This window comes from Mesocricetus auratus, unplaced genomic scaffold, assembly GCF_017639785.1.
Source record: "Mesocricetus auratus isolate SY011 unplaced genomic scaffold, BCM_Maur_2.0 Super-Scaffold_100676, whole genome shotgun sequence".
Taxonomy (NCBI): domain Eukaryota; kingdom Metazoa; phylum Chordata; class Mammalia; order Rodentia; family Cricetidae; genus Mesocricetus; species Mesocricetus auratus.
Genome location: NW_024429266.1, coordinates 54,890,663 through 55,033,508, shown reverse-complemented (window position 1 = coordinate 55,033,508; position 142,846 = coordinate 54,890,663). Strand labels below are relative to the sequence as shown.

Below are 142,846 nucleotides of genomic sequence, written 5' to 3'. Positions count from 1 at the left end.
ATCACTACGCTGTGAGTATATGTTTCTCTTATTGGTTGATGAATAAATGGTGATTGGCCAGTAGCCAGGCAGAAAATGTAAGAGGTGCTACCTACCAGACTAGGAGAATTCTGGGAAGAGGAAGGCAGAGAGGAGCCACCAGAGAAATATCATGTAGCTACTACCTAGGAGGTAGGACACTGGGAATTCTCCAGTAAGCCAAGACTACATGGAAATACATAGATGGATAGAAATGGGTTCATAATTCAGAGAGAACTAACCAATAAGAAACCTGAGCCATCTATGGGCCAAACAGTTTATAATTAATACAAGCCTCTGTGTATTTATTTTGGGTCTAAAAGGCTGCAGGACCAGGCAGAACAGAAACTCTGTCTACACTCACCCTCTTACACTTAGTGTAATCAGACTTTATACAGCCACTTCCAGAGATAAGAACAAGTGGTGAGGCCTCTTTTTTTTTTCTTGAGGCAGGGTTTCTGTGTATTGTTTTGGAAGCTGTCCTGAAACTCACTCTGTAGACCAGGCTGACCTTGAACTCACAGAGATCTGCCTGCCTCTTCCTCCCTAGTACTGGGATTAAAGGTGTGCGCCACCAACGCCAGGCTGTGGTGAGGTCTCGTAAGACTTCAGATTTTAAAAATAAAATCACAGACACACACAAAGGTCTCAGACTCATTGAGAAATAGCATGGGGCTGGAGAGATGGCTCAGGAGCTAAGAGCACTGGTCAATCTTCCAGAGGATCAGGGTTCAATTCCCAGCTCCCATATGGCAGTTCACAACTGTCTGTAACTCCAGTTCCGGAGGAGCTGGCACCCTCACACAGACATACATGGAGGCAAGGCACCACCAATACACATAAAATAAATCTTTAAAAGAGAGAGAAAGAGAGAAGTGTCATGGATTAAATTGAGTCTTTCCAAATCACCTGTTGAAGTCTTAATCCAGTCCCTCAGAATGTGTGTTTTTTGGAAATAAGGTCCTTAACAGCTATTTTAAAAGATGGGGGACCTGGAAAGATATCTCAGAGTTAAAACCACTTGCTGCTCTTCTAGAGGATCTGAGTTTAGTTGCCAGCACCCACACTGGGAAACTCACAACCTCCTGTAACCAATTCCTTTGGCCTCCATGGGCACCCACATTTATATGCATGTACAACAGAAACACACACACACACACAAAACTAAACCTAAATTTTGATTTTCTTTTTTAGGTTAGAAACAATCTTGTTTCACCTGTCAATATCAGCACCCTCTCCCTCCCTTCCTCCTCCATGGAATTTAGAGTTAATTTATAGATTTAACTTTCTATTTATTTATTTATTTTGTTTTTTTGAGACAGGGTTTCTCTGTGGCTTTGGAGGCTGTCCTGGAACTCACATTTGTAGACCAGGCTGGCCTTGAATTCAAGGACAGATCCACCTGCCTCTACCTCCTAAATGCTGGGATTAAAGGCGTGCGTCATCAACGCCCAGCTTAAATCTTGATATTTTCTTAAAGTAAAGATGAGGAACTAAAAAAAAAAAAAAAACCCAGAAAACAAAAAAAGAAAAAGCTGGGCGTTGGTGGTGCATGCCTTTAATCCCAGCACTCAGGAGGCAGAGGCTGGTAGACATCTGTGAGTTTGAGGCCAGCATGGTCTACAGTGTGAGTTCCAGGACAGCCTCCAAAACAATACAGAGAAACCCAGTCTCAGTCTCAAAAAACCAACAGAGAGACAGAGAGACACAGAGAGAGAGAGAGAGAGAGACAGACAGACAGACAGACAGACAGACAGAGACAGAGACAGAGAGAGAGACAGAGAGAGAGAGAGGCTGGGCTGGGGATGTGTCTCAGCTGGAAGGGTGGCACATGCCTGCAACCCCAGCACCCTGGAGGCAGAGACAGGAGCACCAGTGCAAGGTTATCTCGGACTCCACAGTGAGTGTGAAGCCAGCCTTAGCTACAGGAGACCCTATGTTTAAAAAAAAAAGAGGGTCCTCAGGTTAGGTGTTTGCTGCTAAGGCTGATGACCTGGGTTAGATCCCTGGAGTTCACACGGAGGAAGGAGAGAACACACACACACACACACACACACACACACACACACACACACACACACACAGAGAAGAAGGAAAACAAGGGCTGGCAAGAAGGCTCAAGGCTCAGTAGGTAATGGCACTTGGCTGTCAAAGCTGATTCAATCCCAGAGACCTGAAAGCTGGGAGGAGAGAATCAGCTCCTGCAAGTTGTCATTCGACTCCCACCAACATCCATGACATGTGTGGCCCCTCAACGAAACCGGTAAATGTAAGAAAATAATTGTTTTGGTTTCTTTTTCGAAATAGGGTTTCTCTGTAACTGCCCTGGCTGTCCTGAAACTCACTCTGTAGACCAGGCTGGCCACCAACGCCCAGCTATAATAAAAGAATTTTAAAGATTGAAAAAAAAAAAGTGTCATCTTTTAAAGAGGAGGGTAAGAACCTGGATCTGATGTGCACGCAGGGAGGATGCCAGGGACAGAGGTTCAGAACCATACCCTTATGAGCATCCATGAGCCCCCATTTCACCCCCCATGGCCCCCTATCCCACCCCCCATGAGCCAGCCCTGTTGACACTGACCTAGGTCTCCCAGTTTTCAGCCAGGAGCTCTGTCTTAAGTCACCTTGGCAAAATGACAAGGACAAAGTCATCTGTTTAGAGACAGAATCTTCCTATGTAGTCCCTGCTGGCCTCTGCTTCTGCTTCCTGAGTGTTGGGATTAAAGGCCTGCATGGAACTATTTCTCCCTCTCTTTCTCTCTTTCATTTTTGTCTGAGTCTGGTTTCTTTTCCACTTAGCAGCAACACTTGGATTTTTGACTCTGAGAAAAATGATTTCCTGTTTCTGGCTTTCGGAACTATGAAAAAAACAATTTCTACTGCTCTGAGGCACAGACATGGTGATTTGTTCCGTTGGACATAGGAAATTAACATAAATAGAGATAATAAATACTTCATGTGGTAGATAGCAGGTTGAGAACTGTTGCTCTAGAAAGTAAGTGTGAAGCTTCTTCAAAACCTTTTTATGTTTACATTTTCTAATAGTAAGTGTAGAAAGATAATTCCGTTAAGTAGAACAGTCTGTTGTTAATCATTACTGGAGTACTGAGTTCAAGTACAGGAGTTGTCAAAGGCAGGGGCATAGAAAAGACAGGATTCCGCTGGGCATTGGTGGCGTATGCCTTTAATCCCAGCACTTGGGGAGGCAGAGGCAGGTGGATCTCCGTGAGTTCGAGACCAGCCTGGTCTACAGAGCGAGTTAACAATACAGAGAAACCCTGTCTCGAAAAACCAAAAAAAGAAAAAAAAAAGAAAGAAAGAAAAGACAGGATTCTTCTTCTGCTCTGATTCCATGATTTCAGAACACCAATTGCTTTAGGTGGAAAGACATCAGACATCACAGTCTGCTGTCTGCCCCTAAGATCCGCTTTATGCAGGAACTAGCTAGCCCCCTGGATGCAGCAGCATACTCAACACCACATTGGTTCTTAGAAACTGGGAAAGGGTGAGGTATGGAAAAAACTCAAGAGTAACTGAATCCCAACACTTAACGGACTGGTTGGAACCAAGAATACATACACCCACCCCAAGCCAGGCAATGGTGTCACAGATCTTTAATCCTAGCACTCAGAAGGCAGAGGCAGGTGGATCTCTGAGGTCAGCCATGGCTGTTACACAGAGAAACCCTGTCTCAAAAAACCAAAACCAAACAAGCAAACAAAGAACCTCTCCCCCCACACACACAAAAAAGCAATTACACACTAGTAGTTGGAAATCTTGTCAAGGGTAAAGCAGGCCACAATCCTGGGTGTTTGGTAGTATTTAGAACCTAGGCCTAACCTTAGAGCAAACCAAAAAGATCTGCTGCTTGCAAGCTTAAAATACAGATCATGAAATAAGGCAGAGACACCAATACTGAGGGACACACAAGGCACAGTGTTACTGTTGTGAGGAAGCATAAATGCCTTTGTTTTGGGTATAGTCCCACTATTACAAGTTGACACAGCCAGGAGCTACGGAACCCCAGAAACATCAAAATGCAAACTTCCTTTGAGATAGGCACCAGAAAAAATAACAGCAGCTCTGCCTCACCTGTCCATGGAACCCCATGCTTCCTGGCTAATGAGGCAACTAAGACCAGTGCCATGCTACCACGGGAGTGCTCCCTAGCCATATCCTCATCAGTCAGGCAGGTACAGATGGCTGAGGGACAGCATGCAGCATTGCTGTCACCTTCCATCCAATGGCTTTGCTAGCCTGGAGTCTTTCTTGGTCAGTCCCCTCCCTGACTTTATCGCTAGTGGAAGTTGCTGAGAGATGATGAAGTTTCTCCCTCCCCTTTACTTTTCTTTCCTGAGACAGAGTTTCACTGTATAGCCCAGGTTTGTCTCAAAGTATCTTCTCAAGTGCTGAGATTGTAGGCACAGCTGCCTCAAGACCTCCTCTTTTTTTTTTTTTAAATACAAATAGGAAATGTGTGGGAATGGCAACTACCACTTTTTTTTTTAGATTTATTTATTTATTATGAATACAACATCTTGCCTCATGTATGTCTGCACACCAGAAGAGGGCACCAGATCTCATTATGGATGGCTGTGAGCCACCATGTGGTTGCTGGAAATTGAACTCAGGACCTCTGGAAGAGCAGTCAGTGCTCTTAACCTCTGAGCCATCTCTCCAGCCCTCAAGACCTCCTCTTGATGGCATGCCCACCCAGCAACAGCATTGTGGCCCTCTGTGTGGATCATACACTACAAGGCTGCCCAAGAGCCAACAGGATGACAGGAGGTGAGGACTAGATATGGACTGATAAGCCCAGCCAAGGGAGGACTGCCAAGACCTTAATGGAAAACTGCTTAACTCCCTTCCCTTCGGGGTACAAAGGACAGAATGATAAGGTAAGATTTGATTGTCTTGAGCTTCAAAATTCTGTGCTCCATAAAAGTTTTGCAGCCAGCCAGGCAGTGGTGGCACATGCATGCCTATTATCCCAGCACTCAGAAGGCAGAGGCAGGCAGACTTCTGAGTTCAAGGCCATCCTGGTCTACAGAGTGAGTTCCAAGACAGCCAGGAGCCGGGCGTTGGTGGCGCACGCCTTTAATCCCAGCACTCGGGAGGCAGAGGCAGGCAGATCTCTGTGAGTTCGAGGCCAGCCTGGACTACCAAGCAAGTTCCAGGACAGCCTCCAAAGCCACAGAGAAACCCTGTCTCAAAAAACCAAAACCAAAACCAAACAAACCAAGACAGCCAGGGCTATTACACAGAGAAATCTTGTCTCGAAAAACAAAACAAACAAACAAACAAAAAGGCTTCTGCAGCTTACACCAAAATCCCTGGGAGGGTTTGTACCCATGCATGCCCACGTGCTTGCCCACATGCATGCCTGGTGCCTGGTACCCTCAGAGATGAGAATACGGCATTGGATTCAGATCCTCAAGAGCAACAAATGCTGTTAAGGGCTGAACTGTCTCCCCGCCCTCAAGAGGCATAGATTTTTATTACTGTTGTATTTTTGTTTTTTGATAAAGTGTTTCTCTGTACAGCCCTAGATGTCCAGGAACTTGATTTGTAGACCAGGCTGGCCTTGAACTCACAGAAATTCACCTGCCTCTGCCTCACAAGTGCTGGGATTAATGGTGTATACCACCACTACTAGGCTTAATGGTATGTATGTATGTGTGTGTGGGGGGTGAGTGGGTGCACATGTGTAGGCTGCTTTCAGGGGCCAGAGACATTAGAGCCCCTGAAGCTGGAGTTACAAATATGGGTGTTGGGAATAAACTCAGGTCCTCTGCAACAGATGTGTGTGTGCTTTTAACCACTGAGCCGGATCTCCAGCTCCCAAAAGGGATGTCTTTTAAAACCTAAAGATGGAGGTCTGGAGAGATGGCTCAGTGGTTAAAGGGCACTGGCTGTTCTTCTAGAGGACCTGGGTTCAATTCCCAGCACCCACATGGCAGCTCACAACTGTCTGTAACTCCAAGATCTGACAGCCTCACACAGACAAGACACACATGCAGGCAAAACACCAATGTACATAAAAAATAACTAATTTTAAAAAAGTGCTGATATCCCCAGTTTTACCCTGGAACCACTGTGGAACTTGGTCCAGAGTCGGCCCAAGTTTGTCCTGAATGAAGCAAATGTACAGCCAGAATTGAAAACCACAGCCCTAGGGCCTCAGACATTTGAGGAAACAGGATGATCAGATGGTGCATATTTTAAAAATTGTTCCTCGGCCTGACACTCCATCCAGGCCCAAACAAAATATAGCTCAGAAAAAATGTTCCCTAACATCTTGAAGTTAGCACACTTGAGGCCAAGCTCACTGACTCAAATTCCTGCCCCTTCTTTTGAGTACATTGTGATTGCCTGTGCCCTGCCCCAGCCCCCCCTGCTGGGAATTGAACCTAGGATCTTGTACATGTTGGATAAGCATTCTGCCATGGAGGTAGATCCCCAAACCTGTATTTGTTTCTTGTTTCATCATCATCCTGTGGATCCTGTGATAGTTACCAAGGCGGTGAGGATTCAGTCCTACAAGAGAGTCTGTAAATCTTAGACATGATCCCAGAGATGAAAGCTCCAAGTTAGCTTTGGGAGACAACCCTTCCCAGCTGCTGGCTGAACTTGGGTCTAGATAACTTCAGCCTACTTAGTATCTGTCTTGCCTCTGAGGGTAGCTCCTGAGCAGGAAGGAGGCTGGGGCTCTTACAGAAGCCCATTCAAGTCCACACAGCTTAACAGTGGTGTGAGCATGTCATGTGTTCCAACCACTCCATGCCTCAATTACAAACCTCAGAGGTAAAATAAGGTAAATGGAGCCTGCTAAGCTGAACCCTGCCGAGGAAGGCACTGGAAGCGCTTAGCACAGCGTCTGACACAGATGGTAATTTGGATACCTCACAATGCCAGCTGCTTTGTAAAGTGTCCGTGGTCTGATGTCTAGGACAGCACACAGCTAGACCTGGAATGCCAGGAGTTGCCCTATGATTAGCACGGAGAGAAGGTGGCATCTGCACATTTGCTGACTGGTGAATATTCAGTTCACAGAACAGCCCAAACCTGAAGGTGATGTGGTAAATACGCTAAGTTCCAGGGTCTCGGAGAGGAGTCTAGAGGAAAGAGGCAAGTGATTAATACCAAAGATGGGAGAAGAAAGACCACAGACCCAAATCATCATGGCCAAATTAAAGCAAGATGTGTTATTTGTATACACAGGCTGCCTCCCCCTACGGTGAGGTTCGGGAGATGGGCATTGAATGTGAGGCAGACTAGGCTTTTATAGCTGGAGGGTAGGGGGTTTCCCAATGGGGGATTTGGCAGGCAAAACAGGCGAGGTTGCTGGAAGGACATAAGCATAACAATTAGTTCCTCCTGAAACAAAGACATGGTTGCACGGTGGACTTAACGAGGGAGTCATAGCAAGTAGTCATAACAAGGTACTCATGGGTGGTCATATAAGCTTTTGAAACAAGGGTAGGGTTGCAAGATGGTTTTAAACAACTTTTGAAATGACATGGTTGCCATTCCTGGAAGAGGCAGTACAGAACCATGTGTAGTTAAGATTATAGGTGGGGCATAGCCCAATCCTTGAGAAACAGGTTTAATTATGAACAGGAATGAGCCTAGTTTGTCCTCACTGTATGATGTCTTTTAAGCCTAAGATGGAGGCAGGCTGGTTCTCCAGTTAATATTTTGAATTTTGATAGACATGGGAAGAAACACCTTTCTGAATTCTTCTGGTAGGCACTTGGCTGTCTGAGTGCTTGGGGTAGCCAGTGACTGTGGCTACCTCACGCTTGGGGACAAGGGGACTGGAAAACTAGAGGTGGTGCTACCTCAGGTTCGGTTGCCTTTTTTTTTTTTTTTTTTTCTTCAGCAAATGAAACGCCTGCTTTGTGTCAAATCCTCTGTGAGGCCTCAGGTACATAATGACAATGAGAACAGACATGCAATTTCTAAGCTCAGGAAGCATGTGTTTGGGGTCTAAAGAGGGGATTATGAACCCTAAACATCCACACCTCGGTAAACATGAGCAAAATAGAGGCTGAAGGTCCAAAGGGAACGAATAACGGAGGGCCTGGCCTCGGTGGCCTTTGTGGTAGCAGATAGAAGCTGAGGACAAGTGGTAAGCAAGGTGGAGGTGGTTCAGGCCAGAAAACAGCGTTTGCAAAGGAGCTCCGACCCACAGAAGGAGCTGCAAGAGCCTTGAGACAGACAGTGGTTAGCCACAAGCGTAGCAAGTCATTAAAAATATCTGTAACCCGGAAGCTATGGGGAAGCCAGGGAAGAACTTTAAAACTTCCCTTTCACCTTTACTTTTATGTGTCTGGCTGCTTTGCTTGTATTTACGTATGTGCACCATGTGTGTGTAATGCCTGCAGAAGCCAAAAGAGGGCACTGGATTCCCTGGAACTGGAGTAATAGACAGTTCTGAACCTCTGGGGATTAAACCAGGGTCCCCTGGAAGAGCAACCAGTGCTCTTAACTGCTGACTGAACCATCTCTCCAGCCCCCAGCGAACTTTAAATTGGGTAATGTCATGACCCCATGTGAAGTATTTTTTGCTTTAGGATTCTAAGCCCTCACACATTAATCACATTTGATTGCCACAGCAACCCTATAGAGATGTTATGTCTGTCTTATAGCCAGACCCAGCGGTCTCGAACAACTAGACCATATCACCCCACCCTGCCTTCTCCTACCAGCAGATGCCTATCTACACCCACACTGATGGAAGGAAAGTGATGTTACTTGTGGGAAATCCAGGGAACCTGATTTCTCTGCCCTATCTCTTAGTCCTCTTGGTGACAATTCTTCTTGAATCTCAGGTTTCTTGAAGTAGTCCAACCAGAAGGGAGAGACTCCTTTTGGTTGGAAAAACCTGTCCCTCCCTTTTCCCCTGGGGCAGGACTGGCAATGAAAGAAATGTCCTACATGCCTGAGCCTGTCTGAGACTCTCTCTTCAAACCCAGTGAGCAGGGTTCATGTGGCAGGTCGAAGGCTTGGGCTGAGGGTGTTTCATCAGGGAACAAGAGCACACAGGAGGTGGGGTGGAGCATGACTGACAGTGAAGGCCAAGCCAGGAAACCGACAGGGTAAACCGCCTGCCTTTTCCTTTTTCTTTTTCCTAGACAGGGTTTCTCTGGGGAGCTTTGACTGTCCTGCAACTCACTCTGTAGACCAGGCTGGCCTCAAACTCACAGAGATCCACCTGCCTCTGCCTCCTGAGTGCTGGGGTTAAAGATGTGTGCCACCACCACCTGGCTACTGTCCTTTTGGTTTGTTTGTTTTGTTTTTGAGACAGGGTTTCTCTGTAGCTTTGGAGGCTGTCCTGGAACTAGCTCCTGTAGACCAGGTTGGTCTCAAACTCACAGAGATCCGCCTGCCTCTGCCTCCCGAGTGCTGGGATTAAAGGCGTGCGCCACCAACTCCTGATGTGGCTGCTGTCTTATGTGCAGGAATTCCTTTCATTCACATGCCAAGTTTGCCTAGTAGATGGGACTCCTGTTTTACAGATGGGGAAAGGAACTCCAACAAGATCTTTCAGCTGGTAAGTCAGCTGGAATTAAAGCCCATGTTTGGGAGATGCTAAAGCTTTAGTGCTGTCTGTTGAACTCCAGTAACCGGAGAAGAGCTGATTTATTCCACCCAGCAGCACCTCCGCCTCAGTAGTATCAAGATTCCTCCTCTGGGCTTACTTGTTAGAAATGCAGTTTACATGTGTACCTACACAACACACACACACACACACACACACACACACACACACACACACACACACACGTGCCCACGCTTAAAAATAAATATTTTTAGCCAGGCAGTGGTAGTGCACACCTTTTATCCCAGCACTCGGGAAGCAGAGGAAGGCAGATCTCTGAGTTTGAAGTGAGCCTGGTCTACAAAGTTCCAGGACAGCCAGGGCTGTTACACAGAGAAGCCCTGTCTCAAAAAACAACAAAAAAGCCTTTTTAAAAAAACCAAAATAGCCGGGCGTTGGTGGCGCATGCCTATAATCCCAGCACTCGGGAGGCAGAGGCAGGCGGATCTCTGTGAGTTTGAGGCCAGCCTGGTCTACAAAGTGAGTTCCAGGACAGCCTCCAAAGCCACAGAGAAACCCTGTCTTGAAAAACCAAAAAAAAAAAAACAAAAAACAAAATAATGCTATCCTAAAGAAAGGGACGAGCATGCCTGCCATCCCCACACTTGGGAGGCTGAAGCAGGATTGCTGTAAATATGAGGCTCTCTTGGAGTACATATCTCCAGGCTTGTCTGTAGTACAGAGTGAGACCTTGTGTCTTCTAGAGGACAAGAGGTAGTTCCTGCTGGGTCACAGTGGGATGTTCCTGGAGTCTTAGTTTTAGCACCCATCAGTCATCAACTGGGCAGCTGGAGTCTGTGTAATGTCTGGCCATGGGCGTTCTTAGCAGAAAGCGACTATGAAACGTGAATGCCATTCCTCTACAATGCAATTCCAGAAAATGTGAAGCACCTGCTTTTGACAAAGATGCAGGCAGCACAAGGAAAAAGAGGCCAGCAAGGACGGCAGCTGCTGATCTGATCTGAAGGGATCCCCGAACACAATGCAGGAGGGACTTGTACTTCCATTTTGCAGTCTGGATGCCCTACTTTTCAGATTGACCAGGGTCAAGTTGCTGGTCCCCAAAAATACCTGAATCCCCTCCCCCCATATCAGCCGCATAGCATCTCAGCCTGAGTGAGGAAAAGTCGGATCATATCTGTTGCAGAACATGTCTGAGGCCTGGTTGGGTGAGAGAGTCAGGGTGTTTGAGTGTCTCAAGGTCACTGGACTGGAGTTACTTGGAGGTAGAGCTAGAGGGATAGGCATCATAATCAGAGAATGTTTAGGCACTACTGGTAGTTTGATGGTGACTGTGGTGAGGTTTCTCCAAACCCACTCTATCAGCTGAAGGAGTCTCCTTGAAACTCTCTTCCATCTTTGGTTGTAAGAGGTAAGTAAACCAAGGAGCTGTTGGCCTCAGACAGGCCCTAGGCCACAACAATCCTGTTGGCCAGTGACATTTTAGGTAACTTCTCTCATATGGGGCTGTCTGTCTGTCTGTCTGTCTATCATCTATCAATATATGGCAATATATCAGGGTTGATATGGTGGCACACTTCTGTAATCCCAGCACCCAGGAGGTAGAAGCAGGAGAATTTCAAGCTTGAGGTCTTCCTGAACTACACAGTGAGACCTTGTCCAAAGAAAGAGAGAAAGGAAGGACAAAAGAAAGCTGGGCTGTGGTACCATACTCCTTAAATCCCAGCACTTGGGAAACAGAGGCAGGTGGATCTCTGATTTTGAGGACAACCTGGTCTACAAATGGAATTTCAAGACAGCCAAGGCTACACAGAGAAACCCTGTCTCGAGAAAAAAAAAAAAAGAGAGAGAGAAAGAGAGAAGCATTTTAAAGAATGTTTCTTGATTTATTATTAGTAGTAATGTGCTTGATAGTGTGTGCAGAGTCCAGGATAGAACTCAGGTCTCCAGACTTGTACAGCAAGTGCTTTTCCTCCCTGGGCCACCTTGCTGTTTCTCATGTTGGAACTAATGACTCGGCAGATGCTAGGGATGACTCAATGGCAGTGTGTTTGCTTGCATGTTCCAGGCCCTGAGTTCAATCTCCAGCATTAGAACAAAGCTTGGTGTGCTTTCTACACTCACCCTCTTACATTTCTTCTCACCCCCACCTCTGCAAACATGAAAGCATGCTCACACACACACACCCAGAGGGGGGAGATCCAGGCCTCCCAGGAATGTAAGAACTCTCTAAGGGACCAAGGCCTTTCCCCAAATTTGGCAAAGTTACATTTGTCAGAGTAAAAGAACAACAACAAAATCCTACTTGAGTGGTTTGTTTGGGTAGAAAAAGGAAAGAATGTTTCCTAATGTTTTAGTGGCACTGGAAAAAATAAAAAATAAAAATGGCAGTGCCTTCTTTTCCTGCCTACTATTCCCTTGGATTTCTCCGATGTCATTTGTAGTGGCTAGAATGAGATGGCTTGCAGTTTTAATTGTTTACTCTGATAGACCATCAGGTCTGATCAGCCCCTCTGGTTCAGACATTTGCCCCCAGAGGTAGATATGCCTGATCATGAGACCACCAGCCTGATTAGCATTTACTGACAGCTTCACGCAGCTCACTTGGTACCCAGTGCTTTCCAGAATGATATGATCCATCTGCCCTTGCACAAGACGGCCCAGCAGGGTATAGCTGGTACAGTTTGGGGGTATTCCTTCCGGCTGGTAGCCTAGCTCTACCTGTCCTTTTTCTAGGATGTACTTTGCATCCATGAGCGAGCCTGTTCGTACTTGCACTCTGTTCAGGTTCGCTGGGTGGCTCAGAATCACTGTCAGATAGTTGCCTGTACTGACGTTGTAAGTCCAAAAGAAGGACTCGTCCAGAGTGTAGGCCTCCTGCGGGGAATGGACACCAGGGAGCCTCATGTCCGTGAAAACAGTTCCAGGCAGGACATCAGGACCACAAGGACCATTTTCCTGGGCCATTAAGGCCTTGTTCTCCAAAGTGAAGTGAGTTAGCCTGTGGTAGAAGAGAAATGGTCTGCAGAAGATTGGGTTTTGCTGGGCCAGGAGGGTACGGAAATGAAGGATCAGCCATTCAAGCGGTCGTTCCTTGTGGAAGAGGAGGAGGAAACGGGCCAGAAGTGGAAGGTCCCTGCTGTGGAAAAGTTTGCCAAGGAAGCCCATATTAGAGAACTCTAGGAGTACCCATGTGTGGGGCTTCCTGTTGATTACCTTTGAGCGAATATGTCTGACAAAATTAGGAGCACAAAGCACATTGTCCTCTATCAATAGGAAATAAGTAGAGAGCTTTGTGGCAAAGCTTATGAGGAAGGCGTGGTCTACGTTCTGCTTGGAGTAGATCTGCCCCTTCGAGAGCTCCTTCTGGTCATCAGTCACGGTAGGGTAGGCATCAGACGGGGCATGGATCAGTAGCAATTGCCCTGACAAGATCTGGGAGTGGTAGAGGCTTGAAATACGGAGAACAGTTTTTCTGAGCCAGGTGGGGTCAGACTCTGCCAGGTGAACTAGCACTGTTATCCGTTTCTGCTCGGCTGCGGAGGAGGCGTGGTACAGGGAGGCCAGTGTATCCAAGAGGCCACCTTGATCCTGCCGTGACACTGAGTTGATCCCCACTGTCAGCCAGGCTAAGAAGAGGTGAAACAGGGACAACTGTCAATGTGTGCTGGTGTTGAGTGAGCAAAAAGGCTAAAGAAGCAAGCCATGGTGAGGCATGCCTGTGACCTAATCTTAGTACGAGGGAAGCTGAGGCAGGAGGATCACGAGTTCAGTAGGGGCTACCTAGTATAGTGAGACCCTGTGTCAAATACAATAAAATAAGCCTCAGAGTTAGAGGGAACGGGGATGGAGAGGTGGCTCATCCTCTGCTCTTGTTGAAGACCCAAAGTATGGTTGCCTGCACCATTGTTGTTGTTGGGAGACTCACAACGGCTGTAACGTCAGCTCCCGGGATCCACTCCTGTTCTGGACTCCCTGGACACCCATCCACACATGTGTGCCTACACAATACACAGCACAAATGAATCTTAAAGATTAGAGAATGTTATATGGGGTACCTGGCAGAGGGAATGTACATTCTTGCTACTCTATCTATCTATCTATCTATCTATCTATCTATCTATTTATTTATTCTGAGACAGGGTTTCTCTGTATTGTTTTGGAGCCTGTCCTGGAACTCACTCAGTAGACCAGGCTGGTCTTGAACTCACAGAGATCTGCCTGCCTCTGCTGGGATTAAAGGCATGCGCCACCAACGCCTGGTCCCATTCTTGCTATTTAAAAAAAAACTTTTTAAAAAGATTTATTTATTTTATTTTGTGTGCATTGGTGTCTTGCCTGCATGTATGTTTGCGTGAAGGTGTCAGGTCTCCTGGACTGGAGTTACAGATAATTGTGAGCTGTCATGTGTGTGCTGGGAATTGAACCCAGGTCCTCTGGAAGAGCAGCCAGTTCTCTTATCAGCCGAGCCATCTCTCCAGTCCCATTCTTGCTATTCTTTTTTTTTTAAGATTAATTTATAGCTGTGCAGTGGTGGCATATGTCTTGTCCATCCTTTCTGAGTCTTTTTTTTTTTTTTAACTTGGAGCTTGTGGATGAAGAACTTGATAGATATTAGCTTTTTGTTATAGTTATTATAATTCTGCCTTTATCCTTTTATTCATTTCATCTTCCAAAGGTCCCCTTTAAAGTCAGGAACCCATGATTTTGTTTCGTTCTGCTTTTCAGGTGCTAAAGACTGAATGCCAGATTACTTTTCGGGGTTTCTCCATGTAGCTTTGGAGCCTATCCTGGTACTCGCTCTGTAGACCAGGCTGGCCTCGAACTCATAGAGATCAGCCTGCTTCTGCCTCCTGAGTGCTGGGATTAAAGGCGTGCACCACCAACAATTGGCAAAATGCAGACGATCTTAATCACAACTCTTCTTTTACATATTGTAACTAATCTCTCTTCCCTCCTATTTAAATGCTACAAAGCCACACAGTTTCTGGGCATGGAGGTACATACTATTTTTTTTTTTTTGGTTTTTATGAGACAGGGTTTCTCTGTATAGTTTTGGAGGCTGTTGGTCCAGCCTGGCCTCGAACTCACAGAGATCCGACTGCCTTTGCCTCCTGAGTGCTAGGATTAAAGGTGTGCACCATCACCACCCGGCTCAGAGGTACATACTTCTAATCCCAGCACCTAGACACCGAGTCAGGGAATCTTAAGATCAAAGCCAGTTTGAGATACATAGTAAGGTGGAGGCCAGCCTAGGCTGCAAAGGGAAACTCTTTATGAAAAAAAAAAAAAAAGGCTGGTGGAGCTGAGAGATGGCTCAGTATTTAAGAAAGCTTGAGGTTATTTCAGAGTTCAGTTTTTAGCACCCAAGTTAGGCAGGTCACAACTACCTGCAACTCCAGCTCCTGGGGATCCATACCTACACCTATACCTATGTTATACCTATACCATACATATACATATACTACACACACATAAACAACCAAAAAAGCAATGGCTGGCACCATCCCCTCCAAAAAAAACTACCTAAGTCTGGAGAGATCTGGAGAGATGGCCTAGTGGTTAAGAGTGCCTACTGATCCACAGAGGAGATGAGTTCAGATCCTAGCACCTACCTGGTAGGTTTACAACTGCGTGGAGCTGCAGCTCCAGGGACTCTGATACCCTCTTCTGGTCTCTGTGAGTACTGTATATATGTACATATAGCCACAGACAGAGACACATGTCTTCACTTAATGGAAAATAAAATAAAAAGCATAGCACAATGGTGCTTGCCTTCAATCCCAGCACTCAAGAGGCAGATGCAGGAGGATCTCTATGAATTCAACCTGGTCTACACAGTGAGAGTCTGTCTCAAAATCAATAAACAAAAAGTCACATGATTATCCATTCCATAGCTCTTCACCACCACCAAAAGCCACATAACCATCATTTCTAGGGCATGATCATAATTGCAGATTGAAATATTAAGTTACACAATGGAGTTATGCTCCTTGTTTAACTAATGTAAACATGTATGGTATTGCAGATGAGTGTATACACAGTGTAATGTTTAGAAACGTTTTGTAATATGTGGTCAACATATTATATCCACCTATTTTAAGTATTTTTAAAGGTTTTTTTGTGTGTGCGCATGCATGTAAGTATGTGTGTGTGTGTGTGCGCGAGCGCGTGTGCATGCAAGCTATGGAACAAACTTTTTGTACATTCTGAACATGTATTACTCTTAGTGGTTAATAAAGAGCTGACTGCAAAACTACACAGAGAAACCCTGTCTCGAAAAAACCAAAAAATAAAAAAATAAAAAAAAATAAAAAATAAAGGGCTGACTGGCCAGTAGATAGTCAGGAAAAGGTTAGGTGGGACTTGCAAACAAAAAGACAGCACAGGGTAGAAGAGGGCAGGATTACAGGAGACAAACAAGAGGAACATGCTGTGCTGAAGAAAATGTACTACCACGTGGTAGACTATAGATAAAAAAATAGGTCAGTTTATTTTTTGTTTATTTTTATTTATTTATTTATTTATTTATTTTGGTTTTTCGAGACACGGTTTCTCTGTGGCTTTGGAGGCTGTCCTGGAACTTGCTTGGTAGTCCAGGCTGGTCTCAAATTTACAGAGATCCACCTGCCTCTGCCTCCCGAGTGCTGGGATTAAAGGCATGCGCCACCAACGCCCAGCCAGTTTAATTTATAAGAGATTGTTAGTAACAGGCCTAAGCTATTGGCTGAGCATTTATAATTAATAATAAGTCTCTGTGTGACGACTGGCAGGACACAGAAAAGTCTGCCTACTGGCGTGTGCACACATGCACGGTATGTGTGGTGCTGGGGACTGACTCAGGTCCTCTGGAAGAGCAGCAAGTGCTCCTAACCACTGAACTATTCCTTCACCCCCTGATTCTACTTATTAAAACAACCACCTTTGTCTATTCTTTCCTCCTCATATGCCTGACTTGTCAGTGTGCTGGGACTGGGGACGGAGTTGTCATCCAGATCCAAGTGTTCCTGGATGCAGTTTCACCTTCCCTCCTGCTCCCTTCCCTCACAGGATCCTCCCCTCCCCAGGACACCCTCCTCCCTCACTGGTACTCACTCTTTCTTCTCTGGTGGACTTTTTCCAAATATTTGGAGGTGATGGTTGGCCAGTCTTCTAAGGGTTTGGGGTTCTTCTTACTGCCATGCTTGATTACCTGGATCATTGACAAAGGATATGTATGTATGTATATATGTATGTATGTACACACACTCACACACACACACACACACCTCCTTTCATAAAACAGCAGCCTTTATTTCTCTTTGCTTCCCATACGCTGTTTTAGGGGAAGAGGTAAAGTGACTCACTCTTTTAGAAGGAGTCCAGCACCAGTGCCTGCCTGGCCATGGGCCAAAAGGTTCAAGGGCTCTGGCAGTATTTGTTTTCTCCCTTACCTTGAGAAACATGACAAATCAATGCAGCTAGTTTATGGAATAGAGGGGAGATCCACACCCCAGCTTCACTCAGAGCCTCCAGCTCCCAAATGGAAAGGATTAGAAGGAAAGGCCAGGTTCCTTGGGCAACCTGCCTGTCCTCACCCTTTCCCACTGTGCATTCCCAGGTTCCCAAAGAATAGTCATCACCTTTTGGATGTCTTCAATTTCCTCAGGTACTTTCAGGGTGATGAAGAGCCACAGGACTATGACGACCATAGAGGTTTTGAAGCACTTCCTGATGGACCACCGCATCGTGTCGACACTAAGATATGGTTCCTACAGCAAGGAGGAGTATGCACAGCAACAGAGCGCTGCTCTCCCTGACTGTAAGATTATTGGGGTTTCTTTGTTTTTATTTTTGAGACAGGGTTTCTCTATGTAGCTCCGTAGACCAGGCTGATCACGAACTCACAGAGATCCACCTGCCTCTGCCTCCCAGGTTTTGGGATCAAAGGCGTGCACCACCACCGCCGCCAAGCTCAGATCGCAGATTTTTAAAATATACGGGTGTATAGGCCTTATCAGAACAGGACTTGTTAATGTAGAGTAACTTCAGTGACTTTTGAGTTATTGAAACACAGGCAGCTCGGCTCAAAGTGCCTGCATCCAGCCCTCTTGGTATCTTTTCTGACTGCTCCTAAACTACAAGAGAGGCTTCATATACCGTGTCACCTGAGTTAGCAATTATTTTCCTGCATACTCAGGACACAATAAAGAAACTAGTCAAGTGATTTCTATGCTCGAGGCCATAATATTCTCCAATTTCCTTCATTCCCAGAGATGTCCTGCATCCTAGTGGGGTTTAAAATTTTAAACATTAACTAGTTAATTAACTGCTATTATTCTTTCCTTCTTTCTCTCTCTCTCTCTATCTCTCTCTTTTTTTTGAGGGGGGAAGGGCTGTGAGCCCAGCCTTTAACAGCTGAGCCATCTCTCTAGTTCAAATTTCTTTTTTAAAAATTATGCGTGTGGCTGGGCGGTGGTGGTGCATGCCTTTAATCCCAGCACTTGGGGGGCAGAGACTGGTGGAGCTCTGTGAGTTCGAGGCCAGCCTGGTCTACAGAGTGAGTGCCAGGATAGGCTCCAAAGCTACAGAGAAACCCTGTCTAGAAAAAAAATTATGTGTGTGTTGGGACTGGAGAGATGACTCAGTGGTTAAGAACACTAGCTGGGCTGGGCACATGCCTTTAATCCCAGCCCTCAGGAGTAAGAAGCAGTTGGATCTCTGTGACTTCCAGGCCAGACTGGTATACAGAGAAAGTTCCAGGACAGATTCCAAAGCTACAGGGAAACCCTGTCTGGAAAAACAAAACAAAACAAAGCAAAGCAAAGCAAAAACAAAAGAACACTAGTTGGTCTTCCAGAGATCCTGAGTTCAATTCCTAGCAACCTCATGGTGGCTCACAACAATCTGTAATGAGATCTGGTACCCTCTTCTGGCCTGTAGGGATACATGCAGACAGAACACTGTATACATAGTAAATAAACCTTTTTGAAAAAAATTATGTGTGTTGCTGGGAGGTGGTGGTGCATGCTTTTAATCCCAGCACTCGGGAGGCAGAGGCAGGTGAATCTCTGTGAGTTCAAAGTCAGCCTGATCTACAGAGCTCCAAAGCTATAGAGAAATCCTGTTTAGAAAAACCAAAAAGAAAAAAAAATGAAGTGTGTCTTCTATGTCTATGCTTATGTAAGTGCAGTGTCTGAAGAGGTCAGAAGAGGGCGCTGGATCCTGTAGAACTGGAGTTACAGGTGGTTGTGAGCTGCCTGCTCTGGATACTGGGAACTGAACTCAGGTCCTCTGCAAATAGCACCACACGCTCTTAAGTACTAAGCCCTCCTCCAGCCCTGGGTTTTTTGATAATAGTTATAAAAAACAATACTTATTCATAATAATAAGGTTTTATAGATAAAAATTTTTCTTACCTGTTTTCTTTAAGACTTTTTATCGAATGGGTGATTCCCTTTTGAACTTCTATATAAGAGACACAGATGACCCAGGTTTCTCTAGACCATATACACACGGGCAAGCAGACTTAATGAAAAGGCTAAATAATTATGGTTAAAGGACTTCACCACAATAGACATAGCTCAGTTCTCTTCTGTTCTTCCTGTGACATCATTAGGCAGTAGGGAATTCTGTTCTTATTCGGCCCTCTCAGGCCAACAGTCTTCCGGAAAAAGCAGGACAAAGACTAAGAGGAACTGGAGAGTTGATACCCTGGGAGTCAGGGACAGTGGTTTGAGGTCTCTGATGCTTCCTCCCCTCCAATTCACTCCCTCTGTGATGTTACTATTGTGTCTCAGGTCCACACTCATGGCATCAGAGGGCAGGTACAGGATTTACATGTGATGTGGTTCACAATCTCCGCCTAGTAATTATTATTTGTGCTATCCCCAACAACTGTTCTGCACCTCTTAACACAGAGAATTGACGTAGAGAACCACCAAGCCTGCCCATCACACCCTGCTTCACGGCAAGTCTGTCCATCCTCTCCGTCCGCGATCCCTTCACCGGCCTCTCATTCCCTTCTCATTCTGAGCTTGTCACCCTTGCATTCATCCTATCTCTTTGCATGGTTTCTTCTCCCTCTCTGTTGTCTTCCTGTAGAAGTCAGAAAAGAAAATCCTTCCCTTGAATTCAGGTTTCAAGTTCTGTCCGGCTTCTCTGAAATTCTCTACAGCAAGTCCTTAACAGTGTGGACGTTAGACAACTCTGTTTTCTTTCTCAACTTTTTACTCTTTGACTCCATCTAGAACTCTTTTGTTCTGACACCCGGATTCTCCATTGAATATTCCTTCTCAGCTTTCTCCCTGGCTTCATCCATTTCCTAATCCATCTACTCACATGGTCTCAAAGCTTTCTCTCTTCCTCCACATTCTCTCTGGCTAACTCCAGACCTACGTTTGTGTGTGTGTGTGTGTGTGTGAGTGTGAGTGTGTGTGTTTTGTGTGTAAATACATTCAATCTAGTTCCAGGTCACAGGTCACCTATTTGAGGTCTCTGCTTGGATGACTAAGAATCATTTCAATACCAGAAACAAAATGTAACATGAGATCTCTCTCCTCTACCCTAACATTTCCTCACATTCTTCCCATCACAGTAAATCACACCACCACCTTTTATGTAATTTATTTGGGGGGCAGGGAGTACAGGGGTTATCTTTTGTTTTTTGTTTTCCAAGACTTTGGAGGCTGACTTGGAACTTGCTCTTGTAGACCAGGCTGGCCTCCAACTGACAGCGATCCACCTGCCTCTGCCTCCCGAGTGCTGGGATTAAAGGCGTGCACCAGCACCACCTGACCCAGGGGCTATTTTTGATGCCTTTTCTCTTCTCAGTACTCCACATCTAATCTGTTTGATCTTGGTACTCAAATGTCCTCAAATTTTTACCTAGAAGATGACATCTAATTTGTTTAATCTTCTTACTATGTCCTCAATGTTTTACCTAGAATATGACCCCTTTTCAACATCTGCTAGGATTACAATTAGTAGTTATCTATTTAACTTGTACAGCGCCAAACTGAACCCTGTTCTCCTACCTTTTAAAATTACAAATCAGCCAGGCGTTGGTGGCGCACACCTTTAATCCCAGCACTTGGGAGGCAGAGGCAGACGGATCTCTGTGAGTTCGAGGCCAGCCTGGTCTACAAGAGCTAGTTCCAGGACAGCCTCCAAAGCCACAGAGAAACCCTGTCTCGAAAAACCAAAAAAAATAAAATAAAATTACAAATCGAACTGGGTGTGGCCTTTAAAACAGCATTCAGGAGGCAGAGTAAGATGGATCTCTATGACTTTGAGGCTAGCCCAGTCAACATACTGCGTTCCAGGACAATCAGGTTTACACAGTGAGACCTTATCTCAAAACAAAACAAAATGCAAACAAAGAAAACCAACAAACAAAACAAGTATCCCCAAAGCAAAAACTATAAATCAAGGGACTGGAGAGATGGCCTAATGGTTATGATCACTTGCTAGTCTTCAGAGAATCCTGGTGTGAGTTATAGGACCCGCATGGTGGCTCGCTGCAGTCTGCAACTCCAATCCCAGGGGGGTCTGATGTTCTCCTTTGACCCCCACATGCATACAGACATGTGGGCAAAAAACCTATTCACGTAAGATACTTTAAAAAGCTAAAATCAGCCGGGCGTTGGTGGCGCACGCCTTTAATCCCAGCACTCGGGACGCAGAGGCAGGCGGATCTCTGTAAATTTGAGACCAGCCTGGACTACCAAGCGAGTTCCAGGACAGCCTCCAAAGCCACAGAGAAACCCTGTCTTGAAAAACCAAAAAAAAAAATTAAAATCATAAATAAAATCTTGTAGGATGGTATGTGTCTGTAATCCAGCACTCACGAGTCTAAGGTGAGAGTATTGTGAGTGGAAGCCAACATGGGCTACATATAAAGACCTTGTCAAAAAAAAACCCTACAAAAAACCAAAACAATAAAACAACAATAAAATGGGTTTTTAACCATGCATGCCTTTAATCCCAGCACTTGGAAGGCAGAAACAGGCAGATCTCTGTGAGTTCAAGACCAGCCTGGGCTACAGAGCGAGTTCCAGGACAACCAAGCCTACTGTCTCAAAAGAAAATAAATAAATAAATGGGAAAAGAAAAATTCTAAATCAAGTGAGATGCCTCTTCTGTTTGCCATCCTCTGGTGACTTCTCACCTCAAATAAGAGGTTCCAACTCCTGATTATGGCCTGCTTATGAGGCCTGTTTTCTTGAAGAGATGTCCTGTAAGTTGCACAGGAATCTCGAATCAGGTAATATTCTCTTTTAATATTTATTTTTATTTCATTTGCATTGGTGTTTGCCTACTTTCTGGATGAGGGTATCAGATTCCCTGGAGCTGGAGTTACAGGCCGACTGTTGTAAGCTGCCATGCAGGTGCTGGGAATTGAACCAGGGTCTTTTAGGAGGAGCAGCCAGTGCTCTTAACCACTGAGCCATCTCTCCAGTCCTGCACATGGTGTTATTTTAGAACACTTCTCTGTAGATTTACCCCATAGCTGCCCCTTCTCTGCCACCGAACTCCCAAGTTCAGATGTTCTCTCTGCTGCCTTGAGTTACTGGCTCCTGAACCCCATACCAGCGCTTCCATCCTTCTCCCTACCTACTGGATAATCTATTTTCCTGAGCATTTGTTGCTACCAGAAAGAATCTTGATTGTTATGTTTGCTGTCTGTCACTGTCCTCCAGCCTAGAATTACAAACTCCAGAAGAGCAGCCACTTCATTTTATTTGGTACTACATCTATATTTTGCAGAGTACCTGGCCCAGAGAACCATGCTCAACAAGACTTTATTAGCTTGTGGGTTATGGGAGAATCCTGGTAGTTGACAAAAGTTCATCAAGAAACACTATGGTAGATGCTAAGGGCATAATAGTGCCATGAGGCCAGAGAAGGGCTGTGGGTACAGGACGGTTACAACACATAGATTATGGGCTCAGACAAACTAGGCTAGAATCTGTTTCTGTTCAACTTATTCATGTGACCTTGGCCAAATGAGTCAGTCTTTCTGAAGCTCAGCTCCTTCTCTACCAAGTGAAGATGACTGATGACTACTCTCAAGTGCCTAAGGGTTCTTTTGTTGTTTAAGACAGGATCTCATGTGGCCCATGCTGGATTTGACTTTGCTTTGTAGCTCAGGCTGGCTTTAGCCCACAACCTTCTGTAACTGCAGTTCCAGGGGCTCTAATGCTCTCCATCTGCCACACAGTGCTTGTTGGTACTGTACGTCCTAGGTAAGGACTTGGATTTGACTGATGTCAGAGTTCCCCTCTAATCTGGGAGGATGAACCATATCAGCAGGCTGGGACAATGAGGAACCTGGCCTTCTTTCTGTACTTCTTCCTGGGTGCTTCAACCCGTGCTCCCGTGACAATTGCTGTTTCTTTGGGGACCTCCGATTTCACTGGAGGGTGGAGAGGGCTGATACTTCACACAGGGGACCATCTGACTACACTGACTGAAAATGTGAATTGAGACTGAATACTTAAAAATATGGGAGAGCTCAAAAAAAATTAAACTTAGCTGGGCTAAATTTATTCCCAGGCAGAGGTAGGTGGACCTCTATGAGTTAAAGGCCAACTTTATCTACATTGGGAATTCCAGGCCAGCCAGGACTGTATAGTAAGTCCCTGGATAAAGGGGAAGGTCAAGAAAAACAACAAAATAAACCCAATGTGGTGGCATACATCTGTAATCCAACATTTGGTTGGTAGAGGCAAGAGACAAGGTTATCCTTGAGTATAGATGGAGTCCAAGGCTAGCCTGGGGTACCATGACAGCTTCTCTTAAAAACTCCAAACAAGCTGGGGTGGTGGCGCACGCCGTTAATCCCAGCACTTGGGAAGAGGGACAGGTCAATCTCTGTGAGTTCAAGGCCAGACTGGTCTACAGAGTTAATTCCAGGACAGGTTCCCAAAGCTACACAGAGAAACCCTGTAAAAAAAAAAAAAAAAAAAAAAAAAAAGGCAAAACCCCTCAAGCCAAAAAACGGGAAAAACTTACGCACACATCCTGGCCTTTGCTTGTCACTTATTTCGTATAAGGTGTTAAAGATGGAACACAAAGGGCTGTGGACAAAGGTAGAAGGAGAATGAGCAGAAGAAAGCAGACAAATGGAAAACAAACAGTAAAACACAAGGAGAGCCAAGGTGTGATGATTGGTTTTCTAAATCATGCAGACAGTATTCTTGGGGGCAGAGAGGGGACGGGGGGGGGGGGGGGAGAGGAGGGGAGATGGACGGGCAGTGGGTGAAATTAAAGGTCAGGTAATTGAGGAAGACCTGCTTTTGGTAATTCTTAAGGGCTCTGTTGAGAAAGAAAACCAGTAGGATATGTGACTATGTATCCATCTCATCCAGATACATTTATATCACAAGGCCATATCTGTATATTAAGAGGGAGACTGACTTCTAGGAGTTGGTTCAAAAAATACACAGTTATTTACAGTTCTGGAAGCTACAAGTCCAAGATCAAGATGCTAGCAGGACTTTTCCCAAGGCCTCATTCAGGCTTGTGGTTGGTGGTCTTTCAGCATCTGTACTTGCTCTTCCGTCTGTATGTGCATCTCTTTGAAAGTTGCCAAACTGGTGGGAAAACAAAAAACAAACTAGCCTTCCAGCAGTCTATTCTCAAACAGTCCATTATGGGTCACAAGAATCAACTTCATAAGGCTCAGCCAGTTTACAGGTGTATCCCTGCATATTTTGTGAAACTTTTGTTACTCTGTACATAAAACACTGGAGGGGACTGTCAAGGTTTGAAGCCACTGCAGCCTAGAGGGAGCTGTGGGACCTGGGAGGTAAAGGTGCAGCTGGGGGACTGTATGTCTGACTGCAGCTTTCAGCGGTTAGCCTGGGTGTATGGGGAAGATCAAAGGCAGGGGCTGAGGTTGCCATTCTCACCCTTGCTCTGCAATTATCATCAGTGTGACCTTGACTAATCTGAGTCTGTTTCTCTATCTGAAAAATTAAGACAGCAGCACCACCTACTTCATGGGCTGGTGTGTCTAGTAAGCTATGAATTACTCCTGACTAGTGATCCTATTTGTGTTAGAGAAATAGTTCAGGTTTTGTTTGTTTCTGTTTTTACACATCACTTGTTCATGCCAGGGAAGAAAAATGTGAAAAAGCCTCCTTTTGCATTTAGGAAGTTGTGTTATGCTAGACAGTGGTGTTCTGGAAAGTTCCAGCATGTTACATCCCAGATACAGAGATTTGAGCTGAGGAACAGGACATGGTGACAGGAGTCTCTCAGCCCAGAGACCTGAGTGCTGGTGGATGAACTGGGACTATGACTTTCCTCTCACCCTCCAGGAGCACAAGAACATTCTTTGGCTCAGAACTAAGGGAGGTTGAAGCTGTAGGATTGCTGTGAGTTTGAGGTCAGTCTGGGTTATATTGTGACTCTGAGGCCATTCTGAGCTGCATAGCAAGACCCTGTCTCAAAAACAAAACAAAACATAAAAATATTAAATAGTGTTCCTTCAAGAGTCTCAGGCCTCTAAAGCGGCCAAACCAGAATGGGAAGAAACGCCCTTGAAGCCTAAGCCCTGGTGTGGGTTTCTCCGCCCCTCCCAGCCCTGTGGGTAGGGCTAGCACCATCGTGGGAACATCCACTTATGAGTGTCTGATCCATGCGAGGGTCTAGGTCTTTGAGCCTCACACCCAGGTAAACGAAGCTGTAAGGTTTTTGGATCTCAGTTGACTCAGCTGACTCAGCGTATTCCAAGGGTGGTGAGGGTTTGGAACTGTAGCTCTGGGGCCGGGCTTGTCTAGGAGAGATCTTCCCCTCCTCCCCTCCCTTTCCCCTCCCTTGTGTGTGCATAAGAAATATGTAGGCACAAGGCAGTAGGATTTAGTTACAAGATGCCTCTCCAAGATCAGACCAGCTTTCCAAGGACGAAGCCCATAATGAGACCCTTTATCATGGTGTCAGCTGGGGTGGGGAGGACAGATATCCCACAGGGAAAGCCTTGCAGCTGAGGAGAAGGGACACTGATTCCAGTGGAGAAAAGTTAAGCAGGGCAGGGAATGGCGAGGACACTTTATCTCACTGTATTCACCCACTGCGTGGGCTGTCTCAACACTCCACCATGGAGTTATTGTGAGACGTCTTCCTGTGCACAGGCAGATTCTTCTCCATGTCCAGCCCAAGGCTTCAAACTCAGCCAATTGGAGCCGCATAAACTCAAGGCCATTTCCCCTCCCTTTCAATAAATATTTGTGGAGCAACTCCCACGTGCCTGGTACTGACTTTACTCCTTCCCTCTAGCGGCTTACCAAGGGGTGGGGCACGTGCTGAGGAGGTAGCAGGGACTGTGGTGGGGAACTGATGTCAAGCTATAAACCAGCAATAAGGAGTAGCGACATGACCTTGCGGAAAGACACATAACGAGTAAAGCACCGGGACATCCCACGGTTGCCCCAGGAGACACCTGGCATCACATTTTCCAGAGCACGAAAGGTGCTGAGTTCAGATGTTGGCACTGAACTGGAGATGAGAAACTGGGACGGTGCATCGCGGATATTATGGAAAACGGGGAGGGGGGAGGTTGGTGGTAGTGAGGCCGAGGCGGAAGGGAGGCGCACGGATAACACCGGAGCCCCGTCGAGGCGGCAGCGGCGGGAGGGGGTGGGGAGCGGAACCGACACGTGCGCTACGTGCTGCGCCGGCCGCTGCCCCCTCCCGGGCAGCGGGGGAGCCCGGGCTGCCCCCCTCAGCCGTCGCTCAGACCCCGAGCAAGGGGTGGGGGTGGGGGCGACGGAGAACCAGAGGAAAGTCTCGCGTTTGGAACCTACAAGTCTGGTCTCTCCTGCCCGGCGACCGGAAGGAGCAAGGCCAGCGGATTTAGGGCACAGACTACGCTCTCCGGGTGCAGGCCCGGGGGTGGGACTCAACCGGCTGGGGGAGCGAGAGGGCTGACGGCTGAGTGGGCCGGCTGAAGACATCGAGCCCTAAGGATGTATCTAAAGGCTCTCCAGCACTCATGGGGTGCTGGGGGGACGGAGTCCGGGGCGGAGGCGGAGTGTTGTCCAAGAGTAAGGAGGGGGGGGTTCCTGGAGACGTGGCACTCGGAGCGGGCTCGGTTCTCCTCGGGCCGCCGGGACTGCAGCCCCGCTTCTCCCCGGGATCCTGGCGCTGCGGCTCCGCCCAGCCCTCGCTCCCAGTCCTCTGGGACTCTGAGAGCCGGGACCTCCACGCCAGGGTGAGCCAGGTCCGGCCTCTGAGGCGTCCAGCTGGCCCCACACTAGACAATGCGGACCCGGCCCCGCCCCCGGAGGCTGATGCGGCTCGGGCCGCGGCCAATCAGCGCCTGTGGCTAGGCTCTTTAAAAAAAGAAGAGCCGGCTGCGGTGTGGCTGTCAGCTGGAGAGGGATCCCTCCGCCCATGTAAACACACATCATAAAGGGCAAGGGGAAGCGTCTTCTGTGGGGCGGGGGAGCTGTTACCTTAGCAGAGAGCCCTCTCAGTCCCTAGGTTCTCTTTACTAGCTTGGCAACCGCCCTCTCCCTAGGCGTCTGTTTGAGTCTGTGTGGAGCCAAACAGCTGCTGCTTGATCTAAGAGCAGTAGCATCTCGTCATTTAGGGTTACTACCGGAAATGGAAGAGTCAGGACTAGTAGACCTTGAAAGTTGGGAGTGAGAGGCATGCCTAACCCATAGATGAGAACTGAGAGTTTCCCCCTAAACTCATACCCTCCAGTCATATACTCATAATTCATGTATGTCTAGAAGTATCAAAATTACAACCTACCTGGTTTGTAGGATGCTAATGTCAAGGGTTCTGCGTTCTCCCAAGGCAGAGAACTTGACAGAAAATCAATTCTAGGACTAACCCTCTAACACAAGCAGGCATACAACACCCAGGGTCAAGAGCAACAAAGCTTGGTGGCACAAGCCTTTAATCCCAGCACTCGGGAGGCAGAGGCAGGCGGATCTCTGTGAGTTCGAGGCCAGCCTGGTCTACAGAGTGAGTGCCAGGACAGTCTCCAAAGCCACATAGAAACCCTGTCTCGAAAAGCAAACAAACAAACAAAAAAGAGCGACAATAAACGATTTCCTCCAGTCAACATGATCATCTGACATCCCAGCTCTTGGGAATGAGGTCAGCCTGGGCTACACTGTGAATTCCAGGCCAGCTTTGGCATACAAGTATGCAATCCTCTCTTTATTTTTTTTTCCTCTCCTCGATACATTATCATGAACAAGTATCAGGAAGGTTAAAAAATATGGCAAGCTGGGTGAAGTGACATGTGCCTTTAATCTTAGCACCTCTGAACTTGAAGGCAGCCTGGTCTATAAAGATGAGTTTTAGACTAATCAGAGATACATAGTGAAAGCTTGACTCAAAAAAACCATATATGCCAAATCCTGTATCTCATACCTAGGTTTCCCCACAGTTTTATAGTCTGCTGCAACACCTCATCTTACAATGATCTTTTTCTTTTTCTTTTTTTTTTTTTTTTTTTTTTTTTTTGGTTTTTCGAGACAAGGTTTCTCTGTGGCTTTGGAGGCTGTCCTGGAACTTACTCTGTAGACCAGGCTGGCCTCGAACTCACAGAGATCCGCCTGCCTCTGCCTCCCGAGTGCTGGGATTAAAGGCGTGCGCCACCAACGCCCGGCTTCCTTATTTTTTTTGATGATACAGAATGTATTATGTAGATCTGGTTGGTTTGGAACTCAGTGTAGACCAGGTTGGCTGCAGCTTTCTAAATGCTGGGATTAAAGGTGTGTGTTACTACGTCTAGCTTTTCTTTCTTTCCTTCCTTTTTTTTTTTTTTTTTTTTTTTTTTGGTTTTTCAAGACAGGATTTCTCTGTGTAGCTTTGTAGACCAGGCTGGCCTCAAACTCACAGAGATCTGCTTGCCTCTGCCTCCCAAGTGCTGGGATTAAAGGTGTGCGCCACCAACACCGGCTTTTCTTTTTTTTAAATGGAGGAAGCAGTGTGTGTGTGGCAGGATACATCAGTAATCCCAGCACCTAAGAGGCAGAGTCAGGAGGATCAGAAGATCAAAGTCATCCTCTGCTACATAGTTTTAGGCCAGCCTGGGCTGCCTAAACTCCAAGGCTAAGAGAGATACCCTTCCTCAGGTTGTTCTGAACGGAAGGGCTGAGGATACCTCCATAAAGGAGGCTGTGGCATAGAGCCCTTCCTTGAGTTTGTCTGCTTTCTGGATTAAAGAAGACTGTTCACTGTTCAAGTTCTACTTATGATCTTTTGGCTTTTCCTGGGACATCCCCCATCTTTGTGTTTCATAGTTAACATCTCAGCACTTCCATGGCTTACTTTGAAACTTTGGGATCATACACCTCCAGTACTGATCTCTCTCCTTCAGCACTAGTTGTACCTTTCAGCTAGTGAGAAATCTGCTGTGTGTACCTTCCAGACACATCTCAATTTTTGTTGTTTTTTGAGTCAGGGTTTCTCTGTGTAGCTTTTGGAGCCTGGCCTGGTGCTCACTCTGTAGATCAGGTTGGCCTTGAACTCACAGAGATCCACCTCTGCCTCCAAAGTGCTGGGATTAAAGGTGTGTGCCACCACCACTGCACTATCCCTTTTTCAAATTAATAGCACTGCTGACTTTATTTGGGCCCCATTATTCCTTGACTGGATTATTTCAAGATTGTTGTGCTCAAGTCCAACCTAGTCAGAAGGCTGGAGACAACTTCTGTGCAACGGCCGCACTTTCCAAAAAAATAGTCTGAACTGTTGTTGATTTGGGCATATGCTTTTTTTTTTTTTTTGGATTTTCGAGACAGGGTTTCTCTGTATTGTTTTGGAGGCTGCCCTGGAACTCGCTCTGTAGATCAGGCTGGCCTCGAACTCACAGAGATCCACCTGCCTCTGCCTCCCGAGTACTGGGATTAAAGGCATGCGCCACCAACGCCTGGTTTGGACATATGCTTAAGCCACCTCAGAAATTAAACAATCGCGCAAAGCCCTGAGCACAATATCTAGGAGAAGCAAACGTTCAGTGTTTTTTACTATCCTTGTTACTATTGCTTGCGTCTGTCCTCACTGCTCTAGTGTTAAAGCTATTTTCTCTACGTGGAGAATCCTCCATCAGTTCCAGTACTGTGCCTCTCGGGTTTTATCTATGTACATCCTTCGTGGAGAAGTGTACGTCGTGTTTGAATGATCGATTATGGATCCGATCTCCCTGCTAGACTGTTAACTTCTTGAGAGCAAGAATTCTGAAAACTTCATTGGTCAACCGAAACCATAAAGGATAAAACCCATCCCAGGCGGAAGGCCCCAGCCCCTCCCGGCTAGGGGGCGGGGTGGGACCTGGCTCGGGGTGGCAGTAGGGACTTTTTTCCTCGCCGTGGCGGCGGAGGCGCACGGCGTGGGGTAGCGGCAAGACGTCGTCGGAGGAAGGCTGAAAAAGCCCTAGGTGCTGCCGTTGCTAGTAGAAGTCGGACTTGTCGCCGGAGCTGCGCCTCCGCACAGGTTTCGGACTGAGCGGAGCTTGCTGCCGCGGTCGCGGGAGCCTGCCTGTGCTCGTCCCTGCCCACGTCGCGGTGATGGAGCCGACTACCGTGCTGCCCCCAGGCCCGCGCCCGGCTCTGCCGCTCGGGGGCCCGGGCCCGCTGGGCGAGTTCCTGCCTCCCCCCGAGTGTCCGGTCTTCGAGCCCAGCTGGGAAGAGTTCGCGGACCCCTTCGCTTTCATCCACAAGATCCGGCCCATAGCCGAGCAGACTGGGATCTGTAAGGTGCGGCCGCCGGCGGTGAGTCAACCAGCACCCCGGATCCTGCTCGCGGCTGGGGGAGGGAACGAGGACGCGCGGCCCGGGAGGCCCGAGGCGCGGGGGCGGGGAGCGGTCTCCCCACGGGCCCCGTCAAGTTTGGGGTTCCTCAGAGGGTGGGAGTTGGCGGCGTCGGGAGGGAGGCGCGGGGGCTTGTCCGGGTGGGATGCGGACTGTGAGCCCGGCGGGCTCTGGCAGTGCGGCCCGAGGGTCGGGTCGGTGCGTCTCCGAGGGCGGGTGCGCGACACGGCCCGGCAGCGGTGCGGGCTGGAGTGGTTGGTGGCAGCCGCCGGGGTGGTCGCCGGGGAGGCCTCCGGAGCCCGGCCGAGGCGCGGACGCGGAGGCAGGGCTCTGGGCCCGCACGGCTCGGTGGCTGGTCCTCGCCTCCTCCCCGGGGTGCGGGGGTGTGTGATGGGTGGGGGTGGGGGACTTGCGAGTTGTCGTGTGAGGAGGAAAGTTTTCAATATGGCGGCGGGAGCCCCTGGTCCTTTGTGTGGTGGCGGCGTCGGCCCGGAGCTGTCCTCACCTGAGCGCCCCACCCTCCGGACCCGGGTCCCCCACCACCACCTGGTCCCTCGGCCTCCCGGAGTCCCGGGGCCGGGCTAGGGCAGGGGGCGGCCGGCGCCACTGGGGGCGGGGAGGAGACGCGGGTCTGCCCTGCAGCGGCAGTGTGTCTGGGGGCGCTAGTGTCGGGGGTGCACTTTGGAGCCTGGGGGGCAGGACAGGCAGCGGGACCCCCGATGCCTGCCCCCCCCGTGGCGGGCGCTCCCACACGGCCTTGGGGTGGGACGGCTCTGTTCCCGGGGGAAGCCTGGCTGGGGCTGAGGTGGAGGACAGGCCGTGCTTGTAGGAGAGATGTCAGACGAGCTCTTGGAGGTTTCATCCCGGCCCCCAGCCCACCCTACTCGGCCCACCAGCGGTGGCTCTAGCGCCTCGAGCTTGAGGGGGACTGTGAGGGGTGGGGTGTCCCTCGAAGCCAGCCCTAACGGCTGCAACGTCCGCCAAGAGCCCGACCCACTCTTTCTGTCCCCCGTCTCTCCCCCGCCCCCCGCAGCCGGAACTGGATGCGCTGCGACACCCCAGGTTTTTCGCCTATCTTTTGGGATAGCCTGAGTCTTGAGTTGGCCCAAACGACCGTTGGACCGGCTGGGACGGTTAGAGAGGTTTAACTGCCTTGGCTGCCGTTTTAAGAATTTTCCATCTCTCCTGCTCTCACACAAGTGGAGGAAGACCCCCCCCCCACCCCTTTTAGCCCTTTCTTCCTTAAACTTGCTCTTTGTAATGGCATTTTGAGTTGCGGGATTGTACACATAATCATTCTGTTCTAGAAAAGCTGTTGGAGAGAGATCCCTGAATAAGCCTTATCTTTTCACAACCCCCACCACCAGAAAAAAAAATAAACCACAGACACCATATTTTAGTTTCTCTTGGACAACTTTGAAAACAAATGAAATAAATGCTTCAGAAAATAACTGGCCAGGTCAGCTCATATAGGGGAAATGTTTGGAAATAAGATTCATTTTGCCTGGTGAAGTGGAACAGGGTTGATTGTTGCTTAAAGGAAGGTACATTTATTTCTGTTACTGTAGAGGCCTGCACAAGTTACACCCTGGGCTGGTTAGCCCTAATGTTTCAATTTTGAAGAATAGGTCATGAATGTTGCAAACATTGAGCGATATAGCTTTACATTAATGTGTCAGGAAAGATGAACGTAAATATTGGATGCTTGCATTAATGGGATGTTGCTCAGAAATTAGGAAACTTGGCTTAGTTATTAGAAACAAAAATATAGAGGAGTTAGGTTCCTGTGAGCTGTCCTCCATGTTGGCATTGTGGTATACCAGGGCTGGGGTAAGTCCTTTATCTTACCTTCTTTGCCTTTTATAGAGCTGAGATGTTTTCTTCGACAAATAGTGTTGCTGTGGTTAGGTTTGGCTACCCATTTCTCATCTGCTAGCAGAATAATGGCAGTCTTGAGGATTTGTGCGTTTGTTTTGCTTTTTCCCATTCTGAATGTCACACATGATGGCCACCATTTTGTATTGAGAGTACTTTGTACTACAGCCTGAGAGGAAAGGGGTAACGAGGAAGAAATAATCTACAAACATAAGTAGTGCTGTTTTGGAGCCCTCCTTTGTGTGGAGGGGACTTGCTTCCTCCTTTGTTTAACAAACTCCTATGCCAATGTAGAAGAGTTTGCCAGTATTCGCTGTTGATATAACCATAAGAAAGAAAATTCAGAAGTTGTGGCTCTTGAACAGAGGGGTCCTGGAACAAAGGCTTCTTAAGAGATGTAAACAGTCTTTGTTTAGGAAGTGTTTTGTATTAGGAAAGTAAGAACAAGTGGTTTCATATAGTTGAAATATGGCAACAAAATAAACCCTTAAGAAATAGAAAATATTTTACATGGCGGTAGCTTTATAATGCCTTTATCTCTAGATAATTTCTGTTCATTGGGTTTTTGGAACCCTAGTGGCTAAATTAAAGGGGTTTGGAGATTGTGGTATACTTTTAGTAGGTAAGGGGAAAATTAAAAGCATTTCTGTTTCCTTTTATTCTTAGCTTTTTCTTTAATTAATGGTACTTAGCTTTGTTTTGGACCTGTATTTTTTAGTGAGGGTCTTAAGCTGCTTGACTTGAGAACTTAGGATGTTTACATTATTTTGTCTAAGAGTTGATAAAAATTTGTGGAAATGTAGTGTAAGGTAAATGTGATAAAAATGGTGAATCAGACTATCTGCAAACTTCAGGTTTAAAGACAGTAATAAGCCTTATTTCAAAGTGTAAGGGATAGCCAAGCTTATTTTCAGAAGTGAGACCTTTAAACATTAAAAATTTACTTCTGTTTTTTCTTTAAGATGCAAGTATTATAAGTACAAGTGTTATTTTCACATTGTACTATTTGGAGATCAGTAATTTTAGGGGTGCTAATATTAGTCAAAAAGTTGGCTGCTCAGTAAATATCTTTGAATTTCTCAAATTTGATGGAACTGTATTTGATAGCTTTAATAACTTTCTTGCTTTCAGATATCTAACATGGCTGTAGTTGGGCAGATTCCACAAATTTCTCCTTTGACAATGACCAAAAGTCAGACTTTTAAATCAAACCCCAGATGGCACAATAAAGGCTATTTTTCACTTTTCACTTCCTTTGGTTGTTTTTGTTTGAATTCTTCATCTACATCTTTATAGCCATGAGGTTTAAGACTGTTGTAATGCATTAAGCATCTTTGAGGTTGTTAACTCCACTCCTGGAGAGCAAGGGGGAAGTTAACATACACACTTTTGTAAGGTAGAAGTGCTAATGACAACAGAGCTTATTCATGTCTATTCTAGTGTGTGTGTGGGGGGAGGAGAGGTGTGTGTGTGTGTGTGTGTGAGTGTATGAGAGAGGGTGTGAGTGTGTGTGTGTGAGAGTGTATTTGCACACATGCATGCATGCTACCCTGTAGTGTACATGTGGAGGTCAGAAGACAGTTTGTAGAAGTTTGGTCTCCTATCATGTGGATTCTGGGATCAAACTCAGGAATTTGCTTTTTGTTTAGAGTGTTGGAATACATGAATAACAGGTATGCAGAAATTTGCCAAAAAGGGGACTTTTAGAGGGTTTAACATTATATATAATTTTATATGGGATCACCTTACAGACTTCTCATGTTTTTTGTTTCATATTTATTTGTACTTTGACCATGGGCATGGCTGTTGTCCATAGAGGCCAGAAGAGGGCATCAGATCCTCTGAAATTGGAGTTATAGAGGGTTGTAAACTGCCATATGGGTGTGGGAACTAAGTCTGGGTCCTTTGCAGGACAGGACCAGCAAGAGCTCTTAGCTATGAGCCATCTTCCTAGCCACTCATTGCTGTCTTCTTGGTCCACATTAGCATTTATGGAGAGAAATTCGTGAAGGCACTCAGGAGGCAGAGTAGGTAGATCTCAGGTCAGTCTGGTTTACATAACAGTTCTGACCAGCCAGGGCTATATAGTAAGGCCTTGTCTGAAAACAAAAGACTTGGAGAGAGGGCTCTGGGATTAAGAGCACTTGGTCTACTGGGGACCCAGGTTTGATTTCCAGCACCCACATAGTGGCTCACAGCCATCCATAAATCTAGTTCCACAGGATCCTATGCTACCTTCTGATCTCTGCAGCATATGTTGGGTATATATGCATGCATGCAAACAAACACATAATATGAATCTTAAAAAAAACATAAGGGATGGTTCTATGATTAAGAGCTATTTACTGTGCAAACATGAGGACTGGAGTTCCAATTGGAATGCTCACATAACAAATTGGGTATGATCCCACATTCCCTTGTAATCCCAGTACTGAGCAGGGAGGAAGACAGGATTCCTAGTGCAGAAATGTAAGTTCCAGCTTCCAAGAGACCGCCCCTAAGGAATAAAGCAGACATAGGACTGTACTTGATGCCTTCCTCTGGTCTTGTTGCACTCACACAGGTGCATGCACTAGCACACACACAATTGTATATATATACATGCAGCACATTTCACAAAAACGTACACATACTTACACACAAAACTTTAAAAATCATTTAAGCTCCCTCCTCCTCCCAATACTACTTTCTTGACAAAGCCATAGCTACCAGGGTACAAATTAATTTTTAAACTTCTAGTATTTGTGTCTGTGTTGTTTGTGTGTGTGGGGAGAGGGAACAGGCAGTTGCACATGCGCTACTGTAGAGGTCAGAGGACAACTTTCAGGAGTTGTTTTCTCATTCCATTTTGTTTTGGAGCCAGGTGCTGTCTCTGCCAGGTGTAGTTCTGGCTAGCTAGCTGGAAAGCTTCAGAGTGCTGGAGTGGGGGGTAACATATGCATGCCATCACATCTGGTTTTTATATGGGTCCCAGGGATCAAACTCAGGGTGTCAGGCTTGTGCAGCATGTGTTTCACCCACTGGCTATCTCACTATCCCCTAACTTTTTTTTTTAACCAAACTGTAAATTCTTTTATTAACAGGCATTATAAACAGATAATACTAAACTTATTTAAAAACCATGAGTGCCACACCAGTGAATATACAGCTCATGAATAACTTAAAATGTATTTCCCATTTTACAAGGCAACACAAGCATACAAAAACCTACATTAAACAAATAAGCTATAATATGGATACATGATTGCTGTGTCTAAAATGATATATATACAGTACATAATTGTTAATTATGTGATCAGTACATTGTTCTACATGATTCCCTTCATGCTTCACTTTCTCCAGAAGCTGAATTCTGAACTTCCTCTTCTAAAATTGGTACAATCAGGTTGTCCTTCGACATCAAATTATATTTCATCACAAATACAGTAAACTGATGACATAAAAATGTTTCATTTTCATATTCATCAAATATCTGCCGGTGATGAAAATAGGCATGTGAAAATATTCTATAAATCCTACAGCACACTGATGATCCTAGTTTTGCTACAGATGATTCTTTTATGCTAACCCTGCTGGGAAAATATTTATTGCTATTCAGAAGACATGCAGCACCATCAAGTGTGTGTCTTGTATAGTCTATAGCAGGACACTCTTAGAGTTTTATGAGCTGCACAAAGAAAAATCCATTGTTCAGTTGCTGTCATCTGAGTTCACGTGTCTGGATGGCATTCACTCTGAAGTTTGTCAGCAAGTCCATTTAGTTCAAGGCAGAATTGCCTTAAATGTTCATACTTCCATACACCTTCATCTTGGCCTTCAGGTGGTTCAAGAATTTTGTCAATATTGGAGCAGTCTGCCCTAATATTCTATTGAATATACTGCTGAACAGCAAGTGTACTGTCCATTTCATCAAATGATTCATCAGGCCAATTATAGAAATCCTGCGCCTTCGTGCCTGGCCTGCTCCGCCTCGGCACTGCCGTCCCCTCCGCCATGACCATAGTGCCAGAGTCTGGGCGGCTGGCGTCGGTACCCACCCCTAACTTTTATTATTAAAAAAGTTACAAGTACAGAAAATAGTTCCTGTAGCTGTTTTTCTAGATGGAATTAGGAAGAGCCAGCTGGAGAAATGGCTCGGCTGTTCAAGGTTAGGCTCACAACCAAAAGCAGGAAGAGCACCAGTCCGTGAATGAGAACCAATCCAGTTGTAGAGCACATCTGAGCTTAAGCGTTTGTCCTATTGCAGTTACAGGTAATATTTGAGCAATTTAGAGTGAACTTTCTAGTATTTAGTGAGTGATACTCACTTTGTCTAGTGTGAGGATTATATTTCCTGGGTTTTAGCCAGTGTTTTTGTCTTGTTACAGTTTTGGGGGCTTGTAAAGAAACTTAACTATTTTGAGGACAAGTCTTTAGCACATGCAGAGGTGTGTGTGTGTGTGTGTAGTGGGTGGAGGGCATTTCCTGTCTACCTTGTTCCATAGCTGGAATTTGCCATATTTTATTTCTGACTTCCTGGTCAGACTGGCCATTTTGCCTGACAGAACACTTGAGAGTCAGGAGTACTCAGACAGAGAAGGAAGTGACTTTTGAAGAGTAATGGGTTGATTGTTAGGGTAACTTCTGTGCAGAATAGTAATTATTTTTCAACATTGATGCTGCAATTTCTATTTGAGAAAAAAAATCCTAGTTAACATATGGTATTGGATGGTAAGGGTTTTGGTTTTCCTCCAGTACTGAGGATGGGCACGAGGCATTGTTCATGTTAGGTAAGTCATCTATCACTGAGCACTATGTAGGCGCTGTGTGTGTCTGTCTGTCAAGATAGTTTTCTGAGACAGGGTTTCTCTGTGTAATAGCCCTAGCTGGCCTTAAACTCACAGAGATCTGCCTGCCTCTCCCGAGTGCTGGGATTAAAATCTGTGCACCACCAACGCCAATTTCTTAGCCAGGTGGTGCTGGCACACGCCTTTAATCCCAGCACTCTGTGAGGCAGAGGCAGGAGGATCTCTGAGTTTTAAAACCTTTTTAAAGGTGCCTTTGTGTGTGTCTATGTTCATAGTCAAGCCTGAAAATGAGGGCGTGCACATTTCATAGCATATGTATGTGGAGGTCAGAATAATCTTGGATATTGGTCCTGGCTTCTTTCTTGCTTGAGACAGTCTCTTTGTTTTTCCACTATGTATGCCAGGCTATCTAGTCTTCTTACTTCTGGGGATTCTGTCTCTCCTTGCCTTAGAGTCTTGGAATTGTAGATGCTGTCTATAATGTTTGATTTTATATGGGTTCTGAGGATTCTGGATCTTCATGTTTGTGCAGTAAGTACTTTTACCTGCTGTGCCATCTTCCCAGCCAGCCCTAGAGTTTTTATCTGATTGCATCATGACCTTGGTTGGATAAAGTCTGTTTACCCCAGTGTGTATGCCTTCTCATCCTGCTTTAAAGGGATCTGACACTGACCTAGGGCTACTGTCTAAATTAATTAATGGATTGCAGGAGCTTAAACTTAAGTGGCTTTCTCCTCTTACCTATTGCTAAGCAGAGTATGGGAACAAGACAAAAAAAAATCAGTGCCAAATACATATCCCTCATTTTCCTACAGTAAAAAGTTTTATTTTTTTATTTTAATCCCCCCCCCCCCCCCGACAGGGTTTCTCTATTGTTTTGGAGGCTGTCTTGGAACTCTCTCTGTAAACCAGGCTGGCCTCGAACTCACAGAGATCCACCTGCCTCTGCTTCCAGAGAGCTGGGACTAAAGGCGTGCATCACCAACGCCTGGCTGATTTTTTTTTTTTTGAGTGAAACTTGGAAAAAGGCAAAATACCAAACATCAAAACTAGAATAAGATGCATGCCTGTAATCCTAGCATTAGTTCAGAGGCAGGAGGATCAAGTTAAAGACCAGTTCCGGTTACATAATGAGTTCTAGGTTAGCTTAGTTTGGGGAATATAGTGAGACCTTGAAACCCCACCCTCAACTTCCAACCCTAGAATATACCTGGGATTGGTAGCATATTCTCAGCAGAGACAGAAGACAGAGACAGAATTATGAGTTCAAGCCCTCCTGAGCTGTATAGTGAAATCTTGATTAGAAAACCCAAACTGGGGGTGCTAGAGTAGAGTGAGGAAGGTTAACTAACTGAAGGAAGACTTCATTGCAGCCATAGGGAAGTCATCATTCATAGCTGTGGTGAGACTTTTTAAGTGACTTGTCTGTTTTGGGGTCATCCACACTCCTGTAATCCCTTACCCACTCTCCTGTAAGCCCAAAAAATTCTGAAAGAAACCCACACAGAGATCCTCCTACAAGAATGTGAAGACTATAATCCTGTTTATTTGAGACGGGCTCATTCAATCCAAGGTGCCCATTATCCCTTTTTATTGAGAACGACCATGAACTGATCCTGCTGTCTCTTCCTCCCATATACTGGTATTATCATGTTTTACTTTCTTCATTGTTTTCTGTGTGGATGTTTTGCCTGCCTGTGTGTGCACTATTGAGTGCCTGATGCCTACAATGGTCAGAAGAGGGTATTGTATCCTCTGGAACTAGGGTTACAAATGATTGTCAGCTGCCATAGGGGTGCTGGGAATTGAACCTAGGTCTTTTGGAAGAACAGCAAGTGTTTTCTCTTAACCACTGACCATCTTTCCAGCTCCTATTTATTTGTTTTTATTTTTATTTATTTATTTATTTTTTGGTTTTTTATGAGACAGGGTTTCTCTGTATTGTTTTGGAGGCTGTCGGTCCAACCCGGCCTCGAACTCACAGAGATCCACCTGCCTCTGCCTCCCGAGTGCTGGGACTAAAGGTGTGCGCCACCACCGCCCAGCTGTTTTTATTTTTTAAAGATGAATTTGTGCATGTCTATTCTGTGTTAGCATATGCATGTATATATGTGGGGATTAGTGAACTCTGTGTACCTTAGAGGCCAGAAGTGGGCATTAAGTGTTTACAGGATGTCCTGCTTGCTATACAGGTTCTGGGATTGGAACTCCAGTCCTCCTGACTGTGTGACTCATGCCTTTAACTGCTTAGCCATGCTCCAACACCCTACTTTATTCTTAACATGGTCTCACAGGTAGTTCAGCTGACATCTTGGTTGATTTAGATGTAGGTTTTCTTAGTACCCGAATCTTTAATTTGAAGTCTATAGCCACATCTATAAACTGAAAAAAAATTTGTATTTCCTCTTTCATCTTCCTGAGTACTGACTGGGATTACAAATATGAGCCACCATACCTGGCTTATTTGTTTTTGTTAGAACTTTATATATTGTATGATAGCATGAAGTGTAGGCACACATGCACCGCACTTGTGGAGGTCAGGACCACTTTGGAGTCTGTTTTCTCCTTCCACCTTTGCATGGGGGCAATACTTTATGAGCTGAAACATTTTGCTGGACCCTGGCTTATTTTATTTTTATTTATTTATTTTTGTTTTGTTTTTTTTTTTCGAGACAGGGTTTCTCTGTATTGTTTTGGAGCCTGTCTTGGAACTCGATAGGTAGACCAGGCTTGGTCTCGAACTCACAGAGATCCACCTGCCTCTGCCTCCCGAGTGCTGGGATTAAAGGTGTGTGCCACCACCCCCCGGTTATTTTTATTTTTTGAAAGTGATTTCTTTTTATTTTATGTGCATTGGTATTTCACCTGTCTGTCTGAAGGTGTTGGAAGTTACAGTGGTAAGATGCTGTGTGGTGCTAGGAGTCCTCTAGAAGAGTAGCCAGCCCTCTTATCCACTGAGCCATCCTTCAGCTCCCAGTTTATTTAATTTAATTAATTTATTTTGATTTTTTCTAGATATTCTATTTCATACTTAGATGAGTGCTCCAAATTCTTCCACTCTCTGCACATTGTCCAGTTGTGGGTCCCAGGGTTAATTACTGTCTACTGTAAGAAGCTTCTCAGAGCCGGGTTGGTGGCAAACACGTTTAATCCCAGCACTCGAGTTCGAGGCCAGCCTGGTCTACAGTTCCAGGACGGCCTCCAAAGCCACAAAGAAATCCAGTCTTGAAAAACAAACAAAAAGGAGCTTCTCAGAGTTGAAACAATGCAGTGATGATCTGAGTCCCAGCCTGGTGTGGTCGCTGTGGGTCCATGGTAGAGCTCTATGGGTCTAGCAGGAATCACAAAACAAAGGGATGGAAATGTCTTAAAAGGAAGGAAGTAGGGGAAACCTGAATCTGCACCCGGAGGCCAAGTCTCTAGAGGGTGGAGGTGTGCTGAGAGGAGCTACTCCTCAAGATCAGGCTTTTGACATTGATTTTAATTGGTGTGCCTGGAGGGAATCAATACTGACTTGGGTAGCTTCTATTGAGCGTACTTTCTCATTTTGCTAATTATCAGAACTCAAAATATAACAGCTTCTTAACAAAAACAACAAAACAGACATCAAAACAAAATTCTGCTTAGCAGGCAGAGGCAGGAGGATCTCTGAGTTTGAGACCAGCCTGGTCTACATACAGAGGGAGTGCCAGGATAGGCTCCAAAGCTACAGAGAGAAACCCTGTCTCGATACCCCACCCCCATATATATATATATATATATATATACACACACACACACACACACACATATATATATATGAATATGTGTGTGTGTCAAACTCTAATTAGAAACATTTAAGAAATATTCTAATATAGTAGATATGGATGCTAATAAATTGTTATCTACAAAGGAAATTCTTTTTTTTTTTTTTGGTTTTTCGAGACAGGGTTTCTCTGTGGCTTTGGAGGCTGTCCTGGAACTAGCTCTTGTAGACCAGGCTGGTCTCGAACTCACAGAGATCCGCCTGCCTCTGCCTCCCAAGTGCTGGGATTAAAGGCGTGCGCCACCAATGCCCGGCTTACAAAGGAAATTCTTATGGCAGTTAAGTTACTCTTACATGGGTTAAGTTTTCCTTTTTGACCATTGCAGTGGTTGTTGCTAAGTTAGTGCTGGGACTAAGGATAATGTTTACCTGCTTCTCAGTCCTTTCTGAGGGTTTTCAGTCTTCGACTTCTTCCTTAATTCCCTTCACTTAGCATTTCTTGAGTGCTAAGAAAAATAACTGAGCCCTTTAATAATACAATTCTTGTAATTTTTGTTTTGAAAGTTAAAAATTTTTAAAAGTTTTGAAAGCAAAGGGAATTAAAATAAATCCCAGAATGAAATTTGTGTAGGACTGCTTTGTGGTCTATGAATTATTCTTTCATTTTTATTTTTTGACGGTAGTATTTTCTACCGCTGCCAGGCCTGTTACTATGTACAGGTCAGTCAGGACTACATAACCAACCAACCAACCAAAAAAACAAAACAAAACAAAAAAACCCACAAATACTTTTTAGAGCCTTTTTATGATTTCTTACATACATCTATTAATGTTGTCTTTTTTTTTTCACTTATAAATTATTTTTGTCTTTTCAAGACAGGGTTTCTCTTTATGGCCCTGGCTACCTTGGAACTCACCTGTAGACCAGGCTGGCCTCCCAAACTCAGAGATCTGCCTGCCTCTGCCTCCTGAGTGCACAGCTAAATTTTTGAGCTGGAGAGATGATTCTGTGCTTAAGAGCAGACTGTTCTAGAGGACCCGAGTTCAATTCCTATCTTCCACATGGCAGCTCATAACTGCCTGAGTCCAGTTTCAGGGGATCTGACAGCTTCACACATGCACAGGCAAAACACAAATGCACATGAAATAAAAATAAATTATTAAAAAATATGTGTGTGGCACTGTACAGTGTGTTGGTACTGACAGAATCCAGAAGGAGAGTATCAGATTCCCAGGAACTGTAATTATTATTTTTTTATGATTTGTTTATTTAGTATGTATACAGAGTTCTGCCTGCATGTATCCCTACATGCCAGAAGAGGGCACCAGATCTTATTACAGATGATTGTGAGCCACCATGTGGTTGCTGGGAATTGAACTCAAGGACCTCCAGAAAAACAGCCAGTGCTCTTAATCTCTGAGCCATTTTTCAAGCCCATACTTTTGGTTTTTCAAGACAGGGTTTCTCTGTATTGTCTTGGAAGCTGTCCTAGAACTCGCTTTGTAGACCAGGCTGACCTCGAACTCACAGAGATCCACCCGTCTCTGCCTCCTGAGTGCTGGGATTAAAGGCGTGCGCCACCAACGCCCGGCCAAGCCCATACTTTTTATTTATTTAATTAATCAATTAACTAACTATTTATTTATTGGGACAGGGTTTCCCTGTAGCTTTGGAGCCTGTCCTGGAACTCAAACTGTAGACAAGGTTGGTCTTGAGTGTGATTGCCTCCTGAGTGCCACCACTACCCGGCAGATTCTCTGAACTGGAGTTACAGGTGTTGTGAACTGCCATGTGGGTTCTAAGAATTGAACTTACACACTCTGCAAGAGCATCAAGTGCTTTTTAGCCACTGAGCAGTCTCAGGCTTGTCAGAAACTTCACTAGCGTGGGCCATCTTACCAGCCTGGGACAGTTCATAACTTCCCCATCTCTCATTTAAAACAGCAACACAAGGCCAGACTTTGCCAACAGTGACGCAGTTTTCTGTGATAGTGAGTATCCATATAGTCTCAATTCCGACTGGCTCTGCATATCCTGGAACTCTAGGTAGGGCCACCTGCCTCTGCCTCCTGAGTGCTGGGAATTAAAGGCATGCATCACCATGTCCCGCCTACTTTGTAATTTTTTCCATTGGAGTATAGCTTTGCCCTTGAAAGTCTCAAAATGAAAGAACATTTACCGCTTTTCCCTGATTTGTTTTTTGTTTTTGGTGGGTAGAAAAAGCTTCGAAGTGATTTCTATTAATGAAAAAAGTATCTTAAACTATTTTTCTATCCCTCTTATAGGCCTATTGGCAACTTAATGTTTTTCTTTGATGTGCCATTTTTAGAGGTTATTTTTTTTTTATTATGTGTGTTTGTATGTACAGGGTTGTACCAAGGTACTGATGTGGAGGTCAGAGGATAACTTTGTAGAGTCAGTGCTTTCCTTATATGGAATCCAGGAGGAACTAAACTTAGGCAATAAAAGCTTAGGTGACAAATGCTTTTTGAGACCATAATCTCCTCACTGTCTTCTCAGCATTTCTTGTAGCAGAGGTTGGTCTTGGACTATCCTGATTGTCCAGCCTCTGTTTCCTGTGTGCTGGGATTTATAGGAGTGTACCGCCATGCCCGGCAGGAACATGCCATTTCTGCATCTTATGTTTTAGAATAGGACTTCAAGGAATAACCTATGGTTTTTTTTAAGTCTTAGTGTATGTAAGTTTCACCACAAAGACAGCATATTATGACTATATATTTAGGCTGGGAAGATGACTCAGCAGGTCAAGACACTTAAAGTCTGATGACTTGAGTGAGTCTTGGGGTCCCCATGGTAGAAGGAGAAATGATTCCCTAAAATTGTCTGTTGATACGCTGATACACACACACCCTCTGATCAGCCCTCCCCCTTCTTTCCTTCCTTTGAAAAAAATACCTGTATGGGTTTCCTTTTCTCATTACTTAACTGGGGTTGAACCTAGAGCCTCAGGTTTGCCAGGCAAATGCTGTAACACCGAGCCATATACTCGTCCTGGTTCCTTTCTGAAAGCCAGTAGTAGCCTTTGTAAAGTATGAGAGAGCAAAGGTCTGGACAAATCTTCCTCTTACTGGCAATGGGGCATTAAGAAACAATATGTTTTCCTTCCTATGACATTCTTCCGTATAATTTAACATTAATTTCTACAGATATGGATCTAAACTTAAACTTTTAATCTTTTTGGTGATTCTATAGTTTTTTGTTTTCCCCTTAGGCAGGCTCTTGCTATGTAGTTCAGGAGGGCTTAGAATTTACTGCATTCTTACCTCAGCCTTCTTTTTGTTAGTCTAAGACTTTATTTACCTCAGCCTTGTAAGAGCTGGCATTACAGGTGTGCTGACACACTTGGCTGTAGAATACTTTGTGTGTTTGTGGCATCCTCTCTTTCCAGGGTGGCTTGAACATAGCTGAAGATGATCTTGAACTTTTGATCCTCTTGTTTGTACTTCTCAAGTCTGGGATTACAGGTGTATATCACCACAACTCTTTTTATGTATTTGCAGTGTATGTATGACCTTGCTAGTGTGCTGTGTTCTTGTTGTGAAGGTTGTCTGGAGACAGGTTGGCACTGGGATGACTTCAGTTCTGCTCTCCCAGTTGGAGTTAACGAGTGGGTGTACAGGGATTCCCGGTTTGTTCTGTTTGTACTGGGATCTAAGCTTTAATCCTCATGATTATGCTGCAAGTGCTCTTAATGGCTGAGTCATCTCCCCAGCCCCACTTAAGTTGCTTTTTGTCAGTATTTTATCACACAGGAAGATAAACTAGATAGAAGCAAGCTCTTTACCAGCTGAGCCACATCCCCAGCTTTAATACATTTCTGAGTAAGAAACTGGATTAAAGCCTGTGAGTTTCCTTGAATTAACACTCTCATAATTTGAAATAATATATTATTATTTAAAGTATCTTGGTTTGTGTATAAACCAGGTAAGGAAGGAAAATTATCTCTCTTTCCCTATCAATGAATCGATCTTATAACATTTGTCTTTTATTTGCCATGTTAAATTTGTAATACAAGACTCTTCTTTGTAACCATCAAGTATATGATCATAAATTATTAGTGCTGAATACAGTGTTGGGCATCCATAATCACTATCTGTTATTACGTCTTTCATTATCCTAAACTGAAAAATCAGTAAAACAGCATTTTTCCCTTCAACTGTATGTACCCTTATTGTTAGATATTTGTTTTTCAGTTTATATCACATTTAGATAACAATGTATATATATATAATTTGTATTTTTGGGCAGGGGGCTTTTTGAGACAGGATTTCTCTGTGTAGCCTTGCCTGTCCTAGAACTCAATCTGTAGACCATGCTGGCCTTGAATTCAGAGATCTACATGCCTCAGTCTTCCAAGTGCTGGGATTAACATAAAATTTTTTTTTTGACTTTTCGAGACAGGGTTTCTCTGTATTGTTTTGGAGGCTGTCCTGGAACTCGCTCTGTAGACCAGGCTGGCCTCGAACTCACAGAGATCCGCCTGCCCTGCCTCCCGAGTGCTGGAATTAAAGGCATGTGCCACCACTGACCGGCAGGGATAGATACTTGAGCTAGGTGCATGCATTTAATCCCAGGCAGTGGCAGGTAGATCTTTGTGAGTTCAGGACAGTCTGGTCTACAGAGCGAGTTCCAGGACAACCTCCAAAGCTACAGAGAAATCCTGTCAAGAATAGATTGATCCTGATAAAAACATTTTTTTTCATAAGAAAATCCTTGAATTTGCTATATAATTGGGGGTGACCTTGAACTTGACTTTCTTTTTGCCTCCATCTGAATGCAGAGATTACAAGGGTGTGCTGCCACACCTGGTTTGTGGGATGCTAGGTAGGTAGCAAACCCAGGACCTCAGGCATGCTGCCGAGTATGTTGGGGGGTGGGGGGGGCATGCCCACAGGTGTATTTGTGTGTCCTTGTGCCTATGTGGGCAAGTGTGGAGGACAGAAGTCAGCTCTAGTAGATATCTTCCTTCATCATTCTTTACCTTAAAAAAACAAACAAAAAAATCCTGTTCTTTAATACGTATGTGTGGGTATAGTTGCATGCATACCACCATGCATGTGTGGAAGTCAGTTCTCTTCTCTACCATGAGGTATATAAAGATAAAACTTAGAGTCTCAGACTTGGTAGTAAGTATCCCTTCAGTCCTCTGCCATACCTCTTGAGATGGTCTTTTACTGAACCTGACCCTCATCATTTACACTAGTGGTCATTGAGTTCAAGGAATCTACCTTTCTCTGATATTCCAGTTGTAGGTTTACAGGTACATGCCTGTCTGTCTTCTGGGGATCTGAACTCAGCTCCTCATGCCTACTAAGGCAACTTCCCAGCCCTCCCCTCTCTCCCTCCTTCGTTGGAGACAGAATTTCACCATGTAGCCTTGTTGTAATGAGCTCATGGCAGTCTTTCTGCTTCTGTTTCCAGAATGCTTGGGATTGCAGGCATAAATCACACACTTGACTTTTCTTTTCCTTCCATATGTAACAATTGTACAGATAGCCGGACAGTGGTGGTGCACATCTTTAACTCCAGTATTCGGAGGCAGAGGCAGTTGGATCTCTGTGAGTTAAGACCTGTCTGGTCTACAAGAGCTAGTTCCAGGCCAGCCTCCAAAGCCACAGAGAAACTCTGCCTCAAAAATCATAAGTGTACAGATAATTTGATAGTATACTTTTTTATTAGAGAGATACTTATGTCAAAGTATTTTTTTACCTAAATCAGTGACTTTTCAATAGAGGGTGGACTCAGGACTAGGTCAGGATAGAGGGAGGTATTTGGGGGAAAGAGATCATTACATCAAATTTCTGGAAAACAAGGTTGAAAACTACCTCACTGTTATATTTTGTTTGACTGTTAAGAGATAGTTTGTATAACCTTGCTTTTAATTTAAAATAATATTAGTGCTAAGTAGTCATATCTAATAGCTTTTGCTCTCTCCTAGGATTGGCAGCCACCATTTGCCTGTGATGTTGATAAACTTCATTTTACCCCCCGGATCCAGAGACTAAATGAACTGGAGGTACTGTTCTGTTTGTCTGTGTTCCAGTGGACTACTCTTTAAAGATCAGTCTGTCACTGATGTTACAGTCTTAGTGAAATGAAAGCATGGCATATGCAGTGCGCAGTCATACATGCAGGCAAAAAACAGCCATTCATATAAACTAAATAAAAATTTGAAACTTATCTAGCCAGCAGAGGCAGGTGGATCTCTGTGTTTCCAGGCCACCCTGGTCTGTAAAGTTGAGTTCTAGGACAGCCTGACTAATACACAGAGAAACCCTGTCTCAAAAAAGTTAAATTAAAAAATAAAAAAGTTAAATTTGGGACTGCAGAGATGGCTCAGCAGTTAAGAGCACTTGGTTGCTCTTCTAGAATATCCTGGTTCAATTTCCAGCACCCACAGCTTTCAGGATACCCAACACCCTCATACAGACAGACATGCAGGCAAATACCAATGTATATAAATAAAAAGAAATTAAAATCTAAGTTTCATACATAAAAAATTAAGGAGAAAACCTTCCCTATGCATATAAATTATTGTATCTTTATATGATAATTATTGCAATTAAGTTTTGATAATAATTTACCTTTTTTTGTTGTTGTTGTTTTGTTTTTTGAGGCAGGGTTTCTCTGTATTGTTTTGGAGGCTGTCCTGGAACTCGCTCTGTAGACCAGGCTGGCCTTGATCTCACAGAGATCCACCTGCCTCTGCTCCCGAGTGCTGGGATTAAAGGTGTGCACCTGGCTTAATTTTCTTTTATGTTTGAAACTTAGATTTAATCTTTTTTTTTATTTTAAATTATCAAGGCTTGTAGACAGATTTTTCTCTCTTGCTCACCGGTTCCAAAATAACTGACATGGTGACTCAATATTAATTATAAATGCTTGGCCAATGGCTCAGGCTTGTTAATAACTAACTCTTACAACTTAAACTAACAGTGATATTTTCCTTAGACACAGTCAGCACCTACTTTTTAAATACAACTTAGCAAACATTCTTGTACTTAATTTAGTAATAAATAAAAATTGGTTTTGTACTTAAATAGTCTTAAGAGTGAAAAGAATACACGGTTATAGGCAGGAGCTTTAAAATAAGATAGTGCCAAGTATAGAGGTACATACATGCCAGGAGTCTAAGCCAATTAGGGGATTAAAAGGGTAAGATTGTTTATGCTGTGATTATGATCAGTCTTATGCCACAGGGAAAAAAATAGGTGAGATTAAATTTTATTTTATTTTTTTACATTTAGGCTCAAACACGGGTAAAATTAAATTTTCTGGATCAGATTGCAAAGTATTGGGAGCTACAAGGAAGTACTCTGAAGATTCCCCATGTGGAGAGGAAGATCTTAGACTTGTTCCAGCTTAATAAGGCAAGTGCAGGCAACTGTCATTGTAAGTCATTTCAGTCATGTTTTTTGGTTTTGTTAGTTTGTTGGCTTTTTTTGTTTGTTGTTGTTTTTGGACAGCTTCTTTTTTGAAATAGGTAAGTGAGTTTTTTTTTTTTTTAGTTAAACAAATATTGAGGATCAGAGCTCTACCTGTCTAGTCTGTAAGCCTTATAGATTTTTTTTACAATCTGTTTTTCCTTTGAAACATCTCAATGCTGCAAAGGGTCCTTCTCATTTTTGTTTAGATAAGGGAAACCTAAGGCTCAGGGAAATGATAAAGACTATGCTAAAACATGTGAGCCATAATTCAGTTCTAGGTTCCAGATTTTAGCTGGGTGGTGGCGGCTCATGCCTTAATCTCAGCACTTGGGAGGCAGAGGCAGGTGGATCTCAGTGAGTTCGAGGGCAGCCTGGTCTACCGAGCAAGTTCCAGGACAGCCTCCAAAACAATACCGGGAAACTCTGTCTCGGGAAAAAACAAAAAACAGATTTTTAGGATAAGAAAGTAGAACCAAATATTGGTGGTGGAGGAATGCTTTCCTTTGTTAACCTTATTCTTTGGGACAGTGAGAAAAGTAGTTTGAGAGTGAAGTATATGTGCAGCACACTGTCAAAAGAACTATTTTAGGACTACAGAGATGGCTGCTCTTTCAGAGGACCTGAGTTCAATTCCCAACAACCACACAGTGACTCACAACCATTTATAACGAGATCTGGAGCCTTCTTCTGGCATGCAGGCATATATCGAGGCTGAACATTGTATATATAAAATAACATTAATAGTTGGTAGTTTGTTTTCCCTTTGACCTAGGAAGTGGAAAACATACAAAGAAAACAAATCAGCAACAACAAATATAACTGGGAATTTTGTTCTTAGAAACATACCTAAGGCCAGGTGGTGGTGGCACATGCACTTGGGAGGCAGAGACAAGTGGATCTCAGTGAGTTTGAGGCCAGCCTGAGCAAGTTCTGGAACAGCCTCCAAAGCCACAGAGAACCCCCCCCCAAAAAAAAAGTCATGGGCTGGAGAGATGGCTCAACAGTTAAAATCACTGACTGTTCTTCTAGAGGTCCTGAGTTCAATTCCCGGCAACCCCATGGTGGCTCACAACCACCTTGAATGAGATCTGGTTCCCTCTGCTGGCATGCAGGCAGAAGACTGTACACATGATAGACAGATAGATAGATAGATAGATAGATAGATAGATAGATAGATAGATAGATAGAGATAATAACAAAATCATAACAAGGTGTTAGAAGTAATTTTCTCTAATACTCTTATTCTTTTTCTTTTTTCAAAGATTTATTTATTTATTTTTTATTTATTTTTTATTTATTGTGTATACAGTGTTCAGCCTGCTTGTATCCTTGTAGGCCAGAAGAGAACACTGGATCTCATCACAGATGGTTGTGAGCCACCATGTGGGTGCTGGGAATTGAACTCAGGTCCTCTGGAAGAGCAGCCAGTACTCTTAGTTTCTGAGCCATCTCTCCAGCCCTCTAATACTCTTTTTGTAATTTTTGTTGTTTGTTGTTGTTAACAGTTAGTTGCAGAAGAAGGTGGTTTTGCAGTTGTTTGCAAGGATAGAAAATGGACCAAAATTGCCACCAAGATGGGTTTTGCTCCAGGAAAAGCTGTTGGTTCACACATCAGGGGACATTACGAACGAATCCTCAATCCATACAATTTATTCCTCTCCGGAGACAGTTTGAGGGTAAGTGTTAGAGCTAGACCTCTTTTATGTGTTTTTTATTTGTTTGGTACATTGTCTTTGGGGGAAACCAGACAGTCTTATTCATGTTCAGAAAACATTGTTGAATGGTTTTTGAGAAAGAATTCCAGTACTTTGGTTTGGGGAACAATTGTACTTAAAGGATTGTGTTAGAATGTATAAGATTGTAAAGAAAATGCCTTTTTACTGTCAAATACAGCCAAAATCTATTTACTTCACTATAGCACTTGATTATTACGTACTTTTTTTTTTTTTTTTTTTTTGCTGGGGAGGGGGTTTTGGCACACGCCATCACTGTCATTATGTGCTCATTTAAAAAAATGATACACAGTATTAAAGCACCCTTTTTGTGATTTAAGTGACCTAACAGTTGCTGACTGGGATTTCCAGGGAGGATGTCAGATAGACTGTTTAGTAAAGGAGAGAGGACTTAATGCTGAAAACACTTCATTCTCTCTGCAGTTCCTGTCTGCATGCCTCTTTAGTTTCAAGGAACTGCTACAAAACTATCCTACATATTTCAAGGCTCTAGTAGAAAAGAGTCTTAATCCATTTACATTGTTTGAGATACTCTAAATACTAAAACATAAAGCAGTAAATCCTGTAATTGCAACTATTCTGTGCTATGGAAAAATTGATAACAGAGTGCTGACTCTGCTGACTGAGTACAGGTACGTGCCACTATAACCAGCTTTTTCCAATGTCAGGGATTAAAGTCAGGGTCCTGTGCATAGGAGACAAGCACTCTACCAACTGAGCTGTATCCTCAATCCTCTTAACAAAAACTTTCTACAAAGAATATGCATTAATGTTTAGAATATATTGGTATATAGTAGGTCAAATATTTGAGTTACATATGCAATGTTTATGAAATCTATCTGGAAATCCCTACACTTTGCTTGCTTATCCTATTACATAAGTTCAGGCTTTTACGAACTCTCAATATTCCTTTGCCTCAACTTCTGGTGTGCTAGGATTACAAAAACAGCAGCTTTCAAGTGTTTGTTTTTTTTTTTTTTTGTAAAACTAAACTGAAAAGGTGGTTACTGACAAGTTTCTAAAATGCTGCAACTCATAAATTAGGTAAGATTTTTTTTCCCCTCTTACTCACTGTAACCTCCACACATAGACGAATTCAAAAATAGAAAAGTTAATCTATATGGGGCAACTACTTATAAAATGTTAACTATAAGACAGAGGCCAAAGTCTAGTACATGGTCCAAGACTATCATCCCAGCACTTGGGAGGCTGAGACAGGAGAATCACATGTTCAAGGATAGTCCAGGATGCACACTGTGATGGTTAATGCATTGTCAGATTGGCAGGGTATAGCATCACCTGGAAGACAAGCATCTGGGCATTCTGTAAGGGATTTTCTAGATTTGGTTAATTAAGGTGGGAAGAATCATATTAAATGTGGGTAGCACCATCCCATACCCTGGACTACCAGGATGCATAAGTGAAAAAGCTTCTTGATTGCAGACACAGTGTGACCAACCGCTGCATGCGTCTGACCATGCTTCCCTGCCAAAATGGACTATAAACGCAAACTTGCCTAAGTTGCTTCTGTTGGGTATTTTGCTGAAGCAATAGTAACTCATACAGCAAGACATTGTCTCAAAATGAATTACATCATCCTTGGCTCACTAAACATTAACATCCATATTTGAAGGGGGAGAGGGATTGGCTATATAGTGAATTCAAGGTCAACGTAGGCTACATGAGACACAGCCTCAAAGGCCAAAAAAGAAAAAGAAGTGTGTTGGCATAATGGAACACAGCATTACTCTTGTATCATCCTGTTTTCTAAGATCCCTGGAGGAGATTGGCTGTCTCTATGGAATGAGCTACATTCCCAGTTAATAGTATATTTCATGTATCCCATGCCAAGTATAAATTATGTAGCATACCTCAGATGTATTTAGATAATTGCATTTTGGAACCTGCTTTTAAAAATGCTTCTTATTGGGGCTGGAGTCGTAGATCAGTGGTTAAGAGAGAGCACTTGCTACTCTTTCAGAGGACTTTGGGTTTATTTCCTAGCACCCACATGGTGGCTCACAACCATCTGTAAGTCCAGTAACAGGGAATCGGATGCCCTTTTCTGGCCTCCTCAGGCATTAGGCATGTATACAGTACACATGCATGCATGTAGGCAAAATGCTTGTATAACACAAAATCTTTCTGAAAACCCTTCTCGTGATATTTGTTCTTTATGAAAAAGAAGTACATACTTGAGAAATTCATATTAGCTTCAGTAATAATTTGTGTTAGGTTTTGTCATTAAATATCTTTCTGTCAGGTTAGGATCAAACTAAAAAATGAAAGCAAAAAGAAACTTCTGATCAGAACTGAATTGTTTTTCTTGTCACTGTGACTGTACACCTGACAAGGAAATTAAGGTGGAAGGGTTTATATTTGGGCCACAGTCAGTGTGTCATGGCTGTAAGGCATGGTAGAGTCATGGCAATGGGGTGGTGTGGTTAGGACTCCTCATGGTGGAGCAGGAAGCAGAGGAGGGCATAGATTATAATTAGAACACACCTAGAGCTCATAAGGTTGACCCCCTGATGATCAACATTTTCTCCAGAAAGACACCAACTACTAAAGTACATATAATCTCCCAAAATAAGGCCATCAGTGGGGGAACAAGTATTGCAAATATAGGAGCCTATGGGGACTTTTTTTACGAGACAGGGTTTCTCTGTATTGTTTCGGAGGCTATCGGTCCAGCCCGGCCTCGAACTCACAGAGATCCGCCTGCCTCTGCCTCCCGAGTGCTGGGACTAAAGGCGTGCGCCACCACCGCCCGGCTCTATGGGGACATTTTTACAGCTGTGCTTTAAGGACCGTGTTTCCACTAGTCTGTGGTGGCATACACATTTAATCCCAGCACTACGGAGGCACATGCAGGTGGATCTATGTTGAGTTCAAGGCCGACCTGTTCTACAAAGTTAGTTTCAGGACAGCCAGAGCTATTACACAGAGAAACCTTATTTTGAACCCCTCCCCTGCAAAAAAGAGATGTGCTGTTAACTACATATAAAAATAGTTATAGGGGAAGAAAATTCATTGATACAACTGTTTTATTTGTAGTGTCTTCAAAAGCCTAATCTGACCTCAGATACAAAGGACAAGGAATACAAACCCCACGATATTCCACAGAGGCAGTCGGTACAGCCCTCAGAAACCTGTCCTCCAGCTCGCCGAGCAAAGCGCATGAGAGCAGAGGTAAGGACTTTCTCTCATCTGTAAGTAAGTGCTTTGTAGTTTTGAGCCTAGGTAGTCTCATAAAGGGTTACTTACACCAGGGATGGTGTTGTCCTCAAAGGAGAATAGAAGAACTCATTCTATATTGCCTGGAAAGTGCTTTGTTGTTACTAATCAAAACCAATTGGGTGGATTATGTGAAGACAGGGACTTTGTTCATAGTAAGTATGGAATCAGAACATATCTATGCTAAGAAGAGGGAAGAATGAAGGAAGAATTGAGAAGTATGAAGGAAGTACTAGTATTAAGTGAATATGATATGAGGGCCATGAGGAAAGGCTGCTAAGATGATCTTTTCTCTGTTCAGAAAGGAAGAATATTCTACTTACTTTGTTCCCATAGAGAGGCATGAGGAATTTGGATTTCTGTTTAGCTGCTTGATAGGATGTGAATTTTAGTAAATAACTCAACTGCTGAGGAGCTGCAAGGCAGTATCCGTGCTTCTGAATCAATCTTCCAGATTCACTGACAAAATGATTTTTTTCACATGTAGAATTTAGAGAATCTAAATTTCTCAATGAAAACTAGTCAGAATCGGAAGTTATTATTTAAAACTCATATGTACATTTAAAGCTCATTAATCTAACAACTTTTAATTTTGAGCATATTCTTTTTGACTTTTGTGACACTGTGTAGCTGAGGTTGACTTTGAACTTGTGTTATCCTGTTCCTCAGACTTCCATTTGCTAGGAACATAGGTGTGTTCCATGCATGATTTATTTTGGGCGTTTGTATATGTAAGACATTCCCTGGTACTGTGAATGCCTGGGTCTACCTGGATGATACCAAATATAATGATAATACCCACAGAAGAAATTCTTATATTTTTGATTGTGAGTCTAGTCTTTAAAACCTGAGCCATTTCTCCAGCCCCAGAAGAAATTCTTTTAGCTCTGAACAAGTGTTTTACAAACACTTCAGTTATAGACTACAAAGGGATTTTTATTTGTTTTACCAATAATATTCTAAGGAACAGTAGAACTGCGATTGAGTTATATATCCTTACTGAAAAAGTAGTTTTTTTTTTAACAGTTAGTGGTGTTACAGGTAAAACTTTTTGAGATTTTAAACTTTTATTTTTGTGTATAAATATTTTGCCTGAATGTATGTTTGTGTGCCATGTGAGTACAGTACCCATGAAGGTCAGAAAGGAGTGTGTGGTTCCCTGGGGCTGGAGTTAAAGATGGTTGTTACTGTCATGTCGATGCTGGGAATCAAACCCAGCGTCTCAGGAAGAGCAGCCAGTGTATCTCTTTAGCCCCAGAGGTCTAATTTATAATGCCGATTCATGCAAATACCAGTGAAGCACTGGGTGGTTGTGACGGCTGCTGCAGCACATTCCTTGAATGCTAGTACTAGTGGCAGGGCCTGAGGCCAGCTGGTCTACAGAGCAAGTTCCAGAATAGCCAGGGCTATACTGAAAAACCAAAATAATGATGAAGCTAGGGTGGTGGCCCACTGGTTAAGTTTATACTTGTCTTGCAGAGGACCTGAGTTTGATTTATAGCACCCACATCAAGCAACCCACAGGCCACCTCTATCTCCAGCTCAGGGGGATCTGATGACTCTTCTAGTCTGTAAGATCCCCACACATATGGGCATATGTATACTCTGCCACACATACACATATGGTGGTGCACACCTTTAATCTCAGCAGTAAGGAGTCAGAGGCAAGCAGTTGTGTGAATTTGAGCCCATCGTGGTCTACGTAGCAAGGGCCAGGCTAGCCGGTGACACTCATTGTCTTTAAAAAAAAAAATCATTTGAAAATTATGGAAACTAGATGTTAAGGAAATTGTGATATTTTTATAATTGTTTCAGGTTTAGTAATGATTAAAACAAAAGCTTCTTGAGGTAAATGAGACTGTTATATCTGTTTTGAGTAATAATATAGCTCTTAATTTGATACCAATTTTTTCCCCGAAAATCTGTATTACTGGAGAATACTCTTCTAGTTTGTGTAATTTCAAGAATGTGATCTCTTAATAGGAGAAAAAAGTTATCTTTTGAATTACTGAGTAGTAAGAGATATAAGAAAATATTCATACATATGATAATTTTTTTAGGCCATGAATATTAAAATAGAACCAGAGGAAGCAACAGAAGCCAGGACTCATAATCTGAGACGCCGAATGGGTTGTCCAACTCCAAAATGTGAAAATGGTAAGAAAGTTTACCCATGAATAGGATGATGATAGCAATTATTTCTTTGGTCAGTTGTCTGGATTCGATAAATAAAATCATAATATATTGTTTTTATTTTCACAACTAACAGGCTAGCAGGAAAAGCATATTTCGAATACAGGTGAATTTCTCATCTGGCTGCATCTAGCTGCTGCTTAGAAATTTAGTCAATAAATTCACTTAAAAGACAACTTGAAAAGTATAGGTTCCTTTTTATTTCAACCCAAGCCGAGACCTTATCTAGTTTACAGTTGAATTGATAATCCTTGCATGGCTGTCACTTGATATGATCTATTGAGATAGGTGCTGTTTTTCCTGCTTTCTTTCTCCCATTCTCTCTCCCTTCTCCCTTGCACTCCCCCTTTCTTTTCTTTCTTTAAATTAAGGTATTCTTGCCTGGCCTCAAACTCTTTAGCCGTCTCCCAAGTGCTGGCATTATGGGAATGTGCCACCACACCTGACTAGATGTAAATTTGTGTTTCACATAGGATAAATACTACATATATACATGTGGGCATATACAAATGCAGTACTAAAATGAGCTCTTCAGAGACAATAATGTGTTAGTGAAAAGGCAGCACAATATAATGGGAAGTAAACAGCTGTGGGTCTGAGTCCTGACTCAACCTCTAACTAGTTGTGTGACTATAGAGATAATTCTTTAACCATCTTTGAGATGAGTTTGTTGTGAATGAATCACTTGATCCTTGAATAATTGATAACTCAGCTTTAGCCAAAATTACCAGGTTTTGGAACCAGGAAATCATCTCTTGGGGGTTTTTCGAGACAGGGTTTCTCTGTATTGTTTTGGAGGCTGTCCTGGAACTAGCTCTTGTAGACCAGGCTGGTCTCGAACTCACAGAGATCCGCCTGCCTCTGCCTCCCTAGTGCTGGGATTAAAGGTGTGCACGACCAGCGCCTGGCCACATGTCTTATTCTTAAAGAACGTTCCTATTTTGAAGGCACACACATCATTTATAATAGAACTCACATGCTAAAATTTAATGGAGGTCAGTTTATATTTTGTCATAATCAGTATTGACCTCTTGTATGTAGAATACTAGGTGTTACTGAAGTGAAAACAAACATGGGATTGCATTTGTGTATAGTTTATGCGGGGAGAGGAGGAAAAGACAAGGTGAGATAGGAAGCAGATAAGCATAGTACACACAGAGAGAACTAACTTTGGATTGCCTCCTGTAGAGAAAGAAATGAAAAGTAGCATCAAGCAAGAACCCACTGAGAAGAAAGACTGCATGTTAGAAAGTGAGAAGGAAAAGCCCAAGAGCCGATCTAAAAAAACCACCAGTGCTGTGAGTTGACCTCCATTTTCTTCTTTAATTGCTTACTCTTTTTCTTTTTGAAATAAGATCTCTCCATAGTCAAGGTGGCCTTGGATTTGTAATTCTGTTCTAGCCTCCTGAGTAGCTGGGATTATAGAAGTCCACCCTCCCCCCACACCACTTGTGGGGGAGGCTATTAGACTCAGAGACTTGGCACATTCTAGGCAAGCACTCTGCTACTGAGCTACATACCCAGCTCTGGGAATTAAATAAGTAGCATATTTTTTTTTATGGAACTCAGGCCTTGTATATACTAAATAAGTACTCTGCCACTGAACTTCATCCCTAGCCCATTCCCCTGCCTATAAGTGAATACTTACGAAAATCCCTTTACCTATAATTGTATGCTTATGTACATTACTTAGTATCAAGAAAGGAAAGATTTTAATGTCTGTTTAATCAGAAAAAATTTTGAGACAGGTTTTTTCTTAAGTAGCTTTGGAACCTGTCCTGGGACTCACTTTTGTAGACCTAAGCTACCCTCAAACTCATAGAGATCTGCCTTCCTCTCCCTCTGGAGTGCTGGGATTAAAGGCATTTGGTACCACCACCTGGCTATTTAATCAATTTATAAGTAAGGAAATAACCTGATTCTAGTAAGCAGTAGCAGTTACAGTTTTTCTGGAATTTGTTCAATTTGTACTGGAGAGTTACAAAACATTAGCCTACCTGCAAAGGAGCTGAAGGGTAGATCAACTAGCAAGGGGGGCCGGGCGGTGGTGGCGCACGCCTTTAGTCCCAGCACTCGGGAGGCAGAGGCAGGTGGATCTCTGTGAGTCTTAGGCCGGGCTGGACCGATAACCTCCAAAACAATACAGAGAAACCCTGTCTCGTAAAACCAAAAAAAAAAAAAAACTAGCAAGGGGGTAAAAGGAATGAGGAGGAGAGGAACTAAAGGAAAGTATTCTTCGGGGCCTTTTGGTATAGTGAAAGCTGGAGAATTTAGCACTCAGTTGGATCATTTGTTGAAAGTGGTGCTTATGCTAGATGTGCTGTGATCCTGGTACTCGGGAGGCTGAGGTAGGGGGATGGTGAGAGTTCAAACCCTAGCATGGGTTACAGAGTTGAGAATTTTTTTTCAGAAAGCCAAAAACAAACAAACAAACAAAAACCCCAAAAACAAAAGCAGATTTTCACCTTTGTCATATTAGAAAGTATCAGTTTGACCTCCCCTGTGAGATCCTGACAGGAAATTGGAAATGATCTCGATGTTCCTTTCCCACCATACATACAAGAACATGCAGTAAGATTTTTTTCCTTTATTATAAACAGATTTAACAAGTTAGCCTTTCTGTTAGTTGACTACTCAGCTTTCTGTTAGTAAGTTATATATATGTTAGAAGGAACTACCACAAGAAAATATCACAGATTCTGCAGCTCAAATAACATTGTCTGTCTGTCTGTCTATCTGTCTACCTATCTACCTATCTATCTATCCATCTATCTTTTAGTTTTGCAGGATATAAACTCAAGGCATTGGCAGAGTTGGTTTCTTCTGAGGCCACAATATCTTTTACTTTGTGTGTGTGTGTGTGTGTGTGTGTGTGTGTGTGTGTGTGTGTGTGTGTGTGTGACAGTTCAGCCCCTGTGTAACTAATAAGTAACTATGCTTTATCATAGTTATTTGGGAAAATTTTTCCTGTCTTTTGGGGGTGTGGGAGACTCATGTTAGTTGACATTGGCCTTGAACTCATAATTTCTCAATGCCTCCTGCCTCTGCCTTCAAGTACTGGGAATACAGGTTTGAATCATCAGCAGGAGTCACTCATTTCTACTCTAGAATTGAGTTCAAAGTGGTAGGATTTTATTTTGTTTGTCCATTTTTTTGAGTCAGGGTTTCTCTGTGTAGTCCTGGCTGTCCTGGATATCTCTCTCTCTCTCTCTCTCTCTCTCTCTCTCTCTCTCTCTCTCTCTCTCTCTCTCTCTCTCTCTCTCTCTCTCTCTCTCTCTCTCTCTCTCTCTCTCTCTCTCTCTCTCTCTCTCTCTCTCTCTCTCTCTCTCTCTCTCTCTCTCTCTCTCTCTCCTCTCTCCCTCTCTCCCTCTCTCCCTCTCTCCCCTCTCTCCCTCTCTCCTCTCTCCCTCTCTCCCCTCTCTCCCTCTCTCCCCTCTCTCCCCTCTCTCCCTCTCTCCCTCTCTCCCCTCTCTCCCCTCTCTCCCTCTCTCCCTCTCTCCCCTCTCCCCTCTCTCCCCTCTCTCCCTCTCTCCCCTCTCTCCCTCTCTCCCCTCTCTCCCTCTCTCCCCTCTCTCCCCTCTCTCCCTCTCTCCCCTCTCTCCCTCTCTCCCCTCTCTCCCTCTCTCCTCTCTCTCGTAGAACATAGACCAGATTGTCAGCTCAGATATACCTGCCTCTGTTGCTTTGTTTAACTTATTCTTCTGTGATGAGTCGTCTCTGAAGCTCAGGCTAGTATTGAAATCCTAGGTCTCCTGTCGTAGCTTTCTAGTGCCATGATTACAGGCATGTGCCACTACACCTGATTCCAGACAGAGTATTTGTTTAATATCTTTAATTGTGGCTAATAATGTATTACCTATGGGGATTATCTTAAACTTACCAAGTATTGACTATTTCTACCTAAATGAATGAATAAATAGATAATAACATAATTGAGAGAGCTTGGCGATCTCATTTCAGAAGTGAGAATTTGGAGCGCGTGATTTTGAAAGACTTTTTACGGTTTATTTATTTTATGTACATTGGTGTTTTGCCTGCATGTGTGTGAGGGTATCATATCCCCCAGACTGGAGTTTCAGGCGATTGTAAACTGCCATGTGGGTGCTGGGAATTGAACCCGGGTCCTCTGTAAGAGCTGTCAGTGCTCTTAACCGCTGAGCCATTTCTCCAACCTTTGAAATACTTCTTGTAAAAGGTGTAGCACTTTTATTTTAAACTATGATGGGCTGCAGAGATGGCTCATTAGGTAAAAACACTTATGCCAAACTGATCAGATTTTAATCTCTGGAACTCTGTGGTAAAAGAGACTTCTGACTTTTTTTTTTTTTTTTTTCTTTCCTCAAGACAGGGTTTCTCTGTATTGTTTTGGAGGCTGTCCTGGAACTAGCTCTTGTAGACCAGGCTGGTCTCGAACTCACAGAGATCCGCCTGCCTCTGCCTCTCAAGTGCTGGGATTAAAGGCGTGTGCCACCACTGCTCTGCCTCACAAAAATGTTTAAGTTAAAATTATATGCATGTATATCTCCTAGGTGTGTTGGCTCTTTTCTGTCTGGTATAGCACTTGCCAAGTAGCATGCTTGAGACTGAGCTGGATTCTTCAGCATACAAAAACCAGATATGATGCTGCACGGCTATAATCCCAGTACTTATAGATGGAGTTCAAGGTTTTTATCAATTAAGCAGTTAGGAGGCCACTTGAGTTACCTGGAGATCCTCAGAATAAGTAAAATGAAAAAAGAAATTCACAAAGTCAAATAATAGCTTAACCCCCCCTTTTTTTTTTTTTTTTGCTTTCCTTGCTGTAGGTGGACCTGTATGTATGCCTCTTATGTGGCAGTGGCAGTGATGAAGACCGGCTCCTCCTGTGTGATGGCTGTGATGACAGTTACCATACTTTCTGCTTGATTCCCCCTCTCCATGATGTTCCCAAGGGAGACTGGAGGTGTCCTAAGTGTTTGGCTCAAGTAAGAATGACTGAGAAAGAAATCTATTTTTTGGAACTTTTTCCTTCATCCATGGGTTTTAGATTTAACAATAATACCTAAGTATGAACAAAACTAGGCTTGGAAGTGAATAGGAAAGAGATCTTACAAAGTTTCACAGCCTGAGAGCTATTTTGTTTCCATCTGGTTATTAATTTCTATTTTGATGTGTTTTGTGTTGATTTTATAGTCCAAATTCTTGAACATTATTACTCTCATTTTTAGTTATGAAGACATTTGATCCTGAAAGAAAATCAAAGTTAAAAAAAATTGTGATTGTTGATGGCTGAAGAGATGTCTCAGGGATCTTGAGTTCATTCCCAGCAACCACATGGTGCCTCACAACCATCTGTACTGAGATCTAGTGTTGTTTTCTGGCCTCTGACCTGCAGATAGAACACTGTATACATAATACATGAATCTGAAAAAAAAAAATCTTAATGTCAGGTATTTGTCCATGCCTTTAACCCCAGCACTGGGGAGGCAGAGGCAGGTGGATCTATGTGAGTTCCAGGTCAGCCTAGTGTAGAGTTAGTTCCATGACAGGCTCCAAAGCTATACAGAGAAACCCAAAAGCAACAACAACAAAACACCATTTTTTTTTGTTCAGAACCAAATAAAAGTTATTCCATGAAACAATATCATTCTTCAAACATACTAATTTTTGTATTGTAGACAGAATGAAAAAAATCTTAAATCTTAAAAAATTATCCTTGAGACTGTTGACTTGAGGTTCGGGCATTTTCAAGTGCCTCTTAGAACACTAATTTTCTTTTTCCTATGCAGGAATGCAGCAAGCCGCAAGAAGCATTTGGATTTGAACAAGCAGCAAGGGACTATACTCTTCGTACGTTTGGAGAAATGGCGGATTCATTTAAATCTGATTACTTCAACATGCCAGTCCATGTATGTAGATTTATACTAATTTGATTTAGAATTTTAAGAATTTTGTTGTTAAATTAATTAGTTTACATATGTGTGTATCAGGGGTACTCAGGCAATAGCGTACATCTGGAAATCAAAGACAACTTGTGGAAGTTGGTTTTCTACTATGTATTTTTAGGGACTGAATTTAAGTCGTCAGTCTTGGCACCATGTCTATCTCACTAAGCTGTGATTAAAGATTATTTTATGTTACTTTTCTGAGATTGGGTCTCAAGTATGTAGCCCTAGATAGCCTGGAATTCTGAGATCCAAAGGGCCTCTGCCTCCCAAATGTTGGGAATAATAGGGGCACCATCACACCTGGCAAATTATACATTTGTTGATTTTTTTTTTTTAAATAGCTGATGAGGAAAAAGAGTTAACATGGACACTGTAGACAGTTTCTCTGCAACTACCATTACTGAAAGAAAGGCTCCATTCACTGGTGTCACAGGAACTGAATAAAGGTTTCGTTCTGGTAGCCATTGTACAGAAGGAAACTTCTTTTCTAAAATGTTTAATGTAATAGATAGAATTCCATGATACTTTGTATTGGGAAGTTTTCATTTAAGTGCACTGTATACTGTGTCTTGGAGACATGTTTATTACATGTTGTCTAATCATTAGATTATAAACTTTACAATATGATTCCATTTTTACTTCTTGTTCACTTGGAAAGATTAGCGGTATTTTTGACATTCAATATTCTATCAAAAAATATAAAATTAGATGGTTTCTAGCATAATTCTGGATATTTGCCATAGCAAACAGTTCATAAATGAGATCTTTGAAGTTGAATGATTCTGAGGCTAGATGAAAGTTTTGATCTCTATGGAATTCCAGCAATCCAGCAATGTATTTATGAACCCAGTAGTCCTTTATGTAATGAACATTCGCTTTTAGTTACCCAAAATATTTTTTTAATGTATATCCCATTTGAAGTCTTATTTTGACTTCTTGTAAATTTTAGTATTTTTCTATATATTTGCATAATCAGTCCTGTGCACTGGCTTATGATATCTGTTCCTTGATTTTTATTTTGCTTAAAAGCTGAAGACACTAAGAGGCAGACATGTAAGTTATTTGCTTCTACTCAGAACAGTTCCTTGACACTCTGATAACTAACTATATTGTTGGATGTACCCAGGCAACAGTCGTCTGCAATTTCTTATTTTATTACAATCTAGGCTTATTCATCTTTGGTTTTGATGTGGGAGGAGTATTTTGCCTGTATGTATGAATGTGCACCATGTGTGTATTTAGTACCCATGAAGGTCAGAAGAAGCCATTAGAGTTACAGATCCTGCGTGTGCTCTTGACCACCAGGCCATCGTTCTAGCCTTATTTCTTTAATTCGTGTTTGTCTATATTACTTTGTGTCAGGTTTAGTAAATGTTTCTCAAAACACAAAAGTATATCTTACATTATTAAAAAAAGCAAAACAAAACAGGTCTTTTTCTTTTTTCTTTTTTCAAGACAGGGTTTCTCTGTGTTGTTTTTTTTTTGGAGGCTGTCCTGGAACTCACTCTGTAGACCAGGCTAGCCTCGAACTAACAGAGATTCACCTGCCTCTGCATCCCCAGTGCTGGGATTAAAGGCATGCACCATCAACATCCGGCCTAAAACAGGTCTTTTTCTTTCCTTGGCTTCTTTTTGTAGTTGTAGTTGGATTTGTGATCAAGGAATGTGAATTTTTTGTTTTAATTTCACTTCATTTATTGTATTCCAACTAAAGTTTCCTATCCTCCCAGCAACCCTCAAACTGCTCCTCCTTTTTCTCTTTAGATATGGATGGACAAGTCTCCCATGGATATCAGTCAGTCGTGGTATATCAAGTTTCTGTGAGACTAGGCACCCTCTCTTCTAATAAGGCTGTATAAGGCAATCCTGTAGCAGGAATGAGTCCCAAGAGCAGGCAGCAGAATTGGAGACAGCCCCTGTACTTACAAGAAGACCATATTACATAATTGTAACATATATACAGAGGGACTAGGTTGGTCTTATGTGGGCTCCTTGGTTGTCAGTTATGTCTGTGAGCCCCTATGAGCCCAGATTAGTTGGAAACATGAATTCTTAATTCTTATGGTTCTTAATTGTAAAATTTATTTTGCAAAATAGAGTTGTGCCCTGAATTACTTGAGTCACCCATAGGAAATTATGGACAGAATTTTTTCTTACTAGATTAATCTGTGATTCCCATCCTTTATCTAGTCATAAATAATTTGTGACTGAATGGAAAAATTACTTTTAAATTTCCTCATTCTTCCAGATGGTTCCTACAGAGCTGGTAGAGAAGGAGTTTTGGCGGCTGGTAAGCACTATTGAAGAAGATGTCACAGTGGAGTATGGAGCTGATATTGCTTCAAAGGAGTTCGGCAGTGGCTTTCCTGTACGAGATGGGAAAATCAAGATTTCCCCAGAGGAAGAGGTAGGCTCAGCTCTACGGACTTGGTATGATGTGGAGCTCAGCATCTAAAGCACAGCCTTGATTGGAAGAGTAGAATTGTGGAATAGTGATATCCTCAGTGCCTTGGAAATTGCATGTTAAAATTCTGTTTGGTCAGCGTGAGGTATTTATAATTACTCAGCATAGTCTTTATTACTGATTTTAATATTTTCAAAAAAAAAATTAGGTCTTCAAAAAAACCTAATCCTGCTGGGCGGTGGTGGCGCACTCCTTTAATCCCAGCACTTGGGAGGCAGAGGCAGGCGGATCTCTGCGAGTTCGAGGCTGGGCTGGACTGACAGCCTCGAAAACAATACAGAGAAACCCTGTCTCGTATAAACAAAACAAAAAACAAACAACAACAACAAAAAAATCTAATCCTGATTATGCATTACACTATGGTGATGAGGAAACATTATTACCACCCTTTCCCTGAGGTTCTAACCTTGAGTTCTCCTTTAAAAAACAACCTGAGGGATCTGAGGCCTTATCTCACATTAATGTTTGAGTGTCTTGCTTTTCATGCCCTTGGACTATTTCTACATCTTTACTGTGGGCAGTTAGATTAATGTGTATGTATGTTTGTGGTGTTCATTTTATATTTTATGTACATACAGAGAAATACATAATCATGTATACAGCTTGATTTTAGTCTTCAAAAACTGAACACTTGAACACTTGGGTAACCAGCAGTAGTAGAACAAGAGAATAGGATATAATAATGTGATTCTCCTTCTTTGCTTTTCATCTTCTCACTTCTCTCTGTCAGGACAACCACCGTACCTTACACTATCCCAATTTCTAACTAATGAAGTAGATTAGTTTGCCTGGTTTTGAACTTCATGTAATTAGGCTCTGTTCATGGTGTTCTACATCACAAAACCAAAATGGCAGTTCAAATCCACTTATTTAATGTTTAAACCAGGATGATCACCAGAGCTAGTGATCATCATAGCGGCATCTCTACTTCTACCCCTAAGGAGCTCTTTAGGCAACCTTTAGGAGTGGAATTCTAGGGGCTGGAGAAATGGCTCCGCAGTTTTAAGAGTAAGTGTTTTCCTTGCAAAGGACCTGGACTGTTACTGCTCCCAGGTCAGGTTGCTCACAGTTGCCTTTGTCTCTATGTCAAGAGTACTTGATGTCTTTTTTGTCTTCCTTGAGTACCTACACACATTGTACCACCACCCCACTGATGTAAATAAATAAGAAAGGAACAAGCATTTCTAAACTGTTAGCATGATAAAGCTGAAACCTTTTTCTCTTTTTCTGGCTCATTTTAGGAGTATCTCGACAGTGGGTGGAATTTGAACAATATGCCAGTGATGGAGCAGTCTGTACTTGCTCATATTACTGCTGATATATGTGGCATGAAACTCCCTTGGTTGTATGTGGGCATGTGCTTTTCTTCCTTCTGTTGGCATATTGAAGACCACTGGAGCTATTCAATCAACTACCTACACTGGTAAGGAATTCTATAGGAAGCCTATGGTTAGTATATAAGCTGGGTAGGAAAATTTACCTCTTTCAGATATGCATTGTCTATGTCTGAAGGTAATGGCTCTTTTTGCTTTAACTTTTATTAGATTAGGTTTCCTATTTAGGACAGTTTAGAAAACTTCTGCAAAGTCCTCTGAAATCATATACTAGTTTGAAAGTATAGAATGTTTCTAGGAATAGTATAGTTTTTATCTGAAGTAAAGTATATGTAGCCCATATTCCTTTAGGGAGGAGAAGGTCCTCGGGACTGTCAGTTTCATTTTGTTGTGTTGAATTCTAACATCACAACATGTTAGACCTCTCACTTGTGCAGGCATTTGAACTTTACTATTTAAACTTTTGACCCAAAGCCATTCCCCCCCCATATCTGTTTCCACTCCCCTTATTTCTTCTACTTTGAACCACAAAAATATTTTAAAAATCTATAACCCACTCTAATCCTCCAGAGGAATTTGAGGAGTACCACAAGAAAGAGAAAGTTGGCATATGGATATGCAACATGGCTCTGCTTCCCTAGGCAATTGCTCCAGCTGTAACAGGAAGATGATGTTTATTATACCTCACAGGGATGGCACAGATTAATTGGCTGACAATTGAAAGTGCTTTGAAGAATAATGCTCTTTGGAAATGCTAATTGCCCTATTTGTATTTGATCTAAACCTTTTCCAGCAGAATGGGCAAGGGAAAAGGAAGCTGGAAGGTTGCCACAGTTGATGGGGGAAGTTGTGGTAACTGTGTATGCTCTCTAGCAAATGTGATTCTTTATATTCTTAGAAACTCTTATGATATCTGCATTTTGTATAGTGGGATCTGGGATGATGACCACCTTAGATGCAAAGTCTTAGTTTTTTTGTACTTGAAGAGAAAATGCACTACATATGGTTTCATTCACATTTCTAATGTTACTTTCTTGAAGTAGGTCAGAAAAATGTGAACAGCTTAACTTTGTATGTGTGTGGGTGTAACAAAGTGATCAACTCTTATAATCTGTTTGTAGGGGTGAACCCAAAACCTGGTATGGAGTTCCAGGATATGCTGCGGAGCAGCTAGAAAATGTAATGAAGAAACTAGCTCCAGAGCTCTTTGTGTCCCAGCCAGATCTGCTCCACCAGCTTGTGACCATCATGAATCCCAATACTCTGATGACTCATGAAGTGCCTGTATGTTCTGAGTTATCATCCTGCTACTCAGCTTATTCACTACTTCTCTGTTGGTCTATTACTCTTTCTTGTTTCTTTTCTTTTTAAAAAGTTATTTGGTATTTTCAAAATATAACCTGATAATTGAGGCTGCTGTTTAGTGCTACATAGCACTAACCCAATGTACCAGATGCTTAGACACCATACTAATTTGTTGTAGTTAATACCTGTATTGCTGAACAGACTTGCTTTGCATGTGAATGCAGTACTTTTCAGTGTACAATTCACTATAGTTGGAGGTTGTATAACCATTACCACTAATGATTTCTGTACTGTAAATTTTGTTATAACTTTCAGCCAACAATTATATCAAAACTCTGGTTTTAAAATCTTGATAAATTTTATGTATTTGTATGTATTCCTGAATGTTTTTATGTGCACCATCTATATAAGTAGTCTTTGGAGGTCAGAAGTGATACTGGATCCCCTGGAACTAGAGTTACACATGGTTGTGATCTGCCATGTGGATGCTGGGAACTGACCCAGTCTTTTGCAGGAGCAGTAAGTGCTCTTAACTATTCAGCCATTTTTCTCTTGATGTCTTGTTCTTATCGAAAAGAAGGATTTGGGTAAGAACATTGTTCAGTGGAGTGCTTGACTAATAAGCACAGGTCCTGAATTTTATTCCCACCACTCCATAAAGAATAATGAACAATGAATCTTACTGAATCTCATGATCTTAATTTTAAATGATTAACCAAAATGGCATACTATTTTGATGGTGGTGGTGGGAATTGAACCCAGTGCTATGTGGTCCAGACTGACCTCCAACTCACAGGCATCTGCTTGTCTCTGCTTCACTATTGCTGAGCCTTAGGACATTCCTGATTGTATCTGTAAAGACAGATGTAGGCTATATCAGACACTAATTAGTTCTATTGTGTTAGAATCAGGTAATTGTACTGCAGTAATTTTTTTTTCTCCTCAGTTTTAATTGATAATAGGTATGTCTCTACAAATGTGTGTCCAGTCCTCTCCTGTTTGTCTGGTGAATCATCTAATAGTTGTCTTTGAGAATGTTACTGTCAGACCTTAAATGTCTCGTCCCTGTCTCTGTAGGTTTATCGAACAAATCAATGTGCGGGGGAGTTTGTGATCACCTTTCCAAGAGCCTATCACAGTGGTTTCAACCAAGGTTTTAATTTTGCCGAGGCTGTTAACTTCTGCACTGTGGATTGGGTAGGTATTAAGAATTTGAGCTTTTTCATATCTACCAATTTCCCATGGGAATAGCATATAGTGTTTTAGAAACCGTCATGTATACTTGATGCTCTTCTGGCTACTATGCAATTTTTTTTCCCATCCATATACAATGAGATAGGGTACTTATAACACATTGTATGACAATTCAGACATGTACCACACTGCTTCTTTTAATTGACATTATATTTCTTTTGTAGCAAGACCCTTCTCTCTTTCTTTAAAACTTATCATTTCTGTGTCTGTATGTGAGAGAGACAGAGAGTGAGAGTGAGTGTGTGAGATTCTACACATACACAGGCATGTGCTAGGACCAGTAGAGGCCAGAGGAGGCATTATATTTTTTACATGGGTGCTAGGAACTGAACTCTGGACCTCTGTAAAAATCAGTACTTGCTCTTAACTGCTGAGCCACCTCTCCAGCCTCAAGACACTTTTTGTTAAAGTTGTACAAGTTTTAAATGAACTTTTTAGGGATAAAGAAGTGGTTTTGTTTTTTTTCAATGTTGCCAATGCTAAGAGCCCCAGGGAACCTTACTTGTAAAAGACTCTTCCTGAAGATCAGAGTCTGATGACTTTTAACAGGGAACCTTTATTAAAGTTGCAAACTAGTAACAGACATTACAGTTTGAAAACTTACTAGTATTTGCGTAATTATCCCCACAATGCAGCAGTTGAATGACATGTTTGTTTCAGTTCATTGCAGAGTTGAAATTGTTAGAGCTGTCAAGGTTATATGTGATATAAAATATAGTGAATTGTAGCTTTCTGTTTGTTGTTTTGAGACAAGGTCTCTTAAAAATCTGATGTGTAGTTGAGGATGGCCTGCTTCTATACTACAAGATCTGGGATTTAGGCAATGTGCCACCATCTATTGCTTTTCTTGAAAAAGCACTAGTCCACTGTAATACATTTTGAATATATTAATTATCCCCTGAAGTAAATTAAGTCTGGTGGTTCAGCACAGTTGTTTGAGAAAATGTACATATATCTCTAGTTAGACTCCACATTACTCATTTTAATTCATTGTCCATACACTTTCCCCTTAAACAGTTTTTTACTTAGTTACCTAATGTGCCAGATCTTTATAGAACAAAGATAAATAGACCCAGGACTCTGAGTCTGATTTAGGGTTGATGATTGATAGTTGTTTTGATCTAGATTTCATTATTTGGTAATATGATATAGTAAGTCAAAAGTTTTTGGAAATTAAAAAAGAAGGGAAATATGTCATATTTCTTTTGCTTGTGACACAGCTACCATTGGGCCGCCAGTGTGTGGAGCATTATCGCCTGTTACACCGGTATTGTGTCTTTTCCCATGATGAAATGATATGCAAAATGGCTTCCAAGGCTGATGTATTAGATGTTGTAGTGGCGTCAACTGTTCAGAAAGACATGGCCATTATGATTGAGGATGAAAAAGCTTTAAGGGAGACTGTGCGTAAAATGGTAAGGTTTCTGACATTCCAGTTCCCTGTCACTGATTCACTAAAGTTCTTGTACTTTACTATGGTTTTAAGAAGCTTTCTTTTCCTTACTAGTTTCTGCAGAAGCTATGCCAATTGACCTGAGTACTACTTTGTTTTTATATGCCACGATGAGTAGAATATTGGAATGTTGACTATTCAGAGCCCATAATGAACCACAGCAGGCTATCCATTGTCCCCTGATATTTTATAGTTGGAGAAAGCAATGCCTAGTGGTTTTAAGTGACTTGCTGAGGTTTATATTAATAATGGTAGCTCTAGTGATTACCTGCAGAAGAACTACCTAAGACCAAATTCCAGCCTGCTGTGGTTCCACCTCTAGCTGATGAGCAGTTAAGCAGTTGATAGCTGCTAGAGGAGGGAGAGTGATTGAGTTTTCTTAGGGAATGGACCAGTGAGAGGTTGTCTACTCCAGTGGGTGACCCCATACTCTATGTACATATGGCAGCACTTATTGGACTTACTGAGTTACTAAGCACAAACCAAAAAATGGAGATAAAACAAGGAAATGGGGTTTTTTTTTGGGGGGGGTATTGTAGTAGGGGTAGATGTAATTAAAGTACTTGGGTAGAAAATTCTCAAGATCAAAATATTACATAAGATATAATGGTGGCTAATTTCTGCAACTTGGAGAACTATTTTTTCCCCCCTAAGGTGACATTTAGGAAATTTTGTAAATTGTGTATAAACTACATGATTTCCATTCTTGATTAAAATTCAGAGTTTGTCTTTGGTCTTTAATCTCAACTCTCTCCAGACAAGGATGTTCTTTTCCATTGCTCATGATTACTATGACAAATGTATTCATTAGCATTTTATGCTTTGTGTCTTGTCTTCTTTGACTTTTTAGAAATGGTTGCAATATTAAAGTAAAGTAAAGGAATCTAATGACTCATAGATTGAGTTAACCAGAATTGGCAGTCTTAAAGTTGAGTTTGGGTGCAGGTGAGAAAAGACATAGTTTGGCTTAAGTTTGGTCTTCTAGAGGTCATCTGGGATGAGATAGAGTTGAGCTAAGTTGTTCATTTAGGAAGTATTTGTGACTTTAAAATGTTTTCTTTTTTTGGTTTTTCGAGACAGGGTTTCTCTGTAGCTTTGGAGGCTGTCCTGGAACTCGCTTGGTAGTCCAGGCTGGCCTCGAACTCACAGAGATCCGCCTGCCTCTGCCTCCCGAGTGCTGGGATTAAAGGCGTGCGCCACCAACGCCCGGCTCTAAAATGTTTTCTTAATGAGGTTATTACCTCCTGAATTACACATTTTCTTACTTACTCAGATAATGGTATCTTCAGGTAGCTTTCTGTATAAATGGTTAAGAGACAAGTCAACAATTCCTACATAGCCATTTTCCTTTGTATTATTATTTTTAAAACCTTTTTTATTCTTAAAGTGTGTGTTAGGGGGTGGTCAAAGAAGGCGTAGGTGCTGAACACCACAGTCTTTTGGGAGAGCTCTCAGTCACAGAGTCATCTCTCCAGCTCCTCTGTTTGTTTTGAGGAAGATGCTAGGGATGAAATCTAGCTTTGTGCATTGTGGGCATTTTTTTCTTCTGTGATAGTGTATCTTTCTTTTTCTCCTATCTATGTTCAGACTTAAATAAGGTAACTTTAGGGTAAGATGGGCTGCTAACCTCAGTAGTAGTATTAATTCCACAATTACTTTGTTTATGCTCAGATCAAAATAGTTTAGACATGGGTCCTTACCTTATCCAAAGAGGGATTCGAGCTGGACATGTGGATTTTTGTTTTGAGACAGGGTTTCTCTGTGGCTTTGGAGTCTGTCCTGGAACTAGCTCTTGTAGACCTGGCTGGTTTCTAACTCACAGAGATATGCTTCCCTCTGCCTCCCGAGTGCTGGGGTTAAAGACATGCACTACCACGGCCCTGCAACAAGTGGATTATTAACATGCTAGGATATTGTTACTCGGTAGCCCATATAGTTTTAAATCATGCTTATGTATTTTACTAAGGCTTTAAAAATTTCTGTGCATACTTGGTCTTTTAGGTTGTACTATCCTTTCAAAGCCTCTAATGTATATTTAATTTTAGGGAGTAATTGATTCAGAAAGAATGGATTTTGAGTTGTTGCCAGATGATGAGCGGCAGTGTATAAAATGCAAAACAACATGCTTCATGTCTGCCATCTCCTGCTCTTGTAAACCTGGTCTGCTTGTTTGTTTACATCATGTAAAAGAATTGTGTTCCTGTCCCCCTTATAAGTATAACCTGCGGTAAGTATGAAGGATGGGGTTTGTTTTTTTTCTCCTACTTTGGGAAAGCATTGAATCATTTATTTTATTCTTTGTGTGTACATGTACATATGTGTATATTTATGATTTATGGTGTGTGTGTGTGTATGTGAGAGAGAGGGGGGATCATATTCATGTGTGAATGTGGTTATGTATGTGCCACAGTGTGCTTGTGGAGTCAGAACAGCCTCAGGTGTTATCTCTGGCCTCCCATCTTGTTTAAGGTAAGTTTTCTCTGTTCTTGACTGTGTATGCCAACCTGGATGACTCATTATCTTCCAGGGAGTCTCCTGTCTCCACTTCATGTCATTGTATCAGTCCTGGGGTGGTAGAGGCATATCACAGCACTGCGTTCAATCGGGGCTTGCTTACAGTTTCAGAGGTTTAGTTCATTATCTTCATGGCAGGGAACAAGGTAGCCTTAGTGAGACATGGTAGTTGAGAGTTTTGCATCAGGATCCAAAGGCTGGAGGAGAGTGACACTGGGCCTGACTTAAGGATTTGAAGCCCCAAAGCCCAGCCCCAGTGGCACCTTCCTCTAACAAGGCCACAACTCCTAATACCTGTCAAGTATCACCACTCCTTAATGACCTAGCATTCAAATACATGAGCCTATAGGGGCCGTTTATAGTCACCACCACACATGGGTTTTGGGGATTGGAAAATGCTTTACATATTGAGTCATCTTCTCAGTCCACACTGTCTTTATTAAAAAGCTCAATGACATCTCTATTAGCAGTCTTTCTCTACAGTCACTGTCTCAAAGCTGTTTGTGTTCTGTTTCCAGGTATAGATACACTCTGGATGATCTCTATCCTATGATGAATGCATTGAAGCTTCGAGCAGAGTCTTACAATGAATGGTCTTTAAATGTGAATGAAGCTTTAGAAGCAAAGATCAACAAGAAGAAAAGTATGTAATGCAGAGAGTGTGATTTGTAACCAGCAAAGTGGAGTTGGATTTTTGTTGCACCAACTTTATCAACAAAACAGATGACTGAAAACAGTCTTGTTTCACCCTTATAAACAGTTTTTTTGTTATTTTTTCCCCCTCCCCTTTTAGTATTTTCAAGACAGGGTTTCTCTTTGTAGCCCTGGCAGTCTTGGAGCTCACTTTGTAGACCAGGCTGGCCTGGAACTTAACAGAGTGCTGCAATTAAAACCATGTGCCACCACTGCCCTGCTAGAGATTTTTTTTCCTTAAAAGATAACTATCTCCCTTAAACGCCTAGTGGAGGGAAAATGTACATGCCACACAAGCCTGGTGATCTTGAATTTGATCGCTGGAACTCATGCTAGTGTGGAAGGAGTGTTGGCTCAGAGATTAAGAGTATTGGCTGCTCTTCCAGAGGATATGGGTTCCATTCTAATTATTCACATCCTAGGGGATACAGTGCCCCCTTCTGCATACATGTGTTATATAGATAACATGTAGACAGAACACCCATACTCATAAAAATAAATCAAGCTGGATGTGGTGGCTCATACCTTTAATTCCAGCAGTAGGGAGGCAAAGGCAGGTAAATCTGAGTTCAAGGCCACCCTGGTCTACAAAGCAAGTTCCAGCATAAGCATGGCTATTTATAGAGAAACCCTGTCTCAAACAAAACAACTAAATAAAAGAAAAAAGTCTTAAGAAAATATAACAACTTTTTAGTATTTTATTTTAAGAAATAGATTATTTGAAAGGCAATATTAATTAATAATTAGATGTCTATGAATATTTCCAGTCCTAATCAAAGTTTGGTATCCCTGACATTGATCATTACCTTTTCCTATTTTTTCATAAAAGATTTTATTTTATATGTGTCTGCATGCCTGCCTGTCTGTCTGTGCCTGCTTGTCTGTCTGTGCCTGCCTGCCTGCCTGTCTGTCTGTGCATGTGCCTGTTCTCTGGTAATCACTGAATTTACAAGAGGACCTGAGTTCAATTCCCAGCAACCACATGGTGACTCAGGTCCTCTGGAAAAACAGCCAATGCTCTTGACCTCTGAGCCATCTCTCCAGCCCCCCTGTCATTACTTTCAATCACTGCTACTACCATCTCTTTCAAACCTTTCTGTGGTTCAGCAGGTAACTTCCTCCCTTTTCAGTTATGGGGAGGGAGCAGTATCACCAGTTTCTTGTCTATTATAAAATGAAATAAAGGACCACAATATGGGTTAACCACAGTAACATCCGTATTGTTTTTCTTTCACAAATCAGTTGATTTTCACTTGAAAAAGATCTTTAAACCCATTAGATCCTCTCTAAGACCAACTCTAAGTACTTGTTCAGTTCCTTCCCATCCCCCATATCAGATAAATATTGTCTAATACATAATAACTATAATGTTGCATTTGTGGAGGGATCTTCCTGTTCACTTTGTTTTGTAACTAATTATAAACTTGATGATCACAGTATGATGTGTTGTTTATTTTAGGTCTTGTTAGCTTTAAAGCTTTAATTGAAGAATCAGAAATGAAGAAATTCCCAGACAATGATCTTCTGCGTCACCTTCGCTTAGTCACACAGGATGCAGAAAAGTGTGCCTCTGTTGCCCAACAATTGCTTAATGGCAAAAGGCAAACAAGGTACATATTTCTGACTATTTGAGATGGTAATCTGTGGCACCTGAACTTAGAAACCTGTTACAATTTTTCCTTTGGGTCCAAGATTTCTGTTATATTGTGACCTGTGAGTAATGAACATTAGTGTTCTCATGTAGCTTCCTTGGGCTCTTGTTTTATAGGTATCGATCCGGTGGAGGAAAGTCTCAGAATCAGTTGACTGTGAATGAACTCCGACAGTTTGTGACTCAATTGTATGCTCTTCCATGTGTTCTTAGTCAAACACCATTGCTAAAGGTAACCATATAAAGATGGACATTGGGGTAAATCCCATATTGTGTGAACTCAGTTGGCATTATTAAGTAGCCCTCTTCAGTGGTTAAATTGTGTGCGTGTATGCATGCCTATATCTGCAGAGAGAGACCAAAAGAGTATCATAGCTACTAAATCTGGAGTTACCAGTGAGCAACCTGGCATGGTGCTGGGAACTGCAAGTCTGCTCTCCTTGAGAGATAATTGGGTACATAGGAGAGATTATAACAGAGGGAAGATAATAAAGTTGGAGATTTTCACTATGAAAGTGACCACTGAGTCTGGCATGGTGACCCACATTTTTAATTCCAATGATTAGGTCCTGAGGAAGGAGGACTGTTACAAATATGAAGTCAGCCTAAGTTCCATAGTAAGTCGAAGGGGCTGGAAAGATAGTTCCATGATTATGATTATGAATGAGCTCTTGTTATACAACCATGAGGACCAGAGGTTGGATTCCAGCCTCCATATAATCTATTATGTGCCTCATGTGCCTCTTAACCCCAGTTTTAAGGGGGCCCAGAAACATGATTGTTGCCAAGACTTGCTGGCTTCCTGACTGAAAATATATGAGCCCAGGTTCAGGGAGAAAGCCTGCCTTGGAGAAATAGAGGACTCTAATCTTAATGCCTCTTGTGGTCCTCACAAGTACGGATGCTTGGACAGGTGCATGTACCCTCCATACACACATGCACATAGACTCATGTGGGTTTGTAGAACAACCTCACAAACAAATGCAAAACAAAACACGATAAAAACTTAATTCTTAGGGTTGGCATAAATTGTTATGACCTCATTTTAGTTATAGGTGACATTTGTGTTGCCTTTTTGGCTCATATTTTTACTGACATAATGTGGCTTGCCAAAGAGGCTATGAACTTCAGACTTTAAACTTGACAGAAGGTCAAGTACTGAAGTGCTATTTTGAAGGTATGACTTCTATTGTTTGACTTTATTTGCTTGCTTGCTTTCAGGATCTCTTGGATCGTGTAGAAGATTTCCAGCAGCAAAGCCAGAAACTACTGTCTCAGGAAATGCCTAGTGCTGCCGAGCTGCAGAACTTGCTTGATGTCAGCTTTGAATTTGATGTTGAACTTCCACAGCTTGCTGAGATTCGTATTCGGTTAGAACAGGCCCGTTGGCTAGAAGAGGTGCAACAGGCTTGTCTAGATTCCAGTTCCCTTTCGTTGGATGATATGCGACGACTCATAGACTTAGGGGTAGGGCTGGCTCCATATTCAGCAGTAGAGAAAGCTATGGCCCGTCTGCAAGAACTGCTTACAGTGTCAGAGCACTGGGATGACAAAGCCAAAAGTCTCCTCAAAGCAAGGTAAAACAAAACAAATCTTAACCTCTCCATTGGGAAGTTTGGATAATAGGTGAGCTTTAGAGCACAGAGGCTAGCATACTGTGCAAAATAGCTGTCGTTGTAAAATATTTGGGCAAAAAGCTTATTTTTGTGGACCTGCTTTGAAATGTGGATAAAGAAAACTAGCCAGGCAGTGGTGGTGCATAGCTTTAATCCCAGCACTTGGGAAGCAGAGGCTGTAGATCTTTGTGAGTTTGAGGCCAGCCTGGTCTACAGGACAGCCAGAGCTATATAAGACTGTGTTCCAAAAAATAGAAAAGAAAAGAAAAATGAATGTATATTTTACTGCTTATGAAATAAATGATTTAGATGGGAATGATTTTTTTTTTTGATGGGAATGATTTTTAAAGATAAAATTAAATTAAATTTCCCTATATTCTCTAATGATATTATCTTTGGGAGAAGGAAATGTTTACAAATGTGTGGAACTATTCAAATTTATGGTTAATAAATGAAATCTAGAGTCATGAAGGACAAAGGTCTGAGAGTTAATGTGTTTATTCTGTGCACTGATGGTAATGCAGAGTATTTTCAGTAGAAATAACTATTTTTGCTGTTGCTGGCTAAGTCCGGATGTTTAATCTGTGTAGACTTTTATTTGAAATGTGACAGCCGTCTGCACCAGAGGTGAAAATGAAGTCATTTCCTGCCCTTGCTTTCTGTGTGGCAGATCTTTATTGGTTCGGCAGACAGCATAAGCATTAAGAAGTCTAGGTTAAACCAGGCATTTGTGGCACATGCCTTTAATCCCAGCACTCGGGAGGCAGAGGCAGGCAGATCTTTGTGAGTTCGAGACCAGCTTGGTCTACAGAGGAGTTCTAGGATAGCCTCCAAAACAATACAGAGAAACCCTGTCTGAAAAAAACAAACAAACAAAAAAATCTAGGTTATAGATATTGTTTTGCGTTAGAGGATGTGAAATATTTTGATATTGTGCTTTGTGTTAATGTTTTAGAGAATTTACATTTTCTTAGTTTATCTGATTATTTTGGTTATTTGAGACAGGGTTTCTCTGCAGCTCTGGCTGTCCTGGAACTAAATCTGTAGACCTGCCTCTGCCTCCCAAATGCTGGGATTAAAGGCTTAGTTTATCTGATTCTTGACATTTAGCTTCACACAAAAGAAATTACTAATTGTATGTTACTTTATGCTTTAGACTTTGTATCATAAAATCAGGTATAGGTAGAATTACAATGCTGTTTTGGAATCTAAGGCTGGGGAGATGGCTCAGCTGTTAGAAGTGCCTTCTGCTCTGTCTTAGCACACAAGCTCAAGTTCTAGCACCAAACTCTCACCTGCCTGAAGTTAACTTCAGGGCCAGTTACGCATGCACGGGATCTTACTTGTTCTTAAATCTTTTTTTTTTTTTAAACAAGTAAGCCCTGCTCCTTTTTCTTATTTATTTGTTTGTTTATTTGTTTATTTTGGTTTTACGAGGCAGGGTTTCTCTGTATTGTTTTGGAGGCTGTCGGCCCAGCCCAGCCTCGAACTCACAGAAATCTTCCTGCCTCTGCCTCCCGAGTGCTGGGATTAAAGGCGTGCGCTATCACTGCCTGGCCTATTTGTTTATTTTTTAAATTTCATGTGCATTGGTGTTTGGCCTGCTGCATATATCTCTGTGTGAGGGTGTCTGGTCCCCTGGAACTGGAGTTACAGACAGCTGTGAGCTGCCATGTGGGTGCTGGGAGTTGAACCCAGCTTCTGGAAGAGCAGTCATTACTCTTAGCTGCTGAGCCATCTCTCCAGTCCCTTGTTCTTAATCATTTAAATCATTTCAAATGAGTTAACTTGATATGTAGTGATCAGTGTCATTAATAAAGGGTTTTTTTTTGTTTTGTTTTCTTTTTTGTTTTGCCACGATGAATTTAATGTTTTAAACTTTTTTTGTTTGCCATGATGAATTATTTTCCAGGTCTTTTGGTAAGTATAAGAACAATGCACTTCTCATACATGTCATTTGTTTTGCTTTTGTAGACCACGGAATTCTTTGAGTAGCCTTACTACAGCAGTAAAGGAGATCGAGGAGATACCTGCCTATCTGCCCAATGGTGCGGTCTTGAAGGATTCTGTGCAGAGAGCCAGAGACTGGCTTCGAGATGTAGATGCACTGCAGGTTGGTTAAAAAAAGTGTGCAGTTAGCTGCCATGCTGCCGCCGCCTCCCCCCCCCTCCCCCCCCAATGTAGGAAAGAAACTTTGCAGCTGCTGTTCCTCAGTGTTGACAGCAAAGTGGATAAGCAGGTGGGAGCAGAAGGCCACAGACCTCTGGTAATTGAACTGTTAGCTCACAAGTGTGGCAGCTCTCAGACCTGCCATGACCATGCCTACAGGTTTTCTTCTCTGGCTTCTTAGAGCCTGTCTCTCATTTTTCTATTTTCCGTCCAGCCTGGCCTCGAACTCACAGAGATCTGCCTGCCTCTGCCTCCCGAGTGCTGGGACTAAAGGCGTGCGCCACCAACGCCCGGCTCATTTTTCTATTTTCTTTTGTTGTGACAGCCTTGATTGTTACTCCTCAAATGATGTTCACTTATTTGTAATTATTTTCATAAAATACCTTAAGATCTTTTTTAGATTTATTTATTTTCATATGTTTTGCCTGTATGTATGTCTGCTGTGTACCATGTGTATGCCGAGTTCAGAAGAGGGTGTTGGATCCCCTGTAACTGAAGTTACAGATGGTTGTAAAATGGCTTCCATGTGGTTGCTCAGAATCAAACCTTATGTCCCTTGGAAGAGCAGCCAGTGCTCTTAACCTCTAAGCCATCTCTCCAGCCCAGTCCTATAAAATACTTTCATTCTTTGACAACTTGTCCAACTTCCTTCTCCCACCTCTTATTGACCCTCCAGTGGGCCTACCTCCCCACTTCATGTCCCCCCTCTTTTTAATCTACAGATCTATCCTTGACATACTAACTCAGAATATCCGGGATAGGGACCAGGAAATTATATATGAATAAATTTCCCAGAAGATTTTTGTTTTGTTTTTGAATTCAGAGTTTCTCTGTGTAACATCTGGGTGTCCTAGAACTCAATTTGTGGACCAGGCTGACCTTGAATTCACAGAGACTGTCTGTCTCTGCCTCACTGCTGGGGTTAAAGGCATGTGCCACCAATGCCCAGTGCACATTAATTTTTTTATCCATCAGAGCCTAACATTAACTAGATTTATGGGCTGTTTGTTAAAGGAAAAACAAATGTTGTTCTTTCCTCCCCACCCATCCAATTTAACATGGGCCAGACTGAATTGTGCTTTTCCTATTTTACATTTCTTAATTTACTAGGCAGGAGGACGTGTGCCAGTGTTAGAATCACTCGTCGAACTTGTCGCAAGGGGTCGATCTATCCCAGTACATCTGAATTCTTTACCAAGACTGGAATTACTAGTAGCTGAAGTTCAGGCTTGGAAAGAATGTGCTTCTAAAACATTCTTGACTGAGAATTCACCATATTCTCTATTAGAGGTAAGTTTGTAACCATCTCTAGTTTGAATACTGTCCATAGCATGTAAAAGTGGCCCTGTTTGTGGATCTATCTACTGTGAGTTGTTTTTAGGAAACTTTAAATGTTCCTGGCTACATGTAGGGTGTCCATGTCTAGAGAAGAGCATTTTTCCATTAGGGTTTGTTTGTTCAGTGTATAGTAGAGTCTAACTCTCTTAAGTTCAGGGACTACAGCTGTGTGTACACCACACCTGACTGGGTAAAGGTTTCTATGTATGGTAAAATTAGACTCTAAACCTGACTGTGATTCACTACCTTCATTTTATCTTAGTTTTATTTTATGTGTATGGGTGTTTTCCTACTACAGTGTATTTGTGCACCATATGTGTCTAGTGCCTATCTATGGAAGGGTAAAGTCAAGTCTGCCCTGGAACTGCTGTGAACTAGATGGATACTGGGAATTGAACCCCAGTTCTCCCAAAAACCACTGAGACATCTCCATTTCAGTAAACCTGATATGACCTCACTTACTTTGCATAAAAAGTGCTTAAGCTAAATATTTCTATTTTCAAGTAAGCTGGTGCTTATGCGTTTTCATTGGAATCAGTTAGCTTATATCACATTTTTATACTTTACATTTTTATTAAGGGTCTGTTTTATCAAGTCAATTAATGGTGTGTATGTGCACGCACATGAGTTTTCAGAATTTGGTAGCATTTTTCAAAGAATGATAGATAATAAGAAATGGACACCTTGCATACTACTTTGGCTTTTAACTTGTATAATCTGAAATCTATTTAAACAATGATCTTGTTTTCCCTCATATTAGGTGCTTTGTCCAAGGTGTGATATTGGCCTTCTGGGATTGAAAAGGAAGCAGAGAAAGTTGAAGGAGCCCTTGCCAAGTGGGAAGAAGAAAAGTACCAAATTAGAGAGTCTGAGTGACCTGGAAAGGGCCTTAACAGAGAGCAAAGAGACTGCTTCAGCTGTGCGTAGTAGGATGTCTTCTTTTTGTTTGTTTTCTGTTTGTTTTGTGGGAGAATAGTTTCTTACCCTTTTAGGTACTATGTAGGGATATGGAACAATTAGTAGGATAATTTGAAAAGTGCTTGAGTTTACTTAAAGGACTTTTGAAAATTGTTAAGTTTAAAGATAGCTGTTAGGACCCAGTGGTGGTGGCGGCGGTGGCACACACCTGTAATCCCAGCACTGGGGAGGCAGAAGCATATGGCTCTCTGTGAGTTGGAGGCCAACCTGTTCTACAGAGTGAGTCCCAGGACAGCCAGGGTTACACAGAGAAATCCTGTCTTGGAAAACAAAAACAAAAAAACTATTTCATTGGTAAAATTCTTACCTGGCATTAATGAGTTCTTGAATTCTGCAAAATGATAAAATACAAAAATACCCAGAGGTGCATAAAATTTGAGTAGGCCACCCAATCTGAGTCTTTGAGATGGGCTCTCCCTGGTTGTCTTGGAATTCACTTTTGTAGATCAGGCTGGCCTCAGACTTGAAGAGAACCACCTGCCTCTGCCCCCTGAGTGCTAAGATTAAAGGTGTGTGCCACTATGCCTGGCCTAGTCTGAGTCTTGAATATTGAGAATGCATGTGGGTTTATCTAGAAATACTAGTTAGGAGGTCAGTGCTACCAGAAAGGTAAAACAAGTTAACTTGACTAGGAACCACTTTAAAAGTACAATATAGGGCCGGGCGTTGGTGGCTCATGCTTTTAATCCCAGCACTCGGGAGGCAGAGGCAGGCAGATCTCTGTGAGTTCGAAGCCAGCTTGGTCTAAAGAGCGAGTTCCAGGACAGCCTCCAAAACAATACAGAGAAACCCTGTCTCGAAAAACAAAACAATAACAAAAAAAAGTATAACATAGGTGGCTGGAGAGATGGCTCAGTGGTTTCTGGCTGCTCTTCCAGAGGACTCAATGGCAGCTGTGTTCATCACATATGGACGACTTAGCAGTGAATAACAGTAAACACAGAGCAGCCACTGTGTGGTGACTGCTTGAGCACCCCACCCCGACCCTCTTGTAGTTGAGGCCGGATTCAATTCCTCCTGACTTACCCTCCTGAGTGCTATGCTTTCAGTCTTGAGCTATCACACCTGGCTCTAGACTTTCTGTCTCATGTGCTCTTCTAAAAGGCCACAAAATCTAAGGGAATGGAAGCTAGTAGAGAAGGTCAGAAATGAACATACGGAAAGTATTAGTGTCAGTCTTTTCAGAGAAGTAAATATTCTAGGCCGTAAATCCAGAAGTGGCGTAGGTTAAGTATGCACAAGATGGAGTGTTGTGTCTCATCTCATTTGATTCTCCTCATAGACCTTGTGGGGTATGCATTATTGGCATGCAGAAATGTAGCCGTAGTGGGTGTGGCTTAGCTTGAGGCAGAGCTTGTTTTGGATTGTGTTGTGGATGAGGGATAGTTCTCTATGATAATATCCATGATGGCTCACTCCTTTCCAGATGGCAACTCTTGGGGAAGCTCGCCTAAGAGAGATGGAAGCTTTGCAGTCTCTCAGACTTGCCAATGAAGGGAAATTGCTGTCACCTGTCCAAGATGTAGAGCTGAAAGTCTGCCTGTGCCAGAAGACTCCAGCCACTCCCATGATCCAGTGTGAACTCTGCAGGGATGCTTTCCACACTCATTGTGTAGCAGTACCTAATATTCCACAAAGCCCCCGCATCTGGCTTTGTCCTCATTGTCGAAGGTCAGAGAAGCCTCCGTTAGATAAAATTTTGCCCCTGCTGGCCTCCCTGCAGCGTATAAGAGTTCGCCTTCCTGAGGGGGATGCACTTCGATATATGATTGAAAGAACCGTGAACTGGCAACACAGAGCCCAACAACTACTTTCTTCAGGGAATCTAAAATTTGTGCAAGACCAAGTGGGCTCTGGACTGTTTAGCAGATGGCAAGCCTCAGTAGGACCGGCATCAGAGACAAACAAGGTTAGCCTGGCTTTTGTGGGTTACTGACATCTGCATAGCTTTGTGTGGTCCTGTCTGCTGTGGCCATTCCGAGACATCTTTCCTTCTGTCACTAGCATTTATGACACTTATACTTCCCTCTTTAGAGGCCATTCACCTCTCTCTGTCCTTACACTTTTCTCTGTCCCTAATTGTCAGGAGTTTTTGTTTGTTTGCCTTTAAAATTGTTATTATTATTATTGTGTGTGCTCTTGGGCGTGCATGATTTAGCCGTTTTTGTGAACAGTTCTCTCCCTTTACCTCACGTGGTTTCTGAGAACTCTGACCATAGGCTTGTGTCTCAAGCCATCTCGGTGTTCCTGCTTTTTGTGTTTTAAGATGTGGTCTTTCCTAACCCAGACTGGTCATGAACTTGTGGTATCTGAGGATGATATTGAACTTTTGTCCTCCTGCCTCTGTCTCCTGAGTGCTGAGGTTATAGACAATTAATTTTTACAATTACTTATATGTTTATATGCTCATATGCAGGAATCCATTCTCCCCTTCCATCTTGTGAATTCTGGTCTTTGAACTCAGGTCATTAGGCATATTGGCAAGCACCTTACCTGCTGAGCCACTTTGCTGGTCCCTTATCCCAATATATTTCTGTAACAAAGGTATTTACAAACTGGGCATAGTAATATTCATCTGTATCCTTAGCTTTCAGAAGGCTGAGGCAGGTAGGGTCACTTGAGCACAAGAGTTTTAGACCAGGCTGGGCAAAGTAGAGACACTCTATCTCTCTTAACAACGTGAGGCTAGATATGGCCTGGTGTGTTTGCACCACAATGGAGAGGGAAGGAGGAGGGAAGGATCATAATTCTTGGGAGTTGAATGCTTAGCAAAGCACAAGTAAGTACTGAAAATGGCCTATCTTAACTTCATTTGTTCCTGTGTAATAGCTTCTGTAATAGCAAGTCATTAAATATTTGCTGCTGTTTGGGTAGCCAGTAGCAGAGCCACTTGTATTCCTTTACCAAGGGTGTGCTGAGAGTTAATAAAGGGAAAGGACACACTGTTTTGCTAATTTTTTTGAGACAGGGTTTCATAGAGCCATAGATATCCTCAAACTCCTGATCCTCCTGTTGTTACCTCCCAGGTGCTGGGATTACAGGTGTGTGCTACCATGCACAGCTGTTACATGCCTTTTGAGTAAAAAAAAGTTACATAAACATTGAAAGGTGGTATAATGTGTTCTCTTGAGTGGAAATGGTTTCTTTTCCCTATGTCTTCACCTCTTGAGATCATTCTGAATAAAATTGGGAAGTTGAATAACTGTTCCTATGAGGGTTGGTTTGGTGTTTCTGGATGCCTGAGGTAACTTACTAAAAAAAATAAGTCTTTATTCTAGAAGATACTTCCATTTAATTGGTAGTGTTTTTGATCTGCAAAAGCCTTGTAATAAGGTGTTTCTCTTCCATTAGGTGTCTCAACCTCCTGGTACTACATCGATTTCATTGCCTGAGGACTGGGACAATAGAAGCTCCTTTTCCCATTCTCCCTTCTCTACTGGACAGAGTTGTGTCCCCCTTCATGGTTTGTATTGTATTTTATACTGTTTCTAGATAGTAGCTGGCCAGCTTGCTTAGGTTTTTTTTTTTTCTAAAGATTTATTTACTTATTACATATACAATGTTCTGCTTACATGCCAGAAGAGGACACCAGATTGAATTGTAGATGGTTGTGAGCCACCATGTGGTTGCTGGGAATTGAACTCAGGACCTCTGGAAGAGCAAGCAGTGCTCTTAACCTCTGAGCCATCTCTCCAGCCCCTTGCTTAGGTTTTTGTAATAGATGATCTGGTATCCTAAAGAACTGTATCCTTGCCAGATACAGTGTTGAATAAGTATAAATAACATCAGCACTCATGAGACTGAGGCAGAAGGATTATGAGTTGAAGGATTTCTGGGCTACATAGCAAGGCTCTGTTTCAAAAACAGCAACCAGACCAAAAACCTTTAATATTGTGCATTTTCTTAGTAGCAAAGTAATGGATTGTACTTGAAGATTTTTATAAACACCAAGGATACATCCTCTGTTACTTTTAGGAATAAGAGTTAGCCCTCCACACCAGCTAACACCAAGCACCATGTATTTAGGTCAGAATGTTAAGTCATGGGTTGCCTTGTTGTTAGAGATAACCCATATTTGAAACCTACCTCTTCTCTACTCCCACCCCCCATCTTCAGTTAAGGTCTCCTTTAGCTTGGGGTGGCCTCAAATTCATGCCAGAGGAGTGCACCAGATCTCATTAGATCTGCTCTGGAAAAGCAGCCAGTGCTCTTGAACCTCTGAGCCATCTCTCCAGCCCTGGCCTCAAATTTAATATTGAGTCAAAAATGATATTTTTTAAACATTTGTTTATTTTTATTTTATGTGTGTGGGTGTTTTGCCTGCCTATATGTCTGTACCATGTGCATGTAGTGTCTACAGAGGCCATCAGATCCCTGGGGGTGTAATTACAGCCAGTTGTGAGCCACCATGAGGATGGTGGAAGTTGAACCCAGGCCCTCTGGAAGAGCAGCCAGTGCTTTTAACTTCTGAGCCATCTCTCCACCCCAGTCAGTGATCTTAAACTCATGGTCTAGTTTCCACTTGCCAAGTGCTGAGATTACAAGTGTGTGCTATCACATTTGACTTTTTTCCTTCTCTTCTACTGTGTGTGTGGGGGGGCCGGGGGAGTGAGAAGAGAGGAGAGAGATAGGGGGTTTTATTAACTTAAGTTGGCCTCAAACTCCCTATGTAGCTGAGCATGAACTTGAACTCCTGATCTTCCTACTTCCAATTTGGAAGTGCTGGGATTATAAGTGTAGACATAGTCCTCCTTAGAGTTCTGCCTAAAGTTTCAACTGGAATCTTGATCCTTAGTCCTTAGCCATGTGGTCTAAGCTCCTTGCTCTGCTCAAATTGTTGATGCTATAGGGCAGCAGTGTCCTTTTTTTTGTTTGTTTGTTTATTTTTATTTTTGTTTTTTGAGACAGGGTTTCTCTGTGTAGGTCTGGCTGTCTTGGTCCTATAACTTGCCCTGTAGACCTGCAACTGTTTTGTTTGTTTTTTTGAGACAGGGTTTCTCTGTAGCTTTGAAGCCTGTCCTGGAATTCTTCTCTATAGACCAGACTGGCCTCGAATTCACAGAGATTCACATGCCTGTGCCTCCCGAGTATTGAGATTAAAGGTGTGCTCCACCACTGCTGGGCCTGACCACAGCAGCTCTCTTATAAAGGAAAAACATTTAGCTGGGCATTGGTGGTGTTTTACAGTTCAGAGGTTTAGTCCATTATGATTATGGTGTGGTTTGGCGATGTTCAGGTAGACATGGTGCTGGAGGAGTTGAGAATCCTACATCGTGAACTGAGACACTGTGTGGGTGTAGCTTGAGCATATATGAGACCTCAAAGCCGCCCCGACAGTGACACACTTCCTCCAACAGAGCCATACTTACTCCAACAAATCCACACCTCTTCATTGTGCCACTCCTTATGAGTAGGCAGCCAAAAACCACGTATAACAAACTAACTGCAGTTGAAAGAGGAAAGTGGCATGGGGACAGTCTTCTGTGCTGACAAGCTTTAAATGTGCATGTACTAAATCTTGCCGTTCCTGTTTTGATTGGGTTTGGTCTTTACCAGGTGTGAGTCCAGAAGTGAATGAACTGTTAATGGAAGCCCAGTTGCTCCAGGTATCACTTCCTGAAATTCAGGGGCTTTATCAGACTTTACTTACAAAGCCAAGCTCTGCTCAGCAAACTGACCGAAGTTCACCTGTTAGAGTCAGTAGTGAAAAGGTGAGTGACAGGCTGCTGGGAAGCAAGTCTGCAGTGGTATTGCATGTTTTAGTGTCACTACCTAATGCTTTGGTGAAGAGATAGCTCTGTCTTTGAGCCAGAAGAGCATGCAAACTGTACTTCACAACTCCGTTCTGCAACCAGACAGACACCGAAACCATTCACAGCAGTTGGGGTGTCATAGCTTAGATTTGTTTTATATCTGAATTTTTTCTTTTCCTTTTTAGGGAACTGTTCTCTTCCTTGATAATAATGAGAAGTGGGATTATCGAGATAATAGTGAGGGGTAGTGGGATTACTTTTCTCTATAGAAGTAATGCTATAAAGATGAACATTGTAGCTCAAAGGGCCTTCCTTTTTTTTGGCAAAGATTTTAAAGATGTAAAATAACAAAGGCTTTTCTTTACTCATCTCCAATGTGTGTTTATGTGTATTTGCATATCTCATGCATATGTATGTTTATGCTTGTATATGTGGATCCTGAAGTTGATGTCCAGACTCTGATTACTTTCTTCCACCCAATTCACTGAGATAAGATCTCTGAATTGAGCTTGCAGATGGGCATTAGCCAGCTTGTTCTAGGGATCCCGTGTCTCTGCTTTCCAAGGTTGAAACCACAGACAAGTCACCACAGCCATTGAGTATTGACATGGATTTGGGGGCTCCCTCTGGTTCCTTGCTTTAAAACTGCTGAACTGTAAGCCAGGCGTTGGTGGCTTACGCCTTTAATCCCAGCACTGGGGAGGCAGAGGCAGGTGGATCTTTGTGAGTTCGAGGTCAGCCTGGTCTACAGAGCAAGTGCCAGGAGAGGTTCCAAAACAATACAGAGAAACCCTGTCTCGAAAAACCAAAAAAACTCCAACAACAAAATGCTGAGCTGTCTCCCCAGCTCCTGTAATGTCCTGTATCTCAGCATAGTTAAAGAACTTCTGCCTTCTAGCTCTGTAAGGAGCTTATCGCACACAAAGTCCCTAAGAATATAATCAGGATAAAAACCGACTGGGAAGAGTAAAGTCACAATGAAAAAGACCCTCATAAAAGGCCCCTGAAGATTGATTACAGACCGAGTTAATCATTTTCTCCTGGAAGGACAGAATGTATGTCCTTAGCAAACACTTAGAACAACCAGTCACTCACTTTGGGTGAGAAGGGTCTATGTTTATCTTTTCTTTACTGATGCTAGTGGGCCACCTTGAAGGTCACTCATGTCATTAATTCCCTTTCTTTCCCAGTGCTCCCTCAGTTCACCAACAGTAAGGAGGGATCCTGGACATTAGCTGGTTGTTCTTGAGGACTAGGAGTGGGGAGATGGTAGTGGTTAGGACTCAATAAATACTTAGAGATCATTTGGCTTCGCATTCGCATATTGTATCAATTTTAGTAATGGGTAAACTGAATGCTAAAATTGAATTTGTCATCTCCTGTCCAGAATGATTGCCTTCGAGGGAAACGAGATGGAATCAACAGTCTTGAGAGGAAACTGAAGAGACGCCCAGAAAGAGAAGGCCTTCCCAGTGAACGGTGGGATCGAGTTAAAAAAATGCGGACCCCCCAAAAGAAGAAAATCAAATTGAGTCACCCCAAGGACATGAACAATTTCAAATTAGAAAGAGAGCGTAGCTATGACTTAGTCCGTAATGCTGAAACACATTCGCTGCCCTCAGACACGTCCTACTCCGAGCAGGAGGACTCTGAGGATGAAGATGCCGTCTGTCCAGCTGTGAACTGTCTGCAGCCAGAAGGAGATGAGGTCAGTGAGGTGTGGGCAATAGAGGACGCTTTCCCTTAACTCAGAAACCCTGTAATCTAGACCTCATCTCCTCCTCGGGGCTTTCTCCTCTGCTTGTCTGCTTGGGCTGATCTGAATGGATTGTTCAGTTTCCCCTACTGATAACTCTGCTTTTACATCGGCCGTGGGTCTCTTCCCTTTTCTTGAAGAAACTCTGGTTCTTCCCTTTTTCCTTTTCTTGCTCCTCCAGCTTTCACCGTCCTGGCGCCCGGAAGGTGGGGGGGATGCTGATGGAGTGCCCTTTTGCTTACGGTCACAGAGCAGCACTGTCTACCCCAAAGCAGGCACAACTTGAAGAATGACTCTGCCTCGATTGCTTTGGCGGTGGGACAGCTACACTCCTGTGATTAGCTGTTGTGCCAGAGGCCCCAGTGCTGGGACAGTGGCCGTTAGTGGCAAATGGCCTGAATGTCTTGAGGCTGGCCTGCCCAATTTTGAGTGGCATTCTTTTCCTCTGAACATCCCATCTCCCTGCTCTTTGTAACCAGGTGGACTGGGTCCAGTGTGATGGCAGCTGCAATCAGTGGTTTCACCAGGTCTGTGTTGGTGTCTCTCCAGAGATGGCAGAGAAGGAAGACTACATCTGTGTGCGCTGCACGGCAAAGGACACACCAAACCGAAAGTAAAAACAAACACACTTACTTCATGGAATTCAGGACTCCAGCAAAGAAGATTTCCTCAATCTCAGCAAAGCTACAGGACTGGGGTCAAGCCAGCCTGTACACGGTGCTATTTCTATTCCTTGCGGGATCATTTTTCCAGAACTCTTTGAAAAAAAGAAAAAAAACAACTAAAAAATTTTTTGACACTTTTTGTATTTTTTTTCCTTGTGGTTGTTGAAGTTTAAAATGCTGACTGTTTTTTGCAGGGGTCTCTACCAGTTTCGAAGGTATTGGAGTTTGCACCTTTTTCATGTACAGCATTAACATTGTACTTCTGCCTGGGATTTACCGGCTTAAGAGTCCAACTCAGTTTCAGGTCCCAGAAAGGGCACCAGAATTCCAGTAACCCTCACTGAGCAACTGTTCTCCTTTACTCTGTTACCACATTGGGGGATTTTAAGTTTTTCTCTTTGGGGTTTTTGTTCCTTTCTTTCTCTACTTTTTTCTTTCTGGTAGGCTAGGTTTATTTATCTGAGCAATAACTTCTATGTTGGTCTCAGTGGCTGGAATTAAAACAAACAAGCTTCTAAACGGTGTGTTGGTGCTTTAGCATTTGGTTAATGTACAGACCGCAAGTACCCAGTTTCTAGTGTCACTGATGAATTAGTGATGTAGAAAGAGACTGCACTGTCAGTAATCCCACGCCCGTATTTTGGCTTTGTCCCTGCTGCCCCCCCCCCCTTTTTTTAAAGGTTGTATCAAATGTTGCAGTTTATATTGTGGAATAATAAATCCTTGGTCCTATTGTAACACTAGACTGCAGCTTCTTCTGCCCCTCCACCTTGTGGGCCTACAGAACTAGAGGGCTTGCTTGCTTTTGCTTCTCCCCAGGCAGGCTGCAGCAAAAGTGTGTTTGTCTTCAAACTTGTGGAGACTCTGTCTTTGTAGCCTGATTGTTTAGCTGGGTCCTTGCCTTCATGTCCCCACTAATAAAAACCCCTGTCTTCAAAGACCAGAGCCATTTCTTCAAGCCATGCTCTTATAAATAAGCTCTTAGAATGTTGGAGTGGTCCCTATATCACTTCAGACTTCAAATAAGTCCTTATGAAATGCTTTTATTATATTTGAATTGTCAGGGAAATTTGGTTGATTTAAGATGCTGGAATTCATCATCTTAGACGGTTGGTTTTATTGTATCAGTTGAAGGGAAACTTGGGACTACCAAACCTGCCTACCTGGGATTCCTTTCCCAACTCTGTAATTCCATCCCTCTTTATGGCTATGGGCAGCCCATAGCTGTTTCCCTCAGTTCTGCAGAGGGGAAGGGTTCCTGGTAAGCAGAACAACAGGTTCCTGCTTACTCTTCCTAAATTGTTGCAGACACTTGTTTTCCTCACTGTCTGTAGCTACCAGCCTCTACTAGTGGGTAGAACTAGTAGATCCTTAATAAAACATCAAAAAAAAAGTCTGTGATGTAGCAAAGATCTAAATGTACTATCCCCTTTATGCAATGCAGATCATTAAATCTGTTTAAGAATAACTCCTAGTGGTCTGCAGTGTCCTGCAGTTGCTGTGATGTCTCTTCTTGTCTGGGGCTGAGAGTAATCTTTGAAGGGGGCACTGTGGAGGCCAGGGGTGCAGCTCAGTGGTAGAGCACTTGCCTAGCATAAGCAAGGCCCTGGATCCCATACCCTGCACTACCAAAAATAAGTAGGGCTCAAAGAATAAAGGACTGCTGCTAAAATAAAGTCTTTTGAGGACTTTCACCCATCTAGTATGAGCCCTCCTTTCCTCTAGGTCTCCACAGGTGTTTGTTTGGTTTGCTCATTTGAGTCTCATGTGAGCTAGGCTGGCTTACAGTGTCCTGCCTCTACCCCTGAATTCTGGGGTTACAGGTGTGTGCCACTGTGGCTGATTTATGTGGTGCCAGGCAGTCGTTCTACCATGAGAGCTTTATCTGCACCCCCAGCAGCTTGTCTTCATGGGTACCTATGCACGGTCTCTGATAGTAGCAGCATTGCTGACATAGCTGCTGCTCATGGATGGGAGATTTGAACCATCCCCTCCCTAACTGAGGTGTCAGCTGCATAAAACCATACTATGAGTCAAAATCAAATGACACCTAGGATTTCTTAAGTTCTTCAAGTGTGTTTTATCTGTGCTACCTTGTGCAGCATCAAACACCGCGGATGTTAGAGACATTCAGCTTCCAATTTAGGCTATCTTTTTTTGTGCCTGACTACAAACTAAAGCTTTATTTAAAAAAAATTACATTCCATTATGTGTTAGTGTTGTAGCTTGCTGATACCTTAGCAGTGGTTCTCCACTTATGGACCGAGACCCCTTCATCAAACCTATCTCAAAGTACTTATAATTCATAACTACCAAAATTAGTTATGAAGTAGCAATGAAAATAATTTTATGGTTGGGGGTCACCACAACACAAGGACGGTTGCGTTAGTTGGATATATGGAGAAAAGATAAAATGGTCACTGACATGAGTTTCCATCTTAGTGGCCCCACAGTCCCTGGGCTTGGACGAGAGGAGAGTGGAGTTACATGAGCCCGAGTCTGGGAGGGCAGTTAGTAAGCAAACAATGAGATTGGAGAACTCTGTATGTAGCAAAGGCTGGGAGAGAGCACTCTGCCTCACTTCAGTGACTGTTACTGGAAGGTTTCTTACGTAGAAGAGCTTGTTTTCTATAAAGCTAGTAGCTGGAGAAAGTATGATTGTCCTAGCTTTCGAGAAACTCACTGGGAGTGGAGAGAGTGAAGTGTCACTTTGAGTGGTAGATAATAACACAAATTTGCTTCATCTATCCCTGAGACTTAAGACAATGAGATGGCTTGGGACTGTGATTTGTTAAGAGTACTTGCCTAACATCTTTGAAACCCTAGTCTTGATGCTGCAGCACTGTGTGCGGGCACACACATAGGTAGCACATGCGTGTAATCCCAGAAAGATTTTTGCCTCCATGCAAGTCCAGCCTGGATTAAGTAGCAAGACCCTGTTTAAAAACAAAACAAAAGGGCTGGAGAGATGGCTCAGAGGTTAAGAGCACTCACTAGTTTCTATTCCAGGGGACCCAGGTTCAATTCCCAGCACCCACATGGCAGCTGACAACTGACTGTAACTCCAGTTCCAAAGGATCTGGACGTACATGCAGGCAAAACAGCAGTGCACACAAAATAAATGAAGAAATTAACCTTTAAAAAGCTTTGAGATTAATATCTTCTGATTTGGCAGATGTGGTGAAGATGCACCTAGTTTGCCCACCACTAAAAGCACACACTTGTAATCCTAGCACTTAGGATTTTGGTTCAGGAGCATTGTGAATTTGGGGTCATCCTGAGTTCCATAGAGAGACTGCCTCCAAAAGCTACAACAATAAGATATGGCTTTTGGGTGTTAATGTGTTTCTTGGGCAATGGTTGAAACTGAGCTGCTCTCATCAGGGCTGTACTCCCAGGGTCGTTTTTTGTGCAGTCAGTTCTCTCCTACCTTTACCTGGGTCTCGGATCAAGTCCAGCTCCCAGGCTTCTACAACGAGCACCTTCCCTCAGGAGCCATCCCCAGCCCTAAGGCCTTTGTGGTGGATTGCTCCATTTCCCTCTTCCCACAAAAATCTGAATGGCTATTCGGCAGCCCTATCAGATCTGCTTATAGCTTGGAACAGGCATGAAGAGGTATTTAGCACCCATGGTTGTTTCCCTGGGCCCAGTCCTGACTGGAATAGATTCCTATGTGTTTGTAACAGGAGGTAAATTGGACAGCAGGCATTTTAAATGATCACTGAGCATTATGCCAGAGCTGGTCATCCAGTAACAAACCAACATGTGTTAGTCTGTGCTACGCATTAGCCTACATTAAAATGTTCTGTTGAGCTGGGGATGGAGCTTGGTGAAAATGCTTGCCTAGCAGGAGTGAGGCCCTGAGTTTGGTTTCCACAGGCGTCAAAAGAAAAGGTTTCCTCCTGCCACGATGCTTCAGAAATAGTGAATCTGGAATACTGCTTGTGGAGAAGAACTACCGAAGAGAGTAGTGAAGACACTGTCATGAGCTCCATTTGGAGTGTCCTTCCTCAACAGTGACTGGAACACCAGAGTTGATGGCCTTCTGTCCTCAGCCCTTTGCGTGTGGCTCAAGTTTTTCATCTTTGTCTGAGAGGCTTCATATGTAACTTGTAAAGAAAATGGTACTTAAGAAGTTCTAGACAAAAAATGATATAAAGCAATACTGTTCTAAATCCATTTTCCAGGCATAATCAGTTTGTAAGGTATATTTCACTCTTTGCAGACTTATGTAAACAAAATTCATGTTTAAGCATTGCATGAGAATGTTTGTGTATGCTGTCAACAGCCTAAGTGAGACATCTCAAGGCAGCCAGCTCCCAACTTGGGATCTGGGATAGAGGGTGGAGCTGTGATCTGGTGAGTCCAGGGATGTTTTGAGTCTTTGGGATAACTAACCTGCCTTGCAGTAGAGATATGGGACAGTGCAATTGCTTCATCTAGGTGATTAGAGACCACAGGGCTGTAATTTGTTTGACACAAACACAGAAATGTAAGTTATAAACATTTGCCTTCCAATGTAAGATAGGCCAACCTATTTATTAGTTCCTGGAGAGCTTCTTTTTTAGAAATGGTGGATGTTGAGCTGCTCGACAGCCTGCCCCTGCCAATGCTTTCCCACTGTCCTGGCTCCCCTGTGAGCATGCCAAAAGAAAGCCTTTGTACATATGATCTGGGCTGCTGGTCTGTTTTAACCTATATCATATACCATGTATGTATATTCATTACACTTGGAAATTGTAAAGGATGAGGGCCTGCCAGGGCAGGCTGTAAGTGCTCTCTAGGCAGCGAGCATGAGCGTGTTCTACCCGGGAAATGCAGAGGTGGAGTTGAGGGTAGTCCCAGGTGGCTAAGAGTTGCCTGGTGTTTCCAGTCAAAGTTCTTGCAAGACATCCATCCTGATCTCTCAGGAGACAATTCCCCATCAAGATGAGCCTAACCTCCCACTGGAAGTTAGCACCTTAACACCACCCCAAGAGTGGATACTAAAGAGCTAACATAGTCCTAGCAGAGGTGAACTTTGGGAATGGGATTTAAGAACATTTGGTCTGTCTCACTACTTCCTTGACCAAGATTTCTTGCAGTTCCAGAGTCTTAAGAATATTGTCCATGAAGTCATTGAGTGCTTCATCTCTGAATAGGGTGGACATAGCCCCTAGAGTCAACCTACGTACATCACCAATCAGCCTTTGTTTATGTGCATGGACTTGGTGTGAGGTGGTCATGTGTAGTCTTGAAATGGCCACCCACTGGGCAAAATACCTTCTGGTCAGATTCTACTGAGAAGAGAACACGCTTAGTGCTGTGTGCCATGAGTACTCACCAGGCTTCTGGTCACGAATGCCATGGAAAAGCAGGCCGTGGTGGCTTTGAGGCCCTGCTTGTTCCTTGCTCTCTCTGTCTCTGCTACATCCCTCACCTTTCCACTGCTGAGTGAGCAAAAGCAAACAAGTAGGACTTCATTGCTTCAAGTGGAGTAGTGTCAGGAAGTGAAAGTGGGGGGTGGGCAGCATTATGGGGTTTGCAGTGCTCGGATACATATTCTGCTGCTTATTTTCCAGACTGACTTAGCCTGTTCTCTGGCTGCCACTCCAGCCTTGGCCACCAGATAGCACTGTTTTGTTTCTTCAAGTGCTATGGAGCCTTTTGATATTTGGATTTTCCTGTTATGTGGCCAAAAGGGAGGAAACAAATTAGTGAGTTCAGGCAACCTTGGATAAGATTATCAACAGTTTAAAGGCTCCAGGTTTTCCTGAGGGAGAGACTGCTGTGCATTGGATTAGTCGCTTGCCTTGTTGCAACAAAATACCTGGCACAAGAAAATCAAGGCCTCATTTTGGATCATAGTTTGAGAGTAGGGTCCACCATGGTGTGGAAGCCCCCACAGCAGTAGCTTGAGGCAGCTGGTCAGATTGCATCTACAGCCAGGAAGCACGGGATTCCCAGTGGGCAATCTAGAAAGACCACTAACAGCCATGCCCAAAGATTTGTCTCCAAGTGATTCTCACCCTGTCAGATCAACAGTGTAAACCATTGCCTTCTCCCAATTCTCCTCCTCTCACCATTTAGGTGGCTGTATTTGGTCAGGCTGAGGTGCACCCATGGGAAACCTCATTGTTCTTCCAGAACCATGTATTAACTAGAGAAGGTTTGAGGACAGTGAGCACTTAACTGAGGGTCTAGAATGGCTAGGTCCTAAAGAAGTGATCACCTCCTCCTTGCTGGACATCCTGTAGATGTCCATTGTTAATGATGTGTGACTTGAACTGGGGTAGAGAACCTGTGTGAGGCCTAAAGCCAGCTCCCAGCTTGGCTTTGCCATAGTGTCATGACAACCACACTTTTGTTTGCTTTTTGTTTTTCCAGACAGGGTTTTTCTGTGTAGTCCCGGTGGTTCTTGAACTCACCCTGTAGACCAGGCTGGCCTTGAACTCACAGAGATCTGTCTGCCTCTGCCTCCTGAGTGCTGGGATTAAAGGGTGTGCTACTACCACCTGGTGACTGCTACACTTTTTTTACAGATTTATTTTTATGAATTGATGTTTTGCCTGCATGGGTGTCTGTACAAAGATGCCAGAGTTTTAGACAATAAGCTGCTATGTAGGTGCTGGGAATTGAACTCCAGACCTTTGGAAGAGCAGCCAGTGCACTTAATCCCTAATCTCTCCAGCCCCAGCAACCACAGGATTCTAAAGTTTTTGTTTGTTTTGTTTGTACATTTTAAGGTTTTGTTTTGTTTTGTTTTTTGGTTTTTCGAGACAGGGTTTCTCTGTGGTTTTGGAGGCTGTCCTGGAACCAGCTCTTGTAGACCAGGCTGGTCTCTGGAACTCACAGAGATCCGCCTGCCTCTGCCTCCTGAATGCTGGGATTAAAGGCGTGCGCCACCAACGCTCAGCCATTTTAAGTTTTTATTGCTTTTGTGTGTGAGAGCAAGAGTGAGGGGCTCAGGACAACTTGGAGTTCTACCATGTGGGTCCCAGGGATGGAACCTTTGTTGTTGGGCACAACAATAAATCTCTTTACCCACTGAGCCATCGTTCTGGTCCTTTAGAAAAAAAAAAAAAACCAAAACACTTCTGTAGCAAGTCCTATCAAACAAGATTCTTGTAGATTTACACACATTTAATCCTTCTAATACAAAGAAGAATGTCCCTGAAGGTAAGCATGAGATTTTTTAAAGTTGATTTTTATTTTATGTGTCTGGATGCTTTGCCTGCATGTATGTCTGTGCACCATGTGCATGCCTGCTGTTGAGGGAGGCCAGGAGAGGGTATTGGATCTCTTGAGACTGGAGTTACAGACAGGTTGTGAACCACTATGTGGGTGCTGGGAATTGTACCTCTGTCCTCTGGGAAAGCACTCTGTGTTCTTAATCTTAAACCATCTTTCCAGCTCCAGGGTGGGATTTTTTTTAACACTTATTTTTAATCGTGTGTTGTATGTTTGTGTTTGTGCCAGAGAAGTCCTCTCTGGAGCTGGAGTTCCAGGCTGACATGAGCCACCTGACTTGGGCATTGGGAATGCAACTCTGTTCTCTGGAAGAGTAAATGCATGCTCACTGAGTGATCCCTCTAGCCCTGGGAAGTTTTAAAAGATGTCTGTAAGAATGTATGCTACCGCCGGGCGGTGGTGGCACACGCCTTTAATCCCAGCACTCAGGAGGCAGAGGCAGGCGGATCTCTGTGAGTTCGAGGCCGGGCTGCACCGACAGCCTCCAAAACAATACAGAGAAACCCTGTCTTGTAAAACGGGGAAAAAAAAGAAAAAGAATGTATGCTACGTGTGGGTGGTGCCTTCAGGACCTAGAAAAGAGTCGACTTTGCAGCTGAAGTGCCAGGCAGCTGTGAGCTGCCTAATGTGGGTGCTGGGGAATGCTGGCCCCTCTGGGAGAGCAGAGTGAACTCTGTTTTTCTTTTTTTTTTTTTTTTCTTTTTTGGTTTTTCAAGACAGGGCTTCTCTGTATTGTTTTGGAGGCTATTCTGGAACTTGCTCTGTAGACCAGGCTGGCCTCGAACTCACAGAGATCAGGAGCAGGGTGAACTCTTAACCACTGAGCCCTCTCTTCAGGCCCAAGGGTGAGACTTTGAAGTCAAAATCATGCCTCTAACCATGAGCTTTATAGAGTTTGAAGTGAGCATGTCTGTGTTTCTTCTAAGTCTGCCAGATACTTGGACAGCGCTCCAGTGTTCCAAAGAGGAAGGTCATTTCCATCTTATTTTGTTTGTTTTTTTCTTGCTCAGGAAGATAATGGCTCTTTTCTTAGTCTGAACTAACAGCAGTCACAGTCACCTTCCTTGTTTCTAATTGTAATCTAATGCAATGAGACCACTGGGCAGCATGGGAGGTTGGAGAAAGATGGGTGCTTTCCAGACCTGTGGGAGTCACAGGAAACTTGTAGCACATGGCAACAGAGGATGGAGCCTGGGCTACTTACCTAGTTCCCAGGACTGGAACTGGGCCGGCTGGAGGAAAGGCAGGGTCACTTTCCAGTCTTAGTCTAAACTAGACTAGGATCTGTCTTCTACGTGTTGCGCCTCTCCAACTCCTTAAGCTCATTTGACCTGCTGTGTGGGAGGACGTTGGATTGTAGAATTAAGACTAAAGCTTGTATTCCACCAAATGGTAGAGATCTGCTGGTGAGCTGGTGGTGATCCCTATTATGAGCCCCAACATTGAGCATCTCCTGTATTCTCAAGGCTGTACACAGAGAAGCTCAAGGTTTACCATCAGAAGGGCTATGCAAATAGATCTCAGTTTCTTTGGGATTTCTCTGTGTGCAGTTCTGGCTATTCTGGAACTCACTATGTAGACCAAGCTGGCCTTGAACTTAGAAATATCTGCTTGCCTCTGCTTCCTGAGTGCTGGGGTTACAACTGTGTGCCACCATGCCTAGCTCATTTTGATTTCTTGCTATATTGAACATAATGGAACTTAGAAGAAAAAAAGCCAATGCTTTGAAAAGGCAAAAAAAAATTGAATTGACAGGAACTGTGTCACTGCCAAACTGTGTGACCTTGCTGAGGATAGGGCTGCCACACACACACTGAGACTGGTGTGTAAGATCCCCAGGGGTGCTCATGCGGTGATACATGCCAAACCCAGCTGGGGCAGGAAGGTTGCAACTTTGAGCTTGCATTCTGCTACACATAGGAAGAACATGTTTTTACCTGCTTCTCTCTATATCAAGTTGATTTTGTAGTGGTTCCCTTAAGCATCATCTAGATCAGAGGCATTGATTACAAATTGTCTCAGTACAGGTGTTTTCTGAGTGGAGCCAGGTCCTGGCTCAGTAGAATCTTTGATATTGAGACCCTCCAGATAACAGGAGTGGAGAGCATGGATACGGTTCCAGGAGCCTGCTCAGTACTGGTAAGGGAATGGCAGGAACATGCTGTGTATTGGGAAAGCTGAGGAAGGAGCGTTTGAAATGGCATGTGTGGTGATAAGAGAGAAAAGCTAGTACAACATAGTGTGTGTGGCTGGCAGAGTTGTGACTACCCTGCCTGCATCACCTGTAATCCGAGCAACTTCCAACGAGGCTTGATTTTTCATATAAAGGAATTGGGCAATTGTTAAGGCAACAGATAGCACCAGGGGAGCTGACACAGTGGATCATGAGTTCTAGGCCAGTCTGGGATACAGACAAACCAGAAGTGGGGGAAAGGCCACCCAGCTGGTACACAGAATGAGAATTCTGTCCCAGGTTCTGACCCTTTACAGAAGACAGGAAGGTGGGTGGCTACTCTTGAGGCTTGCCCTTGAGAAACATGCCTGAGAAACATGGCTCCAAGGCAATAATAAATCCTGGCACTTTCCTGGGGGTGGTTTTCCCTCCCACCCCTCACTGGGTAAGGCTTATAAAAACTTTTGTTTGGGGGAACATTCTTTTTTCTTAAACTGGGTATTTCAGTCAAGTTGGAAATGTTCTTCAGGCCCAGGTGTCTTCTTCAGAAAGTGGATCACATGCATAAGCCAGGACTCCGCCCTGTGGCTAATGGCAGGTGGCTGGCAGCCCTTCCCTGGCATTCCCAGACACCTCTGCCACTGGGAACAAAGTCCCCTCAGCTGGGGTTGAGCCAGACATATCTATTGAGTTTTTGGCAAAAACAAAAACAAAAACAACTCAATCTAAGAAAACAAGCCCTTTAAATGATGAAACAACCTAAGCAAAAGTGGAAAATCTCAAGGTGACTAGTCTGCCTGGGAAAAGGGAACCCTAGTACCAGGCAGGTCGACTTCCAAAGGCTGCTCTTGTGGCAGAATCTTGCTGGGGCACAAGCACCTCATCAATGCTCTAGACTTAGGTAAGAGACCTTGGAGGCCGCATTGCTGGTGGATCTTAGCCATAAAATACAACAACCTGGCCAATGGAAGGAGCAGGGATCTAGCTCAGGATGTCTGTTCTAGCCTCTCCATCTCTACCTCCTCCCACACACGTATACCCACTGCCAGCAGTCCTTAGACTTCCAGACACACTGACTTTCCTTGAGAGAGACACTCAACTTTAGTTTTTAACATTGGAAACAAGTTTTATATTGGGGAAGGGAGGGGAGTGGAGGAGGGGGAGAGGAGAGGAGAGAGAGAGGGAGGGAGAGAGAGAGAGAGAGAGAGGGAGGGAGGGAGGGAGGGAGGGAGGGAGAGAGAGAGAGAGAGAGAGAGAGAGAGAGAGAGAGAGAGAGAGAGAGAGAGAGAGAGAAAGAGGTTTGCCTTCTCAGAGAAATTGCAGAAAGAGAGCAACATTCAAGTTTTTTAAGAGGAATAAGACTTGGTGTACTGGTGCTAGACAGGAAGTAGTTATCATGTTGCTCAACACGTACAGAGCAATTCCTAAGTATCCGTGCTCTGCCGGTCCCCGTGCTGCTTGACTCACAGTGAGCTGAGATTCAAACTCAGGCAGTCACACATCCCTGCCCCATGGGCATTTTGATTTAGTGGTCTGCTTTGTTTTATTGGCTTTTCAAGACAGGGTCTCTCTGTGGGACAGTCCTGGCTGTCCTGGAACTTGCCTTGTAGGCCTTGAACTACAGAGATCTGCCTGCCCCTGTCCCCAAAGTGCTGAGATTAAAGGCGTGTGCCACCACTGCCCAGTGATTTAGTGGTTTTTTAGAGACAGGGTTTCACTCTGTATCCCAGGCTGGTATGGAGCTTACTATGTAGCTCAGGCTAGCCTTGAATTTAAAGAAACACCTTAATGTATTGAGAGCTGGGATTACAGGTAAAAGCCATTCCTGGCTTTTAATTTCTCAATGTTGGGGTGAGTGTCAAACCCAGGGCTTCGTTCTTACTAGAGAAGTGCTGCACCACTGGGGTACATCTCCTCCCCCAAGATCTTCCAGACCCTTCAGTCTAACTCCAGAGGAGTTTTCCTGAACTTCATCTTTTAGTGACTGATTCAGTTGCCTTCCCAAGAAAAACCGAAGAGCTGGTCTGTGGAATCTACATGGCTTTGCCCTAGTTTCTGTAACCTTTCAGGGGCCCCAAGACCACCCTACACCATGGCCTCACAAAGCCATTTTCTCTTTTCTGAGCATAGTAATAGTAGCCACCTGTTAGCTACTTCATATTTTTCTAGATTTAATGTATATGGGTGTTTTGCTTGTATGTATGTCTGGGCACCATGTGTATGCAGTTCCTGTGGGGGCCAGAAGAGGGCATCAGATCCTCTGTAACTGAGTTACAGTTAGAAGACATCATGGAGCTGGTTCTGAACCAGTCTTTTGAAGAGTAGTCCATGCTCTTAACTGCTGAGCATCTCTCCAGCCCCACAAACTATTCAGTCAGATCCATCTCTTAAGGTGGTGAAAGTCTTCATTCAATCATCAAGGAAACAAGCTTTTCCTGGGTCACGCCGCTGTCCTGTTTCTCTGTCGAGCTCTTCGGTGAGCAGACTGCATACTCTGTCCCATCAGTGTCTGTTCTCTGCACCCCTGGGGGACACCCTTCCTACAGAGGCAGGTGAAGAGTCTTCCGTAGGGGAGGTCACAGTCATTCTCTGCTCCCCCTGAAGTGGTGGCTCTCACTGGGGATCCGACAACACCTTTACTTCCCTGTTGGTACATATATCTCACTCTGCCACAAGGCAGCTGTGAACTTGAGGTATGTCAGTGTCCTCTCCTCATTGCTGGTCCCTAGCCAGGCTCCCAAGGGCCAGAAGTGGGCAATGAAATGTGTAGGGGACAGGTGATGTGTACATACATGGAACAATCTGGAACTCAAGAGATCTGCTCCACCTTTACTGGACATGCAGAGAAGGGTAGTAGGTGGACCTGGCAGATGCCAGCCCTGCAGCTTCTTCCCCACTGTCCTCTGCTGAGGTTTCTGGTGCTTATCTTCCATAGCCAGGGTCCACCCCAAAGGCAGTTTAGTGATACAACCCCGATTTAGGCAAGGTTTCATGGGCATTGGGATATTAAAGGGCCAGGGTCAATTATCCTCAAAGAGCTTCAGCTGATTTGCTCTTCATCTTGTCGTGGCAGTGAACTTCAAAGCCCATGGGTGCCCTCTCAAGAGGAAAGATGCCTTGTGCTGCAAAGCTTTGTATGGTTGCTAATTCTCAGCCAGCCATTTTCTCTTCACATTCCAGAAGGCTTACAACTCCCTTCATGAAGCGTCTCTCTGTGTTAGCAGGCTCACCAGGAGTGTTCAGTACAGAGGGTGGGCAGAATAATTCAGAGCCCTCTCCTGCCTGTTCAGCGGGGTGAAAGCCAAGGCTCATCCCACTGCCTGAGGCATACAGCCTGGTGCTACACCAAGGAGTAGTAATCTGCTTATGTGTCTTAGGGTGCTCCTTGTTTTGAATCTGAGAAGGGAAATTCATTTGATCTTTCAGACAAATTAGGTGAGAGGAGCCTGTGACAAAGTCCTTACAATCTTCTCCAGCCCCTGAGCTCCGATAAGCCTGTGGTCATTATTTGTAACTTACTGAGTTTCTTCCATAAGCTAGATACAGTTATGAAAACATGAAGAAGTTTCCTTCCTAGGACCACAAAGTTACACAGGACTCCTCCACCCTCTCCAATCTGCCATAATCAAGAGTTTTATCCTAACTTGATAGTCATTTTAGTAAGATTCATTATTTTATGTGTACGAGTGTTTTGTCTGCATATATGTCTGCACTACCTGTGTGCCTGATGCCCATGGAAGCCAGAAGAGGGCATTGGATCCCCTGGAACTTGGTTTATGGATGGTTGTGAGCCACCTTTGGGACACTGGGAACCAAACCACGCCCCCTGCAAGAGCAGTGGATTAATCACCTCTACTGGGTGGTCGCCTTGCCAGTCACAGTGGTCATGTTGTATTGACTTGTTACACAATGAGTAGATAATTACAGTCCACCTGGGAGACTTCCCCTTTACCACTCGTTAGGTCAGGACTTATCAGCTGGTTGATTGATTGAGACATGGTCTCTCTGTGTACTGGTTCACCTGGAACTCTATGCAGATCAGGCTAGCTGCACAGGGATCCGCCTGTCTCTGCTTCCACCTCCTGGGTGCTGGGATTAAATCATTAGCCACTACACCAGGACAAGATTTTTATTTTTAGTTAAAATCTAAAATAATATATGGATTACATGATGTCTCACTTTATTTTAATTTGTGTTTTATCCTTTTCCATTTGATGAGTTAATGTCGTCTATATTTAAAACATCTTTATGGGTGATCTAAAAATTAAATAGGCTAATATAAACACACTAACTTAAATAAAATACAATTTAAAATACACTTAAGTTTGGCATGTCTACAGACTCGGAAGATAAGCAAACCAAGAGCAGTGGTGACCGGGATCGAATGTGAGTTTGAGAAGCCCATCGACTCAATTACACTGGTCAAGCAGGTACTTCAGAGTCCTCCAGCCTGGGGTTTGTTCGGTTGTCAAGAGCAATGCAACCCACTCCAGAAGGGTAAGGTGTGTGGGGGGATGGGAGGATGAGGACTTCTGTTTCCGGGCTTAGTTGTTGTATCCCTGAGTGGGCTGTGAGCTGGCCCTGCCTGTGGAGGTGAGGGCATGCTTTTGTTGTTTGCTGCAATAGGTAACAGCAAGTCTTTGAAACGTTGTGTGAGGTCGAAGACCTTACTGGAAGAGAGGAGGAAGCAAGCCAAGTGTTGCAGGGTGTGAGTGGAAGCAGGAAAAACCAACACGCAGGATTCCAGCAGCACGTGGGGGTAGGGGAGGAGTGTAGGCTCCTCTGTGTGCGTGTGTGTGTGTGTGTGTGTGTGTGTGTGTGTGCGTGCGTGCGTGCGTGCGTGCGTGCGTGCGTGCGTGCGTGCGTGCGTGTGTGTGTGTGTGTGTGTGTGTGTGTGTGTGATGCTGAAGTTCCCTGCTGACTTCTCTCCCCTACTTAGGCAAAACCAGAACCGGAGACCTCAGGGAAGCAGTGGGAGAAGGCCAAGAAGCAATGTAGCCAGGGGAGGCAGAGCTGCCTCTACTCTGTGTTAGACCTCCTCTCCCATGCCCTCAGTTCAGAATGATCTTATATGGAGGCAGGGGTTTGCCTCATAGCTCTTGGATGGGAATGCATTTCCACCATGGTGGTGTCATAGTACCCAGGGCTCACCTTTTTAATGTGAACAGTTTTAAGTGAAGTATCTAGTAATATGCTGGGTGTGGAGGGAGCACATTGCCTTTTAAATTCTTTTCTCTTCCAGTCCTGAAGTCAAGGAGAATAGGCAAGAGAAATCCCCACTGATTAGGTTTATAACATCTGATCCTGATGAATTAAAAGAACATTAACGCTGTAACCAGGGACACCACACTTTCCACTTAACCAAACTAATTGAAGTACTGACTCCAATAGTTTTGGAAAACAGGCAGCTTCTCCTAACCATAAGTTCCCAGGGTTGCTTGGGAGGAGTTGAGGAGCCAGGCTGGCAAGGGCTTCGATTGGGTGTGTGTTGCCCGCCCCAAAGAGTTGAGGTTGAGCGCTGCAGCGTTTCTAGCAGGAATCCTGTAGATAACACATTGTCAGGCTGGGGATGAGGAGTGAGGGGAGCTTGCCCCTACGGTGCAGCAACAAGTTCTGAAGCACATTGGAGGGAGGGAGGCTGGGTGGAGGGTGGTATGACCACACCTGTTTCCTCACTAACCCCTGCATCTTTCCTCGGATTGTTCTGTGAAGGCTGTAGAGTGGCCTTAAGAACGGTCCATTGCTTGACAGTCACGGAGGGGCTGTCACTTGCTCCCTCCGCTGAAGCAAGCTGACTTGGGGTGGTCTTAGAATTCTGACATTATTGGGAATGTGATCTGAAAGTCTCCCCCCACCCCTGCCTCTTCTCGTTGTCAACCCTGAACCCCCACCTCATTTTTCATTCATCTCTCATTTCTCAAAGAGCAAATGTGTGTTGAGGACCTCCAGCCTACCGTTTGATACCCAAGAGAAAGGCAGGGTGCTACTGTCCTATTATAAAAGTCCACTCCAAAAGTTAAAGTGGGGGCTTGCAAGATGGTTCCGTGGGTACAGGCACTTGCTGCCAAACCTGACGGGGTTGTTCTCTGACTTCAGTGTGGGGGGGGGTGGGGGGAGAGGGAGAGAGTAAATAAACGACAAATGAAAATTTAAAAATATTTGAAGTCGACTGTGCCGCTAAGACTTTCCCCGGTGCGCTGGCAGGCCGGCATCTCTGGGTAGGTTATGGTGCTGCAGTCTGGGCTCCCCAGGTTCTACAGCACAGGGAGCTGCTTTTGGCTCAGGGCCTGGGGGCTGTTTCTCCATCAGCAACCAGACGGCAATCTCCACCTTCCCAGCAACATCTTAGACTTAGAAGACAAATACATGAAAAATCCCTCCTTTGGCCGTCTCCCAGTCTCCTCCCAGCTCAGTCTCTCTCCTCGTGAGGTACATTTCAGCCCCGCACACCCTATTTTCACAGCGCCCACCGGGCCTCCCTCTTCCAGGGACTCTCCTCTTCATTTATCTTTTGCGCTCAGAAGCTCCACCATGCCCAGGGATCGCAATAGGTGGGGGTGGCCTTCCTACGCTGGCAAGGGAGAATAAACGCGGTCCAGGAATCCAAACGGGATCCAGGGATCCCAAAATGGCTATGGGTGCTCTTGAGCCCAACTACTTAGCCTCTGGCTGCAGTGAGCGGTTGTGGAGGTCCGGAGGAAGCAGGCTCTAGGGAGCCAAGCCACCTGGGGTAGAGGGGACCGGGTCCTTTTGCCTGCCTAGCTCTTCCTGTCCCGGGCGCTGCCTCCCTGACCTTGACGGGAGGCGAGGCGAGGCGAGGCGGGGGCGCAGCGCCCAGCGTGCTGCGCACCGAGGACAGTCCCGCAGGCAGGCCCGCCCCGCACCTCCCGGCGCGTGCCCGCCCTCCCGCGCCGCCCGCCGGGTCTCCTCCCCTCACTGCAGCGCTCGCCGAGCTCGCGCTCGCCCATCGATCAGCCCCTCCCTCTGCCCGGGCGCAGACTGCTAAGCTCAGCAAGTCTTGCCGCAAAGGCACTTCGGAGGGAGTTGGGCCCGGGGCGGAGCGGGGACTCCGCACCCCGGGGAACGAACGCCGCCGCTGGACGGTCGCCAGCGCCGCATCCCTGCAGCCGATTTCCGCCTCCCGTCGAGGACCGCGAATCTCTCCTGCCGCGTCGGGGTCGCCCTCGGGTGAGTCCCTATCCCCTCCAAAGTTTCTCCATCCCGGCTTCTGAGTCCTGGGGCAGAAGGCATCTGGCTCCTGGGGGTGGGTGGGGTTGCGGAAGTTTGGGGCCAAGAGACCGGTCTCCCGCACCGTCCTTTGCGGGAGTTTGCAGCGCCACGGGTTTGGGGGAGCCATAGCCAGGAGCGAGGAGCAGGATCCTCTGTGGGTTTGCGCGGGGAGCTGCAGGATAGAAGGGCCGAGGGTCCCTTGGGCCCTCCCGCTCTGCTCCCCGGCGTTTCTTGTCCCTGGACGCCCCCTCTTGCATCTCGCCCATCCCCCCCCGTTTGCGCCATCTCCAGCCTGCCTCTTTTGCCCGGGTCAAGCTTCGGGGCTCTGCGGCACCGCCGTCGTGGGAGGAGAGAGGAAGGTCGTCCGTGTGAGGCTGGGGGGATCAGACTAGAATTCTGGAAGTGAGGGGTCGAGGGAAGCAGTCTGGGACGCGACGGGGGTGTGGGGGCGTGGGGGGTTGTGAAGATGTCCCTTCAAATCTCATGACTCAGCAATACCTAGGACGGTTTGTCGCTGCTCTAGCCCTGGTCCTCAGGGCCAAACAATCCCATTCTCCCTTCTGGACTCTTCCATTTGCGTTTCTTACTCGCCCCTCCCACCATCACGAATTTTCTATTCTAACTTAGAGGCCGCATGTTTTCCCCATCGCATCCCATTAACCCTGGCCCCCTGTTTCTTCCTGCCTCCCCACATTCCACAGGTGCCTCTAGCGGCACGGGGTCCCCCTTTGCACATCCCCACTCCTGAGGTGCTGGCGGAGGTGGTGTTCCTTGGCAGGCTGCGGAAGAAACCAGAGCAAGGACAGAGGAGGCGCTTGCCCAGCAGGGCCACAGCAGTGTGGAGAGGGCAGAGGGAGGGACGGGGTGGAAATGGGGTGGACGCGAGGGAAAAAAACCCTTAGGTTTTCAGGGGGCACCTGAAAGAAAACTGAGGTAGACGCTCTTCATCCTCTGCTGTGGGCGGGAGGTGGTGTCGTGAATGTAATAGATTGTCCTCAGTCCAATCTCTAGCTCTTAGGAACCTGGCACTTCATCACTCGGGTGTCCAGGAGGAGCAGGACACCCGAGTCCTTCCGGCTGCCTCCCATCCCCAGCTTACACCGAGCCTTTGGGCTATTTCAAAAATGAAGAAATGGACATGTCTGACGACCCTCAGCCCGAGCCAGAGGGGCAGGGGCAGGGCAGATGTGATGTGCTGGGACAGGCCTGGCAGACGCTGCAAGCTTCAGTTTGTGTCAGGGCTCCAGAGGTGAGCCAGCGTCGGGGGTCTACACCAGGCACACATCCGGGGCATCCGGCCTCATCATTCTTTCTGTGCTCCTGGAGAATGGCCAGTGCCCTCAGAACTGGGCTCTCCTCCCCTGCTGGAGCCTTGTTCTGCTCGGCGACACACGCTTGGTCTCATTTCTAGGACTCCCTTCGGATCGGGGCTGCTTCCTAGGATCTCACGGGCTTATCTTCACCCTTTACCCTCTGCATCTGGCCTGTGGAGGCACGGGAGCCTGGGAACTGTGGAGGGAGGGGGCAGAGGTGTCCAGTTACCCTCTGGTGGAACAGGGACCAGTCCCCTACTTGTGAGTCAGCTTTCCCCAGACAGCTTGGGATGCTTTTGGAGGCAGGAGGGCATGCAAACACAGTTCTTTCCATTTTGGGGCCTGGCGTCCACACCAGACCAGGGGAAGAGAAAGGCGTTGGCATCTGTAGGTTGCCACCGGAGCTTACTACTGGTCTCACCTGTGAGAAGCATTATCCTGATCAGGGAACACCTTTCCAGACCTGCTCAGGCTCTCCTGACTACACTGCAGCTGCAGCTCATTTTAACTGTTCCCGGGTAGATGCTACAAGGCTGTCCCTAATACCGCAGAGTAGGATGGCTGGAGAAGTCTCTTCCCTGCCTCCTGGATCTGGGTACCTTTGACCTTTAGTGGCTTCTGCTCTATCTTTGTCCTATCCTGACAGAACCCTCTCTTCCCTTATGTTGAGCCTGTGCAGCCCTCTCAGGGGAGGTGGCCTAGAGGGGCAGTGAGTGTATGAAGCAGGCATACAGGAAGACAATGAGGGGATGCCTGGGGCTGAGGCAGGATGACAGAGGCCAAGTTGAGGAGAATACTGCTTCCTTTAGCTTTGGGATTTGCTAGGTAGACTTTTCTGTTCTTAGACAAGCTCTAGCTAAAGCTAAATTTGCTTGTCTTGAACTAGCTATTACAGACGTCTGTCTAGGGTGGAAGGGTTCTGTTTAGGGACCGGAGTGATCAACCAGAGAAAGCAACAGAGGGCTTGGGTACAGCTGGTGGTTAGAGCAGGAAGTCCAATGCAAAGCAATTAGAAAGTCATGTAGACTTGGGGTCTAATCTCCAGAGCCAATGTAATGGCTGGGCTTGATGGTCAGCTGGACTGCATTAAGAAACACCTAGGACATCAATGAGATACACCTTTGAGTGTTATCTGTGAGAGAGAGCTTTTCTATAGATTAACTGAAGGGGACGGACCTACCTTGGATATGAGGGATTCCATCCTATGGGCTGGGGTCCTGGATGGAAGTAAAAGACCAACCAAGCACCACATTCCCCCTGCTCTATACTCCCTCAACTACCCGTGTGTGTTCTCATGGCTACAGCTACAAGTTACCCCTGTCCCCACGCCTTCCTCATCACGATAGACTCTACCCCTGAACCCAGAGCAAAAAAACCAGTCAGCCAGCCAGCCAGCCAGCCAGCCAGCCAGCCAGCCAGCCAGCCAGCCAGCCAGCCAGCCAGCCAGCCAGCCAACCAACCAACCAGCCAACCAACCAACCAACCAACCTCCAAACAACAGCAACAAGCGCTATCCTTGTGTTAGTTGCTTTTTCCAGGTGTTTGGTTACAGCTAATGCACTAACTGCGAAGGATGTGGCTGTATTCATGTATGAGACAAGTATTTTATTGGCATGTACATCCTGGTGCCATTGTTCTAGGCACTGTGTATGGATGTGGCCATGAACACAACAGACAACGTCCTACGAGTCCTTTTTTTTTATTTTTTTCTTTCTTTTTCTTTTTTGATTCAAGGTTCCATTTAGCTGTGAATGGTCTTGGTCAATCCTTCTGCTTTTTACTTTTGACCTTTTAAGTGCTAGGGTGTAAGAATTGCTACAACGCCTGGTTTATACATTGCTAGGATGGAATCTGGGGCTTTTTTACATGATAGGCAAACACTACCAACTGAGCACTGGATTCTCAGCCCCAATCCCTTCTCTTCTGGATTTTGCATTCCAATGGGCCTTAGCTACTTTGATTATCAGTTCCCACAATTGTTCAATATTGCCTGTGGCTTTGTCGTTGCTGTTTGAGACAGGATTTTCCTATGTAGTCCAGGCTGGCCTTGAACTCACTATAGAGCTCAGGCTGGTCTCCAATTCCTGGTGGTCTTGCCTCTGCCTCCCAGCTGGAATTACAGGTGTGCGCCACCACTTGACAATTACTGTTTTGTTGTTGTTATTTTGCCTTGGTGGGTTTTTGTTTTGGCAAGGTTTCTCTGTGTAGCACTGACTGTCCTGGAACTTACTCTGTGGACCAGGCTGGCCCTTAACTTAGAGATTTGCCAGACTTCTGCCTCCTGAGTGCTGGGATTAAAGGCTTGCCCCTCCATGGCCTGGCTAACTATTGCTTTTTGACAGTCTGTTGTGTGCCATGCGAGGTGACAGGTATTGAGATGGAAATGAGCTTACCTGGCTCCCACCCTCTGATCACTGACTGCTATACAGCTGAAGACATAGCTATCCAGATAACTCAACACACCTGTGACGAATGCCGTTCGTGGGAGCCTATGAACAGTGACCATTGACACTGTCTACACAGTAGTCCATGCCTCCCTGCACTGATACAGTCTGACTTGCCCAGTGCAAGCATCCGCACATACAACTGGTTGGTGATTCACCATCTGCTCTGCCAGAAGCCAGGCCAGGAAATGGAGATTTAGCCCTGAACTCTCTCAGTGTCCAGGAAGCCTGTAGTAAATGGCGCAGTTTATGTGGAGAAATGTCACACAATGCCCTAAGAGGCAGTGACTATAGGGAGCTTGCCTGGGTGCCATCCAGCTCTGCACGTGCTCTGACTTTGGACAAATTGTTAGTCAGACTTTTCTTCTCTATCATCCCGTGTGTAGAATGGAGCTAAACTCTGTCCCCAACACCGGGTGTTCACAGGGAGGAGCAAGTGATGGCAGCCCAGGGTGGGAGCTGTGTGAGTACTTTTTAGCCACATCAGTCCCGTCCTGGTCCACAGAGTCAGCGCTCTTTCCAGTTCCTCATTCTCCAGCTCTCAGGCCGTTTTGCATGATGCCCAACGAGCTTAACTTCTGGGAAGGACCAGTCCCAGCCGCCCTTCATTTCCATCTCTGGGACAGGCAGTTGGAAGAGGTCACTGGGGTGGTGGGTGACTTTGTATCCCAGCCCTGAGAGACTGGAGCAGTCTCTGAATCTGGACTGTGGGGAGGCTTCAGCCACTAGCTCCAAGAGCAAACTCCAAGAAGGGCTCTCCAGATGCATGGTGAGCAGGAGCTGTTGTGAAAGCTTCCTCCCTGATGAAGTCCTGGATCATGGATGACCTTCCTTCAGACCTTGCCACTTAGGAAAGCAGGGTGTGAGTTGCAGGTCCATTGTGATGGCCACTGAACCACCCAGCATGTGCTTTCCAAGTAGCCTTCAGATCTTTCTTGGTCATTTTATCTGGGGCCTCAAGATTGCAGCTGTACAGATAGTAGTTATAAGAGAAGGCAGAGCCTGGATGGGTCATGGGTGGCAGCAGAGCCCAGCCCCACCTGTCTCCTGCCCTCTGCAATATAGCAGTTCAGAAAGGGCTCGTGGGACTCTTGCCCCTCCATCTTGGAGCAGCTGTCATTGGCCCCATTTCACACTTAAGAAGCAGGGCTCTTTCTCCTTTATTTTCCATTTGGAGGGTCTAAGCCACTCTCTGAAAGACACCAAGTTGGAAAGATTCCAGAACTCCTGGGGGACCCATAGCCCCCAAGAGGAGCATTCACGATAGCCCATGTAGGGTGGCTGTGCTTCCAGAGCCCGGGGTGGCAGCCTGCCAGCACCAGGTTCCTGGGTCCTTGGAGCCTGTTCCTTCCTCTCTGCTCCCAGCCACAACTGATGGGCCCAAGCGCTCAGCACTGGGCAGGCAGTCTGGGCCCCTTGGAATAAGGAAGGCTCCCTTTTGCATTTGCAAGTGCAGGCGCCCCTGATCTGGGCAGGGAGTCCTCGGCCATGGAGAACCCTGTCTGGGCAGCCTGTAATTGGGTTGATGTGGTAGCTCTGGAGCAGCAATTAGGGAACACTGCAATTAGAGGTGGAATTTTCCCATTACCACTCCCTGCCTCTTAATAGTGAGTGCAGGTGGTTGTGACTGAGCATAGCACTGGGGAGATAGGAAATAGAAATGAAGAAAGCAGTGTGATGGGGCTTTACTCCAGGGTGGGGTGGGCCTGGGAGGGACTTAACCCTTTCCATACTCTCGTACTTGGCGTAACAAAGGGGGTGATTTGGTGGTGATGCAGAGATGGGGCAAGGAGGCCTTCAGCGTGCTGCATAGTAATTAGCCGAGGCAGAATCACTGGGGCTCCCCTTGGGCCTGTGTGTGTGTGTGTGTGTGTGTGTGTGTGTGTTGGTAGGGTATTACTGTGTAGCCCTAACTGGTCTTAACCTGGGCACTCTTCAGTGCTAGGATTACAGATGTGAGACGTCACTGGGCTCTTCATAAAATACTTATATTTTTGCTAGGTGTTCCACTTCTTCAGTCTCAGCACTTAGGAGGCAGAGGCATGTGGATCTCTGTGCATTTGAAACCAGCCTGATCTACATAGTGCATCCCAGCCAGGGCTACATAGTGAGACTCTACCTACAAAAAAAGTCTATTTTTAATTGACAGAGTAGTTGTGCATATTTATGGGGTACATACAGTGTGGCATCTTTATATACAAGTGTGGTGCTTAGACAAAGACCTTGGCCTCGGACATGTGCTATTTGTTTGGTTGGGATTATTTTGTTGTTCATGTTATCTGGGTCCTCCAGACAATGCCCACTCCCTAAGGACAGGGAAGTTTAAGAACAATAGATTTTCCATATCACACGGATTCTGGTCTGGATGTGTTGGGGGTCTGTGTTCAGCTTTGAAAAGTAAGTGGGGAAGTTTGCGTGCATTTATGAAAAGGAAGCTCCGGCCACATCATAGCTTCTTGGAGCGGAGAGGAACTTCAGAGGCAGCCGCAGGGCCCCTGAAGAGGGGACTGGACAAGGGTGCTCCGGGTTCAGAAGCCCACACACATGTCTCCTGTGTGTCTTTTGAGGAAAACACATTTTAAAATATGTCCTTCATCTTCTTCTGGCCTGTCTTCCCATGTTCACAAGTCAACCCTGGATCCCTTTGTGCCACACAGAATAGTCAAAGACCCCAGTGAGGGACCTAGAAGATGGAGACCTGAAGGAGGAGAGAGCCACCCACCATTCAGTCAGGCACAGCTCAGGCATAGAGGAAGCTGCATGGAAAGCTATCAGGACTGAAATCTGGCCTCACCACTGGAACCCAGAGAAGTTAGAGGTAGCCCTCAAGAGCCGGGGCTGGGGATCGTGTGAGCTGAGTTAATTGGTGGGGGAGGGCTCCCTCTCCCAGCCTTAGTCTCCCGTGAGGAGGAAAGATATCACTTTAATAAGGGCCGCCCTGGTTCCAAATCAATCCTGGCATTGCAGGAGGCAAGGGGGAACACAGCCGCGAAATTGGATTAGGGCTTTGATGCTGGGAACTGTTCTGGCTGTGGTGGGAGGCAGAGACTGGAGGAGGACTGACCTTGCCCTGGAGTTCTGAGACTGTTGGGATATCTGGTTCCCAGCCCACCTAGTCTTCTGCTGGTGGAGAAGTGGCAATGTCCAGGGGGAGGAGCCAGGCTGGGAGATGTCCCTAGGATTTCCCTGAAATAGGTGTGAGCTTCCAGGCTCCTCAGGATGTGTGTGTGGGGGGGGGTGGGAAAGAGGGAGAGGAGATGCTTGCCCCTCCCCAGCTGTGCCACAGCTGGACATTCTAAAGATCCACCACCGCCTGGCTAAGTTAAACTCTTGTAGCCTCAGAAGCCCCCTTAGAGAATACAGCTAAGAACACAGGGGCTGCCCACTCCTCATGATAGCAGCTCCCAAAGTACACTCCCTGGGGGAGTTCCCAAAAGTTTTTCAGAGGGTTCCTTAAGGGGAGGCCAGTTTCAGTAACAGCATTGAAGTGCTCAGCGCTGGACAGATTTGACAGACAGCCTTGATGCTAAGGTGGTGGTGGAATAGGTGCTTTGTGAGTCAAGGCTGCACCAAACCGTCCTGGTCATTGTATTCTCCCCACAACATGCTAAACAAACAATCACAAAAGGTCTTTGATGAAGCAGTACTGATTTCACAAAGCCTGGGCCCTGGAATGGATGCTTGTCTTTTAAAATATTTTCTAAAATAAAACGAGAAGAATATGCAAAGCACTTCTGCTGTCCACTGTAGTGGGGGCAGAAGCCCAACCTCCTGGGCATCCGTTCGAGTTACAAGCTGAACTAGCCACTTCTTTCATGGACCAATATTTTCACTTGAGAAAATGGCCAACAAATATAGTCATTCAGAGTGAGTGTTGAGTAGACGTTTTTGCAAAAAACTGAATGGATCAAGTCTGTCATTTCAAGAAAAACACCCAGCAATGGCTATTACCAATGGTGAAATCCAAACCTTCAAGTAAAAGTTAGAATTTTGGAAAACATATCTGTTGTTATGAAAAAGACTCTTGGGGTCAGACCAGTGGGAATTGAATAGATGAGTCGTTAATATTAGTGAAGTTTGTCAGCATTTAGAAGAGCTACACACTGAAGGAGCTGCTGTAGAACCATCCTCAATCTTCCACTGGGTGCAAGGTTGCAGATTCCATATTGCAGTGACCCTAGAAACCACCGCATGGCAAATTTTGATGTCATATCAAGGAATATCCATGTGATTTGAAAATCTTTAATAAATACTCCTCCCTTAGCCAGGTGTGGTGGTGCACACCCATAATCCCAGCACTTGGGAGGTGGAGGCAGGAAATCAGGAGTTCAGGACCAGCCTGGACTATATGCAATCCTATCAGAAAAATACTGGCAAAATGACTCTGTACATGAAGGTACTTGTCCCCAAGCTTGATGACTTGAGTTTGATCTCTGGGATTCCCATGGTGGAAGGAGAGGACTGACCTCTGAAAGATCTCCTTTGGCCTGCATGTGGCCACTATGTGATGTGTGCCATTTCCCTGACAATAATAGAAGTCAAACACTCTGTGTGGGTCTGAGTCGCCCTCCCTCCCTCCCCCCTTCACTGTGATAGAGTGAACCCAGTATGGGATGGGAAATTCCAGTCCCTTCTAGTGAATCAGGCATTGAAAAAAAACCTGGACATATTCCTTATGAGATAACACATCTAGTTTTTTTTTTCATCTTTGAATTACAGTTTTATTGAAATCTGTTGTGCTCCCATGTAACGAATTGTTTTTGTCAGCCAATAATGGAATAGCTTTAGTCTGGATTTCTTTCTTTCTTTTTTTCAAGACAGGGTTTCTCTGTAGCTTTGGAGGCTGTCCTGGAACTCACTCTGTAGACTCACAGAGATCTACCTGCCTCTGCCTCCCGAGTGCTGGGATGAAAGGCGTGCGCCACCACTGCCTGGCTCTCATGTGTGCATGCGTGAATTGGGTCCTCATCAGGCAAGTGTTGAGCCACTGTCCTTGGGGTAGCCTGTGTGGGAGCTGGGCGCAGACAGAAGGGTTTCCTAAAACTTCGTACCTCAGAGCAGAAGTTAGGAGTGTTCATGTGTCTCAGATGTCCCAGTCACCTGGTGGTCTGGCTGGGCAGTCTGCATAGAAGAGCGGGCAGAGACAGTGCCAGCCGGGGAGAGCCTTAAGGCACCTGACCTGCTGGCCTCAGCTAGCTTCTGGGGTCCAGGCCTTATCCCATGATTGACCTTGTTAGAGTGAGGGAGGGATATCCTGGAGGGTCTCCCCAATATCTCAGCCCCTGTGCTTCTAGCTTAACTCTGCCTTGCATATTGGGGTTCTTAATATTGGATTTCATTTAAGTTGTCTAAAAGGGGGGTTGTTGAAGCTTTAGAAAGATTTTAATAGGGGGCTCAATGTCAAGAACACTGGGTGCTCTTCCAGAGGACCCAGGTTCAATTCCTAACACCCTCATGGTAGCTCACAACTGTCTATACATCTGTTCCAAAGGACCTGACATCCTAATGCAGCACATTTTTAAAAAGAAAGATTTTAATATGTTGTAGCATGTCCTTGTTCTAAAGACAAAGCCCAAGTCCCAGTACTTGAGGCAGAAGGATTGTAAATTTTAGTTTAGTATGGGCTTACAAGTCAAAGACAAAGCAAAACAAAAACCCAAACATAAGCACAACAGTGCCTCTGCAGTGGTGAGGTCAGGGTGCCCCAGGAGGCAGTTTGCTGTGGCTGCAGGAGTTTCAAGTGTGACTCCGGTGCTGGCACACTGGGAACTCTTTACACGGGCACACTGCTTTCCTGCTCATTTTTTTTGTAACATGCCTCAGTTTTATGGAGGTAATGTTTATAGATCTAAGCTCTGCCTATTTAAGTGTTGGATTTGATGGCTTTTAATGTATTGATGGCTTTGGACAGTCATCATAATCCAGTGTTAGAGCCCATGACATTTCACCCGCTACAAAGGGACATGGTCTCTGAAAGGTAAAACAGGTCCCTGAGGTCACCCTGCTGCTGGTGGATGGCCTCCGGACCAATGTCCACATCAAGTGTGTCTGCCTCAGTTGCCTGCCTTAGAGAAGGTTGGGCTGTCTCTTGCTTGAGGGCTGTGGACAAATGCCACCCCCTCCACTGATGTCACAGGGATCTAACTGGAGTAGATCTTGTCCACACAGTTCTAGGGATGTTGAGGGGGAAACCCTTTCAGGATTAAAGTTCCAACAACAGGTTCTTGGTGCTTCCAGGAGACCCAAAGCTTTGCAAACAGACCCGCTGATGGTCTGGGAAGTAAGATTCCAGGAACTAGAATTTATGTTATGCTGGTAACCCAGAATGGACAGGAAGTTCTTTCTTGTGTCTAGCCACATTTCTTCTGCTGCAGTGAGTGCTCATGTACTCATCCTGTACAGCCTTCCTTCTTGTATATTGGGTGTGGGTTCACACAGGTGCGTTGAAGGAAGACACAGAGGCACTCTAAGGATTTTTCCAGCCTTTCCAGCCGCAGGGGGAATCATCCTCCTTTCTTTCCTACACGGTGATGCTGGGAGCCCTTGTACACAGTGATGCTGGGAGCCCTTGTACACAGTGATGCTGGGAGCCCTTGTGCATGGTGATGCTGGGAGCCCTTGTACACAGTGATGCTGGGAGCCCTTGTACACAGTGATGCTGGGAGCCCTTGTACACAGTGATGCTGGGAGCCCTTGTGCATGGTGATGCTGGGAGCCCTTGTACACAGTGATGCTGGGAGCCCTTGTGCACGGTGATGCTGGGAGCCCTTGTGCATGGTGATGCTGGGAGCCGTTGTGTACGGGAAAGCTGGGAGCCAGAGGCAGTTATGAACTCTGCCGACTTGGTGGTCACATGTCTGCTGAATTTTAAAATAGTCTCCCTGATCTCTGAGACTCAAAGAGAGTTGTTCTTGTGGGAATGCCAGGTAGACCTCATGTGTGTGCCATGACATCTGTGGCTCTGGCCCAGGGATTAGGGCTAGGTGGTCCAGGGGACATGAGTGAGGGCAAGGTGGAGAGGCTGTGTAGGACAGCAGAGAGCTATCCTAGGTGAGGGTGTGGCAGAAAGGGAACTTGCCCTTCTCTCCGGGCACAGGGCTGGGCCATTGCTGGTGACAGCCTGGCTTGTGGCCCCTTCCCAGACTGGTAGTCTTCAGCTGCCCAGACTTCAGTGTACCTCCCTGGGGGCTGTTTCCAGTTCTGATGGCGAATGGGGAATGGGGAAAGACCAAGACATAGCGAAGGAGAGGGGAGGGGCATTTCCCTGGGTGATAACAGTCACTTAGGTCAGTGGTTCTCAACCGGTGGGTCTCAGCCCTTTGGGGTCAAACAACTCTTTCAAAGGGGTTACATAACAGATATCCTGCATATCAGATATTTGCGTTATGATTCATAACAACAGCAAAATTAAAGTAGCAAGGAAAATAATGCCACAGTCGGGAGGCCACCACAGCCTGAGGTACTGTATTAGAGCTGCAGCAATTGGAAGGGTGAGAACCACTGACTCAGGTGGTTTACACTTACCTTGTGGGGCGGGGTGCTGAGACCCTGGACACTGTCCCTGGGGGGTTCCGAGTCTCCTGGTACACCAGTGCACTCCTCCTCCTCCTGGAAGCCTTTTGTGGCTCTGACCCTGTAGAACAAGGTGGAAATCACTAGTGAACTTGAAAGTATTATTTATTTATTTATTTATTGGTTTTACCAGACAGGGTTTCTCTGTATTATTTTTTTAAAGATTTGTTTATTATGTATATAGTGTTCTGTCTGCATGTATGCCTGCAGGCCAGAAGCGGGAACCAGATCTCATTGTAGATGGTCGTGAGCCACCATGTGGGTGCTGGGAGTTGAACTCAGGTCCTCTGGAAGAGCAGCCAGTGCTCTTAACCTCTGAGCCATCTCTCCAGCCCCCCTCTCTGTATTATTTTGGAAGCTGTCGGTCCAGCCTGGCCTCGAACTCACAGAGATCTGCCTGCCTGCCTGCCTCTGCCTCCCGAGTGCTGGGATTAAAGGCGTGTGCCACCACCACCCGGCGTATTTTTATTTTTAAATTAAGTTTTATGGCTTTATTGAGACAAAATTGTCAAACACTGCAGATATTCAGGATGTGTCATGGCTTGGTATACATGTACATCGGGTGACATTTATCACATAAATCAACACATGGCCATAGGGTGATCCTGTGGGGACAGAAGAATGTGCCCATGGTGTCCCTGAAACTCCTAGTTCTGGGGCCAGAGCTCTTGGCCTTTGCCTAAAATGAGCCAGACATATTTCCGAAATAGCTCCTAGTAGTGGCTCATGCCCTCTTTGCTGGAAGCAAATTCTTGTTTGGTTCATGCACCCAGCAGCAGCGGGTTGGGAAAGATTCACACTTTCTCAGGCGTGGATCTGCACACATGCAAACAAGCACCAGTGTAGCTTTTGGCAAGCTGCCCACTGGCAGTGGCATTTCCCTCTAGCTCTTGTTGGAAAGGAACCATGAAACTGAACCTGAGACTTTATCGCTAAGTCCAAGGAGACTCATGGTCTTACACAACCTTCCCTGCCTATGCGCTACCTTTTGGCAGGAATCCTAGGCTGGGGTCTGGTTTGGGTACTTGGCTGTGTGGTCCCCTTGTAGACTTGGGGCCTCTGGTCCCCCACAAGCCATTGCTACCTCTCTGCCACCTGCTGCTTTTTCCTGGTGCCTGGAGCTTGGTCAGATGCAGCCCTTAGTGTGGAAATTTAGAGACTGCAATGGGGCCGTGCTTCTCAATAGTTCTGTGGAAAGTGAGTGATTGTGTGTTGGGGACCAAAGCCTGGGGCTTCACTTACTGCCCTGGTGGCAGAGTGGTAGTGGAGACTTGGGGGGTGAGTGTGGGGGTGAGAGGGGTTCTGAAAATGTTCTGGCAGGATGGGCTTACCTGATCTTCCTGCTTTGCCCCACAGCAGTAAGACTCTGTCCCAGTGGTGGAGCCAGGATTTGGGGACCAGGACCCTAACTCTGTAGCTTCTCCCAGTCTCATGGGATTCCCTTCCAAAGGTCTCCATCACTCACTCAAGTAAGAAACAGTCACCACAACCCCCATCCATACAGGGAGTGGTGGGGGTGAAGACAGAGAGGCCATGCTGGTGGTCCCTGTAGTCCAAGGAACACAATATGTTAGGCCAAAACTGCCCTACAACTGATTAACTATGGGGTTTACAGTGGAATAGAGAGGACGCTGGCACCCCCTAGCATCCCTCCTGTTGGGTGTGAGCTTAGAGACAGGATCTGGCTGTAGAGTCTGCAGATTCTGGCTCCGCCTCTACTTCCCTGGGTGTCACTACTCCTTGTCTCTGTTCCTCCCATATAATGAGGACATATAACCAGAAAGGCCCTGGTGTGCTTTCCCAGAGTCCAAGAAAATGTCACAGGTTCCCAAAGGCCAGTTATAGTTTTTATCCAAGATACCAAGAGAGGAATTCTAGAATCAGCCACTCGCCCCAATGAACAAACGAGTTGGAGAACATTCCAGAATCAGGGAATCACAGTCCTGTGATTGTACACGTGATGCACATGGCAGATGAGTCCCAGAGTGGCAGGATTCATGGAGGAACTAGACCGTCCTGGCACCAGGGTGGAATGAGAGTGACGGTTGCAAAGGGCAGCAGAGTTTAGGTTAGATACCAGGTAGTGAGTGCACTCGTACTTACAGCACCAGGGAGTCTGACAAGTGATTAAAGGGGTGTGGCAGCAGTGACTATATGTTTCAGGAAAGCAGAGAGAGCATTTCTGAGGGAGATGTTTGCGTGGTGGCAGTGGCAGGGATGGCCTCACACGGTCTTCCTCAGACAAGCCCATGAATCTCTTCTTGCTTTGCAGCTGAGGTCAGCGGCGTCTGGATGTCTGTGAGAGGAAGATGTCAGGTCCTCTCGCCAGTGAGGGTTTCAGCATAAACTATCCCCAGTTCGCATCTCTCAGTGACACATGTGGCTAGCTGCAGCTGTCACATCAGTCAAGTCCAGCCCAATTACACCTTTGCTCTCTTGTCCTGCTGTGATGTAAATACGGCATCTGAGAACTGTATTACTTGCTAGTGGTGGGGGGCCGGGGCAACTGGCTTTGGAGGCAGTGGGGAGTCAGAGATATTGGTGTTTCAGACCCAGGGACGAGGGCAGCAGATGAGCTCTTCGAGGGTGTGCGATTGGGTGGCCTTGCTGCTGTCCTCTCAGGGGGCCCTGAATAGTTTATTTTTCAGATCAACAGATGCTTTCTGGGGGCCTTTTGTGTCCTTGAATTTTTCTTTCGAGACAGGGTTTCTCTGTATTGTTTTGGAGGCTATCCTGGATCTTGCTCTGTAGACCAGGCTGGCCTCAAACTCACAGAGATCCGCCTGCCTCTGCCTCCCGAGTGCTGGGATTAAAGGTGTGCGCCACCAACGCCTGGCGTGTCCTTGAATTTTGTCTTTTATTGTTGCTAGTAGCCCCAGGCTCCTCATGTGTGCCTGGGTCTACCTGCAGATGGCTGGGCCAAGGATGCCCAGCTGCCCCGCTGCTGAAGCCCACGCTGTGCACCTACACAGATGATTTTTGATGTCAGGAAGTGGGTGACAAATCTATCGCATGAAAGACCTCAGGCATCTGAAGAGGAACTGGCAGGCATTAAACACAGGTGCTGCTACAGGCGACCAAGCAGGTGGGGAGGCTGTCTTGCTCCGTGGAAGGTCTGAGGCAGGGTAGGCACTTGCGAAGGAGAGCTTGATGATTGAGTTCTCTATAGCACGGCTTGAGTATGTGTGCGTAGACATGCTAGGGAGAGCTGAGTGTGTGCACAACTCTCAGCCGGTTAGCTCCATTCAAGCAATGCCCTTCGTGTGGGGAAGTGTAGGGGATACGAAGACAGCAGAAGAGGGAGGGATGGGGGAAAGTCCTGGACATCACAACTTGGCGGGGTGGGACCCCTTTATCTCTGCCATGTTGTCACTGTGAGATGGCTGATGTGTAGATGAGGGCACCTAGCGACATAAGACAAAGCTTGCCCCAGGACATGTAGGTTGTCCTGCCAATGTGGGCCGGTCTGGTCACACCCCCTGTCCCTTTGCATGTGATCTGTTTAGACATGTAGAGCTTTTGCCCTGCCAACAAGCTGCAGCTCTGTGCCGTCAACAATGGAGGGAGAGTAAAGAGTCCAGAACTTTGGAAGAACGAGACTTCCAGATTCGTTTAACAGTAACTAGTCTAGAACCCTGGTAAGATTTAGCTCATTCTTATCTAACATAATTCTGATGTCCCTGAAAATGTTTTGGGGTGGAGTGGGGTGGCTGGAGAGGTGGCTCAGTGGTTAAGAGCACTTTTTGTTTTCATGGAATTCCCTGGGTTTAATTCTTAGTACCCACATGGTGGTTTGCAGCAGTCCACAGCTCTAATTCTAATTCCAGGGGATCAGATACATTGATATAAATGTACACACACACACAGAATGAGAGAGAGAGAGAGAGAGAGAGAGAGAGAGAGAGAGAGAGAGAGAGAGAGAGAGAGAGAGAGAGAGAGAGGAGTTTATTAGAGTGGCTTATGGACTATGGTTCAACAGTTCAGTTGTTCAGTCCATGAGTCTGGGTATCTTAGCAGGTCTTCAGGATATGCCAGAATCTTGAAGTAGGCTCTAATTCCAGTGAAGGAATGGATTGCTAGTGAGGCAAGAGCAAAAGCTGGAGGTAGAGAAAGTGAGACTGGACTTGGCATGGACTTTTGTAACCTCAAACCCCACCCTGAGTAATGTACCTTCCTTCACAAGATCATGCCTCCTAGTTCTTCTATGGTAGTTATTCTTGGCTGTCAACTTGACTGCATTTGGGATCAATTGAAACCCCCCAAAATGGAGGGACACATCTGCGAGAGATTTTTTGCTTGATTTGAAGGGAAAAGATTTACTTCTAACCCAGATCTTTGAGGTGGGAGGACACACCTCTAATCTGGGCCACGCCTTCTGCTGGAAGCCTATATAAGGGCATGAAAGAAGGTAGCTTTGCTCTTTGCCTGGATGTGGCTCTCAGCTACTGTTCCAGTGCCAGGCCTGCCTGCTGCCTTGCTCCTCTCCTCAATGGCCGTGGACTTGCCTTCTGAAGCTGTAAGCAAGCACTTAATTAAATGCTTTTAGTTTTTAAGTTGCCTTGACCATGGTGCCTCTTCACAGCAATAGAACTAAGACAGTCTCAATTGTGATTTTGGGCTTTGGAAATGTGAGCAAATATCAGTTTCCAGGTAAGACCTTTCCAAACCACAAACTCTTGTTACCTACATATTCTTAAATTTTTCCTGTGAGTGGTTTTCTTTTGGTGAGTGGCTTTCTGCCCAAGCAGTATCTATCAGCTAGGCTTTTTTCTCACATCCAGATCCTCTGAAAGGATCTGTGTAACCATGTTTTAGGGCTAGGAGCTGTGAGCAGTGAGTCGGGACTCTACCCTTCATTGTGGTCTTGACGCCTGCCTATTTATTCTGTTTAAACGCACCCCAGCTTCCTTCCTGTAAATAGTCTTCTTGGACTGTGCTGTCATCATCTTTCCCCTCAAGCCCCTGTAGAGTTTTGCAGTGCTGGAAGCCCCAGAAGGCAAGCCATGGCGGGGCCTCAGGAACTTCAGCACCACGGACAGCGCTTGGCCAGGTCTTCTCCACTGGCCAGGAGGGTCACAAGCTGACTTCTACTTTTGGAGACAGAAGCAGAAGCGAGGAGAAAGCAGATGAAGTAGCAAACACCTAGGCTAGGTACTTCCAGAGGGTCAGGACTGCCGGCATTGGAAGGGAGATCCCAGGCCTTGCAGTGTTGGTAGGCGGGGCGGAGTGAGCACCCCTCCTGGTTACGGTGGCATTGCCTCAGCCGAAGGCTTGGGCCGCAGTGGGCACAGCCTTCCTTCCCTGGGAGAAGAAGTATGGGTTTTAGAGCTCAGGGCTGTGGGGGTGAGAGTGGGAAGAGGCTCAGAAGCTAACTGCGACTGCGCCCTGCCGTCCCCGCAGCAGGACGGCATCATATTTCTGACGTCTTGACACCAAGGGAAATTCAAGGAAGTATTAAGTCACCCCCTACCTCAAGCTGGCATTTCTGTGCTTTAGCTCTCCTCAGAGATGCCAAGTGCACCTGCTGTCACTTGGTGCCTACCTCATCTTCCTCTCTAATCCCCGGGAACTGTATCTCACTATGTAGCCCCTCACTCCCCAGACTCCAGGCTCCTCCTACCAGAAGGTACCAGTCTGCAAAAGCCTGGCTAAATGGGAGTGGCCTGCAGGTGTGGTAGGGCTGTTGGGGAGCACTCTTAATGCAGGGTTTTTGGAGCCACTCCTAACACCTGGTGGCTCACTCCCTACCTCACTAGTTCTTGGAGGTGTGGGGGACTAAGGGGAGTGGGGACAGACTTACATGCATGTGTTAGTACATGTGTTATTATAGTGTTCTGGGAGGGAAGAACTGGGGACTGAAAGCCCTACTTCCGTGGCTCCGCATTGCCCAAGTCCAGTCCTGTAAACCATTGCCCAAATCAGAGGTCATTTCAAGTGCACATGGTGAGCCTCAGAGTGCATGCTGGGTCCTCAGCTTTCCTGCTGTGGTCTAAGGCTCTGAGCCATGAGGAAAATTGATCCCACAGCTCATCTCCTGCCAAGCCCAGTGAACACAAGATATCTGGCCACTAATCTAACCCACCCTTTTTGTTTTTGTTTTAGATTTGTTTATCTTATGTATGAGCATATTGCCTCTGTGTGTGAGAGGATCCAGCCCATTGTGAGTGGTGTCATCCCTGGACTAGTGGTCCTAGGTTCTATAAGAAAGCAGGTTGAACAAGCCATAAAGATCAAGCCAGTAAGCAGCCCTCTTCCATGGCCTCTGTATCAGCTCCCACCCTGTTCGAGTTCCTGTTCTGACTTCCTTCAGTGATGAACAGTGGTGTGGAAGTGTAAGCCAAACAAACCCTTTCTTCTCCTAGTTGCTTTTCATCATGGTGTTTCATCGCATAACCCTAACTAAGACAACCGTGGATGCTGGGAACCAAACCCAGGTCCTCTGCAAAAACAACAGGTATTCTTTCCAGTGGGACCATCTCTCCAGCCCCTCATTTGACCCACTCCTAAGTGGATGATTCCAACAGAGTCAGGCCTTTATCCCTTCATCTACTTCAGTTGTGAAACCGTTGTCTCATTGGGTCCGAGTAGGACAAAGATGCTCAGCGGGTACCTGTGAATGCTGAGGGATTTCCCCTTCCCTGGCAGGTGTGAGCCTTTTCTTTGGGTAGAACTCAGCAGAGGCCGGGTGACCGTTTGCTTGCCATGCTGTGGGAAGGACTACAGTGGCTCTGACAGCACACACTTGGGGACTCTGTCTCCCTGGGCTCTGAGAAGCAATAATTCTGTGGCTTCTTTTGAAGAAAGAACCCTCACAATGTGTCTGTGGCTGAGTTGGCAATGGAAGTCTCACCCAGGGACAAGTGGTTTGGTGCCTTTTGCCCAGCTGCCTCTGTTAGGTCAGCCTGTCACCAAGAGTGTTTATCACAGAGTAAAGTGAGCACTTTCTCCTTTCTTGGAAACCCTCATTGGGAGGCTCGCATGTCCCCTCTCAGCTTGGCCTGTGACTTGCTGACCATCTGTTCAGTGGGGTGATGGCATTGCGACTCCCAGGTGTACTTTCTAGAGGTGGGTGCTCTGTGTGTGCGTGTGCATGTACGTGTGTGTGTATGTGTGCTTGTGCATGTGCGTATGATGACTGCGTGTCTGCAAGGAGAGTGGAGAGAGAGCACAGGTCCCAGTTCCAGCTGCTGCCCTTCCATGTCCCCGCTCCTGTCTGGAGGTGAGGAGATGAATAATGGATGTTGAATAATGGCTCACTGCTCCTGAGGAAGTAAGTGTTCATAGGCCTCTAGCAGGTTTGTGTGCTCAGGTGTCTGGTGTCACCCTCCTGGGTGCAGACTCCTGGGTTTCCCTTGCTCTTAAGGCAGGAGGGGGCTATCTTTCTGACACCAGAGGACTATGCCAGGGACTGTGAGTCAGGATTCTCAGGCTCATGAATAGAGAGAAGATGGGGGACTCATAGTCTATGACCCCAGTGACTGAACTTGTCTGCTTTGTGGAGATGTCAACACTGCCCAATACTGATGATTCTGGGGGAACTCTCAGGAGAGCTGGTTGGAAGCAAAGGGGCATCATGTATCCCTAGGAATTCTACTGGAATGACAGCTGGTCCCTTGGTGCTAAGACCTTAAACAGTTTGCTGCCATTGAGGAAGGGCTCCTCCTACAGGATGCCACCCCATAGCACTGGCATAGGTCTGCAGCAGCAGTCTGTTGGTTTCTTCTTTCATCTAACTCCCAAGTCTCCCCACTCCCATTCTCTGCTGACCCTGTGGGGATGATGTCATTGGGATCCCAGGATAGAATTACAGCCACAGCCACTGTATGCTTAGGAGGGTTTGCTGTGTCCTTGGTGTGTGTGTGAGTGCGTGTGTGTGTGTGTGTGTGTGTGTGTGTGGTGTGCAAATGTGCATGCCCCTGCACACACACTGGGAGTACACGGGCACATCCTTACACGTGTCTAGTGACATGCTTATCTGTGAACTCTGGCAGGTGTCATATGCTAGTCTCCTTCTCCTCCTTAGGGAGCAGGGGATGGAGAGCAATCTAGCTACCTCTACTCCTCTGACTTCTAAGACCCCAAGCACCCAAGAGCACAGGCAGGGGAGCAGCTAGGCTCCCGGTGTGCTGTAGGAGGCCTTCCTGCTGGCTGTGTGACCCTGTGGGCTGCTCTGTGCGTATGCATTTACTCTGCAGCAGAGTCTCAGACCCTATGCAGAATGCACAGGCCCTTGGCTTTCTGTTTTGTTCGCTCTGCCACACTGCCATCACATCTCCCACGACTGCAGTGTGGGGCTGGGACACCCCTCTTAAAGACTGAGCAGCTTACCCCAGGCTCCCCACCAGTTTGGAGAGGTGGCTGAGGAAGGGCTGATCCCCTGCTCCCATCCATCTCCAACCACCAGAGCATCTTCCTGTTGTTAGGAAATTCTTACTGCTCTCTAGTCTGAGGTCCTCCAGCTGCAACCAAATATGTCTTCCTGTCCCTCGAGGTCTCGTGTAACACGGTGGGTGTGGGAGGTGGATGAGTAATGTCTGCTTAAGAGAGAGGATAATGCAATTCGGGATTTGGACTTTAGAGCCAAATCCCTCTATGCCCATCAGTCATCCCCAACTTGACATCTTTCTCCTCACGCTTGCTGGGTCCTGTCAAGGATGCATGCTCACAGGAGACACAGTGAGAACCAGGCTGTCTTCTCATGGTAAAGTCCAACCTATTCCAGGCTCAAGCTGTGCCCTTCCCCTGGGTTATCCCTGCTAAGGAATGTGGGAAAGCTTAGTGTGCTTTGGCCAGGGGCTCAGGGTGACATGGCGGATCACAGTAGACTATTTGACAGACAACAAATGAGACAGACAGAGTGACATGGTATGCCAAGCCTGGGGTGCAGATGTGGCTTCTGAGCTCTGCTCTGCAGGGAGCTCTGTAAGGAACAATAGTGGCCAGGACGCCAGGCTTCTTACACCAGTGTGGACCCCACATGTTTAGCCTCCGCTGTATGAGAGAGGGGCTGTGGTATAGAGCAGGCCCATGTTACCCACTGTCCCCATTGTGGGAATGTGCGTCCTCTGTGGCGGTTTGAGTGAGAGTGGCCTCCACAGGCTCATATGCGTGAACACTTGACCCCCCAGTTGATATAGCTGTTTGGGAAGGATTGGGATGTGTGGCCTTATTGGAGGTGGTGTGTCATTGGGGGCAGACTTTGAGGTTTTAAAAGATGCATGCTGTTCTCAGTGTGTCCCTTCCTGCCTCTTGATGTGGATTAAGATGTGAGCTATCAGGCTGTACTTACCATTACAGTCTCTAATCCTCCAAAGTTGTAAGCCAAATTAAACGCTTTCTTTTTTAAGTTTGCCTTGGCCATAGGGTTTCGTCACAGCAATAGAAAAGTAACCAAGATCTCAGCTGTGTCGCTGAAAAGCGATTTTCCTTGTTCAGTTCCATTTCAGTTCAGATAGGAAGGGGCAAGGGAGAGAAGATGGGTTTCCACCTAGATTCTAAGAGAAAAGCATTAATGGGATAAGTGCTAGCTTTCTGTCACCACGACAAAATACCTCAGTAATTAGCTTATAAAGAGTGAAGGTTTATTTCCCTTACATTTTTCATGGTCTCAGCTCTGCTGCCATTGGCCTCACGGTGGGGAATTCATAGCAGAACGAAGCTGCTCACCTCATGGAGGCTGGAAGGAGATGAGGGAGAGGCGGAGGTCATGGTCCTGATGTCTGTCTCGTGGGCCTACCTCCAGTGACTCCCAGTGGGCTACATTTGTAGAGTTGCCACTGTCTCTCAAGAGCACCATTAGCTGAGGGCCAGATGTTCAGCATGAGAATGTTAGGGGGCAATTTAGACCCAAACGACTATGGGAGACAATGTGCTCTTTTTTTTTTTTTTTTTTTTTTTTTTGGTTTTTACGAGACAGGGTTTCTCTGTATTGTTTTGGAGGCTATCGGTCCAGCCCAGCCTCGAACTCACAGAGATCCGCCTGCCTCTGCCTCCCGAGTGCTGGGATTAAAGGCGTGCACCACCACCGCCCGGCTGACAATGTGTTCTTAAATACACAGAGATACAGGTGGACTTTTTTCTGTGATATAGTGTCACTAGGAAGCTCAGGCTGGCCTCAAAATCATGATCCTCCTGCTTCTGCCTCCTGAGTACTGGGATTACAGGAATGTGCCACCTCACCAGGGCTGCAGGGCTCTTTCCTTCAGGCGCTCTGGTTGATGTGGTGGGTTCTCTTTCACAGAGTCCCCTTTCTGCCTACCACCCCTTAGCCACTAAGTTGAGAAGGTCAACCACACGCCTGGCTGGTAATGGGCACAGGGAGACACTTACCCAATGGACTTTGGGAGTCTGAGGAGCATGAGGAGATCGAGGCCAGGTTGAGGGGTGCCTGGGAAGAGGACTCTTAGTCAGAAAACATGCCTTGCAGGGCTTCAGAGTCCTCTGTCATCCATTTAGTGACTTTGCACACTCTAGGGGGTTGGCATATAGCTAAGCGCTGGGGATGTAAAGATGTATGGTCTGCCTCTGCCCTCCAAGAGCCTACAGCCAGAATGCCACAGGTAATTTCATTGTAGAAGGACCAGTGTCACTATGAGGGTGTGGGACACCGAGAAATTAGGGTTTGCTCCTCAGTTGCCACAGAAGGGACTTTCCAGATCTGGTTTTGCTGCCTGTGGAAGCAGCGGGCATCCTCCAGATATGGACAAGGGCCTGTGTGGAGAGGCACTCAGCTGGGTGGGGACTTAGAGGAGTCACACCCAGAGACTTTGAAGACTGGAGAAGAGACAGGCTGGGGAGGGGAGGACCAGGCCCAGAAAGGCTTCAAAAGCCGCGCTCAGTGGCAGCGAGGGAAGGGAAGTGAGACTGAGCCTTTAATAGGGCATGGAGAGTGGCTTGGAGGGCAGTAGGCACCAGCAGAGAGCCAGGCAGAGGCAGGAGGATCTTAAAGTCCAGTCCAGCCTGGGCTACATAGCCAGATCTTGTCTGAAAAACCAAGCACTTGGGATGTAGCTCAGGAGAGCCCTTAAGGCAAAGGCTTCCATCCCAGGAACTAAAATAAACACTTCACCGAGTCTGGTAGCTCATGCCTGTTATCCCAGCCCTCGGGAGACTGAGGCAGGAGGACTGTTGTGAATTCAAGGCTAGCCTGGATGCCATAGTGGGTTTGTGGTAGCCACGCTTATATAATACGACCCAGTCTCAGGAGGCAAGTGGAGGGTGGGGCTAGCAGAGACATAGGGTCCGGGGTGGTAGCCTCAGACAGTATCAGGAACCAGGCAGGCAGAAGCACTTCTCTGCCTATACTCTGTAGAGATTTGGGAGTGGTTTTCAAGCTGGCTCATCTTGTCTTGAGAGTAGAGAGCGCTGCCCCAGTGCGTACCTCTTCTGCCCCGAGCCAGTGGCGTCAAGTGGCAGAACAACTGGAGGAAAGAGACACTGCAAGTTATGCTTTCTTGTTTTCTGTCTGTCTAAGATTAGGCGGGGACAAGAAAGGCTGAGGCAGTGGGAGTCAGTGGGGACCCATGGACCAAAGTCCTGAGAACCAGGCTGTGTTCTCCCGGACAGATGTTCCCTGTGGCAGGCTGGCCTGGCCTCTGCACTTGCCCCCGAGTGTAGAGTTAGACCCTTCCCCTGCCACCCGTGCCCAGGACTGGGAGGATGTTGATGACCTCATCCTTTATCTCGCTTGCAGAGAACATGCCTGCTAGCAGTGGGAGCCGGTTCCCCTACTTAATGGAGCTGGGGAAATGTACGCTCATTTTTCCCGAGCTGTGACAGGCGACGGGAAATTTGCGCTGAAATATGCTTCATTGCGGATTGAAATGAAACACGCAGTGCACTTTGCAGCCAAGCACTAGACGGGAATAATGCAGACATGTCACCCCCACCCCAGCTTCCAAGCCTCCCAACTTTCTTTTCTTCCCCACATAGGCGGCCCTGCAAGTGCTGAGAGGTAAGATGAGGCATTGGCATTCTTGAAGTAGATGTGGGGATGGCCAAGGAAGGGACAAGATAGAAGGAGACCTGAGGTCTTAGGTTTCTGAACCCATGGGGACTTTTGGACTCTGAGGGCAAGAATGGGTGTGTTTGAAGCCCTCTGTGTCTGGCTTGAGTGATGAAAGCGCACCTATTCTTTGCAGGGCTAGTGGAGCCCTGTCAGTATACGGAAGGAGTTGGGGGAGTCTAGGTTGAAGGGTGCAGATCTGGTCTCTCTAAGCACTTGCTTAGCAGTATCCCGAGATAGGTTAGTGTTAGTGAATGGGAAACGCTGCTTTCAGACCCTTGACTCCTTGGGTGCTGTTTGTTCAGGCAGCTACTTCCCCAGCAGGCTGCTTCGCGGGCTGGACTCTCAGAACCTGGCTCTGTCAAGGGCTGTCTCCCTCTTGATGGCCTCAGGTTCCCCCAGGGGCCCACCCAGGTTGCCTGGACCTCACGTGTCTCTCTCATTTCCCAGCTGCCAACCTCCTAGTCTGAACTGAGGCTGGTCATTCCCCACGCTGAGCTCTTCTCCTGAGGCTCCTGCCTCCACCCCCGCCACCTGGCTGTGTCCTAGAGTGTGGTTGGAGTTCAGAGGGAGGAACGGGGAGTCAGTGGGAGGGTGAGAGAGTCGGCAGGGGCTGGGTTGGCTGACCGGAGTGTCAGGTTTTCATGGCTTGGGGAACAGAAGGTAATCTTAGCGACATGTTAAGACACATGTGCAGTCAAAGTCAGAACACAGAGCTTTGTGTTGGTGGCATACGCCTTTAATCCCAGCACTTGAGTGGCAGAGGCAGGTGGGTTTATGTGAGTTCAAGACCAGCCTGGTCTACAGAGTCAGTTCCAGGACAGCCAGGGCTATTACACAGAGAAACCCTGTCTCAAAAAACAAAACAAAAAAAAGGCCAGAACACAGGGCCCAAGGATAGAGTTGACTAACAACTAAGGATGAATACGTTGAGAAAGGGGCCAAGATGGAGTAGAGGATACAAAGACAGGTTCCTGTAGCCAGAGCTTTGCATGCAGTCCTTTCTAGAAGGTACCTCTGCACTCCCATGTTCAGTACAGTACTATCTATGACGCCCAAGAACCTTCTGGAGCTGGAGTCATAGGCAGCTGTGTGCTGTTGAGCATGTGCTGGGAACCGAACTCTGGTCTTCTGGAAGAGCAGGAAGCATTCCTGACCAGAGTGCTCTTCCTAAACCCCTCCTGCTTACTTTTACTTCATGGTCTGTTTCTTACTGTTTTGTGGACGTGATGGTACCTCTCTTGAAGGTCTACATTCTGATTTTCCACTCCTGCTTCTTCTCCTAAAGCGGAAAGGCCGGGTGGTATTGAATCCGGGATCTAGCTGGCTAGTTGCAAGTCCTGGCTTCTGCTGTCACCTGCTTATTGGATCAGGTTTGCTTTGTACCTGGCATGGAGGTTGGGCACACCTGGCTCTGAGTTTGACTCTCCATCCTTATGTCTCAGTGTGTAGCTCCCTCTGAAGGCCTTCATCTTGGCTAGATTGGACCACATGTGGGTCCTGAGTCCCTGTTATGCTGTTACCTCCCTGCCATTGCTGGCACGTTGTCTAGGAGTCTCTGGGCTCAGTTAAGGTTTGGATGAAGCCCCCCTTCCATCTGGAAGCTTGTCTTTACTCCAGTGGCTCACAGCCTTGGCCAGGAGGCCACCTTCTTGTCTATTTGCCTCCTTGAGTAGTTATGTCCAGTCCTGTGATTATCATCCCCACCCAACCCTCCTGCCGTATGTATGATGGCTTTTCCTTTATGTGTATCTGTGTGCCATGTGCACTCCTTGTGCCTGTAGAGGTCAGAAGAGCGCATTGGACCCCTGGAATTGGAAGTACAGATGGTTGTGAGCCACCATGTAGATTCTGGGACTTAAATGTAGGTTCTCTGCAAGAGCAGATAGTGCTCTTAACCACCCAGCCACATCCCAGTCTGTCGGTGATCATTCTTATGACTGACTCATCTTGTGATCTGACTTTCTGTTTGCTGAAGGCCAACATCCCTAGGGAGATGGTGTCTCTGTTCCCGCTGGGTGTACCTGCCTGAATCCAGAAGGAGAGAGGCTCTGAGTTGGAAATCCAGCAGAAGACAGCGGTGACATGCTCTACCTGCCCAACAGAAGGCTAGATTGTTCAGTCAGTCCAATTGACTTCCTGGGTGCCTTCTGAGGCCAAACCCTGAGCTGGGTAGAAGGCAGCAGAGGGGAGCTACTTATCTTCCAAGAGGTCACTCTTCTGAGGAGACGTGATGGGTTGATATCAGAGCAAGTGTGGGCAGAGTGACTCAGGCTGGTCTAGAAGGCAAGACCTCAGAGATGTAGACTAGTATTGGTCTCCATGACCCCAAACCTAATGAACAGAGCTTGGATTGCTTGGTTGACCACTTGCTGAAGCAGCTGATGAGGTAGGTCATAGGCTCAGACTTGGTCTCCAAAGAGTAACAGGGGCTCTCAAGCAAGAAGCATAGTTCACACTGCCTCACACATTTGCTTCTCTGCCTCTATTGAGGCAGTGTAAAAATCTCTCTCTGTCTCTGTCTCTGTCTCTCTCTCTGCTAGGCTAGTTTGTAGAGGTTGCTAGCCCTGTGTGTTGGGGGTGGTTCTATGACACTCTCTGTGTTGATACAAATAACCATCAGGTGATCTGAGCCCAGAGACCCCTTACCAGAAACTGGTACCTATGCTTTACCTTCTCCATGTGTTCTGTTGAGAGCTCGGGAGGCTTAGCACTTGTCTGAAGATCCTGGACTTTTGTCTGAAGCATTTTTTCAGGGCTGCAAATGAAAGGCTTTCAATGGGAGTGTCTCAGAGATTCCATTTAGCGTTTCCTGAGTGCTCACCGCCGTCTGTGGAGGATGGAGGAGTTAAGGACCCTGCCCTGGGGACTCTCCAGTTAAATAAGAGGAGACACCAGTCAGGCTAAGGAAGATTCTTCACAGCTGCTGGCTCTCGCCCCAGGGACTCTTTCTTCTACTTCTCCCTCCATCGTTGTCACTGACCGCAGGGCTAGGCTAGATCCCTGGGCAGCCTTGGGTCAGGAGCTGGGCTGGGTAGCCTTAGGGTAGTGAGAGATTAGGACTGTGGACAGCTAGGGAGGAGTGTGAGGGGCTTGGCAGATGCTCCCAGATGTATACCTGCCGACATTATAGCTGGACTGATAGTCAGCCAGGGCATGGGCAGAGCCTCTGCTGAAGTCAGTAACACCCCGGGTCCCAAGTACCAGGAGTGCTGGCAAGATGGCTGTTTTTTCTTTAATTGTTGTTTATTCTTTTCTCATATATTATTACATCCCTATTGCAGTTTCCTCTCCCCCCTCTCCTCCCAGTCCCTCCCCCATGTCTCCTCTTTTCCCCAGATCACTTCTTTCCCTTCAGAAAAGGCTAGGCCTCTTAGGTTTATCAGCCAAACATGGCATATCAAGTTATAATAAGACTAGGCACGTCCCCTTATGTTAAGGCTGGATGAGGCAACCCATTAGGAGGAAAAGGGTCCCAAGCACAGGTAAAAGAGACAGACAACCCCCTTGCCCACTGTTAGGAGTCACATAAGAACACCAAGCCACACAACCATAATATACGTGCAGAGGGCCTGGATCAGACCCATAGAGATTCCCTGGTTGTGATTCAGTCTCTGTGAGCCCCTATGAGGCCTGTTAGTTGGTTCTGTGGGTTGTTTTCTTATGGTTTCCTTGAACCCTCTGGTTCCTTCAACCCTTCTTCAACCTCTTCCTCAGGATTCCCTGCCTCCACCTAATGTTTGGCTGTGGGTCTCTACCTCTGGTCTCATCAGTTGCTGGATGGAGCCTCTCTGATGATTAGACTCCTGTCTACAAGGATAGCAGACTATCTTTAGGAATTATTTCATTGACCCTTTCTTTCTGTCTTTCTTTCCTTCATCCATTACTAGGAGTCATGGGACCCTTGTGGATTCCTGGGAGTATCCATTGCAGTAGGTTTCTACCTCACTGCAAAAATGCTCCCCAATTGTAGTTGTCTCTTCCTGTACTCTCTCTCTCTGTCTCTCCATGCCCCCTACTTGATCCCTCTTGTTCCCATCCCAACCCAACCCTGGTCCACCCATGAAATCTATTCTATTTCCCCTTCCCAGGGAGATTCACGTGTCCCCTGTGAGCCCTCCCTGTTATTTGGCCTCTGTGGGTCTGTGGATTGTAGCATGATTATCCATTACTTAAGAACTAATACCCCTTCCTCACCTCCTGCAGCTAAGCCCAGCTGTCTAGTTTACCATCTATTGCTGTGATAAATACCATGGCCCAAAGCAACGTGGGGAGGGAAGTTTATTTCAGCTCGAAGCTTAGAGTCCTTCTTGAAGAGAAGTCGGGGAGGGACTTACGGCAGGAACTGAAGCAAGGCCGTGGAAGAAAACTGCGTCCTGTGGTTCGCTCTCTGCGACTATGCTCATCTTCTTTCTTAAACATTCTAGGGTCGCCTGCCCAGGGTGGCACTGTCCACAGGAGGCTGGGCCCTCCTACATCAGCCATTAGTCAGGAACATGCCCACAGACACACCCACAGGTCTCTCTGATGCAGGCATTTTCTTTCCCTAGATATGATTCTGTCTTCTGAGATATGTTGAGGTTTGTGCTGAGTTGACAAAAACCAATCAGAACAATGTCCCCGGCCTCCAGGGCAGGGCATATCACAGCGTTTCCCTCTGCTGTCTGCCCCTCTACATGCCTTCAGGTCTTGCTGCTGGAACACCTGAGTCTGATTTTTGAGAGTTTGTTTAGATGAGGACAGGCAGAGGAGGGCTGGGATTTGGGGGTCTCTTTCCCTTGCCTCTCACATGCACTTTCCACCCCTTTCTGTTTTCTTCTGTATTAGCTGCCTCTGTAGTGCATGTGGTGCGACTTGTACCACATGAGAGGCAGTCACTCACAAAGGTCCCAAGGGCAGAACCTCTTAGCTCCAGCAGGCAGGCAGGCACTGGTGCGTTCCTGTTCCCTACTTCAGCAACAATTACATGATGGCCTAGATATGTTGGACTCCTCTAAATTTTCAGGTTGGATTTTAGGGAGCTGACTATTTAGCAAAACAATGGATGGAGCCCTTTGTCTAGGCATCATGGTGGGTTTGAGGATTCAGGGATGGATAGCCACAAACTCCAGTATTATACAGCAGGCATCTTGGGGACACTGAGCCTACTTCAGTACAGGAAGAGGAAGTTTAGGGGAACAAAACACTGGCCAGATCAAGGTTTGTGGGCTCCAAGAGGAGGTGATGTGTGAGACGCTTCTTGCGGGAGGAGTAGCACTCTTTTGATGAACAGAGGGTGTCCAAGGCCCAGAAAACCAGAGGAGAAACTGAGTAAGAGCTTCTTGGGGTGTGACGGGTCAGGAGGGATGCCCATGCATCTTGAGTGCTAGGCAAGTATGGATCTCACCGGAGGCAACTCAGCAAGTAGGCTATGACCTTACATGCATTTAGGAAATCTCACTTGGGCAGAGAAATGATTCCTGCTTTGAGGGGAGCAACGGAGACAGCAGGGAGAGTGGTTAAGAGATAATTGTGGAATCTAGGTAGGAAATGATGCAGGCCTGGACCACTGGGAGACGGAGTCTGCATTGGAGAGATAATTAGGAAGAATAACGCACCAAACTTAATAACCAGTTTGAGTGAGAGAGAAGGAAAAAGGCAGCCCCGGGGACAATTCCTGAATCTCAGAGCAGACGACTGAGTTGGAGGTGCCTCTGGGGCAGCTGTCTTGCTTGCTGCTGTGGTGACAGTGCCAGAGACGGTGCAATTCATCATGAATGAAACTTGTTTGGATCACAGTTCTGGAGGCCACAGAGTCTAGGAACATGACGCTGGTGAGGGGCTCTGCCGTCCTTTGGTAGAAGGCTGAGAGGGGTGAGAGAAAGAGCAAGGGACAGTGAGTCTGGGACCTTAACCCACTCAAGAGGGCAGAGCGCTCATGATTAACCTCCTGTTATTAGACCACCTTCCACACAGGTGAACTAGAGACAAAGTCATGCTACTGCAGTGTCTGCTTGGAAATGATCAGTGAATGCCTGTAGGTATAGGTCTGGGACTTAAGGGCAGGCTGGCTCTGCTGTGACAGAAGAGCAGGGAGAGAAGGCAGGGGTGGGGACAGGGAATCCTGAGGGCTACCAGTGCCAGTGGGTAAAGCCATGTGAGGTCAGCAGGGGAAGGCGGAGGGAGGCAGGCCAGAGGGGCTGTGGCTCTTGCCACAGTGCAGCAAGAGAGGAGCAATTCAGAGGTGTTGAGACCTTTTGGAAAGCCCTTTAACCAGCTGAGAAGGACCAGCCACAGAGTGCATCAGATGCAGGGCTGTGGGCAGTACAGAGTATCATCAGATGCAGGGCTGTGGGCAGTATGGAGTGTATCATCAGATGCAGGGCTGTGGACAGCACAGAGTGTATCATCAGATGCAGGGCTGTGGGCAGCACAGAGTGTATCATCAGATGCAGGGCTGTGGGCAGTATGGAGTGTATCGTCAGATGCAGGGCTGTGGACAGCACAGAGTGTATCATCAGATGCAGGGCTGTGGGCAGTACAGAGTATCATCAGATGCAGGGCTGTGGGCAGTATGGAGTGTATCATCAGATACAGGGCTGTGGACAGCACAGAGTGTATTATCAGATGCAGGGCTGTGGGCAGTATGGAGTGTATCATCAGATGCAGGGCTGTGGGCAGTATGGAGTGTATCGTCAGATGCAGGGCTGTGGACAGCACAGAGTGTATCATCAGATGCAGGGCTGTGGACAGCATGGAGTGTATCATCAGATACAGGGCTGTGGGCAGCATGGAGTGTATCGTCAGATGCATGGCTGTGGGCAGCATGGAGTGTATCATCAGATGCAGGGCTGTGGGCAGCACAGAGTGCATCAGATGCAGGGCTATGGGCAGTATGGAGTGTATCTTCAGATACAGGGCTGTGGACAGCACAGAGTGTATCATCAGATGCAGGGCTGTGGGCAGCACAGAGTGTATCATCAGATGCAGGGCTGTGGGCAGCATGGAGTGTATCGTCAGATGCAGGGCTGTGGGCAGTACAGAGTGTATCATCAGATGCAGGGCTGTGGACAGCACAGAGTGTATCATCAGATGCAGGGCTGTGGGCAGTATGGAGTGTATCATCAGATACAGGGCTGTGGGCAGCATGGAGTGTATCGTCAGATGCAGGGCTGTGGGCAGTATGGAGTGTATCATCAGATGCAGGGCTGTGGACAGTATGGAGTGTATCGTCAGATGCAGGGCTGTGGGCAGTATGGAGTGTATCATCAGATGCAGGGCTGTGGGCAGTACAGAGTGTATCATCAGATGCAGGGCTGTGGACAGCACAGAGTGTATCATCAGATACAGGGCTGTGGACAGCACAGAGTGTATCTTCAGATGCAGGGCTGTGGGCAGTATGGAGTGTATCATCAGATGCAGGGCTGTGGGCAGCACAGAGTGTATCATCAGATGCAGGGCTGTGGGCAGTACAGAGTATCATCAGATGCAGGGCTGTGGACAGCACAGAGTGTATCATCAGATGCAGGGCTGTGGGCAGTATGGAGTGTATCATCAGATGCAGGGCTGTGGGCAGCACAGAGTGTATCATCAGATGCAGGGCTGTGGGCAGTACAGAGTATCATCAGATGCAGGGCTGTGGACAGCACAGAGTGTATCATCAGATGCAGGGCTGTGGGCAGTATGGAGTGTATCATCAGATGCAGGGCTGTGGGCAGTACGGAGTGTATCATCAGATACAGGGCTGTGGGCAGCACAGAGTGTATCATCAGATGCAGGGCTGTGGACAGCACAGAGTGTATCATCAGATGCAGGGCTGTGGGCAGTATGGAGTGTATCATCAGATACAGGGCTGTGGGCAGTATGGAGTGTATCATCAGATACAGGGCTGTGGGCAGCACAGAGTGTATCATCAGATGCAGGGCTGTGGACAGCACAGAGTGTATCATCAGATGCAGGGCTGTGGGCAGTATGGAGTGTATCATCAGATGCAGGGCTGTGGGCAGCACAGAGTGTATCATCAGATGCAGGGCTGTGGGCAGCACAGAGTGTATCATCAGATGCAGGGCTGTGGGCAGTATGGAGTGTATCATCAGATGCAGGGCTGTGGGCAGCACAGAGTGTATCATCAGATGCAGGGCTGTGGACAGTATGGAGTGTATCATCAGATGCAGGGCTGTGGGCAGCATGGAGTGTATTGTCAGATGCAGGGCTCTGGGTCAGTTTTGGACTGAGAGTGGCAGGGAGAACAGAAGTGAGTCTGTGTGGGTAGAAGAGCTATTTGCAGGTAGCTAGAGGTTTTAATTTGCAAATGGATAAGTGAGTGATTCTGCAGACGAAAGGTAGAAGAGGGATGGCAGGAGGGGGGCAGGATCTGAAAGAGGTTGGCGAGTGGCGGCGAGCACAGAGGAGGAGCCATTTGACACCGAAGCAACCTAAGACCAGCCTTCCCATGAGAGCCAGGCTGAGGGAAGGAAGCGAGCCCTGGAGAAAGACTGGATGAAGGCCCAGAAAGGCATGGCCATTGAGAGGGCTGGAAGGGAGCAGATCTCAGAGGCTCAAGAATATTTTGAGCCTTGGAGCAAAGAGAGAGACCAGTAGGGAGAAGTGGAGAGCTGGAGAGATCTGAAAGACCATACCAGATCACAGACTTTGGGGCTGGAGAGACTGGATACTGCTCTCGAAGAGGACCGGAGTTCAGTTCCCAGTACTCACATCACATGACTCATAACTGAGTGTAAATCCAACCCTCTTCTGGTCTCCAGGGTACCTGCACTTGTGCATGTGCATTTGCACAAGTACACACACACACACACACACACATAACTGAAAATTAAAATAAATCTTAAAAAACCCACAAACTCTAGGAGATGGTCTCTCATTTTGTAGTTCAGAATCACAATCCTCCGAGTGCTGGGATTACGGATGGCACTATACCATGCTCTACTAGGATCAGAATCTTCAACGTTTTTGGAGCCAGGTATGGCGGTGCATGCCTGTGATTCTAACACTCAGGATCTTGTGAATTTGAGGCCGGTCTGTGCTGTATATACATCAAGATCCTGTTTAAAAACAAAACAAAACAAAGGTCAGTGTCTTAGCCAAGGTTTTATTGCTGTGATGAGACACTATGACCATGGCAACGCTTATGAAGGAAAGCATTTAATTGATGGTTTTTACAGCTCAAAGGGTTAGTTCACTATTATCATCATGGCGGGAAGCGTGGCAGCCTGCAGGCAGACATGGTGCTGGAGAAGGAGCTGAGAATCCCACACCTGGATCAGCAGGCAGCAGGAAGAGAATGTCACAAAGGGTTGCTTGAACATCTGAGACCTCAAAGCTCACTCCCAGTGACACACTTCTCCAACAAGGCCACACCCCCTAATAGTGCCACTCCCTGTGGACCTATGGAATCCATTTTCATTCAAACCACACAGCCAGCATGATGGCTGATGCTTACAGTCCCAACACTTGGGAGGCTGAGGCAAGAGGACACTTGGGAATTCAAGGCCAGCTTGGGTTAGAGAGTGAGACCTTGCTTCAAAAAATAAGCAGTCTGGATATGGTGACACGTGTTTATAATCTTGAGCTACAAGCAGGAGGTTCAGGAGTTCAAGGTCATTTGCCGTTATAAGGAGCTCAAGGTCATCCTGGCTTCAGGAGACCCTGTCTCAAAAAAAAAAAACTAAAGCCTTGCATGCTGAAGTCTGTGTGTTTTGATCCCCAGCATTGAAAAGAAGCAAAACCATACCAAAACAGAAGGAAAAAATGAAGTTTTTTAAAATTAAATTAGGTACATATGTAAACATCCATTTATTGCCTGCTCTTAATGTTATTCTAGGTTTCTATACATTTAAAGCCAGTACAGGCCTGGAGAGATGGCTTCATGGTTAGGAGCACTGGTTGCTCTCCCAGAGGACCAGGGTTTGATTCCCAGCACCCACATATTGGTTGATAATCACCTAGAGCTCCAGTCCCAGGAGATATGATGTCCACGTCTGTGATCACTGCATGCACATGGCATGCATACACTCACATAAGCAAGTAAGTAAAGCAAAAACAATTCAAGCAATACGTGCATTCAGTCTCCTTTATAAGAACATAGGTAAGCCATCGGGTAAAGCTAAAATCCCATTGGAAACCTCCTTCAATCTCATTCCATCCACGTGTTTGAAAGAGCCATGATGCTGGGTCCATACTCCATAAGCCAGATGATGCTGGGTTCTATGTCGTTGTCAGTTATCTGGCATTTCAGAGTACCTGATAACAAACCATGTGACGTTCATTTCAAAGCACTCTGTCACTGGCTTCGCCTGTGAAGTGAGAAGGCTCAGTGAGGGTGGCTCGCCTCTGGTACCCAGTACCCTGAAGACCCATTTTCAAGTAGATTCTTCACATGGTTGGCAAGTTTGTGGCTTTAGCTTCCTTGACGCATGCTGGCTACACCCCAAAGAATGAGTGTTCTAAGGGAGCAAGGCATAAATGTAGTAATTTCTAGTGCCTAGCAGCTCCACCATACAGCTTCTGCCAAAATCTGCTGGCCACAGAATCTACTGGTCAAGGGAAGGGGGACATAAACCCTCTCTTTGTGTGTGTCACATTGTAAGATGAGTAAGTGAGATAAGAGGTGGCAATGGCTGCTACATGGATGGTTCGGACTTTTCTATAATCAGCGTGCAGCCTGTGCTCTTCAGCTTACGTTTTCTCTCTTACCATGATGCTACTGGTAATTCAGAGCATAGCATAGCTCAGCATAGCTAATGCTCTGGTCCCAGCATCAGAGAATAGCTGTGGGAACCGTGTGTTCATCTAACTCCTCTGTGATTAAGGCTGAAAGGCTAACTTGGACAGCTTCTCATTTGATCCAAGATATTACACCCATAAAACCAAGCCCAGCTGTCTGACATGAAGTATAAAATGCCATGTCACGCTGGGCAGTGGTGGCGCACATCTTTAATCCCAACACTTAGGAGGCAGAGGCAGATGGATTTATGTGAGTTCCAGGACATCCTGGTCTACAGAGCGAGTGCCAGGACAGGCTCCAAAGGTATACACAGACACCCTGTCTCGAAGAACAAACAAACAAACAAGAAAGAAAGATTCCCTCCACATCCTTAAGCATTGAGCCTCAGCAAGAAAGGTAAGATGAGAAGCTCCCTGCCAGTACGAATTAGGGGAGGGGCTTAGTGTGGGAGGTGGCACAGGATACACCCAGGAAGTATCAGGAAGGAGATGATACACAGCAAAGTTGCTGTCCCTGAGAAGCCGATGACCCATCACAGGAGAGAAAACCCTATGGTGGTGACCTCGAGTGTGAACGTTGTGCATGAGTGTGTGCACGTGTGGGCTGGGTGTGCAAAGTGGCCTTCCCTAGCATCAGCCCCTCTTTAAAACTCTCTGCTGAGCTCCAGCTTACCTGACCTTACATCAAGTACTGGTTCATGCCTCAGCGTGAGTCTGGCTATTTATTTAGTGTTTTCCCCACCAAGCTGAGTTTTCTGAGAGCAGAGCCTGCTAGTGTGCAAGGCACACGGTAGATGAGAAACAGTCATTGGCTGAATGGATAACTGTGTGTTGAATATATGGTCGTCAGACTCATTCTAATTCATGCGCTCAACGTGCTCAGATATTCATTGCATCCTATTTTTCCTTAATGTACATCATGCATATCACATAAACTATCCTCATTTAACGGGTTCGCACATAATTGCTCTGGGGACCCAGTTAATAAACAGGAAGGCGATGGCCTAGATTCTGTGATTTCTCTTAGGAATCACTAGCAGACAATGATCAAGGAAAAACCAAGTGTGGTGGCATACACCTGTCATTCCAGCGCTTGGGAGACTGTGGTAGGAGGATTGGGAGTTCTAGGCCAGTCTGGGCTACGTAGTGAGACCTGCTTTAAAAAGGGAACAGACAGCAGAACCCATCGAGATACAAAGCTGAGCAGGGTGTTGGGATATGGCTCCGTGGGAGATAGAATGCTTCTCTGGTACATAAGACCTGGGTTTGCCGTCCAGCACTGTCCTAATATACAAGGATTGAAAGAAAAGAAAAAGGAAAAAAACCCAGACAGGGCTAACAGTCAAGAACACTGATTTTTTTCTTGTGGAGGATGCAGGTTTGATCCCCAGCTCTCACCCGTCAGCTAACAACAGGCTGTAGCTCCAGTTCCAGGGAACCTGATGCCCTCTTCTGGCCACCCTGAGTACTGCATGTATGTGGTACACAAATGAGCATACATACACAAATGAAAATAAGCACATCTTAAAAAAAAAGAAAGACAACTGGGCGGTGATGGCGCACGCCTTTAATCCCAGCACTCAGGAGGCAGAGGCAGGCGGATCTCTGAGTTCGAGTACAGCCTGGTCTACAGAGCAAATTCCAGGACAGCCTCCAAAACTATACGGAGAAACCCTGTCCCCCCCCCAACAAAAAAGCAAGAAAAGAAAAAGAAAAACAATAGACAGATAAATAAGTAAAATCTAAAAAGGAAAGACAATATCTAAGAAAGTGTCTTCCAAGAGCCTCGGGTGGTGGAAGTAACTGAGGTTGGCTGCTGTGAAGAGTGGCTGTGCTCCTTGGGGGAAATGCTTGAGGGGGGGGCAATACAGAGGAGCAGAGCCGTGAACCGGGAGCAGAGTGTGTCATGCTGGGAGAGGGCCTTGGTCCTGCTAGGAACCAGCATGGTGGGTGGAGGCCACATACGAGCAGCGTCTATGCCACCAGAGTGGTGTCTGCAGGCTGGAGAACTTGGAGTTAGGATCAGCAAAGGAGGCAGGGCCAGGCAGCAGGACCCAGAGCTCAGGAGCTGGCACCCCCACCAAGCCCATGGGAGTTCGTGGCCTGTTTTCAGCTGAGGAGAGATGGTTTGTTTAATGTTTATGAAGAGTCCCACGGTGAGTGGACCTGCACGATCCCATGCATAGGCAGTACACAGCAGTTTACACTCCTACACGCCTGTGCATGAGGACAACGTAGCACAGGTGTCCACAGGCTCCGACATGTCAAGCCTGGGCGTGTGGAAAATGACACTTCTGCTATCACGCTTTTCAAATTCACACACGCATCCACACAAAATACACACTCACTTGTGAGCCCACACAACGGCCCATGTGCATCTGTGTCAATTGTGCACGGGCACTCCCGCTGGGAACCGTCCAATGCCTGCCACCCGTCAGCCGAGCACTCTCACGAAGCCTCCTAACAGCAAATGAGATCCGAGCTCCGCAAGGGACAGTCCTCTCTGCTGAGCATGAATGTGCTAAATAAATCTCTCTGCCTTGAATAAATCCTGTACAGATGTAGAGAACGCATTGAAGCCTGGAGAGCTTGCAGCAGCTGGCAACAGTGGTGGGGACAGAGTAGTAAATCTGTGGGGGGGGGCAGCGGCTGAGGCTACCACTTGCTCAGGAGCAGGGGGAGAGAGGGAGAGAGTGTAGCTCCCAGCTTGAGGGCATCCCAAGGTAACTATGGCCTTCTTCTTGAGCAATGTATCCTTTCATCTGGAGACGCCTAACCCTCCCACCAAGGACAGCGTGAGCACTGGCCTTTGCAATGCAGAGCGATCTGTCTTGTTTGGTTCATTCTGAGAGGAAAAGTGACCCTTGAATTGAACTTGTTCAAACTGTTCTAGAGGACAGAGATGAGAGTCAGTAAATTTTTAGTTTGTTTGCACTGAATTTAGATACAAATTGATGGTTCTTTCTCGCATGTAACCAACATCCCAGGCCCGTGGTTTTATTATATTGTTTGTTTTCACTTACTATTTTTTTAAAAGACAGAATCTTCTTATATAGACCAGGCTGGCCCCAGCTTCCTGAGTGTTGGGATTATGGGCATTTGCAATCAGGCCCAGCTCTTTTTTATTCTTAAAAAAACCTGACACTGAGCCATACCCCAAGCCTATCAATTATTTAAAAACATAGGTGTTTTTTAACATTTAAATAAAGTGTGTGTGTGTGTGTGTGTGTGTGTGTGTGTGTGTGTGTGTGTGTGTGTGCCTATGCCACAGGGCATGTGTGGAGGTCAGAGAACAACTTGTGGGTTTTGTTCTCTCCTTCTGCCATGTGGGCACAGGGATAGAACTCAGGTCACCAGGCTTGGCGACACGTACTTTCCCCACTGAGCCATCCAGTCCCTTTACTTACGTCTGTACTTGTGTCTCTCGTCACCCAACATACCCGGTCCTGTGTGATCAGCCTACTGTTTATTCTAAAAGACAATCTCATTTCAATTTCTAAGCAAGGATGAATAGCGTGTACGGCTCATTCAGTCCTCGCCTCCAGTGATGTATTAGTGTCTAATAAATCTAGGCCCATGTCTACGCTTGTGTGACAGCTCGTTTGCTAGTTCTTCATCTCAGAAATAGTCTTTTAACTCCCTGCACCCCAGCCGTAGGCCCAGATGTTGGTGAGGAAGTGAAGAAAGCTTTCACTCATTTAAACACAGGCAAACATCTGGATGGCAAGACTCCTGGAGCCTGGGATGCCCTCTGATGGGTGGCTTTATGTTGGGCAGACCGTTTTCTTATGTTTCTAGGTGGTGTGTCTAGATTTGAATTTCCATTTATTTAGGATTTGTTGACAGTGTTGATGTCTGGATTGATATCTTTTATCATCTCTGGAAATCTTTTTAGCCTTTCTCTCCTCAAGAATTAATTACCTATGA

At 45.5% G+C, this 142,846-nt stretch overlaps 3 protein-coding genes and 1 pseudogene across 5 annotated transcripts in view; 2 read left to right on the top strand and 2 right to left on the bottom strand.

Annotated features, from left to right (window-relative positions):
* Window positions 1–11,882: 11,882 nt before the first annotated feature.
* Window positions 11,883–25,929, bottom strand: LOC101827148 (alpha-1,3-mannosyl-glycoprotein 4-beta-N-acetylglucosaminyltransferase-like protein MGAT4E). Of its 2 annotated transcripts, none has more exons than XM_040739135.1 (7): window positions 25,855–25,929; window positions 24,021–24,159; window positions 23,579–23,643; window positions 18,982–19,660; window positions 17,206–17,382; window positions 16,679–16,775; window positions 11,883–13,212 (listed from the first exon to the last, which is right to left on the bottom strand). In XM_040739135.1, exons 5-7 carry the CDS (start codon window positions 17,308–17,310, stop codon window positions 12,062–12,064), a joined length of 1,353 nt encoding a protein of 450 aa, XP_040595069.1. In that variant the 5' UTR covers window positions 17,311–17,382; window positions 18,982–19,660; window positions 23,579–23,643; window positions 24,021–24,159; window positions 25,855–25,929; the 3' UTR covers window positions 11,883–12,061. The 2 variants fall into 2 exon arrangements, with proteins under 2 accessions (XP_040595069.1, XP_040595068.1); XM_040739134.1 differs by having other exon boundaries at window positions 17,206–17,334.
* A 4,001-nt stretch (window positions 25,930–29,930) lies between these two features.
* Kdm5b (lysine demethylase 5B) lies at window positions 29,931–89,699 on the top strand. 2 transcript variants are annotated; one of them, XM_021229140.2, is made up of 27 exons: window positions 29,931–30,303; window positions 46,710–46,787; window positions 48,019–48,141; window positions 49,704–49,874; window positions 52,989–53,123; window positions 55,229–55,325; window positions 56,550–56,659; window positions 60,167–60,325; window positions 61,130–61,249; window positions 63,537–63,695; window positions 64,994–65,175; window positions 66,208–66,370; window positions 67,469–67,588; window positions 68,866–69,060; window positions 71,144–71,325; window positions 72,131–72,255; window positions 73,765–73,915; window positions 74,074–74,188; window positions 75,178–75,533; window positions 77,547–77,685; window positions 78,852–79,031; window positions 79,840–79,998; window positions 81,484–81,966; window positions 83,409–83,520; window positions 85,614–85,768; window positions 87,198–87,518; window positions 88,116–89,699. In XM_021229140.2, the coding sequence occupies exons 1-27, from the start codon at window positions 30,100–30,102 to the stop codon at window positions 88,395–88,397; spliced, it is 4,776 nt and encodes a 1,591-aa protein (XP_021084799.1). In that variant the 5' UTR covers window positions 29,931–30,099; the 3' UTR covers window positions 88,398–89,699. The 2 variants fall into 2 exon arrangements, with proteins under 2 accessions (XP_021084799.1, XP_005073441.1); XM_005073384.4 differs by having other exon boundaries at window positions 29,932–30,303; window positions 88,046–88,365.
* Window positions 35,273–36,245, bottom strand: LOC101825833 (annotated as a pseudogene).
* A 14,866-nt stretch (window positions 89,700–104,565) lies between the features above and the next one.
* Syt2 (synaptotagmin 2) overlaps window positions 104,566–142,846 on the top strand; it is a 108,799-nt gene continuing 70,518 nt past the window's right edge. The window contains exon 1 of the mRNA XM_005073385.4: window positions 104,566–104,822. The gene's annotated coding sequence lies outside the window, so the exon portion shown is untranslated. The remainder of the gene's footprint in view (window positions 104,823–142,846) is intronic.

Bases quoted from the DNA above. Each gene is read 5' to 3' on its own strand.
- LOC101827148 (XM_040739135.1), bottom strand. From the start codon at position 17,310: ATGCGGTGGTCCATCAGGAAGTGCTTCAAAACCTCTATGGTCGTCATA. The intron at 16,776-17,205 runs GTGATGACTATT...TCAATGATCCAG, and splicing joins AAATTGAAGACATCCAAAAG to GTAATCAAGCATGGCAGTAA. The intron at 13,213-16,678 runs GTGAGTACCAGT...ACCTCTTCTTAG, and splicing joins AGTCCACCAGAGAAGAAAGA to CCTGGCTGACAGTGGGGATC.
- Kdm5b (XM_021229140.2), top strand. From the start codon at position 30,100: ATGGAGCCGACTACCGTGCTGCCCCCAGGCCCGCGCCCGGCTCTGCCG. The intron at 56,660-60,166 runs GTGAGTTGACCT...TCCTTGCTGTAG, and splicing joins CTAAAAAAACCACCAGTGCT to GTGGACCTGTATGTATGCCT. The intron at 85,769-87,197 runs GTGAGTGACAGG...TCTCCTGTCCAG, and splicing joins TTAGAGTCAGTAGTGAAAAG to AATGATTGCCTTCGAGGGAA.